The 113,079-nt window shown below is 46.1% G+C and overlaps 1 protein-coding gene and 1 pseudogene across 2 annotated transcripts; one reads left to right on the top strand and one right to left on the bottom strand.

The window, feature by feature from the left end:
* Nucleotides 1-40,578: 40,578 nt before the first annotated feature.
* C8H10orf143 (chromosome 8 C10orf143 homolog) lies at nt 40,579-91,441 on the bottom strand. Of its 2 annotated transcripts, XR_010135311.1 has the most exons (6): nt 91,305-91,418; nt 84,931-85,060; nt 84,679-84,826; nt 81,682-81,799; nt 79,913-80,064; nt 40,579-43,390 (listed from the first exon to the last, which is right to left on the bottom strand). XR_010135311.1 is itself a non-coding variant. In XM_019034317.4 (4 exons), exons 1-4 carry the CDS (start codon nt 91,371-91,373, stop codon nt 43,361-43,363), a joined length of 327 nt encoding a protein of 108 aa, XP_018889862.1. In that variant the 5' UTR covers nt 91,374-91,441; the 3' UTR covers nt 40,579-43,360. The 2 variants fall into 2 exon arrangements, 1 of the variants encoding a protein (XP_018889862.1); XM_019034317.4 differs by lacking the exons at nt 79,913-80,064; nt 81,682-81,799; nt 84,679-84,826; nt 84,931-85,060 and adding exons at nt 58,584-58,646; nt 58,755-58,919 and having other exon boundaries at nt 91,305-91,441.
* Nucleotides 86,593-89,437, top strand: LOC101131158 (cTAGE family member 2-like; annotated as a pseudogene).
* Nucleotides 91,442-113,079: the final 21,638 nt, after the last annotated feature.

The raw sequence follows: 113,079 nt of genomic DNA on the forward strand, positions 1-113,079 counted from the left end.
ACCTACTCCACCTTGCCACGGTAGAGTAGAAGCAGACAAAGACAATACTTGAACAAATGTCCATGGCCGCATGTAGGTGGCAGGGCAGATCTGGCCTTCGGGCCACAGGCTGCCAACCCCTGATATGGGTCACTCCATGCCTGAAGCCACTGATGTTTCTAGACTCTCTAGTTCAACCCAGTAAGTCCTCTTTCTAAACTTGCTCAAGCTGTCATCAAAAATTCCCAATTCAGAGAGTTACCATTTTGATATCTGGCCCCCACTGAGAAGCACCGGGCAGCCCTCAGAGGTCCTCTGGTCCACAGATTCCTCCCAGCTCTCTGGCTCTGTCCCAGGAGAACACTCCCCTGCCTGTGTGGCCCAAGCGCTCTGTGTCTGCCTCTCCTCCTCTCCCTTCCACCCCTTACTTCCTGCTGTCTTCTCTGAGCTGTTGACGGGCTCGCCTGCACTTGAAAAGCATGCAGGAACAAGAGGCTGTCATCGGTGAGAGCCAGCACTGTCTGCTCAGGGACTTGGAATCCCTAACCCAGGGAGTGGGGGCGACTGCCAGGCTGGCTGCGGGCAAGCTGATGGAAAAGGCCCTCTGAGAGCATGGTGTTCCTGGCCTAGAGAAGCTTCCACACCCTCCCTGGTCACTGCACCTCAAGGCCCTGGAAGAAGCAGGTGGCACCGGCGCTGGAGCATCACTCACTTATAAGCACAAGCAGATGCCAGCCAAATGGCTCCAACGGCTGCTCTGAGCTCCAGACCAGGCACTTGCCCAGCCCTGCACAGGGAATGAGTTTCAAATGACAAACATTTGCCTAGTGGCTTCCAAATGCCATTCCCGGAACCGAAGATCACTGTGTAATGGCAGCGTGGTGTGGACTTCCCTGGTTTGCCTGCCTGGTCCCCCACCGTCCCCCGGGGGCTCCTTGTCCCCGGCTGGCCTCTGCTGATTAGGAGGCCCCGACCAATGAGTCGCTGCTCTGAGGTTTCTGGACTTGGAGAGGGGAGTGGGGCTCTCTCTGTCAGCTGAGATCCCATTTGGAAGCTGTTGGCTGCCATGGAGAAAGCCAATTTGCAGTGCAAGTGAAAGAAGCCAATGGCCCATATGCCAAGGGAGGAGAGTGGGGAAGGAGCAGCAGGGCCCCAGGGGCATCTGTGGCCTGGAGCTCGTGTCCAGAGTCTGGCTCATTCTTGCTTTTTCTAGTAGCTTAGTGGCTCTTGAGGCATCTCCAAGTCTTTTCACTGAGTCATTCTTTCTGCTTAAGCCAGTTTCCGTTTTGTGTCTACCACATGCAAGCAGATGAGCCCTATGAAGTCCCGTTAAATGAGTCCAATCTAAAGCAGTGGTGGAAGCTGCAGCGAGTGCAACCAGCAGAGAGGGGCAAGAATGGTGTGTCCAGGGATGCCAGGAGGAGCTCAGCCCTTCAGAAGCTGGAACCTGAGGCCAGCAGCTCCTTCCCCACCCATTGCCCCGTTGTCACTGCTGTAGGGCTTAGTTTAGGCTTTGGGGGAAGCACCTCCCCTCCCCAGAGGAGAAAGCACAGGGCCGCTCGGCTAACCCAGACAGAACTCCGTGCCCATGCTGTTTTCCTCGTGGAGAATGCAAAACACTTGTGATATTCATCGATATCACATGAGCCTTTGGGGGCATCACAGGCATCACCTGGAGAAGAAAAGCCAAAGTCATCCCAAGCTGGACACACAGGAGCTGCTCTTTAGACTTCCCAAAAAGACTGGAGTGGGTTGCACAGTGTCCCCCCAAATCCACATCCACTTGGCACTTCAGAATGGAACTTGTTGGAAATAGGGTCTCTGCAGATGCTGTTAGTTAAGAGGAGGTCATGCTGGATTAGAGTGGGCCCGAACCCAGTGACTGGTGTCCTTATGAGGAGAAGAAAGGACACACAGACAGAGGGAGGAAGACGGCCATGTGGTGCTGGAGAGGCAGACGGGATGCAGCAGCTGCAAGCCACGGAACCCAGACAGCACTGAGAACCCAGAGGCCGGACGGAACCCGCCCCAGAGCCCTGGGAGAGGGCAGACCCTATTTTGATTTTGTACTTCTGGCCTCCAGAACTGTGGAAGAATAAATGTCTATTGCTTTCAGCCATCCAAGTTTGCAGCCATTTGTTGCGACGGCAGCCGTAGAAAATTCATTCAGGGATTCAGGGAGCCACTGGAAAAACTCAGCTCCCTGCAGCCCACGCCGCAGCCCACCCACCCTGCACCGTTGGGTTGCCCTGCCGAGGGAGCGTGGGGCACCCCCCGCACAAAGCCCTCGTCCCTCTCGGTGTGCCATGGGCTCCTTGCCTTCCTGGACCCTGCCCCGTCCTCTGGGTCCCCTTTGCTGCCGCACATCCCACTTTTCCGATGACCTCAGGGGGTGTTATTATATCATCTACATCGGCATCTGCCTCTCCCTCCTGCACGGAGGTCCTGGAGGCTGTCCCCGGCCCACAGAAGCACTCATGAATGAATCACCAAATAGGATCATTCAGCTGAACTGAACTTTACTTGTACTCAAAGAAGAAACAGCTGGGCCTTGTTGGCAAAGCAGGGATTAGAGAAGCAACCGTCGCTGTTTGTCAAGGGCTTGACATTTGTCAGAACGGGGGCTGGATGGCTCGTGTTGCCTGGATGGGTTCGTTCTTTCCCACATCCAGTGAGGGAGATGCTCCTATACCCATTTGACAGATGAGGTGACCGAGCCCCCGTGATGTGTCACTGGGGGGCCCTGCCGGTCTGGCTTTGGCAGCCACAGGGTGCCACCCACTCTCCTGCGCACCCTTGCTCTCTCAGGTGGTATCAGCCCCGCACAAAAGGGAGGAGTGAGGCCAAGAGGAGTTTTCCTCTCAGAAGGCCCTGGGAACCACCTCAGCCCCGTGCTCGATTTGCTAACAGGACAGTCACCCAGCTTGCATTCACAGCGACAATGTCTGACATTTTGACATTAAATTCAAATTCCCTTAATTTAGGCGATTCTGTTTATAATCAGCAGCAGCCACATGCACTTCTGAGCCCTGCTTCACGAGGTTGGAGAGGGTGCCTCTTTTGACCATCCAGACTCCTGGGTGGGGAGCACCAGGGCTGGCTGTCCTGGGAGCCTAGGTGGGCATGGGGCACAGAGCTGAGTGGGGCAAGCAGGGCCACCTCGGGGTCAAAGAGCTTCAGGGTTCCTGCAGACACAGTGGGGCAGGATGGGACGCGTTCCCAGGCCTCCCTCCCCACCCTGGTGTGCCTCTCCATCTGCCTCCTCCAAGCCTGGCCCAGGCCCAGCCAGCACACCTGGGTGCAGAAGGCACGAGTCCATGAGGGCCAGACCACCGAGCCATGTGTCAGCTGGACTGCTCATCCTAAGCCCGGGACCCCACTGGCTTGGCAGGACAGGCCTCCCCAGGAGCCACAGTCACCTTCTCTGTGCAAGCCAAGGTGGTGAGGATGGTTCTGCCCCCACAGGGCGCTGGGCCCGGCCTCCTTCATTCAGACTGTGCCTTGGTGAGAATCAGTGTGTGGCCCCTTCCCGACAGGCTTCACTCCCACCTCACGTCCTCGTTCAGGAAGTCGTCCTGAAATTTCTGACGTGTTAGAACAAGACAGCCGTGGCCTCAGCTCTCCAATGGACAAGGTGGCAGTGTTTGCCCGGCAGCCTGGCCCCTAGTGGCCCACTACCCTGTCTCTGATGCCATGAAGAGCTGCCCTGGCCCCACGGGATGGCCACCAGGATCAGAGACCTGGGGCGGCTTTCCCTCCGGGCCCACCCTGTTAGCCCACATCCCACCCCGCTTCAAGCCTGTGCCTCTGGCACACTTATAGCTGCCTTCTGCTTGTGCCTGTCTCCTGCCTGTGCCCATCTCCTGCCTGTGCCCGTCTCCTGCCTGTGTCTGTCTCCTGCCTGTACCCATCTCCTGCCTGTACCCATCTCCTGCCTGTGCCTGTCTCCTGCCTGTATCTGCCTCCTGCCTATGCCCGTCGCCTGCCTGTACCTGTCTGTTGCCTGTGCCCGTCTCCTGCCTGTGCCCATCTCCTGCCTGTGCCCATCTCCTGCCTGTACCTGTCTCCTGCCTGTGCCCGTCTCCTGCCTGTGCCCATCTTCTGCCTGTGCCCGTCTCCTGCCTGTATCTGTCTCCTGCCTGTGCCCGTCTCCTGCCTGTACCTGTCTCCTGCCTGTACCCGTCTCCTGCCTGTGCCCATCTCCTGCCTGTGCCCATCTTCTGCCTGTGCCCGTCTCCTGCAGATGATGGAAACAGCCTCACAAGAGCCTGCTGTGCACACTCATCCCCTAAGACCAACTCACTCCCACTTGAGAAACTCTTGCTCCTGCTGAGGTCAGCAGACATTCATGAAACGCAGGTGTAAGAGATGGCTGGAAGTTTGTTTTCTTTTACTTTCATTGGAAGCAGGTTACAAGCTGCCTTCTAAAAGTACACAAAAAGTGCAAATTGGAGACAGGATGGTTCACAAAACGCTTCTGAGATGCACCCCGTGCCCATCAGCATGGCCATTTAATGCTATCCACAGGGTGCATGGGCATGTCACGCGTTTGTCTCTCACCCTGGACAAGGCCAGGAAGGTCTATGGCCCAGCTCCATCTCCAGGGCCCGGACACATGAGCCCAGTGGCCTTGGGCAAGTGGCTTCACCTCCTAGAAATTCAGTTCCACCCTCTGCAAATGGGACTGTTACCCCTGGTCTTGCAGGTGGGACAAGGATCAAAGATGAGGTGCAGAAACCCCCAGCAGCATGGCTGGCGTGGGGGAGGCTCTCACCCCAGGGCCTTCGGTCCCAGGCTCCCTGCTTCAGAGCAGTGATGGGCGAGCTTCTATTCTGGGATCTGTGAGATTCTATGGGCCAAAGCCAAGCAGGAGCTTTAACCAACACTCAAGCCAGGAAGGACAGCATGTTGGTGCTTGTCAGGGGCTGGACTGTGCCCCTCCTGGTTCATAGCTCTAAACCCTGACCCCCACTGTGACTATATTTGGAATTGGGCCCTTTAAGAAGGTAACAGAGGTTAAATGAGGTCCTAAGGGTGGGGCCCTAATGCAATGGGACTGGCATCCTTATAATAAGAGGGAGTGGCACCAGGGATGCGTGCACAGAGGGTAAGGCCAGGCGAGGACACAGCACCTTTGCTGTCTGCAAGCCAGGAGGAGAGGCCTCAGGGGAAACTCACCTATTGGCACCTTGATCTTGGACTTCCAGCCTCCAGATAATGAGAGAATAAACACGTTGTTTAACACATCCTACCCCAGGTGGTGGCATTTTGTCAGCCCCAAAAGATGAATACAGCAAGCCTCCGTGATCTTATTCATTTGTCCTTAGAATTCTGTATTTTGACTGATTCGCTGATTGATACCCTGCCATATGCCAAGAAGGATGTGTTCTAATGTCTGAGTTTACAGGCAAATGGTTCCCATGAACAGTGCTAGGAGTCGCTCACAGTGGTGAGAATTATCCTTTCACATTTCCAGGCATGTGGTCGGGCGCTCCCATTTCACGGGTGATCTTACGGAGTGAACCGTGTCTGTCTGCAGCATTGACAGTGGAATTTGCGGTTGAAAGGCGAGGGGACACTTGGGCGGCCGGACGTCCGTGCTGCTGTCCACATCGTGCCTGCCTGTGCTTCGTCAGGCTCCACACTGCCTGTGCTATACTATCCAGGGAATGCCAGCCTGGGCGCTCTTCACATCCTCCTTCCAAAGAACTCGGGACGCATCCACGTGCCGCTCCGGAGTATTCTCTGCTGGGCAATTTCAAGGGATATGCATGGAGGGTAATTTTTCCTGTCTTTGAATCTCATTTAGACGTGGTTGTGTTTGTGAGGCTGGAGATTCCAAGTGTTCCTAGTTACTGGGCATCCTGCCTAATTTGAAATGTTTTCCCCTCACAGCCCTCGAGAATCCACAAAATGATCCCAGAGGTCAGCTTTGCACCAGAACTCCAGTGCTGACCAGTGTGGGGGGTGGGGGCAGGTAATTTGGGCTCCATGTTCAGGCAATAAACACCTCTCCATGCATACCAAAATATACAAAAGGAGCCAGGCGCGGTGGCTCACGTCTGTAATCCCAGCACTTTGGGAACACAAGGTCAGGAGTTTGAGACCAGCCTGGCCAATATGGTGAAATCCTGTCTCTACTAAAAATACAAAAATTAGCCAGTCATGGTGGCGGGTGCCTGTAGTCCCAGCTACTCGGGAGGCTGAGGCAGGAGAATCGCTTGAACCCTGGAGGTGAAGGTTGCAGTGAGCCCAGGTTGCGCCACTGCACTCCAGCCTAGGCGAGACTCCATCTGAAAAAAAAAAAACAAAAACATATATATATATATATACACACACATATATATGCCCCTGGCAGGACCCCGTGCCCACGGTGTTCCAGGGAGCACAGCTCTCTGTGTGGGAGGCAGGAGGCTGACAGTGAGCACCCGCCAGCCTTGAGTCCTCAGGCTGTCAGCCCGAGCCTAAGTGCCCCTTGACTCTGAGGGGTTCCGAGTGAGGGGAAGGTTCCCACACCCACCGCCCACCTGCTGCCAGGCCCTGGGGGAGCTCTAGTGAGAAACGTCCACGTACTACTGCCCAACATGCTCGCCGCTCCTGAAGAGTTTTGTTTGAGTAGAAATGTCCCCGTGTCCACTGCCATTTTGCTGGAACAGACTCCAGGCTGCACAGAGGCGCCAACACTGTCCCCAGCCGGAGGCTACCACTGCTGCCCTCACTGCTGCCATCTCACGGTCTCCCCCTGCCCCACTTCAGGGCTCTCCCCGGGGGGCCAAACAAGGCCCGGCGATGGGGTGGACCCACTCGCAGCCTCCCCCGACCCACGCGCCTGCCCACCACCCCACATCCTCCCCCAAAACCTCCACACCCGAGGGGAGACCATGGCCAGCCGGGGACATAGGGCCACACTCTGCCCCCAGAACTGTTGGGATGGAGAAGAGTGTACTACATTCCCATGTGTGGGACCGCTATCCCACCAGCGAGATCAAGTTAAAGGTAGACTGAGAGGGTTCAGGAAGGCGGGGAAGGATGCGCTACAGTCCTACCCAGGGACTTGCTATCCCACCGCCGGGTGAAGTTAGGGTAGACTGAGAGTTAGCGTTAATTCAGGAAGGTGGGGAAGGATGTGCTACAGCCCCACCTTGGGACTTGCTATCCCACCACGGGGTGAAGTTAGGGTAGATTGGGAGTTAGCGTTCAGGAAGACAGGGAAGGATGCGCTACAGTTCCCCTGTGGCTCTCAGTGAAGCTAAGGTGGGCTGAGTTAGCATTCAGCAAGAGCCAAGGCTGCAGCCGGGGCTCAAGTCAGCGTCATCGTCAGAGCTGAGACTCCAGTAGGTTTGATTGCAGATCCCTGAACACCTCCTCTCTATGGGGGATCCTGAGACCCTGAACGGCCACCACCCCAATCCTGGCAACCCCGGCCCCTCGGCCGTGAGACTTTCACTTGCAGCTGCTTGGAATAATCAGGACATTCCCCGAAGGCCCAGGTGCTGCTCTGCTCTCCTCGGGGGCCGAAACCCCTTCCTCAGTGCGTGTGCCGTGGGCGTCACGTGCAGAGCTTCCCCTGCTGCCTCCTCAACTTGTCTCAGCAGGAGGGCCTGGCGAGGGGTCGCTCTGCCCCTGGCAAGGGCCGTCCCTGGATGTAGGGTCCCAAGCCCTCTGCTCAGCTGCCTGTCCTGTTGAAGGGGATGACCCCCTGGGATTCTGAATCCTGAATGGACAACTGTCTTTTGTGCTAAGTGCCTGCCTCTGAGGGCCTTGCATAGGCCGGACACTTCAGGCACCACCACTCCAAATGCACCCTGTGTAGAATCAGTAGCCCTGGGCGGTGGGCGGGGACTCTCCCTTTGGTCCTGTGTATTGCTTGGGCTCAGCGCCAACAGCGCCAGGGCCTCCCTTCCTTGGGTGAGCCCAGCCAGCCGGCTGCACGGGCCTCTCTGGCAACAACCCAGATGCCTCGCCTGCCTGAGTGAGAGGTGGGCTCTGGGTAAGTCCTCAGCAGCTGGCAATTGTGGGGGACCGGCAGGGCAGGGGTCCCCTGACCCCACAGCTCTGCCTGACCTGAAAAGAAGCTTGAGAAGTAAAGGCAAAGAGAGGGTGACCCAGTGTGTGGGCCCAGACTACTCATCCACAAGTCCCAGAGGCTGGGTGGCTTCAGGGTATAAGAGGTGATGTGGCCTCCAATGAGGCCCCAGCCATGACCATAGGGATTCCTGCTGCCGCTGTGGCCCTGGGCAGAGTGGGTCTTGGGCATGGGCCAGCACCCAGGGAATGGACAGGGGCAGGAGGCCAGGCCAGCTCCTGGGTCAGGGCTGCTATGAACGTAGAGGGGAGACCACTGATGCCTCAGGAACTTCACTGCAGGCAGAATGAGTCCAGAAAAGCCCAAGAAGGAAGTGAGTGTGATTCCCCGTGTCTGCTCCTGCCAGCTGATGCTGCAGCCTGGTTCTCCCTGGAGCCCTTGGGCATCTGCTTCTGGTGGTGATAGTTCAGGAGACCAGCACTCTGGGCAGATTGGTTTCCTATGGCTGCCATAACAGACCAGCAATTGGGTGACTTAAGCCAACAGAAGTGTATTATCTGACAATTCTAGAGGCTAATGTCTGAAATCAAGGTGTGGGCAGGGCTGGTTCCTTCGGGAAGCTCTGAGGGAAAACCCTTCCCATGCCTCTGTCCCAGCTTCTGGGGGCTGCCAGCATCCTTCACACTCCGTGGCTTGCGGATGCATCACTCAGTGTCGGCATTCATGGTCACAGCGCCTTCTCCTCCGTGTCTGAGTCCTTTCATCCACCCTCGTCCAGCAGGATCTCATCTCGAGCCTTAATTACATCTGCAAAAACCCTACTTTCAAATAAGGTCATATTCTGAGGTTCTGGGTGGACATGAATTTTTGGATGGACACTAACCAACCACTAAGCTGGATATGGGAATTGCTCGTCCAGCCAGCTGTGAAAAAGGTGAACGTTGCTGTCCAAACCCCACTGCAGTACCAGGGAAGGGAGGCACAGGGGGAACCAGATGCAGCTCTCCTCCAAAACACGCTCCTCTTTAGTTTCTAACCTCCTTAATTTTAATTAAGTCTAATTATCGTAACAACCCTAGTGAATTGAAATTGGGGGTTGTATTAATTTTCTATTGCTGCCATAATAAATTACCACAAACTTAGTGACTTATCACAAAATTTATTATTTTACAGCTCTGTGAGTCAGAAGTCCAACATGGGTTTCACTGGGCTAGACTGAAGGCACCAGGCAACTTGCATTCCTCTCCAGAGGTTCTGGGAGAGAATCAATTTCCTTGCTTTTCCTGGATTCTAGAGGCCACCTGTGCTCCTTGGCTCATGGCCACCTCCTTCATCCTCAAAGCCAGCAATGGCTGGCAGAAACTTTTTCACATTACTCCCTTCTGATTGCTTCTTCTCTTCCCTCTTCCACTTTAATAGGCCTCTGTAATTACATTGTACCTAGCCAGACAACCCAAAATAATATTCCTATTCTCTGAGTAAGTTGCCTAGTAGCCTTAATTCCAACTGCAACCTTAATTCTCCTTTCCCATGAAAGGTAATATATTCCCAGCTTCCAGGGATTAGGATATGGATATCTTGTGGGGCAGGGGGTGACCTTATTCTGTCTAACATAGGAATTTTTCCAGATATCTTATTATTGATTTCTAACGTATTCCATTTTTGTTGATGTACACCTTCTGCATTATCTCAATTGTTTAAATGTATAAAGACTTGTTATGTGCCCCAGCATGTGGTGGTCTATCTTGCAGAACATGCCACACACTTGAAAAGAATGTGTATTCTGAAGTTGCAGCATATAGTATAAATACCAATCAGGTCAAAGTCATTGATCATCTTTTTATATCACCTATATTTTAACTGAATTTTTCTCTATTTGTTCTATCAATTGCTGGGAAATGGCTGCTAAAATCTCTAAGACTGTACGATTGTCTATTTCTTCTTTTATTAGGTGCATACATATTTATGATTGTGATGTCTTCCTGATACACGGACTCTTTCGTCATCATGAAGTGACCCTCTTTATCGCCCTTTTTTTTTTGAGACAGAGTCTCGCTCTGTCACCCAGGCTGGAGTGCAGTGGTGTGATCTCAGCGCACTGAAAGCTCTGCCTCCCGGGTTCACGCCATTCTCCTGCCTCAGCCTCCCAAGTAGCTGGGACTACAGGCGCCCGCCACCACGCCCGGCTAATTTTTTTTTTTTTGTATTTTTTTTTTTTTTTTTTAGTAGAGACAGGGTTTCACCATGTTAGCCAGGATGGTCTCAATCTCCTGACCTCGTGATCCACCCACCTCGGCCTCCCAAGGTGCTGGGATTACAGGTGTGAGCCACCGCGCCCAGCCTCTTTATTGCTTTTAATGCTCTTTGTCTTGCAGTTGGTTTCATTGGATATTAATGCAGCCACTCCAGTTTTCTTTTTTCTTTCTTTCTTTTTTTTAGATGGAGTCTCGCACTGTTGCCCAAACTGGTGTGCAGTGGCGCAATCTCAGCTCGCTGCAACCTCCACCTCCCAGGTTCAAGCGATTCTGCTGCCTCAGCCTTCCGAGTAGCTGGAACTACAGGGGTGTGCCACCACACCCAGCTAACTTTTGTATTTTTAGTAGAGACAGGGTTCCACTGTGTTGGCCAGGCTGGTCTTGAACTCCTGACCTCGTGATCCACCCACCTCAGCCTCCCAAAGTGCTGGGATTACCAGCGTGAGCCACTGTGCCCGGCCCCCACTCCAGTTTTCTTATGCTTACTGGCTGCATGGTATATCTTTCTCCGACTATTTATGCTCAATCTGTTCAAGTTTTCATATTTGAAGTGAATTCTTAAAATGATTGTTACAGCTAGGTCTTGCATTTTTAAAAAGTCAGTTTTTATTGTGTTAAAACACAGATAACATGTAATTTACCATCTTAACCATTTTAAAATGCACAGTTCAGTAGTGTCAAGTATATTTACATTGTTATGCAACCCATCTCTAGAACTTTGTCACCTTACAAAACAAATTCTATACCCATTGGATTCGTCCATCCTTGCGTTGCTATAAAGAACTACCTGAGATTGAGTAATTTATAAAGAAAAGAGATTTAATTGGCTCACAGTTCTGCAGGATACATAGGAAGAATGGCTGGAGAGGCCTCAGGAAACTTACAATCATGGCATAAGGTGAAGAGGAAGAAGGCATGTGGCTGGAGCAGGAGAAAGAGAGAGAAGGCAGAGGCGCTACACATGTAAACAACCAGATCTCATGAGGACTCACTCACTATCATGAGAACAGCAAGCAGAAATCCACTAATGATCCAATCACCTCCCACCAGGCCCCTCTTCCAACACTGTGGGTTACAATTCAACTTGAGACTTGAGTGGGGACACAGACCCAAACCATGTTACCCATTAACAATAACTCCCCATTTTTCTCTTTCTCCAGCCCCTGGCAACAACCATTCTGTTTCTATAAGTTAGTCTATTCCAGATATCTTAGGTAAGTGGAATCATGCAGTATTTGTCTTTTTATGACTGGCTTATTTCACTTAGCATAATGTCCTCAAGGTTTAGCCATGTTGTAGCATGTATCAGAATTTACTTCTTTATTAAGTTTAAATACTATTCCTTTTTTTGGATATACCACATTTGTTTGTTCACTCTTCTGTCCATAACTTTGGTTCCACCTTTTAGCTATTGTGAATAATACTGCTATTAATGTGGGTGTCATGAGTGTATAAATATTTCTCTGAAACTCTGCTTTGAATTATTTTGGATATATACCCAGAAGTGGAACTGTTGGATCATATGGAAATTCTACGTTTAATTTTTTGGAACTGCCATACTGTTTTTCTACAGCAGCTGTGCCATTTTACATTTTCCACCAACAAGATACGAGGGTTCTGATTTCTCCACATCCTTTTCAATATCTGTCCTTTTTCTTTTTTTGATAGTAGCCTTCCTAATGGTTGTGAAATGTGGGTATTGTTTCTTAAAATCTAGTCTGACAATCTCTGCCTTTTAATTATAATGCTCAGTCCATTAACATTTAACATGATTTTTGATATGGTTAGATTCGGTGTGCTAATTTATTATTTGTTTTCTGTTTCTTCCCTCTGTTTCATGTTCTTCATTTCTGGGAAAGGGACACCTTTCCCAGTTTTGATACTCTTCATTACTTCTTTAAATCTGAATTTCCAACTGGTATCATCTCCCTTTAAAGAACTTCTAAGTTTTCTTTGATCTGAGAATAGCTTCATTTTGCCTTTATTCTGATTACAGAATTCTAGGTTGATAGTTTCTTTTTCCAGAACTTTTTTTTTCTTGAGAGAGAGTCTTGCTCTGTTACCCAGGCTGGAGTGCAGTGGTGTGATCTCGGCTCACTGCAAGCTCCGCCTCCCGGGTTCACACCATTCTCCTGCTTCAGCCTCCCGAGTAGCTGAGACTACAGGCACCCGCCACTGCACCCGGCTAATTTTTTGTATTTTTAGTAGAGACAGGGTTTCACCGTGTTAGCCAGGATGGTCTCGATCTCCTGACCTCGTGATCCGCCCACCTCAGCCTCCCAAAGTGCTGGGATTACAGGCATGAGCCACCACGCCCGGCCTTTTATTATTATTTTGGCATCACTCTGGTATGTCAACTTTGGAAACAAAATACATCATTCTATTTATAGCATTCTGTTTTCAGCAGTGATATTTTCATTTACAAAATATAGTAATTCTTCTTTGCTAAAACTGTCAAATCTTAGAAAATGTGGCTTTCCAACACATGATGTTATCATCATTCTCAAACAGTTGTTGGCCAAAGATTCATTGGATGAATCAGATTTTTCTGGAATAGACAATTCTGATGATTCAGACAATTCTGATGTGAGCTGTGTTCAGAAATAACTTCAAGAGGCCAGGCGCGGTGGCTCACGCCTGTAATCTCAGCACTTTGGGAGGCTGAGGCAGGCAGATCATGAGGTCAGAAGTTCGAGACCAACCTGGCCAACATGGTGAAACCCCGTCTCTACTAAAAATACAAAAATTAGCCAGGCATGGTGGCACATGCCTGTAATCCCAACTACTCCAGAGGCTGAGGCAGGAGAATCACTTGAACCTGGGAGATGGAGGTTGCAGTGAGCCAAGATCATGCCATTGTACTCCAGCCTCAGTGACCAATCTCAAAAAAAAAAAAATCAAACCCCAAGAATAGTTTTATATTTTATTTTCACATTGAAATTTAGTCAGATTTGCTTCAGCCTCAAAGAGCATGTTTATGTAAAACTAATTGACTGCTGGCAGCAAGCTGCACATTTTTTTCTAAACAAGAAAAGGACTAAATCATCCAATTCGGAGTTCACTGAACTTTTACAATCTCACATTTGTGTGGTACAACAACAAATTTAGGAAATGTTTTGGCCACTACACCTTCGAATGTTTTGTCCGCGCCATCCTGTTTCCTTTACTCATAGGACTCAAATTATATCTATGTTACACCCTTTGATATTACCCCCTAGGTTCCCACGGCTCTGTTCATTATTTTTAAATCATTTTTCTCTCTCCTCTTCAGAATAGATTTTATCTTTATTCAAGTACACTGATCTTCATTTCTCATCTCTGTTCTGTTATTAAGACAATCCAGTGAATCTTTAATTTCAGATATTGTCTTTTTTTCAGTTCCAGAATTTCCACTTGGTCCTTATTTTCAGTTTCTATTTCTTAGCTGAGATTTCTTATCTTTTCTTTCCTGCAAGCATATTTCCCTTTACTTCACTGAGTATCGTTGTAATATCTTTCTTAAAATTCTTGTCTCTTTTTTTTTTTTTTTTTTTTGAGACGGAGTCTTGCTCTGTCACCCAGGCTGGAGTGCAGTAGCGCCATCTCCGCTCACTGCAAGCTCCGCCTCCCGGGTTCACGCCATTCTCCTGCCTCAGCCTCCTGAGTAGCTGGGACTGCAGGCACCTGCCACCATGCCCGGCTAATTTTTTGTATTTTTAGTAGAGACGGGGTTTCACCGTGTTAGCCAGGATGGTCTCAATCTCCTGACCTCGTGATCTGCCCACCTCGGCCTCCCAAAGTGCTGGGAAAATCCTTGTCTTTTAATTTCAACATCTTGATCATCTCAGAATTGTTCTCAGTTGATTGACTTTTTGGTTTAAACTGGGTCACATTTTCCTGGTTCTTCATATGTCAAGCAATTTTAGATTGTATCCTGAATATTAGGAACATTATGCTGTGGAGGTTCTAAACGCTGTTCTAATCTTCCAGAGAATGTTCTTTTTTTTTCTCAGTTAAACTTAAATGGCAAATTAGTCTCTTTCGTATCAGCTCAAATCACAGTTTAGATATTTTATCCTTAGCTAAAATGCATTGAGTCTGCCTAAAAGCATGTGTAGTTCAAAAGTTAAGCAGAGAATTGAGTAGAGCTTGTTTTTTGTTTTTCTTTTTTGTCTAGAGTTTGTAGTTTTTATTTGCAAGAGGTTTAGGTCCAGTAGGAGTTAAGGCCATGCCCATATTTTTTCTAACATGTAAGTGTTTTGTTCACCTGTCACAAAGCTGGGAAGCCTGTGAGCAGGTGACTTAGTGACAGACGGAAAAACCTTCAGAGGAGGTTGAGGAATAAAAGAGCAACTCTCTCTAGGCAGAGGGCAGAGGCAGCTGTGAACAAATCAACCTGCATTAGGCAGCTCAGCCTGGGTGGTTTAACCAACAGAAATTTATTTTCTCACCATCCAGGAGGCTGGAAGTCCAAGATCAAGGTATCAGCAGATATGGTTTCCTCTGAGGTCCCTCTTCTTGGCTTGCTGATGCTTACCCTCTCCCCGTGTCATCCTATGGCCATCCTTTGGTGTGTTTCGTCTGTGTCTTTGCCTCCTCTTCTTCTATCCAACCAGGCATATTGGATTAGGACCCACCCCAAAGACCTCATTTAACCTTTGTTACTTTTAAAGACCCTATCTCCAAATACCCACATTCTGATTTACTGGGGGTTAGGATATCAATACATGAATTTGGAGGGACTCAATTCAGCCATAACACTGCCCTTCAGAGGCTGAGGACTACCCTCTCCTAAAAGGCTGCAAAGGGGTGCAGCTGCCTCATGGCCCCTATGTTGTGGGGCATTCAGGCAGCAGCTCCCCAGGCATCAGTTGCCCCCTCACTGCTTACATGGTGCCCTCACATGTCCTGTCTCACTTTATCCTCCCTATCCTCTAGGGTGGTAGCTACCAGGATTCCCATTTTGCAGACCTGAGAATGACTCCAAACCACACAGCTGGGAAGTGAGTAGACCACCACACATCATGTGTTCACTGCATCCTGGGCCTGTGCTTTACATGGTTAATTCAGTTATCTGCCCAATGTTGTCTTAGTCTGTTCAGGCTGCTACAAAAAATGCCACTGACTGTGTGGCTTAAACAGCAGAAACTCACTTTCTCTCCATTCTGGAAGCTGGAGGTCTGAGATCATGCTGCCAGCATGGCTGGGTTCTGGTAAGCCCTCCTTTCCTGGCTTGCCAATGCCTGTTTTCTTGCTGTGTCTTCACCTGGTGGAGAGACAGGGACAGTGAGCTCTCTGGTTTCTCTTCTTATAAGGACACAAATTCGATCATATCTGGGCCCCATCCTTAGGACCTCATCTAACCCTTATTACCTCCTTGTAGGCTCTTTCTCCAAATAGGGTCACACTGGGAGTTAAGGCTTCAACATAGGAATTTTAGGGGGACCCAATTCAGTTCATAGAAACTCCATGTTTCTCCTGTATTCTGATAGGGAAACTGAGGCTCAGGAAGATCCACTCACAGAACTAGGGAGTGACACAGCTGGGTGCCCACTTCCCATGCCAGGCCTGTCTGACAAGGAGCCCATCTGGGGTCTTGAGCTCTGGTCTTCCAGGCCCGATAGGTCATGGACACCATCCACAGACCTCAGGCCCTCCTGTCATAGGACGATGGTAATCACCTGTCCGGGCAGCTGCCATGCTGGCTGGAGGGGAGGAGATGGTTCTTCAGTCCCTATCTCAAGGCTCAGCCCCGGCTCCTGGCAGCCCTGATTGTTTGACCCAGAAGCAGGCAGCTCCCTCTGCAGGTCCCCAGAACACCCTGGGCTGGGCCATTTCTCCAAGCTCCGCCTGGAGCCTCCACCCTGAGAGAAGCGGCCCCCATCTCGCCAGCTGCCACCTGGTTCCTGTAAGCGTCCTGCGTTTCAATAGTATTTGACAAAGAGGGAAGCCCACATGGCTTGGAGATTGTTCTGACTCACTGTAGAAAGTGTCCTAGGTTCCCAAAATATGGACACAGCAGCGAGTCAGGCATGCAGCCCACCTAGGTGCACACTGTCCTGTGCTGCTTTCTCTCCAGAGGACCCTGGGTGCTGGGCGCAAGTTCCTAGAGAACAATGGTGCCCAGCAGGTGTGCAGAGTGTGGGCCTGTCCTGGAGCACCCAGCATCCCGCACTTTTTGCTCGCCCTTCTCACCAGGGGCCGCAACTAGGTGGGCTGCATGCCTGACTGTACCAGCAGGTACAGGCACAGAGGGAGGCGTGGACCCTGCAGCAACTGGGCCAGCAGGTGACAGTGTGCACTATGGATGAGGCTGGCTTCTCTGAGGTGCAGATGCAGGGATGCACCTGGTACAAGCAGAATTGAACTATTTTGGAAAGCTTGGCCTCAATGGCATTTTAAAGTGCAGATGACACTGAAGAGTGCCCTTGGAGAAAGTCTGGGTGGGGACCAAGGGGACAGGGCGATGCCCTCTGCCCTGTGGGAGGAGATGGGTGAGCAACAAGGCTTCTTAGCAATGAAATTCACCAAGGCCGGGCCGCCGCTTCCACCGTATGTTACATGTCAAAGAACACTTTTAACTAAGCACTGCCGCTTTCCTCCGGCTGACTTCACCCAGTTACTTACCCCAGTAACACTGCTGGCAGTCCGCTTGCATCCTAGAGGAAGTACTGGATGAGCAAGCAAAACAAGAGAAGGCTCACTCCCAAGCCCATCGTTCACAAGCCCTGCCTGCTGTGGGTGGACCAGGGTGCCCGGTCTCCAAGGGAGTGGCCCTGACTCTGTCCCCTGTCCTTAGCATGTCCCCTCTTCCCCTCCAGCCACCCACCGAGGGAGGTGCCACTGGCAAGGTGCGCACACCCCGGGGAGGGCAGCCCCACCTGTGCATCCTGCTGAGGGCAACTGTAGCTCAGCGCCACCGAGGCTAGAGCCACAACAGGAGGCTGTGCACTCACAGGGACAAAAATACCCCAAGGAAATCAATGCGGGCCTTATTAATATCAGACCCATACGTGACAACTGTCAGACAATCGGTCAACAAGGGGCCTCGTGTCTGCATGATCCTGGCTAACCCACTGTGATCTTCATGAAGTGTCCTTCTGGGGGGTCCGGATCTTCAAATATGAGGGGAAGACCCTTCCCTTTTATTAGCAGCTAAGCTCTTTATACTTTTCCCATATTGCGGCAGGTTAGAAGTCTAAGCTTTATTGTCTTATGTTATTGAAAATCCAGATTCCGGCAGGCGTCTCCCTCAGGTCAAGCTTTGTCTGCGAATACATTCTCATTTTTCCATGTACAGAGACCGTCTGGAGAGGGGCAGAAAAAGATTATGACTGTAATATACTTAAATCCAATTTATTTGCCTGGCCAGAAACTTCCACCCTCCACAATTGCTTCCTACCCAAGATGCTTCTTTAATTCTTTCTTGACAGGGAGTAACATGCGGCGGCCTCTTCCAGCAGGTACAGGCACAGAGGGAGGCATGGACCCTGCAGCAACCGGGCCAGCAGTTGACAGGTGGCCTGAGAGAGAGGGCCAGCCGCTGACTGAAGTTTCGGGTTCGGGACTGCTCATTTGTGCATGAGAAGTGGGTCCTCAGTTGTATGTTGTTTACCGGGAGAGAAATGCGGTAAATGGAGAATAACAGGCCTTTGTCCAGGCAAGGCCACCCCAGCCTGTGGCTCTCTTGCAGGCCCTGGCTTACACTTCATTTCATCCAGGAGCGTCTGTCTCGGGGACCCCTGGGATGAGGGTGGGCCCCACAGCCTCACTTAAGGTCTTGGTGAGCCTGTGTAACACTTCCCTGCAGGCTTACCTCTGATGTAGGCTCACAATCTGGGAGGAAAATGGTTTCGGGGGATTATTTTATTAATTGGCATTTGCTCATTTTAAATGACGGGATGTAAAGGGACTGCCGGGACGGACGGAGGTGTGGGCATCAAACACCGCCCAGGCCCTTCCCCACCCCCAGGCTGAGCCATGCCTGGGGCCGTCCTTGGCCTTAGCCTCCCTGGCTAATGAACCTGGGACTGGGCTGCCCTCCCAATTATCATCTGCTGGCCCTGCCTACAGCCCACCTCAGTGCAGCACAGAGCACAACCATTAAGCACCGACTGTGTATGCTTTTTCCTGCTAAGCTGGAGGAGGCGGAGACGGTAGCAAGGCAGGAGGGAGTGATGGGCCAACAGGCTCTGACCACAGGGCAGGGGAGTGCTGCACTGGGCAGGGAGGACGCAGGGAGGGGCTTGACAGATAATGTGTGGAGCCACCACTCTTACCAGTTTGCCCAGGATGTTCTGGTATTGGTGCTAAAAGTCCTGCATCCCAAGAAAGGCTCAGCCTCCGACAAGCCAGGACAGTTGGTCCCCCCAGCAGCTGGGAACAGTGACACTAGTCCAGCCAGTGCTGTTCTGTCACCCCAGCAGCTGGGAACGGTGACACTAGCCCAGCCAGTGCTACTCTGTCCATCTGTGTATTGGCCAGTGTCTCCAGGGAAAGAGAACCAACAGGATATACACAGATACATGGAGAATGATTTCTTATGGGGTCGGCTCATGTGATTTTGGGGGCTGAGAAGTCCCACACTCTGCTGTCTGCAAGCCGGAGGCCCAGGACCACTGGTGGTGCTTTCCAGTCCAAGCCCAAAGGCCTGAGAGCCAGGGGAGTCTGCCACGTGAGTCCCAGTGTGAGTCTGAAGACTGGAAAACCAGGAGCACCAGCGTCTGAGGGCAGGAGAAGATGGGCAGCCCAGATCAAGCAGAGAGAGCAAACGTGCCCTCCTCATCTTCCTGTTCTACTCAGCCCTCGATGAGCTGGATGCTGCCTGCCCACACTGATCTCACGAGTGTTTCATGCAGTCGCCTGATTTCAAGGCCTTTTCCAGAAACGTTCTCACAGACACACCCAGAAATAATATTTCACTAGCTATCTGGGTATCCTGTGGCACAGCCAAGTGGACCCATAAAATTCACACTCACGCCCTGCAAGTCAGAAGACGCCCTGGGCCTGTTTCTCATTCATACGCTGCAGGCAGGGAGGCTGACCTCTGCCTCTAGGAAGCCTCCCGACGTCTCATACGCTCTTCTCCTTGGGGAAATGGCCTTCCCCAAGGGTACTGTGGATGACTCTGAGGAAAGCACAGTGGGTGACTACCAATTTGCTGTCCCCAGAGAGCTACTGGGCATGAACCATTTAGGGACATGGCAAATCACACAGCAATGTGCAGGGTTTGGGATAAGAAATTGGCCAGCCTGGGGAAGCTAATTCTGAAATCAGCAGTGGGAGGTCTGGAAGCTCCAATCTCTTGGTATCTTAGTGAGGATGCCCCAGGAGGGGACCTGTCCCCTGCCATTCTCCCTTTCCATGGGCTGAGTGCACTCATCAGCAGGGAACATGAGGAGCTGGGGTGGGAGTCATCTGAGCCTGGATGCCCCCTCCCTAAGGGAGTGCTGGGAAGTTCAGCAGCCAGCATCAGTAGGCCTGGGATCCATGCCCCCAGCCCCCAGTCCCTGCTGGGCTGAAGGCACCCCAATCCCAGCTGGCCTGTTGCTGAGCAGTCCAGAAAGAGCACCGAGGACCATATCATGATATCTGCCTGTCCCCGTATATGGACAGAGCAGTCTGATCCCTAGCCTGCCGTGCAAGTGTGGTGTGAGTTCTGGGTCTCTCCAAGGTGAAGATGACTCGAAGGCTTCTTTTGCAAAACGGCTTAGGAAGTGGATCATTTGGTTCATAAGACACTGAGTACTGGAGTCACATTCTTCCTGCACATCAGAATAAGGCAGCAGCAAGTCTCCTGAGACTCTCCACCCCACCCTGCAGCCTCCAGACAGTGAAGCGCCTTATTCAAGAGAGTAGAATGGGCCGGCGTGGTGGCTCATGCCTGGGGAGGCCGAGGTGGGTGGAGGTCAGCTGAGGTCAGGAGTTCGAGACCAACCTGGCCAACATGGTGAAATCCTGTCTCTATTAAAAACACAAAAATTACCCAGGCTTGGTGGCGGGTGCCTGTAATTCCAGCTACTCAGGAGGCTGGGGCAGAAGAATTGTTTGAACCTGGTATGCGGAAGTTGAGATCACACCACTGCAGTCCAGCCTGGGTGAAAGAGTGAAACTCTGTCTCAAAAAAAAAAAAAAAAAAGATAGAATGAAGGGACCACAGTGGCAGGGCCTATGGCTCAGTGAGGGGGCACCAAGGGACATGGGGCTTCAGGAAGCTGCACTGGCCTCCTTTCTTGGGGAGCACTCCTGGGCATGAACCAGCATGGGAAGGGACACTGGGTCTTAGTGAGGACCCCCGCCACCGGCACTCCCAGACCTCCAGGAGGCCCTGGCAGGTGGGTGGGAGGGGCTGCGCCATCCTAATGGTATCACCTCTTCCCTCCACTGAAGGGCAGGTGGGTTGAAATCCGTTCTACTTCTCAGGAGGCCAAGCTCCTGAACTGCCGCCTTGCCAGGGAGAAGCTGTGTTTGAGATAAAATGCAAAGCAGCGAGCACCTAAATACCGAGGCTCTGGTTCCTGAGTCCAGATGGTTTCCACAAACCTGAACTTTTAGGTGTGTGGACAGGTATCACCAGCTTGACCTGTACTGAGTCCTCTCTGAAGGTCAGGGGATAAGGCTGGGACAGCAGCTTCAGGTATGAATCTAAGCTCAGAGTCAGTGCCAAGCAGGCCATCATGGACCAAAAAGCAGGGGCATTTCAAATAGTGATAGGTTTTGCCAAATTGTCTTCCACAATGACTGAAACTCTTTTTTCATTGCTACCAATGGTGACTGAGTGCCTATTTTCCAACATCGTCACCAGCACGATTATAATTTTTAAAACATGTTGCCAACTTGATAGTAAAATGATATATTATAAATTTGATTTGCATTTTTAACTTATGAGTTTTAACACTTTTGCTGTAGCCAAAATTTGAGAGCAACTTATGTGTCTGTCAGGGGGATAGCAGCTATGTGAATTACTGTTCATCTTTTCAATGTACTAACACATGACTTTTAAAATGATGAGTTCCATCTGTGCTGATGAAATGTGTCCATAGGAAACACTTTCAGGACAAATTAAGTGAAAAAAACTTGTAGGACTTTTATGTATAATTTTAATAAGCTCTGCACACACACACACACACACACACACATGCATGTACACACATGCACCCATGTGCATACTCTCACATGAACACTTGTAACACATGCACACACACATGCACACACTCATACAATTACATATGCCCTATGTGTACACATAACCACATATGTACATGCCCATGCACACCCTAAGCACACATTCGCATGTATACTCATGCACATTATGCATGCACACACGTTCATACATACCCAAATATGCACTTGTGTACACACGTGCACACACACATGCACACTATGAACACACAGCTACACATTCATGTGCACACCCATACATACTCACACAGACAACCCCAGGCAGAGCTCTGTGGGCTTCATGTGGGAAGAAGGGAATGATTATTACTTTCTGATTCAGGGCTAGACTGTTTAGCTAAATCAGAAAATGTGCATAGAGTTATCACGTACATGGAACGATCATTCTGCAAATGTTAACCACTTTCACGCCGTTTGTTAGCTAACTTAACTGACAAAGGAAACATATTAGAAGAATAGAAAATCTGCTAATTTGATTAAACTTACATTCTTAGAAGAGTTTGTGAATGGATAAATATGAGGAAGTTCCTTTGGCTCACTTCCTCAGCAGAAACATTGTGATCGATTTCACCATCGTTTTCTCAAACGGTCTCAGTCCTGGACAATTAGCTGGTGTGTTTGCAGGTTGGAGCGCGGAAGCCCTTTCTGTGCTGCCCAAGGCAGCAAGCTCAGCCCCTCGGACGGGAGACCTCCCTCAGCTCTGGCCCACCCCTCCTCGCGGGCATCACTCTACTGTTGCACCATGGGCATCTGAAATCAGTTCTTTGCTGTCAGGTTTGGATCCACCTCTCCGTCCTTGGATCCAGAGCTGCCGAAAGCCACATACTGTTTTCATCACCTCAGCCAACGTCTGGAGAGCCTATATTCGTATAGCCAGTGTGAGAAAGGTGGAAACTGAAAATACAAGTAGGGAAAGCAACGCTGGGGAAGGAGGTGGGCTGTCACGGCTTGGAGGAAACTTGAAAATGAACTGAATATCAGACTCTATTAAGGAATTACGGATCATTTTGTTAAATGTATGTATCAGTCGTGTCAAAATACCCTTATCTGTTAAAGACACATACTGAGGTATTCAAGGTGGAATTACGGATTACCTTAATACACTCCAGGAAAAAACTCCAAAACGCTGATGCTCACTGCAGCTGGGTGAGGGGCGTGGAGGCTCACTGGCCTAGCATGCTTGAGGATGTTTGAATTTTCCATAACAATACATTTTTTAAAATAAGAAAGTTAAGCAGCTGATATAATTAAAACACCAACAGATGAGACAATGCTGCCGTAAGTCTCAAGGTTACCGCAGGGAATGCTTCATAACCTAAGTGTGTTTTCCCGAGGAGTTATACGGCAAAAAATTGATCATCATTACTTGTAAACATGCTGGTATTCCTGGAAAATTGAAGAGAACGTGTTAACATATTAAAGCAAATTGGAAAGGTTATCAGCTGGCTAGACACAAAACACACCAAATCTAACAGTCCTCCTAAATATCAGCCATAACCCACTGGAAAGTATGATTTTTACAAGATGCCCATTACCAAGACGGGCAGGTGGGAAAAAGCCCCGCCCCTCTGTACTGTGCTTCTCTCTCTGGGCGGCTCAGCAACTTTGCTCGTTCCAGCAGCAGAAAGTCTCTCCCCAACCCCTCTGTCAGCCCTGGTCTTCTTCTCCCCTCCTCAACCATGGCACTCACACCCAGACCAAGGGGCAGGTTGGGGGAACAAACCCCATCAGCACCCCCAGGCGCCCTGCTCTCCTGCTGAGTCAGACATGCCTTTTCTCCTGTGCCTGATACCCAGATGTTCTCCCCGAGGGGTGTGGTCTTCCAGAAGTTGAAGCATCTCCACCCCACTGTTCTAGAGGTGCTTATGCCCTGCCTTAGCATAACAAGGGCACCGTCCATCCTGACAGTTAAACCAAAATGAACGAGCAGATGCCCCAGCAGTGTGGAGCTCTGCCTCTTGCAGGTGGAACCTACTTGTAGCTCATCATGATGGGAGGCTTTTTAGTTTCTGCACATTACAGAGGTGACACTCTTAGGGTTGGGGCTCAGCCTGGGCACCTGGACAGTGCCCAGGGGCCTTTGCAGGCCGTGGCAGGGAGAGAGAGAGAGAGAAAGAGAGAGAGAGAGAGAAAGAGAGAGAAAGAGAGAGAGGGAGAGGGAGGAAGGGAGAGGGAGAGAGAGATGGTAAAGAGGGAGAAGACTTTAGCTTAGGACAGCTGCTTTCCTCCAGTCTGACCAGGCCAACCTGTGAACCTGGTCAGGAAAGCTTGCAAGGCTGTGGGGATGCTGTCTGGGGACTGCCCCTGAGGAGCCACCCACTGGTGCACTGTGGTAGGAGAAGCCTCGGCGGGAAAAGTGACCGAGACATTTGAGAACAGGCTGAGCCTGATGGGGGCCGAGCTGGGAACTGGAGGTGAGATCCCCTGTGACTTAAGAAATAGGATATGCGGATGCCGCTGGAGGAGGAAAGTGGAGAGGTCTTGGCTGCACCCCATGACGCCTCCTCCAGCCCAGCCCAGCCTGGGCTTCCCTTCACTCCCAGGCTTGCTTTTCTTCCTTCCTTCCACATCTACCTGCCAGGTAGGCTGTGCTCCAGCCAGGGCTGCCAGGGAGCCAGGGGCTGGGAACCCCGGGTGTGGTCTTTGAGGAAGGGGGTTTCATTGAGGTGAGCTGGTCGCTCTGCTAAGGGCTCGGAAAGGCATGACGCTGGGCTACAAAGTGCACCCAGCTGCAGATGAGCAAAGTCAGGGAAAGGGATGCTTGGCTCTTAAATCCCATTTGGCTTCTGATGGAAGCGGTGTGTGCAAGTTGCCAGCATGATGGAAGGGAAATCATGAACCAGATGACCCGGTGGATCCATTTGTCAACGGACCACTTGTCAGCCTTGGGAAGTCCAGACTTCCTCTGGGGATGTACCCTTGCCACCTGTGTACCCCAGAAAGGGTTTCCTATGGCTTGTGGGACAAGAGGTGCAAACAGAGAGGCCATTACTACCAACAGCAATGCCCAGCCCTGCACACAGGTGTGCGGATTGCAAGCAGGGTCCTTACTCAGTGAGGTGAAGACCTAGGCTGGAGCTCAGGTCTACCGGCCCATCACTGGCATGTGGCTGATGCTCCAGTGCCTGCCACACCCCGATGCCTCCCCACCAGCCCAGCCTGCCCTGTCCCCCCGTCCCCTCTGTTCTCTGGGGTCCGGGGCCCCCACTGCCTGTGGAGGTGAACAAAACCCACCCCATGGAGAAAGTTTAGGACCTGACCCAGCGTGGATCTGGCTTTCCTGAGGGCAGGGAACAGCTTTGTCCCAGTACTGGCCACTTGGGGCCTCCAAATGGCTTTTTCTTGCAGGGCAGGCAGGCTCTGGGCAGGCACCTCGCCAGGCATTGCGCCCTCTGCCTGCAGGTCGGCGAGGCCTGCTCTTCCCGGCTCCTGAAATGCATTTCCTTCCCGACTCCGAGGCCCTGCTTCCAGAAACTTTGGCAACAGAAAAGGAAACCCGCACAGGCGTCAAATGTCTTCGGACTGAAACTAGCAGGTAACGAACCATACAGCCCCAACTCTGCTGCCCCGCCCACAGTGCCGCGCAGACAGTGGCAGCAACGCCCCGCCCCGCAGCACTGCAGCTGCACCCCCAGGACGCCCCCCGCGAGCGCCACGCCCCAAAACCGCGAGGCGCCCCTGGGAGCTGCCTCCAGGCCTTCGTTCCGGGAACGTTTCTGTTCTCTGGCATTTTCATTTGAAGCAGAGATGTCAAAAAATAAATGTAGCCAAGGTGTCAATAGGCTGCCATGGTATGTCCAGCCACACCCCACACAACTGGACCTTAAGTCACGACTCAGAAAGTCACAGCCATGTCCTGCCACGTGGGCGGGAAAACGTGGAGGCAAATGCGATTGCCTCGACTCGAGGCTCAGCTAAGGAGCAGTCAGGTCCGTGTCACCTGTGGCTTCCACTCCCAGGAAGTCTGATGGCTCCGGTCGTGGCTGTTGCAGGGAATCCGTCGTGTGGAGAACGTGCCTGCCACGTGCGGGGGAGAAAGGAGCCTCCTTCCGAGTACGCGACCTCACCTGCCGGGCGTGAGGTGCTGGACTGGGACCAGGGTGGGGCTCTGGGCATGGGAGGTGGGGCTGGGCGTGGGGCACGTGGCACAGAGGGATGCGCGTGGTAGGGCTCAGGGCAGACGGAACGGGGAGTGGCTCAGGGCACGGGGCATGGGGCGGGGCGTGGGACGGGGCGTGGCATGGGGCACAGGAAGGGGCAGGGCACGAGGAGTGGGGCGAGAGGTGCTAAGTGGGGCCTGAGTGGGGCGCGGGGCGTGGCGCGGAGTGGGGTGGAGCGGGTGGGGCGAGGCTCGGCGTGGGACATGAGGGACGGGACGCGGGGGCACGGCAATGGGTGGCGCAGGGCGCACACTCGGGCTCCCTGCAGGTGGGCAGCCCCACCTGTGCACGCCGCTCCCCCGCCCAGCGCCTCCCCCGGGACCTGCTCCAGAAGCGCCAGCTGCGGGACCCCACACGGAAGGCAGTCTTCGGTGGTTCTCACTGCAATTCCTCTTAATTATGTGTGACATAAAAAGACCACCTACAGACGAGACAATGCTGCCGTAAGTGTCTCAGGGTTACTGCAGGGAATTCTTCATAACCGAAGTGTGTTTTCCCCGAGGAGTTATACTACCATTTGATTTAATTTTTAATTTTTACATTTTAATCAAAAATAGATCAAATGGTGGTGGTCTCTCCGGGGAAACACACTTCAGATAGGAAGCCGGCCATGCTCCTTTAAATATGGAAACTGCCGTCTCCGCGCTGCGGGCTGGGCGTGTCCTTTCTGGGAAGGGCCTTGGGCCATGCACCTGAGGCCACCAGCTCGCCCACGCCGCCCGCTCACCTGCACGCGGAGGTTCATTTAATCCGTGCGTCTATGCAGCGCCTAGGCCTAACTCTCCCAGGAGGCGCCAGTCACGTTCCCCAGGGGGAGCTCCCTGACCTTTCTGGGGGTGACAGAGTGGGGAAGTGGGCAGTGTGAGCCCACCCCTGAGGCGTGTGTGTGTAAGCGTGCACACTTGCTTTTTAACGTTCTGTATTCTAGTCAACAGACAGTACGGCTGTTCAGTTGCAAGGAAAGGCGTTCACACTGTAATCCAGGTGTTCCACTGGAAGAGATGTGTCTCGCATCCACGGTGGTCAGCTGGCTTGTCACATCAGGGCACTGAGGTTGGTCTAGGCTCCTGCCAATATCCAGATGGGCTCCAAAAGCAGCCACCCAATCCCCTGTGTGAGCCTGGCGGATGCACTGGGTGCATTCTGCAGCTGCTCTGGACCTGGTGTTATCATACAGGGGAGCCTGGTGTGGACCCCATGGGGTTGCCGTGGGGATGAAGTTTCCATGGAGTAAAGTGCTACAGTACTGGCTGCAGGTAGGAAGTGAAGCTATTTTGTTCCTGTTGTTATTGCAAGGGAAATAAAGGCAGTCTGCTCCCTCGCTCTCTCTCAGCCCCAGCATCAGCACAGGGCTTGGGAGTGGGAGGTCTGTGTAAGGCACTGAGGGGGGCTGCGTACTTGGTAGGGAAGCCTCCAGAGCCCGCCTTCCCTGAGGCTGCCTTAATGCCCTGATGATGCCCACAGCTCTCAACCTGCAGCCGCTTTCTCAAATTCCTGGATTCCTGCACTAAGTAACTTACTAAGGCCCCCCGCACTCCAGGCTTCCTGCGTCCAGAGCTGGTCAGACCCGGACGAAGCCAGCTGAGATGAATGATGAGGGGTCCACCATCTCTTTCACTCCTGTCCCTAAACCCATGGACAGGTGACATCCAGGCCACGTGACCCTAGCTCCCTGAGACATGCTTTCACATCCTTCTATTTTAACATGGTGGCCTTGGCCTCTAGTGCCCATAAGAGATGCCCAAACCCAGGTTTCTCCTCCTCCCATCAATGTCATTTCCATAAAGACCCACTGGAAACATTTTTTTTTTTCGGATTTATCACCAGGAAAGTAATGTGGCTTCCCCTAAAGCACAGATGTGCTTCCTTTCTGGAGGCCAGCTGTTTTTGCCTTTGAAGCCCAGATAAAAATCGAGTGCTCCAGTCTGGCAGCCTGACTTTTGGTCCAAGTGTCTCCCCATCAATACTATTTACAATTTGTCTCCTGCCTCTGCCTCTGTGGCTCATCACAGGACTTCATCCCAGTCATGGGGCATCACAGGCCCCCTATCATCTTGGTGCCTTGGAGCCCAGTAAGCAGACAGATGGAAGCTATCAGGGAGGAGGAGGCAGGAAGGGGAGGACAGCAGGCTTGCCAGCCCTCTGTGGATATATGACGGCTGTCTGGGGGTCAGCTGTCCAGCTCACCCCTACAGCTGCAGGACAGCAGGCCCAGGGGAAAGATGACCTGGCTGTGGTCCCTCCCTGGACCCACCTGCCTTGACAGAGGGTAAGAGCTCCAGTCTGTGGGTGCCCCTCCTACTGGCCAGGTTGGCTGAGAGTAGGTTCCCTCTCTCCTGGGGCCCCCAATCTCTGCCATCCCCCTCCTTAGCCCCATCATTACCTAGCCTGTGACTGGCTGGATACACACTCGCCTAAGTCCCCAGTACCCTCTGCTGGGACACCAGGGTCCCTGCAAGTCTCCAACTCACATCACAGGGCAAGTGGATTCGGCTGTTCCAGATCCATGGGAGCCCAAAGAATTGAGACGTGCAGGGACCTCGGTCACTTTTAGGCTCCAAGGGCCACCTACTAGCCCCACGGCTACAAAAGCTCCAGATACTCTGGTGCACCAAGTCTTCCTGTAGACCACGCAATGCAGAGGAAGCCATGAGCTTGAGAGACATCTTCTTTTTAAGAGTCAGAATCTCCTCTGTCTCCCAGGCTGGAGTGCAGTGGTATAACCATGGCTCACTGTCATCTTGAACTCCTGGGCTCAAACAATCCTCCCGCCTCAGCCCCCCAAGCAGCTAGGAGTACAGGCATGCGCCACCATACCCAGTTAGTTTTATTTATTTATTCTTAGACATAGGGTCTCGCTATATTGCCCAGGCTCGTTTCCAACTCCCGGTCTCAGAGGATCCTCCTGCCTCGGCCTCCCCAGTCACTGGGGTTACAGATGTGAGCCACCGTGCCCAGCTCCATTTTCTTAATATAACCGAATGCAGACGCTCTGAAATGTGCAAGGCCGCAGCTGGCCCCTAGGACTCCGGGGCTGCTTCTCTCAGCACTATCCCAGGTTTACCCCTGAGAGACAAGCCCCAGCTTGTGCTCCTTGCCAGCCCACTGCCTGGGCTTCCTTTGCAATGTCAGGTGCAGCGCCTGGGCTCACGCGTTTGCACCTCCTATGTTGGATCTCCATCTACAGGGAAATCATCCAGTGGCGATCATGGAGACAGCAGGCATCTTGGAGCAACGGGGGCTCGGGCAAGCTCCCCCTCTGCCACTGGAGGGAACACCATGCAGGGGCCCCTCGCCACCCTGGTGTGTTGTGACTCTGGCTCATTTATTCAGAGCCGGAGCTCCAAACGACTGATTCCAAGTGGAAAACATGCCCCGGGTGCCATCCAGGGTGGGACAAGCGTGGTGTGCAGCAGACCAGGCAGCCCCTGGGCCAGCCAGATCGCCTCCACCTGGAGGGGCCCTTGTTGAACCAGCCTCGGGAAGATGCTTGAGTACCCTTTGGTCCTGGGCAGGGGCTTGGGGACTGGAGCCCCCACTCAGACCGGTGGGTGCTCAAAGGTGGGTCCTGGTAAGGGAACCTACAGGGGTTTAGGGTTCACGCTGTGGCCAACTCGCCCTGACTTTGCAGTCACTTTGTCGTCGCTGCTACCAGTGACAGTTCTTTTGCAGACAACATGTAGAAAGAGGCGCTTTGAGTCCTGAGGAGGGAGACCATTCAACCGGCAGGACTGAGTCTGGGTTTTTAGAATTGGAAGACCTCACCAAAATAACAATTAGGGGGATTTAAAAGTCAAAGAAAATGACTTAAATATTAAATGAAAAATTCAAGATGTTAATTTGAATTTCTATCCTTGTAGATGGTATTGTTACAGAATCAAAGGAGAGAAAGAAGAAAATACACCGATGGCTGTAAAACCATCGGTGATGAAATTGAGTGGTTTAAAATCTCATCTCCAAGTGTTCTGTGTTTTCAGGGCCTCGACAGTGTGCATGGATAGCTTTTATACCCAGGAGAAAATCATCAGCCATAATGGAAAAACGGGAGGCTGGGGCAGGATTCAGAAACAGAAAACAGGTGGTGGGACCCGCCTGGGCGAGACATTCCTGGCAGGCTGCAGGCGCATGACTGAGAAGCAGGAATGGGCCACCCTCACACCCAAACTTGCACTCTCGCTGGCCCCGGCCAAGTGCAGAATTGCGGCTGTGGCTCCCGAAGTTCTGAGGCTCATTAAGAATAGGTTCAGCCGGGTGCGGTGGCTCACGCCTGCAATCCCAGCACTTTGGGAAGCCAAGGCGGGAGGATCACTTGAGCCCAGGAGTTCAAGACCAGCCTGAGCAACATGGCTGAACAACAACAAAAATTAACCAGACGTGGCAGCGTGCGCCTGTGGTCCCAGCTACATGGGAGGTCAAAGCTGCAGTGAGCCCTAGTTGCTCCACCGCACTCCAGCCTAGATAACGGAGCAAGACCCTGTCTATTCATTCGTACATAAATAAAATAATCAGAATCATCTTAGTCACAAAATAAAGGCAAAATGGAAAATAACGGGTAGTAAGGCCTTAAAACAATGTGTTTTTTTAAAGAAACTTGAACATCTATACATGCTGTTTCTACCTCAATTACCATAGGGAGCATCTGAGTTCATTTCACATAAACAAGGAAGCATGCATTCTCTCTCAGACCCTATTTAAGAAATTATTCTAAGAGATTGTTTTGAATATAAAGAGCATGTGTGCAACCGAATCAGCTCTTAACACGGGATGTAAACCCTGGCGCCTCTCCGTCTGGGGTCAGTTCCTGCTGGAGCACTGACCTCAGCTATAGGCAGGTGTGTGGCCTTGACCAGTGCCCCGACTTCCTTGTCTCCAACATGGGATGATGGTCCCATCTCAGGCTGTGGAGGGACCACTGAGCTGTTACGTGCAAAACACGCCGGCCCGTGCGTGGACAGGTGCAGCGCTGGCTGCGATTACAGTCCTTAGATTCCACTGCTAAGCCAACTTGCCATTTATTCAAGGTTCATGTTTGAAACACACAAAAAATGGAAAACTACAATACATAGCGAACATCCATGTTCTCACCAGAATTAACTGCTAACACTTGGTCATACTTGCTTTTGCTTTTGTGATACTTAGTAAACGGTGACCGTTGTGCTCACCTTCCTTCAGTGGCTGTCGAGTCTCATCTCCCTCTCCTACCCCCGCCTCATTAAGAGTCTCATCTCCCTCTCCTACCCCCACCTAGTTAAGAGTCTCATCTCCCTCTCCCGCCCCCACCTAGTTAAGAGTCTCATCTCCCTCTCCCACCCCCACCTAGTTAAGAGTCTCATCTCCCTCTCCCGCCCCCACCTAGTTAAGAGTCTCATCTCCCTCTCCCGCCCCCACCTAGTTAAGAGTCTCATCTCCCTCTCCCGCCCCTACCTAGTTAAGAGTCTCATCTCCCTCTCCCACCCCCACCTAGTTAAGAGTCTCATCTCCCTCTCCCACCCCCACCTAGTTAAGAGTCTCATCTCCCTCTCCCACCCCCACCTAGTTAAGAGTCTCATCTCCCTCTCCCGCCCCTACCTAGTTAAGAGTCTCATCTCCCTCTCCTGCCCCCACCTCAGGAGGCCACTACCATACATCCTTCCGGCCTGTATAAAATAGCTTCTCTACAATGCACTTCTGCCCTGGGTTAGGAACCTGGATGGGAGCCCGATGGGGGTCACATGCTGCTCTATGGAGCTCCTTGAGGCAAAGAAGTGGGGGTCCATGTACCCCACACAGGACAGCTGTCACCCCTGGGCCACCCAATCATGGAGGGTGACTCCAGGTACCTCCAGGTGAGGCAGCTTGAACCACCAGGGCGATCTCTGGAGAAGGTAGTCATGGGAGCCGGGAGCACCGACCACAGTCCCCCACACCCAGAAGCATCCCCGTGATAGTTACTGCCCCCAGATGACACAGCCAGGACACGTGAGGTGCAAGCTGGGTCTCACGCCCAGACCAGCTTTGAGGAGGCTGCCCCAGCCTGCGTCAGCCCCATAGTACACTTGAGGTTACACAGCTGAATCTTTGGACCCCCTCACCTTGTCATCATAGGCTTTCACTGTACCTATCTAATCACAAACGTAAGCTGCCTATTTTAATATCAGGAGCTATTTTAATAAAAGTACAGGATTAAAGGAAGAGCTTAGACCAGGACACCAATGAATAAGACTAGCGGCCAACTAATCAGCGTCGCTCTTTCGTGATCCTCTCAGTACCCTTGAAGATAAAGAAAATTATTAGTAGAGCATTTGAAAATTCTTGCATTCACTCTGAAGAGAAAAACAATGCATGTTCTAAGAATGTTTTCCAAACAGCTAACTCTAGTCGAGTATTGGTGGAGGTCATTTGTACAGTAAACCTTTGCAGCCAAACAGGAATACCAAGTGGGCAGAGTCTTGCACATTTCTATGAATTGTGTATACAGAGGAACTATGGGCAGGCAGTGGCAAAATGTTGAGTTTTGTTACGCTAGAAGTTTCTAAGTGTTTTTTGTTTGTTTGTTTGTTTATTTGGAGATGGAGTCTTGCTCTGTGGCCCAGGCTGGAGTGCAGTGGCATGATCTCGGCTCACTGCAACCTCCGACTCCAGGGTTCAGGCAATTCTCCTACCTCAGCCTCCTGAGTAGCTGGGACTACAGGCCCCTGCCATCACACCCAGCTAATTTTTGTATTTTTAGTAGAAACGGGGTTTCACTATGTTGGCCAGGATGGTCTCGATCTCCTGATATATCACATGACCTCGTGATCCGCCTGCCTTGGTCTCCCAAAGTGCTGGGATTACAGGCGTGAACCAGCACGCCCGGCCAAAGTTGCTAAGTTTTTATACTGATGGAGAGCTTGAAAGAATATAAAAAATACTTCAGGATGTTTTTTAAGCCACTAAAACAAAACTGTTATTCATTAAGGTTTTTGGGACCACAGAGTCAGACCCCCTGGTTCTTGCCTCTACCTCTCTGGTGGTGTTTTCCAGAACAAGGCCCCAGGCATGTGAGACCCCCACAGGAATATTTCCACCGGTGTCAGGAGCTTGCTGTTGGGCATGAGACTTGAGGGGGTGAATGGCTGGGACTCGGGGTGGTTTGCGGGTAGCACAGCAGCCAAGAGGGCTCCTCGAAAGCTAGGACTTTTGGACAAGGGATCCCGAGTACATCTGTCAATTACTATGGATGCCAGTGAAACCGCATCTTAAGTGGAACCATCTGGAAAGACAAGGAAGCTTTGTCAGAGTCTCCTCCCACCCTGTTGCCAGGAGGCTGGCCCAGCACCAACTCAAGGAGAAACTGTGGGTCCCTGGGAGAGTGGGGGAAGGCCCCTTAGGGACCATCCCTGGATGGGGAGATTCTCACGTGGGACAGTGAGTGTCTGAACCCAAATGGAAAGGACGAGAGCAAGCGTGAGTCATCCCTCCAAGTGCCACTGTGGGTCACGGGCCAGTATGCTGTTTTTAATTTTATTGTGGCAGGAACACTTGCCATCAGATCTGCCCTTTTAGCAGAGTTTTAAGTGTACAACATGGCATTGTTACCTACAGGCACAGTGTTGTTCGCAGATCTCGGGAACCCATGCATCTGCCATAAGTGAAATTTTATACTGGCTGACTTGCAACTGCCCGTTTTCCCTCCCTCCAGCTCCTGGCAAGCATCATTCTATTCTGTGCTTCTGTGAGCTCAAAGTTTCCAGGTTCCACATAGAAGTGAATCACACAGTATGTTTTTTCCTGTGTCTGGCTTGTTTCACTTAGCATGATGTCCTCCAGCTTTGTCCATGTTGTCACATAGGACAGGGTTTCCTCCTTTTTAAAGACTGAGTAATATTCCATCATATGTATACGTCACATTTTCCTCATCTGCTGTCTTTGAGTGGGCATGCAGGTTGTTTTCACATCCAGGCTATTGTGAATAGTGCTACAATGAACACAGGAGTGCTAATAACTCTTTGAGTTCTCATTAGAATTCTTTTGGATACATATGCAAAAGTGAGATTGCTGGATCATAGGGTAGTGCTATTTTCAGTTTTCTGAGGAACTTCCACACTGTTTTCCATAGCGGCTGCACCATTTTGCGTTCCTACCAACAGTGGGCGTGGCTTCCAATTTCTTCACATTCTCACCACACTTGTCTTTTGTTTTTTAAATGGGTGTGAGGTGGTATCTCATTGTGATTTTGATTTGCAATGCCCTGATGAGTAGTAACATTGCATATCTTTTCATATATCTGTTAAAGGCATCACACTTTCTAATTTTGAAATATATTACAAAGCTACAGTAATAAAAATGGTATAGTACTGACATAAAGACAAATCTATAGACCAATGGAATAGAGTCAAGAAATAAATCCAACCATATATGGTCAACTGCTCTTCAATAAGGGTGCCAAGAATATAAAATGGGGGAAATACAGTCTCCAACAAATGGTATTGAGAAAACTGGATATGCAAATACAAAAGAATGAAATTGAACCATTATCTTACACCATACAAAAAAAATCAACTCAAAATGGATTAAAGACTTCAATGTAAGTCCTAAAACTATAAAACTCCTAGATTTCACCAAGTGGGCTAATGCCTAGCAAACAAACAGAAAACAAAAAACTCCCAGAAAAAAAACAGAGAGAAGGTTTCATGACATTGGAATTGATTTCATGGATATTACCCCAAAAGCACAGGCAACAAAAGCAAAAATAGACAAGTGGGAATTCATCAAATTGAAAAGCTTCTTTACAGCAAAGGAAGCAATCAAGAGTGAAAAGGCAACCTACAGAATGGGAGAAAATATTTGCAAACCACATATCTGATAAAAGGTCAATTTCCAAAATATATAAGGAATTCACACAACTCAAAAGCAAAAAAAGTAATAGCCCAATTTAAAAATGGGCTTTGGACATTTCTCCAAAGGAGACGTAGGAATGGCCATGGGTCATTTTTGATCATCAACAACTTGCAGTGATTGCCCCAGGCATTTATGACTCCTAAGATTTAATTTCTTCTACTGATTCAAACTCATTTTTAAAAAGTTTGTCAAGAATGTTTGAAAAAATTAAGAATTATGAATCATCACTGAATTGGCTTTCCTGAAATCTGAATAAATGGGCCTCACCTGGCTGGGCACAGTGGCTCACGCCTGTAAGCCCAGCACTTTAGGAGGCCGAGGCAGGCAGATCATGAGGTCAGGAGTTTGAGACCAGCCTGGCCAACATGGTGAAACCCCGTCTCTACTAAAAATACAAAAAAAATAGCCAGATGTGGTGGTGCGGGCCTGTGGTCCCAGCTACTTGGGAGGCTGAGGCAGGGGAATTGCTTGAACCCAGGAGGCAGAGGTTGCAGTGAGCTGAGATCGCATCACTGTACTCCAGCCTGGATAACAGAGCAAGACTCCGTCTTGAAAAGTAAAAAAAAAAAAAAGAAAAGAAAAATGGGCCTCATCAGAAGAGTGATGAAATAGATCATTTTAACTGAAAAATGCATTGGTGGCTGATGGTTCTTAACTTTTTAAATAACTTTACTCTTTTTAATAATGGTCACTGAATAAATGAGTACATGCAATTTAAAGTAAGTAAATTTAGATGTCAGAAAGGAAATCTTGTTTGTCCTGATTTAGGGCTGAAAACATCACCGTGTATTTAGTAAATGTGCAATTAACCCTTACTGACCCTAGCAAGCCACTGGTGGTCTTTGGGCTCCTGCCCAGAGGGAAGCGCTGCCCCTCATGGCTCCAAGCTCCAGTGGCCGTACCGGAAGATCAGGGGTGGGGGTGCCGTCATGAGCAGGATGAGGGCAGCACCCCTGAGAGCCGCTGCATGCACAGGGCTCAACAGCAAGGGTCATGCTGAGTCGAGCGTTCAGTGAATACCCCAGGACCTTCATGTGGGTGACTGAGAACTCATACTTGGCTGGTCCATAGTCAATGAGAAATGAGGAAAAGAAACAATGTCATTTTACAGAGAAAGGGAAGGGTTGAGCCACTGAGAGTTTTTTCTTTCTTTCATTTTTTTTAAAATTTAATTTAATTTAATTTAATTTAATTTTTTTTGAAATGGAGTCTCGCTCTGTCGCCCAGGCTGAAGTGCAGTGGCGCTCTCTCCACTCACTGCAAGCTCCGCCTCCTGGGTTCACGCCATTCTCCTGCCTCAGCCTCCTGAGTAGCTGGGATTACAGGTGCCAACCACCGCACCTGGCTAATTTTTTGTATTTTTAGTAGAGACGGGGTTTCACCATGTTAGCCAAGATGGTCTCAATCTCCTGACCTCGTGATCCGCCCGCCTCGGTCTCCCAAAGTGCTGGGATTACAGGCGTGAGCCACTGTGCCCAGCCAGTTTCTTTCATTTTTTATACAGAGTCTCACTGTGTCACCCAGGCTGGAGTAGGTGGCTCGATCATGGCTCACTGCAGCCTTGATCTCCTGGGCTCAAGTGACTCTCCCACTTCAGTCTCACTGCTCGCTGAAAGTACAGGCATATGCTACCACCAGGCCCAGCTATTTTTTTTTTTTTTTTTGTAAAGATGAGGTTTCACCGTGTTGCCCACGCTGGTCTTGAACTCCTGGGTTCATGTGATCCTCCCACCTCAGCCTCCCAAAGTGCTGGGATTACAGGTGTGAGCTACCACATCTAGCTGAATTTTTAATTTTTCATGGTGGTAAGATATACATGGCATAAAATTCACCATTTAAACCATTTTTAAGTGTGTAGTTCAGCAGCATTAAGTGCTTTCACACTGTTGTACAACCATCATCCCCCTATCCATCTCCAGAACTCTCATCTTCCCCATCTGCAACTCAGTGCCCATTAAACACTAACTCCCTGCTGTCCCCTCTGGGCCCTTCCAAGTTTGCACTAGGACCACCCTGTCTTTCTACCAAGATGCCGAAGACTTGACAGTGATCACAGAAACCAAGGCCAGGAAATCCTCACCAAATACTCTTGACATATTGGTAAGCAACTGGGGGGCCAGAAATTTCTAAAGGTCCTCAAAAAACTGCATAAAAATCACGAATCCTAGCTAAGAGGCAGTGGGTAGAGAAGATGAGGTCTGAGACAGCCTCTCCACGAGGCCTGTGATTGTGGGGGAAGGGAGGCTTCACAACAGGGTCAGCATGTGGATGGCAGAGGGCTGGCTTTAATCCTATGCCACTGTGGCCCTGGGCACTGGAGTGGCGGGTTCTGAGGCCTGTGCAAGAGCACGCAGTAAAAGTGGCTATGGCCACCATGCTCCATTCCAAGAGCGTCAAATACAGACCTATGTCACTAACTCCTCAGTGAGTGATGACACGGGTACTGTTGCTATTCTCATTTCAGATAAGGAAACTGAGTAAGTGGCAGAGGAGCCCCAGGCAGGCAGCCTGCCCAGGCCCTCAGACGTCATGACTCCAGGAAGTGGCACCAAGGTGAGGGGCTTCCTAGACTGGCAAGGTAAACTGTTCAAATTATTCCCCAAAACAGAATGCTTTCCACTCTAGAGCCAGGGAATTGTCTGCACCTCCACAAGATCCCATGTTACCATATTCCAAATGATGCGGGCAGGCAATGTGCTGTAACAGTCCTGTGGCATCTCCTGGGAGCTTATTCGAAATGCAGAATCCCAGGCCTTGCCCCAGACTTAAGAGTCTGCATTTTAACCAGACACCCACCCCTACTCCGCCACCCCACAATCCATGTGCAGTTCTAGGAGTGAGGGTCTGGAGAAGGCAGATGCTGGAGTGGAGGCCAGGTCTGACCCCAGCATCTGACTGTGGACAAGTGATGCAGCCTCCTTGGGCCTCTCTTCTTAGTACAGTGAAGGTACTTCTTCTCTCAATGAGTTCTGGGGGTTAAATATGCTAATGTAAGTCAAGTATTCAGCAAGGTGTGTGACATACAGGGTGCTCAGGAAGGATGGGCTTCCTGAGGACAGCCACACAAAACAAAACAAAATCATTATGACATTGATGAAGCATGTAGAAATTTGATCAAAATTTCCCTTTGCATCTGGGGAAAATGCACTAGCAGGTTTTAAACAGCATTTTTTTTTTTTCAGAAATGATCTGGTATAACAGTTACACACAGAAACAGTAATTGAACCAAGATGATCTGGGATGAGCTTAAAGTGCAGGACCTATACTAATGAAACAGGAAAGTGTTTATCAGAGCAAAATGTACCACGTGTCTGCATAAGTCTCAATACTGTAAAGCTACCCCTTATTCTGCAATTCATCAATAATCAGCACAGACCCCATCAACACTTTGTGTGGGGTTTTATTTTTGAGATTTGACAAAATGATCCTAAAGTTGATCATACCCATGCAGGTGTACTAGACCTGGGCACACATTTATTCGCTCTTCTGCATGTGTGTTATATTTTAATAAAAAGGCCACCCACACACATGCACAATGTTATGGCCAATGCATGAGAAAGATCAAAGAACAGAGAAGCAAGTAAAGAAACTACACCATGTATGATAAAAATGGAATGGACAGTCAATGGAAAAGATGTGGTTAGAATAACTGGTTAATATTTGGGGAAAAAACAAAGTTAGATATATCACTCTTTACCCTCCAGAAAGTTGTAGCTAAAGTTTTAAATGTCAGAATTGTGCAAAAATGTAGATGTGTAAGTTACAATCAACTCAAGTAATGTAGATGACCTTGGGGGAAAGAAAGGCCTTTCTCGAATGATTGCAAGGCTAGAAGCCAGCAAAAAAGAGGCTGACAGATATGACAGAGAAAAATTGTGTGGCAAACGATATATAAATATCATTGAAAACAAAGTGAAAAATAATAAACTGGGAAAAATATTTCCAACATGAGAGAAAAACAGATTCAATGGCCTTAATATATAAAGAACTCTTAAAAATAAATAAAGACACATGCTCCAATAGAAAAATGGGCAAAGGTGGAAAGTTTACAAAAGACACACATGGCCAGTAAGCATCTCCGAAAAGCAGTGTGTGGCATGCAAATTAAAACTGCAACTAGCAAAGATCATACTGGCATCAATCAAAAGAGAAGGCTTGCTAAAAAATCTAAATAGAATCCGCTTAAGCTTCTACATCAACTACCAATTTGTAGGAAACACAGGTCAGGGAAGCAGACAAAACCTCAGGGAGATATAATTAGCGAAATCAGCACAAACTCTATAATCCAGTTAGTGGAGGGGAAAGAGAGAGAGAGAAGATCCTTGCATAGAGAGAGATACTTAGGAACCCATCAGCTTGTCACAGTGTGTGGCCCTGATTCGGATCCCAATTCACACAAGTTGTAAAACACAAAACAAAACAAAATCATCATGAAATTGATGAAGCATGTAGAAATTTGATCAAAAGCTAGCTATTTCATGATATAAGGAATTACTGTAAATTTTGTGTTAGGAGTGACGATTGTATTGTGGTTTTACTTTTCAAATGTCTCTTTAGGAGAGACATTGAAAAAAAGCACAGCTGCAGTCATATTCTGTCTGGTATTTGCATCTAACAGTGGCACCAGGTGGGAACAGGCAGGCAGGACTGGCAGTGGCCGATCATCACTGGAGCTGGATGAGAGCTGACGGGGCTCCTTGTCCTGTTTGTCCTGCCTACTTTTGTGGGTGCAAAATGCTCCATGCTAAAAAAAAATGTTTCTGCCAATATTCGTGCACAGGGACAGGACATGGGCTCTTGGTACCTTTCTAGAGGGCAGAAAACCAGAAGGTGCCCTCTGCACCAGCAGCACAACTTCTAGAATGTTCTTTTGAATATAATTGCAAAACTTTACAGAATATAAGGATGTTTAGACAGCAACTTCTATAATAGCAAGTAGATAGATACAACCTAAGCACTCATTATGAAGGAACTGGGTAAATGTAGCATTTCCATTTAATGGTATACTGTGTAATCACTTAAAATGGTAATGATCACTTAAAATGGTAATCTAATATATATTAATTGACATGAAAAGAGTTACATGATGTTAACATTAAAAAGTATGTGCAGCCGGGCGCGGTGGCTCACGCCTGTAATCCCAGCACTTTGGGAGGCCAAGGCGGATGGATCACAAGGTCAGGAGATCGAGACCATCCTGGCTAACACAGTGAAACCCCATCTCTACTAAAAATACAAAAAAATTAGCCGGGCGTGGTGGCGGGCACCTGCAGTCCCAGCTATCGGGAGGCTGAGGCAGGAGAATGGTGTGAACCTGGGAGGTGGAGCTTGCAGTGAGCCAAGATCGCGCCACTGCACTCCAGGCTGGGTGACAGAGCGAGACTCCGTCTCAAAAAAAAAAAAAAAAAAAAAAAAAAGTATATGCTAGGCCGGGCGCGGTGGCTCACACCTGTAATCCCAGCACTAGGAGAGGCCAAGGTGAGCAGATGGCTTGAGCCCAGAAGTTCAAGACCAGCCTAGGCAGCATGGTGAAGCCCCACCTCTACAAAAAATACAAAAATTAGCCGGGCGTGGTGGCACATGCCTGTGGTCCCAGCTGCTCAGGAGGCTGAGGAGGTACTCATCTGGGCCTGAGGAAGTCAAGGCTGCAGTGAGCCGTGCTTGCACCACCGCACTCCAGACTGGGTAACAGGAGTGGGACCTTGTCTCAAAATAAAATAAACTATAAATTTTAAAAGTACATGCTTGGGAGCATATATTCACATAGAAAAAATTTTGAAAGGACGCACATCAAAATGTGAACATGAGTTACTTTTGAGTAATGGGATTATGGACGACTTAGTTTCATTTTTATCTAAAATTTATAATTAAAAATTTTTTTCTTTAATAAGTATGGATTTCAAGTATACTTTTTGTTTTAAAAACAAATTTGGAAATAAACTATATTTTTAAAGGAGGAAAAACATGTCAAATGATGTTAACATGTCTTTGTTAACCACTTACCATGCTTTTGAATGTTCTAAAATGAGTTTCGTAAGTTGTTGGTTTAGAAACCATTACAAACTTACTTTGTGAAATTATTAAAGGTACGTTTTGACATTTTTAGCCCCTATATCCCCCCAAAAGCAATAACAGATTATAATTAAAGAACAAATTGAAAATTTATCTAATGGAAATACACACACATCAATGCCCAGTCTGTTTCCTCAGGGTGTAAGAAAACGTCTTTTTCCTCCTCTTTTGACAAGAATACAAAGATGAAGCACTTTAAAGGGATAATCCCATTTCACGCTCGTCATGGGTGCATCAAGACCCAGTTTAGTGAAATCTATGCAGGTTTTGCCTATTAGCTAATCTGTTTTAGTACCTGTGGTGCTGACAAATTAATTTGCCAGGGAGAAACAGTTCTGCACGGGGCGAGCTCCTCCAGGTAATCCCAGCAGGAGGCGGGTTGGGCTGGAGAGCAGAGACCGTCCTGTGGCCAGGGATGACTCTGGAGCCAGGGAGGTGGGGCTGAAGGCCAGGATGGATGCCAGGGCAGCTGTGACAGCAAGTCAGGGGGTGGGTGGAGGGCGGCTGCCAGGGGACAACAAGGCCACGGGCAGGACCTCTGTCCACACGAGGCCAGAGTAGGATGGGACTGAGGTGTGGACCACACCTAGGAAAATCTGGAATTTCTGAGCCTTCTATTTCGTGGCCTGTACTAAAATGGCTGAAAACACCAAGAAAATGTTGCCATCCCCCTTTTTAGGTACCCAGTCACAAGCTCCTCCATTCCCTTCACAGTCTGGAAAATCCAGCACCTGGATAAAGCTGCTGGTTCTCCACTGTGGTGGTTAATATCAAGTGTCAACTTGATTGAAGGATGCCAAGTATTGATCCTGGGTGTGTCTGTGAGGGTGTTGCCAAAGGAGATTCACAGTTGAGTCAGTGGACTGGGAGAGGCGGACTCACCCTCAATCTGGGTGGATACCATCTAATCAGCTGCCAGCTTGGCCAGAATAATGCAGGCAGGAGAATGTGGAAAGACTAGACTGGCTGAGTCTTCCAGGCTTCCTCTTTCTCCCGTGCTGGATGCTTCCTGCCCTTGAACATCGAACTCCAAGTTCTTCAGCTTTTGGACTCTTGGACTTACACCAGTGGTTTGCAAGGGCTGTTGGGCCTTCAGCCACAGACTGAAGGATGCACTGTCGACTTCTCTACTTTTGAGGTTTTGGGACTCAGGCTGCCTTCCTTGCTCCTCAGCTTGCAGACGGCCTATTGTGGGACCTCACCTTGTGATCGTGCAAGTCAATACTCCTTAATAAGCTCCCCTTCACATATACACCTATCCTATTCCGTCCCTCTAGAGAACCCTAATACACCCACATTCTGGCCAGTTACACCCCATCCCTTTCATCCTTGTCACCTGGGTCATCATGTTTTGTGAGCTTTGCTTTTCCAGAACAGAAGGCCTGCTTTGGGGTGGAGGGGCTGTGCACCAGGACGGAAGGCACTGACACCGAGGAGTCACACTGTGGGCTAAGGGCAAACCCCAAGGGCGACCTCCCCATCACACAGATGGGAGCTGGAGGCTCCAAGAAGTCTAAGGACTCATCAAGGTCAGGTGGAGATGGTCGGTGGAGATGAGATGGGAACTCACGTCTGTCTGACTCTGAAGCGGGGGCATTTTCCTTGGGGCAGGAGGATGCCCAGAGACTGTTCTCTACAAAAGCCAGCTTCGTATGAACAGCTGGAGGGACGCGTGCCACGTCAGCTACAAAACACCCACCTGACACCGCGTGGACACCTGCTCTCTCCATGAACGAGGGTGAGAAGGAGGAGTTTACACACAAAAAAGAACATGCTGTCAATCTAAGAGTTTTCTTTTTTTCCCGTAAAAATTAGATGTGTATCTCATTTTGGAAAAGAGAAGAACAAACTAAAGCTCTTCATAAAAATCTTTCGTAAGGCCGCAAATGCCAATACCTTCTCCCTCTCTCCCGGCTTTGGTTGTTTGGCACGAACTGGCATTTTTTGATCGAGTCATAGCTCTGGGATCTTACCCAGGCTTAATGAAGACGTGTCCTATAATTCTGGATCATCCGTATCCCAGGTGGTGCTGTACTGGTTTCAACACCTTGTCTTCCTCTGCTCCATCTTTCCCGTATGGAACTCTCCCATGACCGAATGCCATGATGACTTATAGAGGGGGCTCTTCCCACATCAGTGCCGAGGACACTCCCTGGAGGGAGCACATTCCCTGCAGATAACGTGATGCGGACAGGAGCTTACAAACAGGACATCTCAGGAAGCTTTCAAACCCAGAGAAAATAATGCCAGCCTCACAGTCAGACGATACATTGAAAACCCAAGAGAAAATGAGTAATTTCCACTTGAATATAAAAGGGATCTGTCTCTGATAACTTCAGTTGGGGAACAGATTGGACACTAGCATTTAGTAAAATTCACTCCAAGATTAGAACATTTTAAATATAAAAATAAGCCTTTTAATGAAAGAGTGTGTAAATAGCCCTGGGTACATCCACAAAACAATGAAAAAGCATCATGGCGGGGCTGCGTCTGGGTGGGCCTCCATAGGCCATGAGTGCCCAAGCTCATAGGAAGTTTGATAAAAAATTTTTTGACTTGTAAATAATGCAACTGATCTCCCTCTCAACCAGGAACATTCGAAAGGAGGCTGTAGTACGTAGTAAGGATTTGGGGGCTCTTTTGAAGTGATGTGGATTCTCCTGCCTCTCGTGCAGAGGATGGTGGATTTACTAGAATGAAAGGACAGACAAACCTCCCCCCACCCACAGAGGACACTGGGCTGCTATTTGAACAGGTAAGTCCCCAAACCCATCTGTAGGAGATTCACATTTGCTGCAACATGAAGGGTTCAAAACCAAAACTGGGACCTTCTTTTTTCCAGCTTGCATCTTCTAATGATTCTTGGTATGGCTAAAATGTCCCTACAAAGATAAAACAGCACATTGTGGGAATTAATTTACCTTGGCCGAATTAATACACCTTGGCTATATATACATTTGCCAACACAAAGCACTACATTTAAAATGACTACTTGTAAGTGATATCTTAATTCCTGAGGTATCTGTTTATAGATATATTATATATTACATTATAATTAAGATATTTAAAGCATTTCCAGTAGTGACTGGTACACAGAAGACTTTCAATAAATGTTACTTCCCTTCTTTCCTATAGTACTTTGAGGAATAGCAAGAGAATGAAAATACTATTCATATATTCATAAAATAAATTTTTTAAAAAATGTCTAAATATTGAATCAGGATTCAGCACAAAAGCAACACAAAAGTGGCTCCTCTCACCAGGGACACCCGGGAGTAAGAGAGGCTCACGGCAATCCCCGCCAGGGCCCCTCTGGCCCCCAACCCATCTCCTACAGCAGGCCTCTCATCTCCTCACCTTCACCCGCAGAAGTAACTGGGAGAACCAGATGGCTGGGGATAGACAGTTGGCCAGACACTGTACCACTGTGCAATGAGAGGCTCATCAGCATCTAGGAATCTCTGTCACACTTGGCCACATATCCTGGCACATAGCAGCGTGGCACTCTGGCCCACAGGCAGAGACAGGCACAGCCTCCCTGTCCTGCAAGGACTCCACCATCAGGGCAACAGGCTCCTGAGCTGGCTGCAGCCCAGGAAGGGTGGGGTAGGCTGGGCAGTGGGGAAACAAAGCAGTCCAGTTCTTGATGATGTCCCTGCTTCCTGGAAGGCAGGGGCTGCCCTGACCCACAGGGACCAGACAGGACTCTGAACTTGCCTGGAGGGATTATCAGACAGCAGAGTACTGACGTGAGATACTGATGGCTCCTTCGAGTGATCAGAACGAAATGCTACAGGAGCCAGGGAAGACAGCACGTGACCCTACCTGGTGAGGGGCCTGAAGAAGGCTTCACACAAGACAGGAATCTCGGTGGGCCACGAAGGAGCAAGAGAATCTTTGGAGGTGGGAAGGTATACCTCAAGCAGTAAGAACAGCACAAGGTCAGACTGTTCCAGGATCGGAGAAGCTGTGGCGGCTGGAGCAGGGGCTTGTGGCGCACATGGCAGGGATGGGAGCAGCTGTCTGGGAGGTCAAGCAACACTGAGATTTGAAGGGCCCTGGATGCCATGGTGAATACAGGTGCTGCATTTACTCAACAGGCCTGCGCTTCCCAGAATGTTCCCAGAATCACATGTGTAGCAGGTATCCCTTTACAAAAGGACATTTTGGAAACAAGTTTCTTCATGCAATTCTCGAGGTCTTTCACAGTCTAATGGACATCAAATCTCTAAAAGGCAGGGGAAAGTATGTAGCATTTCCTGAACTTCTCTGGACAAGAACCTGTTCTGTTGGGAGACTCTGAGCGCAGGAGCCCAGCTGGCAAATCACGGCTCTGGGCTGTGCACTGAAGGGGCAGAGTCAGTGGAAGCCTGGGAGGCTCACTTGGAGGCGCCGTGGGGTGCACAGACCCAGGAGGCAGCGGGCCTCTCTTAGGGGAGAGACAGGGGAATTGCAGGGAAATGCTGTTTAATTCATTTCATCATCACCAACCACATAACTTAAAAAACACAATGATTTTTTTTTTTAAAAAGCTATTCACTGAGGTGACTTATTTCTGATGCATCCTTCCCTGCTCTGTTTAAGGAGGGGTATATCTGGAAGACATGTTTGAGACAGAAAGGATAAAACTTGGGGACAAAGAGCCACATCAATTTGAGGACTGAGACCTGGATTTTTTTTTTTTTTTTGAGACAGGGTCTGGCTCTGTCACCCAGGCTGGAGTGCAGTGTCACAATGATGGCTCACTGCAGCCTCAGCTTCCTGGGCTCAAGAGATCCTCCCATCTCAGCCTCCTGAGTAGCTGGGACTACAGGTGCTTGCCGCCACATCTGGCTAATTTTTTTTTTTTTTTTTGGTAGAGACAGGGTTTCATCATGTTGTCCAGGCTGGTCTAGAACTCCTGGCCTCAGGCGATCCACTCGCCTTAGCCTCCCAAAGTCTTGGGATTATAGGTGTGAACCAACGCAGCTGGCCAAGACCCAGAATCTTAGACACAAAGGAACCTTTAGAAATTGCTCTTTAGACCTTTTGCCCCGGTGTGATCTCAAGCCCCCGCACCATTCTACTCTCTCTTAGACGCAAAGGAACCTTTCGAAATTGCTCATTTAAACCTCTGCCCTGGCATGATCTCAAGTCCCCGCATCATCCTACTCTCTCTTCTTGACACGTCCCAGTTTGTCTCTGTCTCTCTCAAAGCAAGCAGCCCCCAGTGACACCCAAAGAGAAGCCTCGTACTGAGCCCAATCTAGACTGGGGCTGGGCCAGTGGGACCTCAAGTCGTCAGACTCTGGGACTCACAGATGGCCCACGCCAGCCACCAGAGGCAGGTCTGACGAGGAGCGTCAGGCTCATTGTGCCTCGACTGTGAGTCTTACTGCAGACAATTAAAATGCCTTGCCTCCTGTTTGGTCAGGCTTGAAAAGTGATTTGATCAGCAATAATGGGAAAACCCTTTTCCACTTTTGGTAAAACACAATTCCACGGAGCAAGAGAACGATGTTTGTGAAGAGGGAGTTTTTATTTGTTTCTAACCTTGGGATGAAAAGGGCCCAGGGCCATCTGCTTCTGGTTGCACCTGCTGCCCAGCGCCTTCTCCTCCACACCCTTGGGGCACACGTGTGTGGCCTCAGCCCTTCTTTCATCTCTCACTGCAACGGCTTCTTTGTGGGGTTTGCCACCACGCATGAACTCCCTCAGAACGTCCCCCTTTCCTTTTTGGAAGCCTTCCTCGCTGGGCTCTCCATGACCTCTCTGTGGAGCTGGCAAGGACAGCAGGGCCAACAGGGACACACCTCACTCCATCTGGGACCATCACGTGAAACACCCAGATTGATGCCTTCACCTCCGGTACATCTAGCTGCAAGTCATCCCTGTGGACTGGGGGAGGAGAGAACTGCACCCCACATCTCCTTCCCTTTTTGCTGAAGCCATTTTTCCTTAATGGGCAGAGCCCTGGCTGTGGCTAGCTCTCCGCTTCTCCCCGAGTACCTGTGTGACAGGATGACAGCAGCCCTCTGTGGGTTAAAGATGTTGACGATTCCTGCCATTACCATCTGCCAGAGGAGTCATTTTTTCTTCCTTTAACAGCATATTCGTCTTTACTGCCACAAAACACTGTCCCTTCTCAAGAGAATTCTACAAAGGCCTACAGTAAAAGCTTGGACCTCTAAGACAATCATCCGTCTTTACCAGCATGCATCTTTGTATGATGAAATGTCTTCAGAGCACCTGCTGTGCCCTGTGCCGATGGATACCTGTCACACCCTTGCCTCGTCTTCCTCCCTTCCTTCTTGGAGGCGTCAACACTTGAAAGTGGGCGTGCACCCTTCTGTACCAGTCATAGCCCCAACAGGAAACAGATACATGGGCGAACAGGAGACCTCACAAAGGGGTTATTACAAAAGGATTTGTCACAAAGTTGTCCTGGGAGCCGCGAGGGACAGTGCAGGGGCCAGACCCAAGGGATAAAGGGCAGCAGCGGCTACCAGAACCTGGAAGGAGGAGATGACACATGCTGCTGAGTGACACTGGCCAGGGGACATGGCCACATACCCTGCCCTCATTCTCCAGCCTCCTGTTGCCTGCCCCAAATCTCCCTAGCGGCTGAGCCCAAAGGGAAGTGGGAGAGCCCAGGCGCCCCCGGCACCCCCTGGATGTAAGCCATGCAGGCTGGCCTCCTGTGCAGATGCCAGGAAAGGTGCGCAGTGGATCTGACCCGGAAGGGCAAACAGAACACAAAGCCCAGACATGAACTTACCAGACAGAGACTTCACCTCAGCCATTTTAAATATGGTCAAAGAACGAAAGAAGGTCATGGCCGGGCACGGTGGCTCTCGCCTGTAATCCCAGCACTTTGGGAGGCCGAGGTGGGTGGATCACTTGAGGTCAGGAGTTTGAGACCAGCCTGATCAACAAGGTGAAACCCCGTCTCTACTAAAAATACAAAAGTAGCCAGGCATGGTGGTGCACACCTGTAATCCCAACTACTTGGGTGGCTGAGGCAGGAGAATCACTTGAACCTGGGAAGCGGAGGTTGCAGTGAGCTGAGATCGTGCCATTGCACTCCAGCCTGGGCAACGAGAGCAAAACTCCATCTCAAAAAAAAAAAAAAAAAAAAAGATCATGATTAAGAATTAAAGAAAAGCAAAATGATGTCTCACCAAATAGATAATTATCAATAAAGAGAGAATTTTATACATATAAACTAAACAGAAGTTCTACAGTTTAGAAGTATAAGTGAAATTAAAAATTCATTAAAGGGGATCGACAGCAGATTTGAGCAAGCAGAAGAAAGAACTAGTGAACACAAAATCAATTGAGATTATCCAGTTTGAGGAACAGGAAAAAAAAAAAGCGAAGAAAAAATGAACAGAGCTTCGAAGACACCTGTGCAGCTCTATCAGGTGTCCCAACACACCTCTGAGCGGGAGTCTCAGAGGAAAAGGACACAAAGAAAGGGCAGAAAGAGTATTTTTTAAATAATGGCCAAAGACTTCGCAGATTTGATTTGAAAACATTAATCTATATATACAAGAAACTCAATTAACTTCCACTAGCATGAACCCAAAGGGATCCACACCTAAACACATCATAACAAAGTGATCTAGAACCAAAGAATCTTGAACACAGAAAGGGAGAAGCGACATACCATGTGCAAGTGAGCCTCAGTGATACCAACAGCTGATTTCTCATCAGACATCATGGAGTGAGAGGCAGCGAGATGACATATTCCAAGTGCCAGAAGAAAGACTGTCAGCACCTGTTACTCTACTTCAAAACCATGTGGCCACATACACCTTTCCTCAATATCCAACAAAACCAAACGACATTGAAATTATAATGATAGAGAAATTAAGACATCCCCAGATAAACAAAAACAGAAAATCTGTCGCTAGAAGACTTGCCTTACAAGAAATGCTGAAGGGAGTCCTTCAGGATGAAATACAGAACACTAGATAGTAACTTACATCCTCACGCTGCAACCATGTGAATGGAGTTTTGTTCTTCTAATTGACTGTTACCAGTAAATAAGAGTCTATCTATTTTTGTGTGTTCATCTCATATTCAACAACCTTGCTGGATATTAGTTCTAGCAGTCTATCTGCAGATTTTCTGGAAATTTTTTTTTTAAGAGATGGGGTCTCACCCTGCCGCCTGGGATGGAGTACAGTGGCATAATCATAGCTCACTGCAGCCTCCAACTACTGGGCTCAGGCAATCCTCCTGTCTCAGCCTCCCAAAGTGCTGGGATTATAAGCATGAGTCACTGTGGTCAGCCTTGGATATTCTATGCAGATAATTATACCATCTGGAAATAACAATTTAGATTTTTCTCTTTCCAATTCTTATGTCCATTGTTTCTTTTTTTTTTCTTATCACATTATGCCAGCTAGGAGCCCTAGCATACCGAGCAGAAGTGCTAATAGCATCCTCATCCTTTTCTCTTCAACACAGATGCTTCCACTAAGTATCACGTCCTTAATTTTTACCAGAAGAAAGCCTTCTATTTCTGGTTTGTGGAGTTTTTAAATATATATCATGAACGGGATTAGCATCTGACTGTACGCTGTTTCTGCATGTAACAGATGATCTCTATTTTCCCTTTGATCAGACAATGCAGTCATTTTTCTAATGTTAAATCATCCATGTGTTCTTTCATACAGGGTTTTTAAAATCTGTAAAATCCCTGTGATGGGAGCTTTTTGATAACCTTCCCAGATCCTTCCATTGTTACTGATCTGATTCTGTTCTCTGTTCTTGAGTCAGTTTTGGTAACTGAATTTTCTGGGGTGGGGAGAGGAACCCCACTGCAGTGGCCATCGCACCCCCGGACCTGGTGCAGCCTGTCCACATGCACGTCACAGTGCAGTCCCCTTAGCAGCTCAAAGATGCATTCCAAGCTCTTCTGGCATCTATTGCTACTAATGAGAGATCTGTTGTCAAATTATCATCCCTTCATGCTTAGCCAGTCATTTCTCTCTAGCAGCTCTACACATGTTTCTCTGCCTTTGATGTCCTCCAGTGTCATGATGACCTATCTATGTGTGGATACATCACGCCCAAGACTCACAAAACTTAGGGGATAAAACATTAGATATCACCAAAACACTGCACCCTGAGCCCTTCCACTCGGTAGAAATAACTCCCTTATTTTGAAGTTGTTTACCACTCTCACAAATGTTTTTATTCCTTTAGTAGATATGTATCAATGTTTCCCATGCTTAAAATTGTATCTAGATAGTATCATTCTACGTAGATCCTTCTGTAATTTCCTTTTTTCTCCATTTGATTTGATCCATTTTCACTGCTCTCTGTAACATTTCATTGAGTAAATCTATTGCAATTCATTTATTCATTCTATTGATGAACATTTAGGTTGTTTCTGGCTTTTCTTACTCTAACAGTGCGACAACAAATATTTTGTTTTGTTTTGTTTTGAGACAGAGTCTTGCTCCGTCACCCAGGCTGGAGTGCAGTGGCGGGATCTTGGCTCACTGCAACTTCCACCTCACAGGCTCAAGTGATTCTCTTGCCTCAGCCTCCTGAGTAGCTGGGACTACAGGCATGTGCCACCATGCCTAGCTAATGTTTTTTGTATTTTTAGTAGAGGTTTCACCATATTGGCCAGGCTGGTCTCAAACTCCTGACCTTAAGTGATCTGCCTGCCTCAGCCTCCCAAATACAACAAATATTTTGTATACACTTTCTTGGGCATCTACTAGGGTATACACCTAGGACCATATCTTCTAGCTTACCAGAAATGCCCACCATAAGCTTTACCCATTTACATGGCTTCTGAGGAAGTGAACACATCCTTTCACTCTACCTCACCCACAGTTATAGCACCATTTTTATTTTTGCTAATTTGATGGTTTAATTTGCAAGCCCTTAAATTACTAGTAAGGTTGAACACCTATTTATATTTATTGGCTATTTTGGGTTTCCTCTTCTCTGAACTGCCAGGTCATATACTTTGCCCATTTATTTACTGGACTGATTTGCATATTTATTCAAGAAACTCATCTTTATATTTTGTGCATTGTAAATATCTTTCCTGCAAAAAGCTTTTCTTAGACAATGATGAAAGAATTCTGATATGTAGCATGTCTTAATATATGCAGTTATATTCTATATATATTTTTTTGAGACACAGTTTCACTCTTGTTGCCCAGGCTGGAGTGCAATGGCACAATCTCGGCTCACCGCAACCTCTGCCTCCCGGATTCAAGAGATTCTCCTGCCTCAGCCTCCCGAGTAGCTGGGACTACAGGCATGCACCATGCCTGGCTAATTTTGTATTTGCAGTAGAGATGCAGTTTCTCCATGTTGGTCAGGCTGGTCTTGAACTCCCAACCTCAGGTGATCTGCCCACCTTGACCTCCCAAAGTGCTGGGATTATAGGCATGAGCCACCGCGCCTGGCCGTCATATTCTATATTTTCTACTAACAATGTTAAAGGTTTTTTTTTCATATATAGGTTCTTATTAACTCCCATCCCCACCTCCCACCTCCTAGAATTGATTTTGTGTGAGGCAGAGATCTAATTTTATCTTTCCTCATATATGGATAACTAATTGCCCTGGCACAATTTATAGGTGTATGTAAATCTCATTTATAATGCCTTCAAACTGCCATATATGCATGTTTAAAGATCTCAATTTTATTTCATTGGTTAGTCTACACTTAGGCCAATTAACACATTGTCTTAATGGTCACAGCTTTGTAATATATCTTGATATCTGATGGATAATTTCCCTTGCTTGTTATTCTACTTCAAAATTGTTTGACCACATATGCCTTTCTTCAATTCTGGAAAATTCTCAGCCATTATCTTTTCAACTATTCTGCTCAAACATTCTCTAAAGTCCTTCCTTCTGGATTTCCTAATAGGCATTCTCATTCTTTCCTCTATGACTCCTAATTACACTTTTATACTATCCATCTTTTTATCTCTCTTGCTGTGCTTGGGGGATTTATCCAGCTCTATCTTCTAATTCACTAATTCTGTTTTTAACTGTGTCTAATCTGATGACTTTTTAAACAAACTTCAATGAACATATCATGCACTTTTAGTTCTTTTTAAAAAAACCTTCCAATTTTTTTTCAAACTGTCTTCCTTTCTTACTATGGCTCTATTTCTTCTTTAATCATTTTATAAAATAACTACAGGATACCTCAGAGACATGGCAGGCTTGGTTGCAGAACACTGCAATAAAGTGAGTCACACAAATTTTTTGGTTTCTCAGTGCATATACAAGTTTTGTTTATAATATGCTTGTAGTCTATTAAGTGTGCAACAACATTCTGCCTAAAAATACGTACACACCTTAATTTAAAAATACTTTGTTGTTTAAAAATGCTGACACAGAAGCATGAGATGAGGATATGCTTTTGGGACAATGGCACCAAACAGACTTGTTCAATGCAAGGTTGCCACAAATCTTCAATGTGTAAAAACCACAATACCTTCAAAGCACAATAAAGTGAAGTGCAATAAAATGAGTTGTGCCCGTACTTTATACCCAACTTCAGGTTCTTCAATTATTTCAGATTGTTAGAGACTTCGATTCTACCGTTTATTTCCTGACCCCTCTTCTCACCATGGTGGTAGATTTGTTTATGTGCTTATTTTTCTAGTGTGATCTTATCCTCCGTGGGGGTTGTTTTATCTCCAAATCTCCTACACACTGGGTGGTGGAGGCATGCCTACAGGACAGTTCCGCACCTGCTGCCACCCAAGGCCTTCAGGACTTCAAAGGGCTGCAACTGTTTTTATGGCAGGGCTTCTACTTTTGGTTCCTGTACGACTGAGATAAAAAAAACTTGGAGCCCATACCCATGCATGGCCTGGTATTATAATTTCCAGTCCCCTTTTAGGGTATAATCAGATCTTCAGGCTCTAAACTTTATGCAAGGATCCAAATTCTAGCTCCCACACCTCTGTTAGGCCAAAACCACATCTATCTCTGGACGTGAGCATTCCAGTTCCCAGCCCTGGGTGCATTCTAGGACCAAACCCAACAAGTACCCAGACCCAGGAATGGCCACTAAAGAGTGTGTTGGTCCCAATGGCTCTACTTTTGTTTTCTCTCTTCGCCTATTACATGATCAGCTGTGTGTTTTTTATCAGAGTCTACCTTGAGTCTCTGCAGCAGGAGGGGGACACATCTGTGTTGGTTTTATCTAACATGTTTGTAGGAAGTCTAAATTGAACTTTTTTCTTTTTTCTTCTAGTCATCTGAAGCCCCTCAGCTCCTTCAGCACCAGAAAATGACCTAAATAACAGTTAAAAATTTTTTAAAGGTAGTTTTTCAATATCCATATTCCAGAGAAAGTACTCACTGTCAGCTACTGCTAGATGCTAAATCTGAAGATTTTGTCAGTGGTCTATTCATACCCATCTATTCTGGGATTCGTATTTGGCTATACTGACACAGCCAGACTCTTCCATTCCCAGCTTATTCCCTCACAGTGTGAGTAAATCAGCCCTGTGTCTTAGCCAAGAGCTTCTCACTGTGTCTGGGGATGAAGTCCACAAAAACCAGCACTGTCACTGCCACAGTTCTCAGAGGGTGTTCGAGCCTGACGCTGGGCTGCCAGTCTTGGGGAGTGATGCCGGCATGCTGACTGCAAACACACTGATCAGCCAAAAAGAGCAGAAAGCAGAGGGGGCTCCAAGCAGAGTGCTCAGGCCCCTGCCTCCCCATCAACCACGGTGCATGGCAGGCCAATGGCTTAGCCCCTGGGGACCTCACTTTCCTTATCTGTAAATTGACAGGGTTAGACCAATGAACTCCAGGATCCTTGACAAACCTGGGGGTAGAAATGCATGGAGCACAACTTGATTCTTACAGAATGATCAATGAAGTTCCCGCTGATCCCTCCATGATTGTGTTTTCTTCTCTCAGGACAGAAGAAGAAAGAACTGACAAGGATGCTTGCTATCAGCTGTTGCCGAGACAGGACACAAAGAGCAGGGTGCTGCGCATCGATCTCTGTTCATCGATGTCAGAACGTTACATTTCCATCTTTGGTCCCGTCCCCAGCTTGACACTCGGACCTGCCCTAGCAAGCACAGGCAGCGTTCTCAGCCGTCACTGCAGGCACCAGAGGAAGGCAGAGATCACTGGGTTCCAAGGCTTCCTGTTCTAGTGCAGTATTTATAGATGATGTAGGTGTAGAAAGCAATGACCAATAATGTACAGATATGTAAACAAAATAAACAGAAATACTTTAAAGGTAACCCATTTGGAGATAAAAAGAAATACAAAGAAAAAATGCATCCATTTAGAATCAGAATAATCATACTTTGGCTCCTCCTGGTGTCCCTACAAGGGAAAACTGAACCAAAACAATAGGTTTGGACCAAACACCTCCCTTCCCCTGCCCTCAATTTCTACTCCTACGTTGCCTGACTCCACACACACAGACATGCACACACACTACATATGTACACAGACACACACATGCACACACACCATATATACCACACACACCATATATACCACACACACAAATGTTGTCAGGCAATAGATTTCAATGTCAAAAAGTGAATAATACGGAGGCTTATTAAGACTGCTCCTTTGCTATTTACCCTCAATGAAAAAAAAGAAAAAAAGATAAGGCTAATGACAATGCTGGTATCCAGAATCAACGTGGGGAGCGGAGGCTCCATGGCACCAGGAAACACCATGTTTTGCATGCTGGCTTTTCAGTGGTAACTCCCTACCCGTTTGAGTAATAAAAACCAATAACCACAGATAAAAGGCAGCGAAGGAGCATTAGCGATGGGCAACATTGAAGGGCCTGACTGTATTTTTAACTTTCATGTCCAGGCTCTCGGGACTCATGTGGCTTATCACCAGGATCAGCCCTGCCAGCACTCTGGAGTGCCAAGCTTGCAGACTACTGACTGAGCCCTTGCAGGGGACAACACAGGCCCGGAGACCCCTGTTAGAAACAGCAACTTTCCTCCCCAGGAGAATCTGTCCATTCATTAGCTGATTAGCGCTGGTAAGAAAACAGAAACCAATCTAGGTATATTTCAAACAGAGGGACTGTAACAGGATTTGGCTACACAAATGATGGAAGAGATGAGAAGCCAAACGGGGGAGCTGATATGGTTCAGCTCTGTGTCCCCACCCAAATCTCATCTGGAATTATACTCCACACGTGTTGGAAGGGAGCTGGTGGGAGGTGACTGGATCATGGGGGCTGACTTCCCCTTGCTGTTCTCGTGATAGTGAGTTCTCATGAGATCTGGTTGTTTGAAAGTGCATGGCACTTCCCCTCTGGCGCTCTCTCTCTCTCCTGCTGCCATGGTAAGGCATGCTTGCTTCCCCTTCACCTTCCACCAGGATTGTAAGTTTCCTGAGGCCTCCCAGCCATGCTTCCTGTACAGCCTGTGGAACTGTGAGTCAACTAGATCTCTTTTCTTTATAAATTATCCAGTCTCAGGTAGTTTTTGTGTGTGTATGTGTGTGTGTTTTTTGGTTTTTTTTTTTTTTTTTTTAAATGATGGAGTCTCATTCTGTCACTCAGGCTGGAGTGCAATGGCGCAATCTTGGCTCAATGCAACCTCCACCTCCCAGGTTCAAGCGATTTTCCTGCCTCATTCTCCCAAGCTGGAATTACAGGCACCAGGTAGTTCTTTATAGCGATGTGAAAATGGACTACTACAGGAGCCAAACACTCACCAGGAGGACAAAGGGAGGAGGTGGACCTCGCAAGAGATGGGCCCAGAGGGACTACTCTGCAGGAGCTATGTACTGCGGGAGGGGCTAGAGAGAGAGAGAAATGCTCTGGCTTCCTCCTCCTTCTCCCCCACATTGCTGTGTCTCACCAATGCCTCACATTGGCTGGATTCTCCCAGAAGTCAGAAGCAAAGGAGTCTGGGAAACACACTCTACACCACACAGAGGAGGGGCAGACAAAGGAGGTCGGAGCTGAAAAAAAAACAGGCAACGGGCTGACCAGTGACCCAATAAGATCTGAGGGTGGCCCCTTCTCCAGAGGATTCCAGCACTGAGAGGCTACAAAACGTCAGAGACCAGAGACCACCAGGAAAACACGGTGCTGAGGAAATATCATCATATCTCCCCTCAACCAATATCCTAAATCCTTTCTACAGTTCTCTGCCTTATAAGCCTTCCTCCCCTTTTCATGTACCTTCTTTTGATTATTTTGGAGACCTCTGGCAGACCCCTAAGGTTTCATTTAATTGCTCTGAATTTGCAAGGAGCAGCTTCATTTCCATTTCACACTTGGTTACCGTGTGGCCTGTGCACACGCAAGCCGCGCGATCCGGGAATGGAAGCCTGCAGCCTAGGTGACTGCCCAGCGTGGGAGCCATTGGTGGCAGGAAAGGAAGCCTCCTAGCCATGGCGATCATCCTCTATGAGACTTGCAGCCCCAGACAGCGCACGACAGGGAGAGCAAGCAGCCCGACCCTGGGCAGGAGCGGACGCCCTGGATGCTGCAAGACCGGGTCCCACCACATTCATTTCGATCATCAGTAACATGAGCAGGGTGATTCAGGGCTACGAGGTGACGCTCCTAAATAATAATGTACAGCAGGAGATAAACCCTAACAGTAATTACTACAAGAAACCACCTCAGTCACTCCTGAAATAGTAACCATTGTAACAACGGTTACAATGCGCCAGAATGGGTCAACAGAAATAGACCGAAATGCAAACTTGGAAAATGAGGTTGAAGAGGTCTACCGAGGACATCCTTGCATATGAGAAAATGTCAAAACCCTGTATGTGTGAGAAACAACTCAATCATAAACATAAGAAAAAGCTTAGGAACAGAAGGACCACCAAGCTCAGACGGCTATACTGAGAATTCAGAGCAGAACAGATCAGATTAGCTGACATCCTACGAAGGTCAAAAATACACTAGAGAATTCAGGATGCAAGGGAGCTTACTGGAGAACAGCCACCAAATAAACTGAGAATCACATGTTAAGTTTCCCATTAGGAATTCCACACAAACTACCCCTCACATCACCTTGGCTTCTCTCTGACCAAGAGAACCATTCTGAGCTGCCTACGGGCATCATGGGAGAGTGGGCAGGCCCACGTGTAAGCAGGCATTTGTGAATGGAACTGCAAGTTTAATAAAGTCTTCTGAAATTTGGAATTGTGCCCCATTGGTGATTTATTGTTAAGCACGACTCCCAGGGATCTTGCATCTCTAAAAATACTATTTGCTTTTTATTTAACACTGAACCTTTTGATGTTTTATAATACAAAAATAGTGTCTTATTATTTTAAAAGCTTAGGAGAGAAACTAGCCATATTATTAGAAGAAGAAGATATATGCAGCTATAGTCTGTTCAAATATCAAGAGGTGTGACTTTTCAAATTCACATTTCAATCTTTATTTACATTAGACTTTCAGAAGTAGTGGGTGTAAATATTAAAACGCCCAAGCCTGGGTGAAATTTTATTGAGAATAACTACAAATAAAAGGAAACTGATTTTTTAAAGTCAGTTTCTGAAATTTAGATGAAAAGAATATTGAGTATTAACAAAAAAATGATATTTACATATCAATGAAGGTTTTCTGCTCATAGATTCATTTCCTACGCAACATAACAGAGGCAAGCTTGGGGAATTACAAAGAAAGGAAAAACCCTAATCAAATAGGTACTGTTGTTCAAACAGAATATTAGCCAAAATGATCCAATCAGTTGCTTCAACTAAATTTTTTTTTTCTTTAAGCCATTCATGCCAGAACACAAGCTCTCAAAGCAATAAGAATCTGTACTACATTCCAAGTGTTTGCTTCCAACAGATGGGGGGATGTGAAAGATACATTCCATGGAAATGGGGTGGGGACAAAGAAGGCACCGGTCAGTCATCGGCAAACAAGGAATGCAACCCCAATGGAGGCATAGTTCTCAAAGTAAGCATTATTCGTTTGTATTCTAGGGTATGTTTAACAGTTACATGAATCAACCTAAGCATACTAAATTCAAGTTGCTGGATCTTTAATTTCAACATTGTTCAGAATTACACCATAGAATGCAACATAACCTATGAAAATTTTTCTAAAGAGAGTACAAAAAGTAGCAAAGTATACCTTCATGGAATGAGTTACATACTAAACTTTGTTTTCCTATTTGTCTAAGGACTTCAGATAATTAGAGGTTCACCCTGTCATCAGACACGGTGATGGCTGTCATGGTTTCAGGTCTCCGTTTGAAACAAAATCAGTGCTTATCATTGTAAAACACAGTAGCTTACAGTATGTCAATTGAGGATCTCCATAATTTATTGACTCAATCTTTTGCTTATCAAAAACAGCAATACATTTCTCTAAAGATCTTTAGGGGGCAATCTCAGAAATACACATACACACACGCACAAATTCCTGGTTTCTAGGTGGAATTTAAATATAATTCTATTTTATTGCAATATTAAGATTCCAAATGTAAAATTAAAGAAACCCAAGAATTATAGAGGTTATCAAAGACATATTAACTTGTTCTTGGAGTAAGTTCAAAATTAATAACAAAGGTATTATTATGCTAATATATACTTTATGATATTCTGCCCAGTAGAAGAGACTGAGAATCTGACTCTGGCAGTTTCTGACCTCCCTTTACTTTGAATTAATGGTGTGAACACTGTGTTTGCTTCTGAAATCTGTGATTTATGTGAAGTTTATGATAGAAACATGCAGGAAAAGCATAAACAGGGAAAAGAAAAAAGCAATGTTGATTGCTATTTGGAAAATTAAATGAGAAAGATCTTTTCTCCAAGATGTCCTTAAATGATTCTCTATTTTAACCAAATCCAGTGGCCTGGTACCTTTCCTAAACCCTGTTTTTTAGAAGGAATTTTAAATGTATTTGCAATTTATATTTCCAATCTGAAGCTGGACACAAATTAGTTTGTACACCGACAGAATGCTAAGAAAAGCTTAAATCAATTTTCACCTTTTTATTTATGTTCCTCATTCTTCAGAAACATAATTGCAGTTTTTATTAACTTTGTTTTATGGATCTAATATTTAAGAAGAAGTCTATCTTTTATGTCACAGCAAGAAGGTTAATGCACTTACAGATTCCCCTGCAATACATCTTGGGCAAGGCTGGGCTGAGCTCCTTCCACCATTCTGAGAAATCTAGTTAACAAATCACAGTTGCAGATATATCAGAACAATGATTATTTACACTTTCTATTAAAATATTTCAACATGCTCACAAGTAGTTTGGTGGGAACAGGAACATACCCCTGTACTTAGCCTCCCCTGGCCACTCTCTGGCCTTGGTGCTGGGGGGCAGCCTCTTGATGGAGGCTCCCGGTCCTCTGGGCCCCAGGACGCCAGGGCACAGGCATTCACCTGGTGGCAGCCACGCTCATGCCCACTGGCTTCTAATCTCCTACATACCCGTTTCTGAAACAAACAAAATTTTACTTTAGATGGTCTCATAAAGCACACAACACTCTAATTGAATTTGCTTTCAGAAAACTTCAGCTGCAAATACAGACCCCTGTGGAGCTGGAAAACTTTATAGGGCATTTGAGGAGATGACTTTAAACTTTATCTTTTCAGAATAACAATCATCCATTACATTTAACCTCATTATTTCTTGCATTGCCTGATATTTACTTAGCTTTATACATTTAAAATAGTCATTTCAAATAATTTTGGCTGAAACTCTTGTAATAAACTATGGTGACTGGTTTATTGATATTGAAAATGTGCAAAACCTATAAATTTTGTTCAAGAAACTAGTTATATGCTTTTGCTTAGTATCAAATTACATACTTTCTTAATATAATATGAATAATTCACATGTGACTACTTCTGTGTCTCACTGGCACTGAAGAGCAAATTAATTTTATTTACAAAGTTTGCATACACAGTCCATAACTGATAACCTTTGGGAAAGTTAGCATTTGGTTTTTACTACTATGTGAACTAAAGAAAATAATTACAAAAGGAATCCTGTAATGCTAAAGAAAAAGAGTACTCAGTTTGAAAGTCCCAAGACTTTGTGTATTTTTAGGGTAACAATGTTGTAACTGACACAGAGTTTCAGAGGCAGGAGGACCTCTGTAAACAGTCATGGAGGCCACCCTGGCCCAGGGCCAGCAATCCACCCCAGGAGCCCTGGCAGCCAGCCCAAGAGGCCCCGCTGCTGGACAGCCCCGATGTCAGAACACACTTCCTGGTACACTGGCATCTCCCCAACCTCTGCAGTCACTTGCAAACCACCTTTATCACTTTTGCAAAATGTGTTTATTATCCGTACTACTATTATTTAATATATTCTTAATGGACTTTTTTCACTTAATGCATCTACACAATATAGAAACCTTATGACAGACTAGAAATGATGCATTAAAAATGGGAGATGAGGGAAAAGGAAGAGAGGAGATTTCTCATTATTGTATAGTTCATTATCGTATAAGCAACAGGTGAGTATTAACTGATGCTGAAAAAACTGAGAGACAATAAAGGGTTAAATAATAAAACAGGGGACCTAAGGATATTAAATCGGTTTAAATACAAATAATCACTAGAAAATACAAATCCTTCTACATCCAAAATTTTAAAAGAACAAGATCCAACTATACAGATGTACTTAAAATCAAGTGATTCTGAAAGGCTAAAAATAAAAAGGATGGACCAAGGTATAATAGAAAAATAAAAACAAAAAGAGAGCAGGAGCAGATCACATAGAACATAAGCCCCAAAGTGTTAAATACAACCAAGGACTTTTTTTTAATGCTAAAAGCCACAGTTCACAGTGAAGACATAATGCTCATGAACACCTATGAGCCGAATAATACAACCATAACCTTTATCAAACAAAGACTACAGGAGATGTGAGCAAACATGGTTAGAAACATACTAATAACAGGAGGTTTCACACACCATTCTCAGTACAAGGCAGAGCAAGTACACAGAAAACAAGTAAGGAGATAGATTTAAACAACATAATCAACCAAGGTTGACCTTATGGACATATATATATTGAACTCTGTACCCTGATAATAGAGTATACACATTCCTCTCAAGAACTCACAGCACAGTCACAACTGATGGCATTAAAGGAAAAAACAATGATTTCTATAGGGTAGAAATGTAGCCAATACTTTCTGATTATAATGCAATAAACTATCAATTATTAACAAAAACAAAAAAACAGAAAGGCACTTCCACCTGGAAATTTAAGAGTCTTATTATTTCTTAGGTCACCAACTGAGAGGAAAGAATTTTTTTAAAAATTACAATGAAAACACTACATATCAGAATCCATGAAATACATTTAAAGCAGTAATCAGAGAAAAATTCATTGCACTGACACTTTTATCAATAAAAATGAAAGAATGAAAATTAATAATTCCCAGCCAGGCACGGTGGCTCACACCTGTAATCCCAGCACTTTGGGAGGCTAAGGCAGGCAGATCGCTTGAGGCCAGGAGTTTGAGACCAACCTGGGTAACATGGTACCCTGTCTCTACCAAAAAATATAAAAATTAGCCAGGCATGGTGGTGCACCTGTAGTCCCAGCTACTCAGGAGGCTGAGGTAGGAAGATTGAGCCCATAAGGCTGAGGCTGAAGTGAGCTGACATCATGCCACTGCACTCCACCCTGGGTAACAGAGTGAGACTGTCTCAAAAAATAAATAATAACATAATAATTCCCAGCTCATAAAAACTAGGAAAAGAACAAGAAAGCAAAACAAAAGAATACACAAAGAAAAAATAAAGGAAAAAGCTAAAATTAATGAGAAAAAAGAATATATAAGATGAAATTAATGAGGTAGAGAATAGAAAAACAGTAGATCTAATGTACAAATATAAATCCTGATTTTTGGAGGGAAAAAAGTAGACAAACCACTAGTTAAGTTACTCAAGAAAAAGGAGGAGTGAATACAAAAATAGAAAATAAGAAAGGACACAGGGGAAATAACCAATGAAACAAGAAATTATAAAAATCTTAAGGGAATATTTCACAGACCTCTATGCAAATGAATTTGAAAAATGTAGACGTAACTGATAACTTCCTAAGGATAGTCTGATTACCAAAACTGATCCCATTAGAGTTAGAAAGCTTAAACTGATGATTTCCCAGAAGAAACAGAAAGAGTTATTAAGTAACTACCCACAAGCCCAAGGACCAGACGGTTTCCCAGGAGAATTCTCCCAAACCTTCAAAGGCCAGGTAATGCCAATGCTCTATGAAGAAGATTCCAGCACACTATCTCCTTTTATCAAGCAAATGTAACACTGATAAGCCAGACAGAAAGTACAAGAAAATACAACTACACACCAATCAGTTGCTCGGTATCGATGTAAAAATATGAAATGAGGTCTAAGATATTCGAAATATTAGGAAACTCTCTATATAATGTACTATATTAATAAACATAAGGAAGTAGTGTGATGACCTCCATAGATTCTGAAAAATCCTTTAACAAAATTTAAAACCTATTTACGATAAAAGTTAAAGAAAACAGGAATTGAGGGTTATACTGTTAAATTAATAAAATACACATTCCTTAATTCATTACTAAATGGGGAAAAAACTAATAGCATTTCTACTACTATCAGGACAGGGCAAAGATGCTCACTGTCTCCATTTCTGTTCAACACTGTATGAGAGGTATGACCAAATATATTGAGACGAGAGAAATCAATCAGCATTATAAAAAGGGGTAAAGTAGTAAAATCACTTCTATTTGCAGTTGAAAACCACATATATATCTGGAAACCCCCAGAGAATCAATGATAAAATTAACTCAAACAATAAAAGAATTCACTAACACAGAATTAACATATAAAAATCCATAGCTTTCAAATACAAAATAATAATCAGAGAAAAACGCCATTTAAAATAATTGCAACAAGGATTAAATATCTAGGAACAAATTTAACAAGAATTGCACAAAATATATACAAGGAGAATGTAAGGCATTCCTGAAACACACTAAAGTAGATATGAACAAGAGAAAAGACATCCCCAACTCTTGGATAGGATAACCCAACATTATAAAGATGACAGTTCTCCCTAAAAATTAATTTGTAAATTCAATATAATCCCAGTAAAAATCCCAGTAAACTATTTTATAGTGTTATACTAGTTGATACTAACAGTCACAATGAAAAACAAATATGCAAGAAGAGCCAGGAAAACCCTGAAGAAAAAAATAAAACAACTCCTGGACACGAAAACAAACCATAGACACTCCATAATTAAACACGGTGGCACACAAGGAGACAAACAGACCAGTGTGGTAGCATTAAAAGTCCAGATATAAATCAAAATATATATGAAAGTTTGGCTTCAAATCACTGTGATAAGGATGGACTTTTTATACATACATATATAATCTTCTTTTTTTTTTAGAGATGAGGTCTCACTATGTTGACCAGGCTGGTCTCACACTCCTGGCCTCAAGCAATCCTCCCTTCTTGGCTTCCCAAAGTGCTGGGATTATAGGTATGAGCCACTGTGCCCAGCAGGATGGACTTTTTAATATGCGGTCCCAGGACAACTTGGAGCCATTTGGAGAAAAGAAATTTAGATCTGCACCTCACACCATGACATGGTTTGGCTGTGTCCCTACCCAATCTCATCTTGAATTGTAGCTCCTATAATTCCCACGTGTTGTGGGAGGGACCCAGTGGGGGATAATTGAATCATGGGGGCGGTTCCCCCACACGGTCCTCGTGTTAGTGAATAAGTCTCACGAGATCTGATGTTTTATAAGGGGCTTCCCTTTTGCTTGGTTCTCATTCTCTCATGCCTGCTGCCACGTAAGACATGCCTTTCACCTTCTGCAATGATTGTGAGGCCTCCCCAGGCACACAGAACTTTGAGTCCATTAAACTTCTTTTTCTTTATAAATTACCCAGTCTCCAATATGTCTTTATCAGCAGCGTGAAAACAGACTAATACAACCACATACAAAACCAAACCAGATGCATTAGGGACCTGAATGCAAAACATCTAATTATAAAGAACTATGCAATTCCTAGGAGAAAATATGAGTGAATTCTCTAATCTTGGTGTAGGGAAAGATTTTCTAACTATGATTCAAAATACAGAGGCAATAAAATCAAGATTGACAAGTTTGACTATATGAAAATAAAAACCTCTGTAAGGCCAAACAAAAAAATCCTAAACAACATCAAAAGATAACTGATAAAAGGGGAAGAAAAATGTTTGCAATATATACCACAGAAAAAGGGTGAATAACCTGAATATAAGAAACTGTTACAAAAGCTGAGCAAAAAACGACCAAAAACCTGAAAGATAAATGGAGAAAAGACATAAACAATTTACAAAAGCTATTAAAATGGTCCTCAAACATGAAAAAAGTGTTCAAATGCACTCATATTTAAAGAAATACAAATTAAGTCAACATCAAGATATCATTTATCATCAGAATGGCAAAAATTGTAGAATGTGGTGTAGCCCCTGTTGGTGAGGCTGCAGGAAAACAGGCACCTCCTGCTTTGCTGGTGAGAATGCAAATTCCTGCAGGGAAATTTGTCAATACAAAGCTATATGCACATTTTTTAACCCAGCAATTACAACTCTAGAATCTACCCAAAACATACACCTCCAACAATACGGGAAAAAAGCACATTTGCACAGTTATTCAATAGTGCAATATATTGGAAACAACCTAAATGCCCCTACACTGGAGAGTGGTTGGATAAACTATGGTACATCCAAGCAACGAAGTACTATGCAACTGAGAAAAGGAAGAGGAAGATTTCCATGAACTGGTCTAGAGTGATTTCCAGAATATATTGTTAAGTGAAAAAAACAAAGTGCAAAAGAGTATCTATAATATGCTATCCTTTGTGTAAGAAAGAAGGGGTTATAAGAAAATGGACACTATCTGCTCATTTCTGCAAAAGAAATACAGGAAGGATATTTGAGAAATGAAAGAGACTGCTTTCCTACAGAGAGTGGGTAGGAAAGGGCTGGGGAACAGGGTGGCATGGGAACAGAAATGAAGAGGGAGTGTATAGCTTTGCATTAAAGCACCAGAGTAACATTTCACATGCCAAAAAGTGAGGGAAAAATGTAAGTAAACCAAGACATAGGGGGAGAGGAACCCAAGTGGAATACAAAAATAATGAACCTAACTACATTACAAATAAGTAACATAGCCACACTGAAAAGAACTACCCCAAATAACTTTTAAAAATACTACTTTGGGCCAGGCATGGTGGTTCATGCCTGCAATCCCAGCACTTTGGGAGGCCAAGGTGGGCAGATCACAAGGTCAGGAGTTTGAGACTAGCCTGGCCAATATGGTAAAACCCCATCTCTACTAAAAATACAAAAAAAAAAAAAAAAATTAGCCAGGCGTGGTGGCAGGCACCTGTAGTCCCAGCTACTTGGGAGGCTGAGGCAGGAGAATCACTTGAACACGGGAGGTGGAGGTTGCAGTGAGCCGAGATCGCACCACTGCACTCCAACCTGTGCAACAGAGCGAGACTCCATCTCAAAAAGAAAAAAAAAAAACTATTTTGACTAGAAACTCAAACACTAAATAAAGATGACAAAAAGCACTGTATAGAAATCCTGTACTCTAGCTAGTAAATGTGTTTATTACAGGGTTAGCAATTTTGAAATTACTTTATTGGCACTGGATAAATAAGTAAATACATTGTAAATAACAAGAGCTAAGTTTCTCACTGTTTAAGAAATAAGCTACAAATACAGAAAAGGGAGAGGCTACAATGAACCCAGTGGTGTTGGATTAGAATTTTTAATACATATCCAGACAGAGATATAGAAATATATAAAGATATGTATGTGTGGGTTACTGTGTGTGCAGGTGATACACACACACACACACACACACACACACACACACACACACACACATATATATCCTAGCTGTGTCCACTAAGGACAGTGGCATCCTAGTAGCAAGATTACACTTATCACCTAGAAATTGGTTTCTAAATACCATTTTCCCTTAAAAGGAATCTGGACTCCATGGGAAGCAGCTGATTCAGGGAAGGAGTAGGGAAAATACAAGATGAGCCTCAAACACTTCATAGGCCAAAAACTTAGAAAGTTCTTGTAAAATGAGGGCATGTCAAAAAGACAAAGGCATCCACCTGAAGGACTTCCTGTTGGCCAAAGCTGGAATGATTTAAGCAATAAAATAAATAAAAACAGCACTGGATAATCCACAGAATAATGTAAATGCCTATTAGTCTACCCATATCAAAAATAATTGAGTAAATAAATAGCAGAGAAGGGAGAGGACTTCCTTACAGTTGAATTCTAATTAACTAATGCAAAAGGAAAGAAGGAAATGCATTAAGTAAATACCACAGTAAAAATTATTGTGGGCAAGATCGAATAATAGATACTAAAATTACGAGGCAAAAGTTTAAGGATAAACTGGATGTTTGCACAGCCTCAAACTATCTTCCCCAAGATTCAAATTAATTGTAAAGAGAAAAATAGTAACTTTACAGTGGATAAAACCACCGTAATCAAGTGACAAGTTTAACAACAGCAGCAATGGGACACAATACCATGAACCCTCCTCCGTACAACGTACCAAGATGGCACAACATCACTTCTGCAGTACTCATGCCAAAAATGCCCACCCTGACTCTAATCATAAGAAAATGTGGGACAACAAAATAACTAACCAATAATCACTAAGTGTCGAGGTCCTAAAAGACTGTCAAAGTGTCACAGATTGGAAGAGAGGAAGGAAACACAACAACTAAATGCAATGTGGGATCCTGGGTTAGATCTTGCAACAGAAAAAGGATATTAGTGGAAAAACTGGTAAAATGGAATAAGGTCTATAGTTAACAGTACTACACCAACATTAATTTCATGGCATGCTAACTATACTAAGATCATTAACAAGCTTAAGTGAAGGATGTATATGAACTCTATACTATGTTTTTGCAACCTTTCTGTATGTCTAAAACTATTTCAAAATAACAAGTTTTTTAAAATGAAAAAAAATATCTTGCATCCCTAATGTGAGAGAAATACTGATCTAAACCAAATTGCCTTCTCACAACCTCAACCCACTGTTTCTAACTATTCTCCTTTGAGCAACATAAAATAAACAAAGCCCCTTGTGTATGAGATAAACATTCAGATATTTGATGATCATTCTCAGACACTTTGGAGGCTTGTTCTCTCCAACCAAATATCCCTAGTCTCTCTCACTATTCCATTTCAAAGATGTTCTTCAGACTCTTCATATCCTAGACACCCTAGTCCAGTGTTTCTAAACTGCCAATATCCCGCTTAAAATAAACCACGCAAAATACTTTCAATGCCATGTAACTAGCAGAGTAGAATCACCACTTGCCACTGTGTTTGCACAGGAGAAACCCACACTAGGTCAACAGCCCCAGCAACCACATCACACACACGTCCATGCGAGCTCACCTCCCCTGCAACCCCCTCAGCTTCTCCACACAAACGTACTCTCTCATTCCTGGGGCTTATTAAGTCGTCTTTGTCTTCCTCTTTTTCTTCTTTTAATTTAACTGTAGGCTCTCCTATGTACACTAGTTAAATCTGATTTCCATGGAATATGTATTTGATTTGTAGCATATCAAAATATATTCAATCCTTATTCTGCCATATATTACAGTAATCGTATTAATCATCCTTAGGACTTTTGCAAATAATGCAGCCTTCTATGTCTTCACCTAAGTTGGATGACAGTTTGAAGAACTAAGACCAAGGCTTTCAATCTCTGGTTATTCAGGATCTGCTCAATCCTTACAGTGCAAAAGGAGGTGTGTTATGTTAAAACTGGTTTGCTGTCAACTTTCAATCATCTGGATTAAAGGGGAAAAGTGGAAATATTAACTATTCCCCACATAATTTTACAAGTTTCAATTTTCCCCCATCAGTAACACCATAGTCGGCTAATAGCAATAATATTATTTCCCTTCCTCTTTTCTCAATAACACAGGACTTACTCAAAAGGAAAGCAAACAGGCATGCATGAATATGAATGAGAACCTGTACTTTCTGGATGAAATTTACAACACTTATGAAACTATATTCTACACCTTTTCTGTGTGGTTGAATGGCCCTTGGCACATTAAGGTCAGCAGACTTGTGATTATCTGCAATGAAAAGCTGACATTCTTCAAGGGGCGCAGGGGGCTGAAGGGCCAGGGTCCTGACAGCCTATAGTAGGAGAAAGGAGAGCCAAGCCATACTCTGCCACCAAGGCGAGCAGAGCGTGGGTTCTACTAGGGAATGTGAGGATGACATCTCAGTGGCACTCAGCCAGCACAGTGAATTAATTTATTCATATTTTCTGTTACTTACTGTGGATTATTGAGAGCTGACCACATACGATACTGATCTATACACTTACTTGGGAAATAGTTCAGTTGTCATGGATTGGCCTGGACCAAAGAAAAATGACTGCCACAGAGGCATTTACATCTGGGGCTGCTTATGTTGAACGAGAAGATCTGTCAGCCTTCGCAAAGGCAGATGAAGACTTATGCCAAGCTAAAAAGACACTTGCACTATATGAACGAAATGAAAATCCTAAGTATACACAAAGACCCCATTACATAACAATAACTAGAATAGATCAAGTGACCAGCATCCTCATCAGAGAAAGGTGAAGCAGGAGCATGGCCGAGAAATAGACGTTGTTTCAAACGATGCTAAATTAAAATAGCAAACAGGGATGGTGCTGCCTCAATGATAGAAACACACGAAGCTGCCACAGGTCTCAGGAAGCCTTGCTGCCTGTCCTGAGGAGGCAAGACCAACCATTTGTTGAGGGGGACTTCTTCCTTTTCTGGAGGTGATGGTCCCAAGTGAGCTTAATGAGTGAAGTGTCTATAAGGGATAGGGGGTTGAAGACCTAACAGTTTGCCAGAGATGAGATTCAAAGCTTTGGTTTCTGTGCTGAGAAGAGCCAGCCCTTATATGAACCAGACAGGGGACATCTCCCCAAAGCCCCTAGAAACACACAGCAGAGCCAGAGAACATGGAGCAGGGTTAGCAGAGCCCAGCGCCAGCTCTGCCACCAGTGGGGCTCAGCCACGCTGGCAGCCTCCGCTCTGGGCTCAAGAGGAGGGTGGAGAATAGAGAAGAGGCATGGTTCTCTGACCTCTTCAACAGAAAAGCACCACATACTCTCTTCAGTCAGCAAAGCAAGAAAATGGCACACTCTTCAACATCAAACACACTAAATTAAGCATATGTATTACATGTGTTAACACGTGAGCAAGCATATGAGTTAAGCAAATATACAGCAAATTAACATACCAAAGGAGCTGGCCAGGTGCAGTGGCTCACTCCTGTAATCCCAGCACTTTGGGAGGTCAAGGCGGGTGGATCACCTGAGATCAGGAGTTCGAGACCAGCCTGGCCAACATGGTGAAATTCCGTCTCTACTAAACATACAAAAAATTAGCCAGGCGTGGTGGCACATGCCTATAATTCCAGCTACTCAGGAGGCTCAGGAAGGAGAATCACTTGAACCCGGGAGGCGGAGGTTGTAGTGAGCCAGAATCGCGCCATTGCACTCCAGCCTCGGCACAAGAGCAAAACTCCATTTCAAAAAAATAAATTAATTATTTAAATAAAATACCAAAGGAAATCATTAGAAATCAGTAATGCAATTAATAAGTCCACAAGAAAATATATTTTATATAAAATAATCTAATCTTTCATTTTGAAGGTATTTTGAGAATTTTTATTGACTAATGGCCCTTATGCCGAAGATCATTTGTAGTGTAAGTGTATAATGCTGGGTAATTCAGTCCTTAGGTACCAGGAACAGTCAGCTGAGGGAGGTTTCTTTGGTTCAGTTTACTTCAAGTCCTACCATGATAAAGTTACTTCTGCAGGATGGAGCAGCTGATACGGATGCCCATTGGTCTGAACACAGAACAGGTAATGCTGGATGGAACAAGATTAAGAAGGCGCCACAGATTGCCATTTAGAAAGAAAGCGTTCTTTCCATCAAGTAAAGATTCCTTCCCTATGACATTTTCATTTGGAGAATGACCTTGTACTCTTAGGAGGTTTCTTTCTATGACATTTGGTACTGCATCAACTAAGGAGGGCCAGAAGTTAGGATTCTCACACTGAACTCCTGCATTACCAGGGCACACTGGGGCTTTACCAACCAGATCTTAACATCTTGATACTGTGACCTTTTTTAAAAAAGACTACTCAGCCTACTATGCTCGAGCTTTCAGTCCACACTCTTGACCAAGTCTAGCTTGGCAAAGAGAAGGCAAGTTCTGATATGAGCAAGCCAACACTCAAAGTAAGAGCGCAACTGAATTCTAAGGGAGTGAGTTATCTTGAGATAATGGAGGAGATTAAAGAAAAACCACTCTTCTACTTTGATTCTGAAAAAGACATAAATGAACACACTGGACTTGCTGAGGATTAATTTTAGGCTTGCAAGGTTTACCAAGCACACTGTAAACCTAAGTTATAGTCCTGAATAAATTAAGGATCTTAAGGAAAGCAGTTATGTACATTTACTTGCAACAGGCAGAGCCTAATAAATGTCCTTTGCATTTATAGAAAACTAGTTTAGATGTTTCCACATTTGTTATTTCATTTGATCCTCACAATAATCCTGTGACAATGGAGGGATATGGAGTTCTATTTCTATTTTATAGATGAGGAAGAAGAAGTAAAAAGAAACCTTAGCCAACTTGCCTGAAGTCTGGTGATATGAAATGACTGAGCTGGGTCTTGAGTCTGCTTTCAGGCTAAGTGGAGAAATAAGACTGAAAAATACAACTAAAGAAGCACTAGAAACTAAACAATGTATAAAAAAGACTTCAAAACTTAATATAATAGAAACTTAATATACAGCTCCAGTAATCAATATGGTATTGGCATAAGGATGAACATACAGGTCAATGGCACAGAACTGAGAGTCCAGAAATGAACCCTTGTATTTATGGTCAAATGATCTTTGACAAGGGTGCCAAGAAAATTCAATGGAGAAAGAACAGTCTTTAGAAGACATGGTGCTGACACGATTCAATATCCACATGTAAAAAGATAAAGTTGGCCTCTTGACACATATCATGCACAAAAATTAACTTGAAATGGATCAGAAGCCTAAATGTAAAAACTAAAAGTGTAAAATTTTTAAAGGAGAACATAGGGAAAAAAAATCCTTATGATCTTGGAATAGGCAAATATTTCTCAGATACAACACCAAAAGAATGATCCCTAAAAGAAACAAGTTGAAAATTTGGATTTCATCAATATTCAAAGGTTTGGGGCTTCAAACGACACCATTAAGAAAGTGGAGGCTGGCAAGATGGCCAAACAGGAACAGCTCCAGTCTGCAGCTCCCAGCAAGATCAATGCAGAAGGCGGGTGATTTCTGCATTTACAACTGAAGTACCTAGCTCACCTCATTGGGACTAGTTAGACAGTGGGTGCAGCCCATGGAGGGACAACTGAAGCAGGGTGGGGCATCGCCTCACCCGGGAAGCACAAGGGGTCACGGAACTCCCTCCCCAGCCAAGGGAAGCTGTGAGGGAGTGTGCCATGAGGAACGGTGCACTCCAGCCCAGATACTATGCTTTTCCCATGGTGTTCGCAACCCACAGACCAGGAGATTCCCTCGGGTGCCTACACCACCAGGGCCCTGGGTTTCAAGCACAAAACTGGGCGGACATTTGGGCAGACACCAAGCTAACTGCAGGAGTTTTTTTTCATACCCCAGTGGCGCCTGGAACACCAGTGAGACAGAACCATTCACTCCCCTGGAAAGGGGGCTGAAGCCAGGGAGCCAAGTGGTCTAGCTCAGTGGATCCCACCCCCAAGGAGCCCAGCAAGCTAAGATCCACTGGCTTGAAATTCTCACTGCCAGCACAGCAGTATGAAGTTAACCTGGGATGCTTGAGCTTGGTGGGGGGGGGGGGGGGGGGGGGCATCTGCCATTACCAAGGCTTGAGTAGGTGGTTTTCCCCTCACAGTGTAAACAAAGCCTCCAGGAAGTTCGAACTGGGTGGAGCCCACCACAGTTTGACAAAGCCACTGTAGCCAGACTGCCTCTCTAGATTCCTCCACTCTGGTCAGGGCATCTCTAAAAAAAAGGCAGCAGCCCCACTCAGGGGCTTATAGATAAAATTCCCATCTCCCTGGGGCAGAGCATCTAGGGGAAGGGGCGACCGTGGGCACAGCTTCAGCAGACTTAAACGTTCCTGCCTACCAGCTCTGAAGAGAGAAGCGGGATCTCCTAGCACAGCACTCTAGCTCTGCTAAGGGACAGACTGCCTCCTCAAGTGGGTCCCTGGCCCCTGTGCCTCCTGACTGGGAGATACCTCCCAGCAGGGGTTGACCGACACCTCATAGAGGAGAGCTCCAGCTGGCATCTGGCAGGTGCCCCTCAGGGACGAAGCTTCCAGAAGAAGGAACAGGCAGCAATCTTTGGTGTTCTGCAGCCTCTGCTGGTGATACCCAGACAAACAGGGTCTGGAGTGGACCTCCAGCAAACTCCAGCATACCTGCAGCAAAGAGGCATGACTCTTAGAAGGAAAACTAACAAACAGAAAGCATCAACATCAACAAAAAGGACATCCACACAGAACCCCCATCCAAAGGTCACCAACATCAAAGACCAAAGGTAGATAAATCCATGAAGATGAGGAAAAACCAGCGCAAAAAGGCTGAAAATTCCAAAAACCAGAATGCCTCTTCTCCTCCAAAGGAACACAACTCCTCGCCAGCAAGAGAACAAAACTGGAGAGAGAATGAGTTTGATGAATCGACAGAAGTAGGCTTCAGAAAATGGGTAATAACAAATTTCTCTGAGCTAAAGGAGCATGTTTTAACCCAATGTAAGGAAGCTAAGAACCTTGAAAAAAGGTTAGATGAATTGCTAACTAGAATAACCAGTTTAGACAATAACATAAATGACCTGATGGAGCTGAAAAACACAGCACGAGAACTTCATGAAGCATACACAAGTATCAACAGCTGAATCGACCAAGCCAAAGAAAGGATATCAGAGATTGAAGATCAACTTAATGAAATAAAACATGAAGATAAGATTAAGAAAAAAGAATGAAAAGGAATGAACAAAGCCTCCAAGAAATATGGGACCATGTGAAAAGACCAAACCTACATTTGACTGGTGTACTTGAAAGTGACAGGGAGAATGGAACCAACTTGGAAACCCTCTTCAGGATATTATCCAGAAAAACTTACCCAACCTAGCAAGACAGGACAACTTTCAAATTCAAGAAATACAGAGAACACCACAAAGATACTCCTTGAGAAGAGCAACCCCAAGATACATAATCGTCAGATTCACCAAGATTGAAATGAAGAAAAAAATGTTAAGGGCAGCCAGAGAGAAAGGTTGGGTTACCCACAAAGGGAAGCCCATCAGACTAACAGCAGATCTCTCAGCAGAAACCCTACAAGCCAGAAGAGAGTGGGGGCCAATATTCAACATTCTTAAAGAAAAGAATTTTCAACCCAGAATTTCATACTCAGCCAAACTAAGCTTCATAAGTGAAACAGAAATAAAATCCTTTACAGACAAGCAAATGCTGAGAGATTTTGTCACCACCAGGCCTACCTTACAAAAGCTCCTGAAGGAAGCACTAAATATGGAAAGGAAAAACTGGTACCAGCCACTGCAAAAACATACCAAATTGTAAAGACCATCGACACTATGAAGAAACTGCATCAATTAATGGGCAAAATAACCAGCTAGCATCATAATGACAGAATCAAATTCACACATAACAATATCAACCTTAAACGTAAATGGGATAAATGCCCCCAATTAAAAGACACAGCCTGGAAAACTGGATAAAGAGTCAAGACCCATCGGTGTGCTGTATTCAGGAGACCCACCTCACCTGCAAAGACACACATAGGCTCAAAATAAAGGGATGGAGGAATATTTACCAAGCAAACGGAAAGCAAAAAAAGCAGGGTTGCAATCCTAGTCTCTGATAAAACAGACTTTAAACCAATGAAGATCAAAAAAAGATGAAGAGCATTACATAATGGTAAAGGGATGAATGCAACAAGAAGAGCTAACTATCCTAAGTATATATGCACCCAATAGAGGAGCACCCAGATTCATAAAGCAAGTTCTAAGAGACCTACAAAGAGATTTAGACTCCCATACAATAATAGTGGGAGATTGTAACACCCCATTGTCAATATTAGATAGATCAACGAGACAGAAAATTAACAAAGATATTCAGGATTTGAACTCAGCTCTGGACTAAGCAGACCTAATAGACATCTATAGAACTCTCTACCCCAAATCAGCAGAATATACATTCTTCTCAGCACCACATTGCACTTATTCTAAAATTGACCACATAATTGGAAGTAAAACATTCCTCAGCAAATGCAAAAGAACGGAAATCAAAACAGTCTCTCAGACGACAGTGCAATCAAATTAGAACTCAGGATTAAGAAATTCACTCAAAACCACACAACTACATGGAAACTGAACAACCTGGTCCTGAATGACTAATAGGTAAATAATGAAATTAAGGCAGAAATAAATAAGTTCTTTGAAACCAATGAGAACAAAGACACAATGTACCAGAATCTCTGAGACACAGCTAAAGCAGTGTTTAGAGGGAAAGTTATAGCACTAAATGCCACAGGAGAAAGTGGGAAAGATCAAAAATTGACATCCTACCATCACAATTAAAAGAACTAGAGAAGCAAGAGCAAACACATTCAGAAGCTAGCAGAAGACAAGAAATAACTAAGATCAGAGCAGAACTGAAGGAGATAGAGATACAAAAAAACCCGGCCGGGCGCGGTGGCTCACGCCTGTAATCCCAGCACTTTGGGAGGCCGAGGCGGGTGGATCACGAGGTCAGGAGATCGAGATCGTCCTGGCTAACACAGGTGAAACCCCATCTCTACTAAAAATATAAAAAATTAACCGGGTGTAGTGGCGGGCACCTGTAGTCCCAGCTACTCGGGAAGCTGAGGCAGGAGAATGGCGTGAACCTGGGAGGCGGAGCTTGCAGTAAGCCAAGATCGTGCCACTGTACTCCAGCCTGGGTGACAGAGTGAGACTCTGTCTCACCAAAAAAAAAAAAAAAAAAAAAAAACTATAAAGTGGATATCACCACTGATCCCACAGAAATACAAACTACCATCAGAGAATACTATAAACACCTCTACACAAATAAACTCGAAAATCTAGAAGAAATGGATACATTCCTGGATACATATACCCTCCCGAGACTAAACCAGGAAGAAGTCAAATCCCTGAATAGACCAATAACAAGTTCTGAAATTAAGGCAGTAATTAATAGCCTACCAACCAAAGAAAGCCCAGGATCAGACAGATTCACAGGCAAATTCTACCAGAGGTACAAAGAGGAGCTGGTACCATTCCTTCTGAAACTATTCCAAACAACAGAAAAAGAGGGACTCCTCTCTAACTCATTTTATGAGGCCAGCATCATTCTGATACCAAAATCTGGCAGAGACACAACAAAAAAAGAAAATTTCAGGTCAATATCCCTGATGAACATTGATGTGAAAATCCTCAATAAAATACTGGCAAACTGATTCCAGCAGCACATCAAAAAGCTTATCCACCACAATCAAGTTGGCTTCATCCCTGGGATGCAAGGCTGGTTCAACATACACAAATCAATAAACGTAATCCATGACATAAGCAGAACCAATGACGAAAACCACATGATTGTCTCAATAGATGCAGAAAGGGCCTCTGATAAAATTCACCAGCCCTTCATGCTAAAAACTCTCAATAAACTAGGTACTGATGGAATGTATTTCAAAATAATAAGAGCTATTTATGACAAACCACAGCCAATGTCATACTGAATGGGCAAAAGCTGGAAGCATTCCCTTTGAAAACCAGCACAAGACAAGGATCCCCTCTCTCACCACTCTTATTCAACATAGTATTGGAAGTTCTGGCCAGGGCAATCAGGCAAAAGAAAGAAATAAAGGTATTCAAATAGGAAGAGAGGAAGTCAAGTTGTCTCTGCTTGCAGATGACATGATTCTATATTTAGGAAACCCCATTGTCTCAGCAAAAAATCTCCTTAAGCTGATAAGCAACTTCAGCAAAGTCTCAGGATACAAAATCAATGTGCAAAACTCAAAAACATTCCTATACACCAATAATAGACAAACAGAGGGCCAAATCATGAGTGAACAAACCATTCACAATTGCTACAAAGAGAATAAAATACCTAGGAATCCAACTTACAAGGGATGTGAAGGACCTCTTCAAGGAGAACTACAAACCACTGCTCAAGGAAATAAAAGAGGACACAAACAAATGGAAAAACATTCCATGCTCATGGACAGGAATAATCAATATCGGGAAAATGGCCATACTGCCCAAAGTAATTTATAGATTCAATGCTATCACCATCAAGCTACCACTGACTTTCTTCATAGAATTAGAAAAAACTACTTTAAATTTCATATGGAACCAAAAAAGAGCCCGCATAGCCAAGACAATCCTAAGCAAAAAGAACAAAGCTGGAGGCATCACGCTGCCTGACTTTAAACTATACTAAAGGCTACAGTAAACAAAACAGCATGGTACTGGTACCAAAACAGACATACAGACCAATGGAACAGAACAGGGGCCTCAGAAATAACGCCACACATCTACAACCTTCTGATCTTTGACAAAGCTGACAAAAACAAGCAATGGGGAAAGGACTCTCTATTTAATAAATGGTGTTGGGAAAACTGCCTAGCCATATGCAGAAAACTGAAACTGGACCCCTTCCTTACACCTTATACAAAAATTAACTCAAGATGGATTAAAGACTTAAACAGAGGACCTAAAATCATAAAAACCCTAGAAGAAAACCTAGGCAATACCATTCAGGACACAGGCATGGACAAAGACTTCATGACTAAAACACCAAAAGCAATGGCAACAAAAGCCAAAATTGATGAATGGGATCTAATTAAACTAAGGAGCTTCTGCACAGCAAAAGAAACTATCATCAGAGCGAACAGGCAACCTACAGAATGGGAGAAAATTTTTGCAATCTCTCCATCTGATGAAGGGCTAATATCCAGAATCTACAAGGAACTTAAACAAATTTACAAGATTAAAATAAACAACCCCATCAGAAAGTGGGTAAAGGACATGAACAGACACCTCTGGAAAGAAGACATTTATGAGGCCAACAAACATGAAAAAATGCTCATCATCACTGGTCATTAAAGAAATGCAAACCAAACCACAATGAGATACTATCTCACGCCAGTTAGAACGGTGATCATTAAAAAGTCAGGAAACAACAGATGCTGGAGAGGATGTGGAGAAATAGGAACGCTTTTACACTGTTGGTGGGAGTGTAAATTAGTTCACCCATTGTGAAAGACAGTGTGGCAATTCCTCAAGGATCTAGAACCAGAAATACCATTTAACCCAGCAATCCCATTACTGGGTATAAACCCAAAAGATTATAAATCATTCTACTGCACATGTATGTTTATTGCAGCACTATTCACAATAGCAAAGACTTGGAACCAACCCAAATGCCCATCAATGATAGACTGGATAAAGAAAATGTGGCACATATATACCATGGAATACTATGCAGCCCTCAAAAAGGATGAGTTCATGTCCTTTGCAGGGACATGGATGAAGCTGGAAACCATCATTCTTGGCAAACTAACACAGGAACAGAAAACCAAACACCACTTGTTCTCACTCATAAGTGGAAGTTGAACAATGAGAACACATGGACACAGGGAGGGGAACATCACACACCCACACACTGGGGCTTTTCAGGGGGCAGGGGGCTAGGGCACAGATAGCATTAGAAGAAATACCTAATATAGATGATGGGTTGATGGGTGCAGCAAACCACCATGGCACGTGTATACCTATGTAACAAACCTGTACATTCCGCACATGTATCCCAAAACTTAAAATATATTAAAAAAAAAAGAAAACGAAAAGACAAGCCACATTCGTGGAGAAGAAATGTTTACAAATCATATATATGATACCAGTATCCAGAAAATATATATATATATAATTTAATTTTTTTATTTTTTATTTTCTATTTTTTTTGAGACAGAGTCTTGCTCTGTCACCCAGGCTGGAGTGCAGTGGCGTGATCTCAGCTCACTGTAACCTCTGCCTCCTGGGTTCAAGCGATTCTCCTGCCTCAGCCTCCCAAAATGCTGGAATTACAGGCATAAGCCACTGCACCCAGCCCAGAATATATTAAAAACTCAACTTGACAAAAAGACAACACAATTTTTTAAAGGGGCAAAAGATGTGAAGAGTAATTTCCCCAATGAAGATATATGAAAGGTCAGTAAGTACATGAAAAGATGCTCAACATCAATACTACAGTGATGGCCAGGCATGGGCGCTCATGCCTGTAATCCCAGCATTTTGGGAGGCCGACTTGGGAAGATCATTTGAGGCCAGGGTTTGAGACCAGCCTGGGCAACATAGCAAGACTGCACCTCTACAAAAAAAGTAAAAATAAAAACTGCAGTGAGATACTGCTCCGTATCTACTAGAATGACTATATATGAAGATGTGGACAAAATGGATCCCTCATATGTTGGTGGTGAGCATGTAAAATGGTGTAGCCACTTGGGAAAATATTTTGGCAGTTTCTTAGAAAGTTAAAAATAAATTTACCATAGAAACCAGCAATTCCAGCCCTAAGTATCCATCTAAGAGATATGTTCACACAATGATCGGTACCTATGTGAATTTTCAGAATTTTCTGCACTATTCATAACCAAAATGAATGGATAAACAGAACATGTTCTATTCACACAATGGAATATTATACAGCCATAAAAAGGAGCACACTACTGATCTATGCTTTATCTGGATGAACCTTGAAAACATGATGCAAACTGAAAGAAGCCAGCTGCAGGAGACCCTATCAGGTATGACTCCCTTTACAAGAAAGTTCCAGAAAAGGCAAATCCAGAGACAGAAAGTCAGTCAGTGGTTGCCTGGAGCTAGGGGTGTGAACAGAGTGACTACCAATGGCCAGAGATTTTTCTGAAGTGAAGAGAATGAAAACTGGGTGGTGATAGTTGCACAGCTGTAAATTTACTAAAAACCACTTAATTACACACTTAAAAAAAAAACTCTAAACCTGGCCAGGCACGGTGGCTCACACCTGTAATCCCAACACTCTGGGAGGCCCAGGCAGGAGGATCACTTGAGGCCAGGAGTTCAAGACAAGCCTGGCCAACATAGGGAAACCCTGTCTCTACTAAAAATACAAAAATCAGCTGGGCATGGTGGCACGTGCCTGTAATCCCAGCTACTCTGGAAGCTGAGACATGAGAATCACTTGAGCCCAGGAGGCGGAGGTTGCAGTGAGCTGAGATCGCACCACTGCACTCAGGCCTGGATGATAGAGGGAAGCTCTGTCTCAAAAAACAAAAACAAAAAAAACTCTAAACCTAAATAACATGGTCTTGATAACTGCCAAGAGAGAAATCTAAAAAGATATTAGCTACGTGATGATAATGAAGGGTGACCATGTGGCACGCTGATGGCGTTTTCCCCAAATGAATTATAATTTTCCCTAAACAAAGATGTTTTGAAAATACCAACAATTTTATGCATTTGCTTAATCCTCCTTTCACCAATTCTCAGTTAAACACACACACACCCTCACGTGTCAGTCAACCAAAAAGCCTTTCCTGAATACCTACTATGTGCCCCACTCAGTTCTGGGCACTTCGTAATTAAAGAACCAGAAGCCAAGGCAGAGTCCTTCCAGGGTCAGTGCTGGACACAACAGACACCTGAAGAGGTGGCTAACCACAGAAAATGGCCTCCTTGCCGATCCTAACCTCATTGTGACTTTCTGTGTCATATATAAAGAAACCTGCCAAAAATTAGAAATGATTGGCTGGGCGCGGTGGCTCATGCCTGTAATCCTAGCACTTTGGGAGGCCGAGGCGGGTGGATCACTGAGATCAGGAGTTCAAGACCAGCCTGGCCAACATGGAGAAACCCCATCTCTACTAAAAATACAAAAATTAGCCGGGCGTAGTAGTGCATGCCTGCAAAATCTCAGCTACTAGGGAGGCCGAGGCAGGAGAATCACTTGAACCCAGGGGGCGGAGGTTGCAGTGAGCCAAGATCATGCCACTTCACTCCAGCTTGGGCAAAAGAGGGAGACGCCATCTCAAAAAAAAAAAAAAAAAACAAAGAAATGATTGAGTGTAGGCATAACTGGCAGGGTGAACACCTGTATTAGGGTTGTAACCAAAGATGAATTATCATTGATCAATTTCCTATATCTACATGGGAGGATAGTGGAATCTCATTAAACTGAGTATAACAGATAGTATAATATAGCTCAACAGATTGTTTCCAAAATACAAAATGGGTGAGAGAATTAAATACCTTGCTTCTTGAGGAATGGGTGATAATTATTTAGAAGGAGAAGAGTGACCACAGAAGGCAAAATGAGGGCTTCTGTCAGGGGCTGCATCATCAGCTGGTTATTTACTAGGTTCTCACGGCAAAGATCTTACTCAGCAGATGAGCTATAAAATCTGCAACCAATGGGGTAAAACAAGGAAATTTAACTCTGAATCTTCTTCTTTTATTTTATTTATTTATTTATTTTTTTGAGATACAGTCTCACTCTGTCGCCCAGGCTGGAGTGCAGAGGCATGATCTCGGCTCAGTGCAACCTCTGCCTCATGGGTTCAAGTGATTCTCCTGCCTCAGCCTCCTGCATAGCTGGGGACTACAGCCGTGTGACACCATTTTTGTAGTTTTTGGTGGAGACGGGGTTTCACCATGTTGCCCAGGTTGGTCTTGAACTCCTGACCTCAAGTGATCCGTCCACCTCAGCCTCCCAAAGTGCAAGGATTACAGCCACCACGCTCAACCTAATTTTTTTTTATTTTTTCTTTATTTTTTTTTTTCGAGACGGACTCTCACTCTGTCACCCAGGCTGGAGTGCAGTGACGTGATCTTGGCTCACTGCAACCTCCGCCTCCCGGGTTCAAGCGATTCTCCCACTGCAGGCTCTTGAGTAGCTGGGATTACAGGCACGCGCCACCACACCCAGCTAATTTTTGTATTTTTAGTAGAGACGGGGTTTCACCATGTTGGCCAGGCTAGTCTCGAACTCCTGACCTTGTGATCCACCCAACACAGCCTCCCAAAGTGCTGGGATTACAGGTGTGAGCCACCGCGCCCGGGCTTCATTTTCTTTTAAACTCTGACCCAAACTGTATTATCCAACTTCCTCTTTGGGCCAATCTGGACCAACAAGATTTACTCTCCTGCATGAACTGACCAAAAATGGACAAAATAGGGCCAGGCACAGTGGCTCACGCATGTAATTCCAGCACTTTGGGAGGCTGAGGCAGGTGGATGACGAGGTCAGGTGTTCAAGACCAGCCTGGCCAACATGATGAAATCCCATGTCTACTAAAAATATAAAAATTAGCCGGGCGTGGTGGTGCGTGCCTGTAGTCCCAGCTACTCGGGAGGCTGAGGCACGAGAATTGCTTGAACCTGGGAGGCGAAGGTTGCAGTGAGCTACTGCACTCCAGCCTGGGCAAGAGAGGGAGACTCTGTCTCAAAAACAAAAACTGCCAAAGAACAGACACAGATGTTAAATTTAGCAGAGAAGAACATTAAAAGAGTTAATATAACTGTATACGTACAAAATATTAAACAAAACATGGAAGATATTTTTTAAAAGATAAAAACCAAATGTTATGAGATCCAAATCAAATGCTATAATGTCTGGGATTAAAAATGCACTGGATGTAATTAGTGGACGGCTAGACATTGCAGAAAAAAAGATTCATGAACTTGAAGGCACAGCAGTAGAAACAATCAGAAATCAAACACAGAAAAGAGATTTTTAAAAGTAGACATAGCATCAGGGAACTGTGGGACAACTATCAAGAAGCTTAATAGATGTGTAGTGGGAGTTGTAGAAGGAGAGGGGAGAAAAGGGACAGAAAAAATGTTGAAAGCTATAATAGCTGAGGCCGGGCATGGTAGCTCACATCTATAATCCCAGCATTTTGGGAGGCTGAGGTGGGTGGATCACCTGAGGTCAGAAGTTCAAGACCATCCTGGCCAACATGGTGAAACCCTGTGGCGACTAAAAATACAAAAAATTAGCGGGGTGTGGTGGAGCGCACCTGTAATCCCAGCAACTTGGGAGGCTGAGGCAGAAGAATCACTCGAACCTGAGAGGCAGAGGTTGCAGTAAGCCAAGATCGTGTGACTGTACTCCAGCCTGGGCAACAGAGACTCTGTCTGGAAAAAAAAAAAAAAAAAAATCTATCTATTTATCTAGGCTGAAAGTATACCAAATTTGATGAAAACTATAAACCCAGAGATCCAAGAATCTCAATAACCCAAGCACAGAATCATGAAGAAAACTATATGAGAGCACGTGATGAGCAGTTCAAAGCCACAGGTCAAGGGCAACCTTAAAGGCAGCCAGAGACAAGAGATACGTTCAACACTGAGGAGCAGAGAGAGGGTGGCTGCAGATTTTTCATTGGAAGCAACTGTGTCAAGACAGTGGAACAACATTTTTATATTACTGAAAGAAAAAAACCTATCAATTTAGAATTCCACACACAGTGGAAATATCTTTCAAAATAAGGATAAAATTAAGATTTTTTTGGCCGGGCGCGGTTGCTCAAGCCTGTAATCCCAGCACTTTGGGAGGCGGAGGCGGGCGCATCATGAGGTCAGGAGACTGAGACCATCCTGGCCAACATGGTGAAATTCCATCTCTGTAAAAATACAAAAATTAGCTATGGTGGCAAGCATCTGTAGTCCCAGCTACTCGGGAGGCTGAGGCAGGAGAATCTCTTGAACCCGGGAGACAGAGGTTGCAGTGAGCTCTCTGCAACTCCAGCCTGGTGACAGAGCGAGACTCTGTCTCAAAAAAAAAAAAAAAAAAAAAAAAAAAAAACTTTTTCAGAATATAGAAGTTAAAAAAAAATTATCACCAGCAAACCTGTCCTATAAGAAATGTTTAAAAAAAATTCCTTCAGGCAGAAAACAAAATTGAGGCCAGGCATGGTGGCTCATGCCTGTGATCCCAACACTTTGGGAGGCTGAAGCCAGACAGATTGCTTGAGCCCAGGAGTTTGAGACCAGCCTGGACAACATGGTGAAAATCTGTCTCTACAAGAATACACAAAAATTACCCGGGATGGGGTGACATGTGCCTGTAGTCCCAGCTTATGTTTATTGAGGCTTCCTTTATGGCCCAAAATATAATTAGTCTTGGGAAATTTGTATTCTGCTGTTTTTGAGTGAAGAGTTCTATAAATTCCAAGTAAGTCAGGTGGTTTGATAGTTTATTATTTTTATTTTTTTTTTGAGACACTCTCACTCTGCCACCCAAGCTGAAGTGCAGTGTCGCCATCTCAGCTCACAGCAACCTCTGCCTCCAGTGGTTCTCCCACCTCAGCCTCTTGAGTAGCTGGGATGATAGGCGCCTGCCAGCACATCCAGCTAATTTTTTGTATTCTTAGTAGAGATGGGGTTTCATCATGTTAGCCAGGCTGGCCTCAAATTCCTGACCTCAAGTGATCCGCCCGCCTCGGCCTCCCAAAGTGCTGGGATTAAAGGCGTGAGCCACTGCACTGGCCAGTAGTTTAGTTTACATTTTCTATATCCTTAATAATTTTCTTCATATATCTATCAATTTTTGTGAGAAGATACTGAAACTTACTAATATAATTGTGGATTTGCCTATTTTTCCTTGCAGTTCTATCAGTTTTTGCTTCATGTATTTTGAAGCTCTGTTGTTAGATGCATAAACATTGATGAATTTTATGTCCTCTTGATGAACTGACTTTTTTAATCACTATGAAATCACCTTTTATATCCATGGTAATATTCTTTACCCTGAAATTGACTTTGTCTTTTATTAATATAGCAACTCCACCTTTCTTTTGGTCAGTGTTAGCATGATTTTTTTTTGCATCCTTTTATTTTTTATCTATTGTATCTTTATATTTAAAGTGAGTTTCTTATAGATAGACTTATAATTGAGTCTTTTTTTTTTTTTTTTTAAAGATTGTGTTTCGCTCTTGTTGCCACCCAGGCTGGCGTGCAATGGTGCGATCTCGGCTCACCGCAACCTCTGCCTCCCGGGCTCAAGCGATCCTCCTGCCTCAGCCTCCCAAGTAGCTGAGATTACAGGCATGAGCCACTACGCCCAGCTAATTCTGTATTTTTAGTAGAGACGGGGTTTCTCCATGTTGGTCAGACTGGTCTTGAACTCCCGACCTCAGGTGATCTGCCTGCCTTGGCCTCCCAAAGTGCTGGGATTACAGGTGTTGAGCTACCACGCACAGCCGAGTCTTGATTTTTTTATTCTCTGCCTTTTCCTTTGGGTATTTAGTTTTATCTCTACTAAAATTAGAAAAATTAGCTGGCACACGCCTGTAGTCCCAGCTACTTGGGATGCTGAGGCAGAAGAATCACTTGAACCCAGGAGGCAGAGGTTGCAGTGAAACCAGATGGCACTGCTGTACTCCAGCCTGGGTGACAGACCGAAACTCTGCCTCAATAAGTAAATAAATAAATACATACATACACACTTGTACATGAGGCCAGATGCGATGGCTCATGCCTGTAATCCCAGAATTTTGGGAGTCCAAGGCAGGCGGATCACTTGAGCCCAGGAATTTGAGACCAGCCTGGGCAACATGGCAAGATCCCGTCTCTACAAAAAAGTTTTAAAAAATTAGCTGGGCGTGGTGATGCTTGCCTGTAGTCCCAGCTACTCAGGAGGCTGAGGCAGGAGGATTGCTTGAACCCAGGAGATTGAGGCTGCAGTGAGCCATCATCGCTCCACTGCACTGCAACCTGGGCAACAGAGCAAGATTCTGTCTCAAAAAGAAAAAAAAAAAAAAGCTAGAAAGAAGTATCTTGAATCAACTCATATGACACCAGAAAAAAAATATATTATCAACTTGATTTTCCAGCCCAGGTATCTAAAATGTTGCTCTACCCAAGAAACCTGGCCTTCAGTGAGTTCTTTAGGGAGAAGAGTCTCAGCAGAGATGAAAGACTGAGTGGACATGAATCTTCAGGTGTTCTAGGCAGGCAACTTTCAATCTGAAACACATGAGTGTGGCCAGGGTGTGGTAAGCAGGGGCACTTACTGTGTAAAAAGCCGAGCACTGGAGTTGCAGAGTAAGCCTCATCATGAGCTGCAGGACAAACGTAAGCAAGGCCTCTACTCATCGTTTCTTCATCTCATCTCCAGTGCCTAGGACAGGGCTTGAGACACAGCAGGCGCTCAAAACGTGTCTGCCCAATGGAAACGATAAAACACTACTGTCATTGAACTATGACACATGTGACCACACTAGCTAACTGGACTGCAAGGAAACGCACAGTGATAAGACACTCACATCACAGCAGAGGTGCTTCACTCTGGACCTGCCTGAGAATCACCTGCAAAGTCACTACAGAGATGGGTCCTGGCTGCTGTGTTTTCCAAAACTTTGCTGGTGGTTACGTGCAGAGTACAGAGCCTCTAGGCTGTGAACAGAAGTAAGAAACTAGTTACCGTTCCTCAGTAACCAAATTCTGGAGACGCCTGTGAGAGAGAAATACACAGAGAGGCAGAGAGAGGACAGAAAACTTGGTAGAACTTGGATACTTTATTGAACTCAATCTGGATTATTAAATCAAAGACTAGGACACAATACAACATAAACAAAACTTTATCAAATTAAGAGGCAATATACACCATGCCAATAAGATACCCAACTCATTATTCTTTGGTAACAGTCAAGAAGTATTGCAACCTGAAGCCTGGCACTCCATTTCAGCAATTCCAACCTGACAGATCATTCAGGGTGTCTTCCATTAAACCTTCCCTGTTCGCTCTGATCAATAATGACCTCTGGCTCCCCTTCCCTGACAGCCCACAGCATCACACTTTTCATCATTTTATGACAGCCAATTTAGGACTTCATTGTGAAGCTTTGTGGGTATATTTTATTTTTACTTTTTTATTTGAGACAGTCTCACTCTTTCATCCAGGCTGGAATGCAGTGGTGTGATCTCGGCTCACTGCAACCTCTGCCTCACGAGTTCAAGCAATTCTCCTGTCTCAGCCTCCCGTGTAGCTGGATCACAGGCGTGTGCCACCAAGCCCAGCTAATGTTTGTATTTTTAGTAGAGACAGGGTTTCACCATGTTAGCCGGGCTGATCTGGAACTCCTGACCTCAAGTGATCAGCCTGCCTTGGCCTCCCACAGTGCTGGGATAACAGGCATGAGCCACTGCGCCTGGCCTGCTTTGTATTTTAGTTCCACAAATGCCACATGGGAAGCTGTGCAGCCCTGTGGTTAAGAGGGCAGGCTCTGGAGCCAGATGGCTTGGATTTAAGACCTAGTTCTACCATTTACTAGCTGTGTATCCTTAGGCCAGTTAATTACCCCCTCTGTGTTTCAGCTGCCTCCTTTGTATCATGGGAATAATTTAGCAGTGTTGTGCTATAAATTCAGATAATCCAGGATGGGCACGGTGTCTCACGCCTGTAATCCCAGCACTTTGGGAGGCTGAGCAGGCGGATCACCTGAGGTCAGGAGTTCGAGACCAGTCTGGCCAACATGGTGAAACCTCATCTCTACTAAAAATACAAAATTAGCTGGGCATGGTGGCGGGCACCTGTAATTCTAGCTACTCCGGAGGCTAAGGCAAGAGAATCGCTTCAACCCAGGAGGCAGAGGTTGCAGTGACCCAAGATTATGCCACTGCACTCCGGCCTGGGCGACAAGAGTGAGACTCCGTCCCCACCCCCACCCCCAAACAAAACAAAACAAAACAAAACTCCCCACCTCCCCACGGCTGCCTGGCCAAAACCAAACCAAGGGGTGGGGCTTGCGCGGGTCCAACATGTGCTACCTCAGGATGTAGTGTAACAAGGGGGCTGGGTGGGCAGAGTGGGCCTGTGAGCGCCCGCATCCCCCAGCTCCCCCCCGCAGCCAGCTCCACAATGGTCTGCTCCGGTTGCCGGATGCGGATTCGGGTTCTGGACGGAAGGCTGCGAGTTCTCCGCTGCTTGTTGTAGCCGGGGTTACTGTGGCGACCGCCAGAGCAGCCTTGGCGCTGTGGAGGAGCCAGGGGCTACCCCTCAGCGGTACTTGGGGCCGGTCCTGGGGGAGCCACGCAGGGTTGTGGCAGCGCTGCCTGAAAGTATGAGACTGGATTCGAATCCTCATGGTTTTCCATGGGAAATGGTGATATGTGCAGCTGTTGCTGCATTTTTTGCTGTTCTCCTTTTTCTGTGGAGAAGTTTTAGATCGGTTAGGAGTCGGCTTTATGTGGGAAGAGAGAAAAAGCTTGCTATAATGCTTTCTGGACTAATTGAAGAAAAATGTAAACTACTTGAAAAATTTAGCCTTGTTCAAAAAGAGTATGAAGACTATGAAGTAGCGTCATCGTTAGAGGATGCCAGCTTTGAGAAGGCGGCAGCAGAAGCACGAAGTTTGGAGGCAACCTGTGAAAAGTTGAACAGGTCCAATTCTGAACTTGAGCATGAAATACTCTGTCTAGAAAAAGAGTTAAAAGAAGAGAAATCTAAACATTCTCAACAAAATGAATTGATGGCGGATATTTCAAAAAGGATACAGCCTCTAGCAGATGAGTCAAAATCCCTCAAATCACAAGTAGCTGAAGCCAAAATGATCTTCAAGAGATTTAAAATGACTGAGAAACAACTGAAGATAGCAATAAAAGATGCTTTGAATGAAAATTCTCACCTTCAGGAAAGCCAGAAACAGCTTTTGCAAGAAGCTGAAGTATGGAACAAACAAGTGAGTGAACTTAATAAACAGAAAATAACATTTGAAGACTCCAAAGTACATGCAGAACAAGTTCTAAACGATAAAGACAATCACATCAAGACTCTGACTGAACGTTTCCTAAAGATGAAAGATTGGGCTGCTAGGCTTAGAGAAGACGTAACGGATGATGATAACTTAGAATTAGAAGTGAACAGTGAATCAGAAGATGGTGCTTACTTAGATGATCCTCCAAAAGGAGCCCTGAAGAAACTGATTCATGCTGCTAAGTTAAATGCTTCTTTAAAAACCTTAGAAGGAGAAAGAAACCAAATTTATATCCAGTTATCTGAAATTGATAAAACAAAGGAAGAGCTTACAGAGCATATTAAAAATCTTTGGACTGAACAAGCATCTTTGCAGTCAGAAAACAGACATTTTGAAAGTGAGAATCAGAAGCTTCAACAGAAACTTAAAGTAATGACTGAATTATATCAAGAAAATGAAATGAAACTCTACGGGAAATTAACAGTAGAGGAAAATAGCTGGTTAGAGAAAGAAGAAACTTTCTAAGGTAAACAAAAAGATCAGCCATGCCACTAAAGAGCTGGAGACCTACAGAGAGCAAGCCAAAGATCTTGAAGAAGAATTGGAGAGAACTATTCATTATTATCAACGGCAGATTATTTCCCATGAGAAAAAAGCACATCATAATTGGTTGGCAGCTTGGACTGCTGAAAGAAACCTCAATGATTTAAGGAAAGAAAATGCTCACAACAGACAAAAATTAACTGAAACAGAGTTTAAATTTGAACTTTTAGAAAAAGATCCTTATGTACTTGATGTTCCAAATACAGCATTTGGCAGAGAGCATTCCCCATATGGTCCCTCATCATTGGGTCGGCCTTCATCTGAAACGAGAGCTTTTCTCTCTCCCGCAACTCTGTTGGAGGGTCCACTCAGACTCTCACCTTTGCCTCCGGTGGGGGAAGGAAGAGGCTCAAGAGGCCCAGGGAATCCTCTGGACCATCAGATTACCAAGTAAAGAGGAGAATCAAGCTGTGAGAGGTTAACTGATCCTCACAGGTCTCCTTCTGACACTGGGTCCCTGTCACTTCCGAGGGAACAGGACCGTAGGATGATGTTTCCTCCACCAGGGCAATCATATCTTGATTCAGCTCTTCCTCCACAAAGGCAAGACAGATTTTATTCTAACTCTGGTAGATTGTCTGGACCAGCAGAACTCAGAAGTTTTAATATGCCTCCTTTGGATAAAATGGATGGGTCAATGCCTTCAGAAATGGAATCCAGTAGAAATGACACCAAAGATGATCTTGGTAATTTAAATATCCCTGATTCATCTCTCCCTGCTGAAAATGAAGCAACTGGCCCTGGCTTTGTTCCTCCACCTCTTGCCCCAATCAGAGGTCCACTGTTTCCAGTGGATACAAGGGGCCCGTTCATGAGAAGAGGACCTCCTTTCCCCCCACCTCCTCCAGGAACCAGGTTTGGAGCTTCTCGAGATTATTTTCCACCAAGGGATTTCCCAGGTCCACCACATGCTCCATTTGCAATGAGAAATGTCTATCCACCGAGGGGTTTTACTCCTTACCTTCCCCTCAAGACCTGGATTTTTCCCCCCACCCCCACATTCTGAAGGTAGAAGTGAGTTCCCTTCAGGGCTGATTCCGCCTTCAAATGAGCCTGCTACGGAACATCAGAACCACAGCAAGATACCTGACAATATTTTTGCTCGCTTCAAAAGTAATTCTGACTGATCTCATTTCAAGTAACTGCTGTTACTTAAGTGATTACACTTTTGCTCAAATTGAAACTTAATGGAATTATAATTCTTAGGATAGTATTTTGTAAATAAGGATGATTTAAATATGAATCTTGTAAGTAAATTATTTCCATTGTATTTTATTCGATAGTATAACTATTTTAATTTGATTAATCCACTGTTATAGAAACAACAGTGGGAGTTTTACGTATGTAATCTTGCAGGTGGGGAGGCTTTAAATTCTAAAGGCTGTGTCTTTATGCCAACAACTGTATTTACTGTAGGTGTAGACAAATGTGAAAGTAACTTTATGCTTAAATAAATTTTAGTTGATTAAAAAAATTCAGATAATCCACATGATAACCATTGAATCACTAGCAGTATTTGCCTTGTCTCCACTAAATGTCTCAAAGTCGCAGAAAACACAGCATGGCCTAACAGGAGCTCTTCATTGCCTCCACACCACTCTTCTCTCAAGGAGCAGCAGTACTGCCCTCGCAGGGCTCAAGTCAACCCCTACAACACCCTGGACTCCACTCTTCACATTACCCTGCCACTGCCACTCCATCAGTGAGACTGTCTGCTCTCCCTCTAAATACACAGTCACGTCTGTCTAGTGTCACCACCCCACTGCCCTCTCCTGTGCAAGCCTCTGCCACTTCTCCGACATACTACTGTAGCCACAAGTCTTGCCTCCCTGCCTGCACCCTGATCGCACCTTTCATTTTCCAGGGCAGTGAAGTAAGGTCTCAACACATCAGCATAATCATGTCACTTTTCTGTTTGTTTTTCTGCCATCTGGTAGCACGGTAGTGGTGAGCCACCCTTGGCTATGCAGAGGAGGGTAACACCCAGGGGATGGTGTGAGGGGAAGGAACTTAGGTCCCTGCATATCCCCTGATCTGGGTGCCACCAGCCCCACGCCTATATTTAGTGACCCTGGGTTCCACCCCACTGGACTGCTCACGTCCATGCTGTTCTGTGCAGGAGAATCAAACTTCCATCTTGGTAGGGCCAGCGTGCTTTGAAGGCTCTTGGTTACAAAAGCACCTTAACCTGCTATATTACTGTACTATACTATTACTATACTACATTACTATACCATATTATTACTATATTACTGGGGTAACCTGCACCCTAGTAATATAACAATTGGTACCTGGAGGAGGGATACGGCTGTGACAGAAACCTAAGTGGTACTGGCTTCACGGCCAGGCAGTGGGTGGTAAGGAAAGAGATGGTGCAGGGTAGAAAGCTAGTCATTCCCGCTGCGCAGTAAAGACATCTAAAAAAATGCTGCCTGTATTAACTGGGAAGACGGATCCTGCACTTACCAAGCCTGTGTAGCTCTAGAAGAAAAAAAAAAGCAAATATGCGGTATGTTGGCTGCTCACTGCTGCCCCTAGCAAGGAACTTTGAAATAAACGAGGTTAAGTAAGAACTGGCCAATTTGCAAGCAGAGGTGGAAGATAAAATACAGTAATGCCAAGCAGCTCTGTCTTCCAGCTCCAATCCTGCAGTACTTCTTTCAGTGCCCCTAAGACGCTAAGCTCCTTCCTCCAACACTGTTTTTTGTCACCTCCCCATCCTGCCTACCCCCGGTCATCCTTCAAGTCTCACACATACCTGACTTACCCACCCACCCTGGGATCTTGTGCAAGTCTCCCCATTGCCATCTCATCTTACCCTCTGCTCATCAGTTAATGGACTCAGCCCAAGAAGCACTAACACGCTCAATGCCGGGTAATTTTCTGCGCGCGTTCGCTCCCCACGTACTCGTCCCCCAACACCCAGCCCTGGGCCTGGCACGTGGCAGGCGCTCAGTGAACGAGACTCAGGAACAGTCAAGTGTAGACGGCAGGAGAAGACATGACACGGATACCAAGCACCCGAGGTACTGCAGTGAGTCTCGGTCCATGTTTTAGGGAGCTTGGATCTGGAGCCCCAGTGAGCGTGTGGGTCAGGAAGGTGCCCGAGCTCCGCGCGCGACTGCGCAGGCGCGAAACCGGGGGGGCGGTGTCACAACCCCGCCCTAACAGGCCACGCCCATGACTGGCCACGCCCTCCCAGGGAGGTACGCGAGCGTGCGAGTGTCTTGGGCCAGGCCTCCTCACAAGCAGGGCCGCGCCGGCAAAAACGAGGCGCGGTGGGAACCCGCCCAGGGGCCATCCGCCCTCCCGTCCCTAACGCCCAGGCCCCGGGGGCTCACCACGTCCCCCGGAACCTGCAGATCCTCCGCCCTCCGCCGTCGCCAGCGGCCGAGCGCTAAGCTGTCCATGCAGCCCCAGGGTCAAACCCTCCCGGCCTCTCAGGCCTGGCCGAGGCCCGCGCACCACGCCCCCTTCCGCACAAGGCCCTGGGGAGCCAATAAGGAGACGGAGGGGCGGGACGCCGCGGGAAGCTCGAGAGCACCAAGGCGAGTACCGCAGGCAGGAGTAGCAGAGACCAGAGTCTTCTGAGACTATTGGGATGCTGTGGGCATTGTCCGTCTGCCGCAAGTCATTACTTCGCAGAGAGGTCCCTGCATATCCCTGCTTGTCGCTTCTCCCTTCACAGGAGCAGCCGTGGGCCTCTAAAGAAAGCATTCTTTCAGGATCCCGCCAAACTTTTGACAACACCCCGTGGATCGGCTGGAGGAGCGCCCGCCTCCTCTGTCTTATGATTGGTTGTTAGGCCTCGTGGGGAGCCGTCTCCCTGTGGCTGGTTGGCTAATAGATGGCGCAGCGGGTCAATTAGCTTGAGCGAGACAGCGGGTGTTTCTGGGAGTTGTGGTCCGCAGGGCTGCCTCGCTTCCGGGTGGGAGCTGCTGTTGCCGCGGTGGGAAGACGCGGAGCTTTCAGGCCAGCCCCGCGCGGCTCACGGCTTTTGTGGCTGGTGGCTGGTGGCTGCTGGTTGGGAGGCCCCGGAAGGACTTCTACTCCTCCGTAGGCTGGAGGGCACTAGGAGGTCGCAGGTGCTGAGCTGCCCGGGGCCTTTGGGCTGTGCTGAAGGGGAAAAGCGCAGCCACTGTCGGGAGTGTGTGCTGTGGAGGCAGTTGCCGCGGTGATGTTCGCTCCGCCTGGCCCCTGCCGGGGATTCAGCCAACCAACCCTCAACAGCCGTCGGCGGCTCAGTCTCTGGCCCGGCGCGGTGCTGAGCACCACTGAGCCCTCATCGTAGGGCACCGAGGCCCGGACTCCTGCAGCCGCACGTCCAGGCCCCTCCTGCCTTAGCACGGAGCTCCCTTGACTGCTCCAAACAGCCCAGACCGGCGCCTTTTTTGGATAAATTAAAACGGGGCCAATCCGTTGCCAGCGATTGGCTAACGATGGGTACACGACCTAGTACGGGCCAGGGAGAAGTAAGCGAGGTCTATTGAGGCAGAGTTTCGGGAAAGATCTTCTAGTTAAAAAGGGAGTTGGGTGGGTGGGGGCTGTTTTCTTCCTGTTGTCCTTGCCCAGTGTAAGTTTCCTGGAGCTGCAGCAGCCTTTTTGTCACCATGAGGGCAGCTGGTGGGAACCCTAGGAAAGCACGAAATCACCTAGAGCCGGAACAGCCTGAGCCTCTGAACCAACCCACGTCTGACTACCCGTCACTTTGTCGTGTCTCTGTGATTTGAGTCCATCATTCTGCTGCAGTTGAAGGTATCCTTTGACAAAGCCCTGTTTTTAACCATTATGGTGAAACGCATGAATCCCTCTTCGGGCTATTTGCTGCATGATCCTCAGCAAATTAAATAGTTAATCTCACTCAGTTTCCTCATTTATAAAGGATAGGATGATAAAGCATAGAGATTGTGAGGATTACATGAGGCATTTACCTAGAAGATACTTAGAACAATGCTGGACACAAACTAAGTACTTAACAAATGTTACATTTCTCCTATTAGTTAGTACTCCTAAGACTAATTATGCCACCACTGATTCACAGTCCCTTATCAAAAACCTTTCAGGCCAGATGTGTTTGTGAAATTCAGAATTTTTTGAATGTTTAAAAAAGGTGAGATATATTGTATGCCCCCGTAGTCAAACAATGTTTCTATACCAGAACTGTGTGAGTATTCACAAATATTCACCCTAAGTGGGATATATAATGGTTGTAAATAGGGCCAGGCACAGTGGCTCATGCTTGTAATCCCAGACTTTGGAAGGCCAAAGCGGGAGGATTGCTTGAACCCAGGAGTTTGAGACCAGCCTCGGCAACACAGTGAGACCCCCATCTCTACAAAATAAAAATGACAAAATTAGCCGGGCACTATGGCACCCACCTGTAGTCCCAGCTACTCAGAAGGCTGAGGTGGGAAGATTGCTTGGGCCTGGAAGGTTGAGGCTGCAGTGAGTTGGCTGTGATCACACCACAGCACTCCAGCCTGGGCAATAGAGTGAGACCGTGTCTCAAATAAAATAAATACAATAAATAAATAAAGGTTGTAAATAGTCTCATATCAGTTCAAATGAGTTTACTCCAAGCGTGGGGAAAAACTAATTTGGAGGACTTTCTGCATTTCAGAGTTGAAAATAAGGTATGTTGTAGGCCTCTAAAAATGCTTGTCTTGCAGTTTAGATTAGATGACTTGCTTTGTTACCCACTTTTGATATCACTGGCCTTTATACTTATGGTTGCTTTTCAGATGTGTATAAGAACAAAATTTCAACAAATTTAGTTTGAAAGATCTGATTGGTTTTTAATAGCATTGCATGCACCAGGCAGTCTACAAGATAGAAAGGTGCTCCAATGAGGACCGAGTGGGTGGGTTTGACAGGCAGGAAAAAGTGGAGGAAAGCAGGAAGAATGAACAAATAGCAGATCAGTCATTTCAAGATTACTTTCCTTATAGAGGTGTAGACGAAATCTTGGTGTAATGTAATTTGGCTTTCATCTCTCTCCTGATTTCTCAGAAGATCTTACAAGTAAGCAACCCAGGTTTCAGTTTGGTAGCATGGATCCTTAGCATTTATGACTCCAGTTTTGGTCTGCTGTCTTTCTTAAATGGATGCATGAGGCAACCATTCGGTACTGGGGGGGACTGCTTAGCCTAGGAATGAGATACAGCAATAGGTATATTTAGAAGGATGCAGTTTAGCTTAGCACAGTATTTACCAAGCATCAGTCACTTGGGTACTAACTGCAAGATGTATGCTAAACCTCTCCTATTATTTACATAGTATATTTATTTAAATTCTCAATATCTTAAGTTTGAAAAACTTTAAAAATAATATGTGACATCTATAAAGTGATGGTTTGAATGCTCATTATTTTAATATGTTAAATAGATTAATTATTAGAAGAAAATATGGGGGGTCAGGCACAGTGACTTATGCCTGTAATCCCAGCACTTTGGAAGGCCAAGACAGGTGGATTGTCTGAGGCCAGGAGTTCAAGACCAGCTGGCCAACATGGCAAAACCCTGTGTCTGCTAAAAATACAAAAATTAGCCAGGCATGATGGCGCATGCCTGTAATCCCAGCTTTTTGGGAGGCTGAGGCATGAGAATTGCTTAAACCCTAGAGGCGCAGGTTGCAGTGAGTCAAGATCACACCGCTGCACTCCAGGCCTAGGCGTCAAAACAAAACTCTATCTCAAAGAAAAGAAAGAAAAATTGGCCAGGCACAGTGGCTCCAGCCTGTAATCCCAGCACTTTGGGAGGCCAAGGCAGGTGGATCACAAGGTCAGGAGATCGAGACCAGCCTGGCCACCATGGTGAAACCCTGTCTCTACTAAAATACAAAAAATTAACCAGGCATGGTGGTGGCGGCACGTGCCTGTAGTCCCAGCTACTCGGGAGGCTGAGGCAGGAGAATCTCTTGAACCTGGGAGGCAGAGGTTGCAGTAAGCCGAGACCACGCCACTGCACTCCAGCCTGGGTGACAGAGGGAGACTCCGTCTCAAAAAAAAAAAAAAAAAAAGAAAAGTAAAGAAAATATGGGAAAACTTCATGATATTGGATTCTTGAATATGACACCAAAAGCACAGTCAACAAAAGAAAAAAATAATTTGGACTATATCAAAATTTAAAATTTTGTACATCAAAGGACACTATTAATCCAGTGAAAAGGCAACCCAGGAAATGGAGAAAATATTTTCAAATCGCATATCTGATAAGGAGTTAATATCCAGATTATATAAAGAATACCTGGCTGGGTGCAGTGGCTCATTCCTATAATCCCAGCACTTTGGGAAGCCGAGGCGGGTGGATCACGAGGTCAGGAGATCGAGACCATCCTGGCCAATATGGTGAAACCTCATCTCTACTAAAAATACAAAAATTAGCTGGGCGTGGTGGTGTGTGCCTGTAGTCCCAGCTACTCAGGAGGCTGAGGCAGGAGAATTGCTTGAACCTGAGAGGCAGAGGTTGCAGTGAGCCAAGATTGCGCCACTGCACTCCAGCTTGGACGACAGAGCGAGACTCCATCTCAAAAAAAAAAAAAAAAAGAATGCCTACAACTCAACAACAACAACAACAAAAAACCTGATTGAAAAAATGGACAAATACCAGCATGGGCAAGACAGCAAGACCCTGTCTCTCCAAAAAGCAAAAAATTAGCCTCTTGCTAGAGAGGCTGAGGTGGAAGGATCACTTGAGGTCAGGAGTTTGAGGCTGCAGTGAACCATGATCTCACCACTGTACTCTATCTGAGGTAACAAAGTGAGACCCTGTCTCAAAAAAGAAACAAAACAGAAAAATAGACAAATAACTTGAATAGACAGTTCTCAAAAGAAGATATACAAATAGCCAATACGCACATGAAGATAATATGGGAGGTTATTAGGGAAATGCTAATCAAACCCGTATTGAGATACGACTTCATACCCATTAGGATGGCTATTATCAAAAAGAAAAAAAAAACAGTGACCAGGCACTGTGGCTTATGCCTATAATCCCAGCACTTTGGGAGGCTGAGGCGGGCAGATCACTTGAGGCCAGGAGTTCAAGACCTGGCCAACATGGTGAAACCCCGTCTCTACTAAAAATACAAAAATTAGTCAGGTGTGGTGGTGCAGGCCTGTAATCCCAGCTACTCGGGAAGCTGAAGCAGGAGAATCACTTGAACTCAGGAGGCAGAGGTTTCAGTGAGCCAAGATCGTGCCACTGCACTCCAGCCTGGGTGACACAGCGAGACTCCGTCTCAAAAAAAAAGCAGCCGGGCATGGTGGGTGGCTCATGCCTGAAATCTCAGAGCTTCATGAGGCTGAGCTGAGCGGATCACTTGAGTGTAGGAGTTTGAGACTAGGCTGGGCAACATGGCAAGACCTCGTCTCTACAAAAAAACAGAAATACAAAAATTAACCAGGTATGGTGGCTCCCGCCTGTAGTCCCACCTACTCAGGAGGCTGAGAGGTGGGCAGATTGCCTGGAAGGTCGAGGCTGCAAGTGAGCTGAAATTGTGCCACTGCACTCCTCCAATCTGGGCAACAGATGAAGACCCCCTCTCAAAAAAAAGAGAAAAAATGACAAGTTTTGGCTAGGGTGTGGAGAAATTGGAACCCTTGTGCGTGGCTGGTGGGAATGTAAAATGCTGTAGCCACTGTTGAAAACAGTGTGGTGTTTTTTCAAAAAATTAAAAATAAAATTACCATATAATCCAGCAATTCCACTTCTGGGAATATACACAAAATAACTGAAGGCAGGGACTCAGAACAGACATTTGTACACCCATGTTCATAGCAGCATTATTCCCAATAGCCAAAAGTTGGAAGCAACCCAAATGTCCATCAGTGGATAAATAAAATGTGGTCTGTATGTGTATATATATAATATTCTACTGTATATATATATATATATATATATATATATGGTAGAATAATACACAGCCTTAAAAAGGAAGGGAATTTTGGCACATTTTACAACATGGATGAACCTTGAAGACGTAATGCTAAGTGAAATAAGCTAATCACAAAGAGTCCAAACTATGATTCCACTTATATGAGCTGGCTAGAGTAGTGAAAGGTGTGGAGACAGAAAGTTGAATGGTGATTGTCAAGGCCTGGGAGGAGGAGGAGGAATGGGAAGGTACTGTTAAGTGAGTACAGAGCTTTCGCTTGGGAAGATGAAAACATTCTGGGGCTGAATGATGGTGATGTTTGCACAACATTGTGAATGTACTTAACACTACTAAAGCATACACCTAAATATAGTTAAGGTGGCAAACTTCATCTTATGTATATTTTACCACAATAAAAAATACGTTATTAAAATAAAAGTTTCTCAGCCAGGTGCAGTGCCTCACACCTGTAATCCCAGCACTTTGGGAGGCTGAGGAGGGCAGATCGCTTGAGCCCAGGAGTTCAAGACCAGCATGGGCAACAAAGCAAAACCCCATCTCTAAAAATAAAATAAAAATAGTTTCTCATGGCCCAGCATGGTGACACACATTTGTAACCCCAGCAGTTTGAGAGGCATAAATGGGGAGATCACTTGAGCTCTGGAGTTCTAGGCCAGCCTGGGCAACATAGGGAGAGCCTGGTTTCTACAAAAAATACATATATATAAATTAGCCTGGCATGGTGGCGTGCACCTGTAGTCCCAGCTACTCAGGAGTCTGAGGTGGGAGGATCGCTTGAGCCCAGGAGGTCAAGGCTGCAGTGAGTCATGATCACGCCACTGCACTCCAGCTGGGGCAACACAACAAGACCCTGCCATAAATAAATAAATAAATAAATAAATACCTGTTTATGCACCACTAACTGTCATCTTGCACACCACCTTCAAGGGAAGTATCTCTCAGGTGGAAGGTGATTCGAGTTCAATCCCACCCTGCCAGTTTCCAGCACCTGGACAAAGCTGCTTGAACCTCTAAGTCCCCTTCCCCTTTTTGGTGTATAAAATTGGTATCGGGGGAACCAGCCCCCAATATTTCAATGTAGGTTCTTTCTATTTTCCCTAAGTTTCAGCCGGTCTGAGAAATAAAGAGAAAGAGTACAAAGAGAAATTTTCAGCTGGGCCTCCGGGGGTGTCATCACATATTGGTAGGACTGTGATGATGACCCGAGCTGCAAAACCAGCAAGTTTTTATTAGGGATTTTAAAAGGGGAGGGGGTGTACGAACAGAGAGTAGGTCACAAGGATCACATGCTTCAAAGGGCAATAAAGATCACAAGGCAAGGCAAAATTAGAATTACTGATGAGGGTCTATGTCCCGCTGTGCACGCATTGTCTTGATAAACATCTTAACAGGAAACAGGGCTCAAGAGCAGACAACTGGTCTGACTACGATTTACCAGGCTGGAATTTCCCAATCCTAGTAAGCCTGAGGGCACTGCAGGAGACCAGGGCATATTTCAGTCCTTATCTCAACTGCATAAGACAAACACTCCCAGAGCGGCCATCTATAGACCTCCCTCCAAGAATGCATTCCTTCCCCAGGGTTGTTCCTTGCTGGGAAAAGAATTCAGTGATATTTCTTCTACTTGCACATCTGTCTATAGGCTTTCTGCAAGAAGAAAAATATGGGTCTATTCTGCCCGACCCCGCAGGCAGTCAGACCTTATGGTTATCTTCTCTTGTTCCCTGAAAAATTGCTGTTATTCTGTTCTTTTTCAGGGTGCACTGATTTCATATTGTTCAAACACATATATTTTACAATCAGATTTCATATTGTTCAAACACGCGTTCTTCAATCAATTTGTACAATAGTGGTCCTGAGGTGACGTGCATTCTCAGCTTACGAAGATAACAGGATCAAGAGATTAAAGACAGGCATAAGAAATTATAAGAGTATTATTAGGGAAGTGATAAATGTCCATGAAATCTTCACAATTTATGTTCAGAGATTGCAGTAAAGACAGGCATAAGAAATTATAAAAGTATTAATTTTGGGAACTGATAAATGTCCATGAAATCTTCACAATTTTATGTTCTTCTGCCTCAGCTCCAGCCGGTCCCTCTGTTCGGGGTCCCTGATTTCCCGCAACAATTGGAATAATAAAACCTGGCATGGTGGCACATACCTGTAGTCCCAGCTACTTGGGAGGCTGAGGCAGGAGGGTTGCTTGAGCCCAGGAGTTTGAGGCTATAGTATGCTATGGTGTAACCTGTGAATGGCCACTGCATTCTAGCCTGGAGAACATAGGGAGACCTTGTCTAAAAACTAGAGAAATAAAATTAAGAATTGGGATGCTAATAGTATCTACCTCAGTGGAATACTTTTGGGTTTTTTTGTTTGTTTGTTTGTTTGTTTGTTTTTTCCCCAAGACGGAGTCTTGCTCTGTCGCCCAGGCTGGAGTGCAGTGGTGTGATCTTGGCTCACTGCAACCTCCACCTCCCGGGTTCAAGCAATTCTCCTGCCTCAGCCTCCTGAGTAGCTGGGATTACAGGCACTTGCCACCACGCCCGGCTAATTTTTGTATTCTTAGTAGAGACGGGGTTTCACCATGTTGGCCAGGCTGGTCTCAAATTCTTGACCTCTTAATCTGCCCACCTCAGCCTCCCAACGTGCTGGGACTACAGGCATGAGCCACCGCACCCGGCCACTTTGGAGTTTTAAGTGAGATGTTTGTCTGTGACCGTGGAGTGGTGAGCACTGTGTCTGGTAAGGTCTCAACTAATGGTAGCTGGTGTGACCATCTCTAGTCTTTCTCTAACTGAGCACATAGTCTTTCCCCTTCCTGGATCACATAGAGTTCAGGAGGTTTCCAGAGAGGTTTGATTCGGTAATGCTCCTGTACTCAAATGATGAGTGTTTGTTTCTGAGCCTCAGTTCCCTCATCTATAAAATAGGAATAAAATAGACTGCTTCTGTCATCTGCCTTCCAGAGAAGTCAGAGCTTCCAAGAGTGGCTGCTGATTTGCCAGTGAACACACTCATCTTGGCCATGCCAAGGGGGATCTGTGTGTGTGATGGGGCCAGGCCAAGGAGCAGTTTGATTCAACTGTTGCAAAGCCATGACTTCTGTTTTTCCATTTACCCAATCTTCCCCCTTTCAAACTCCCATGATGTCTTTTAAAAAGCACCATGTCTGCTCATCTTACTGAGATGTACAAGATAACACGTAAAGCCTGTAGTAGGGAGCCTGGCATGGAGTAGGCATTTCCGAGGCGCTCCTTCCATTCCCTGCTGCCCTCTTATTTAAACATTCCCAGCACTTCCTTGGGCACTAGAATAAGGTTAGTTTTTACCTTTGAAATTTACAGTTTCTTTAGATATTACAATAACAATAATTGGTTATCGTCTTTACCTGGAAATGCTTCCCCCTTTGATTAGTCTGTTTTGCACTGCTATAAAGGAATACTGAGGCTGGGTATTTACAAAGCAGTTTATTTGTCTCATAGTTCTACAGACTGTACACGAAGCACGGTGTCAGCATCTGCTTCCAGTGGGGCCTCAGGAAGCTTTCAATCATGGCAGAAGGCCAAGGGGCAGCGGGGTCTCACGTGGCGAGAGAGGGAGGAGGAGGTGCCAGCCTCTTTAAACAATCAGCTCTTGCATGAACTCATAGAGCCAGAACTCACTCACTACCTGGAAGACGGCATGGAGACATTAATGAGGGATCCACCCCCGTGACCCAAACTCCTCCCACTAGGCCCACCTCCAGCACTGGTGGTCACAGTTCAACGTGAGATTTGGAGGGGACAAACATCCAAACCGTATCACCCCTCAACCCCTCAACTACACCTGGTTTGCTCCTTGTTTTCTAGATTTTGACTGAAATGTCCCCTTCCTGGCAAAGCCATGTGGACCACCCAGGCTAAAGCAGCCACCTGGTGCTGGCCTGTGTGGCCCAATTCCAGTTCTCCAGGGTGCTCATCACTCTGTGGCAGTTTCTCTTCTGGTTTGTGAGAGAAGAATAAATCTTAGGGACCCAAAATCACTAAACTAAAATCCCTTGACTAAAGGGAAAAGTCAAGCTGGGAACTGCTTAGGGCCAACCTGCCTCCCCTTCTATTCAAAGTCACCCCTCTGCTCAATGAAATAAATGCATATCTGATTGCCTCCTTTGGAGAGGCTCATCACAAACTCAAAAGAATGCAACCATTTGCCTTTTATCTACCTATGACCTGGAAGCCCCCTCCCGCTTCGAGTTGTCCCGCCTTTCCGGACTGAACCAATGTACATCTTACATATGTTGATTGATGTATCTCCCTAAAATATATAAAACCAAACTGCTCTGACCACCTTGGGCACATGTCATCAGGACCTCCTGAGGCTGTGTCACGGGCGTGCATCCTCAACCTTGGCAAAAATAAACTTTCCAAATTAACTGAGACCTGTCTCAGATATTCGGGGTTCACAAGCTGATGTTCTGTACTCTCTCCGCAACCCCCCAGAGTGCTTTGTTCCCTGCTGTCCAGAGCCAGGCACACTGCAGGCACCAGGAAAGAAGTGTGCAAACAGAGACTTCGCTAGTTAACCTGGCACCTTTGATTTCATTTAATTATTACAGTAATACTGCAGGACTATCCTCATTTTCAGACAAAAAACTGAGGCTCAGAGAAGTTACCCGTGGTGTCCACGGCCGCAAGGCCACCAAGTGGCAGACCTGAATTCAACCAAGTCCATCTGGTTTCCCACCCTTCTGCACCCAGTAGCCTTTGGGTTCCCATGTAAAGCCTCCTTATTAAGCTGCAAGTCTTCCTGAAAACAAGGTGAGTTAGACAAAAACAAACAAACGAAAACAGCAACCCACAGCTCTAGCTTGTCAGTTACCCCAAAAGCCTCCATTTCCCAGTGGCATTTTCTGGGCACCCTGCTGGGGAGTGACGTGCAAGGCCCAGGGCGTGGCTTTCTGGCATGAGCCTCTGTTGCACACGCTTGTGTACTCTCTATTCTGCATCTGAAGTGGCTTGTGCAGGGCCATGTGTGATTAAGGGGTTTGTCTGCTTCCCCACCAGACTCCTTGCTGGTCCCGCTTACCAGCCAGTTGCCGGGGCCTGCACTGCCCCGGGGCTGTGTATTCCAGGCTTGGCTTCATGCCATGCCCTCTCCACCTCTCTCCTGCGAGGTGCAGCCAGTGTTGCATGGGGACTTCCCGTCGTGGCTCAGGCTTGCTCCTCTGACCTCTCCTGGCACTTGGTCCTCCAAAGGCGCTCCCCTTTCTGCTGGCCATCTGCGTTTGCTCACCTGGACTTGCTGAGGGAGCTCAGGTGCGCTGTGTGTGCTTATCTGTGTGTCCTGGCACCCAGCACAGGCAGGGCCCAGAGTGGGTGCCTGCTCGAGGCCAGGGGATGGGTGAGTTCAGCAGTTAGCTGTGGGGTGTCTGCTTAGGCCCAGCCGTTGGGGGGCCTCTAGGAGGGGTCCCCCTGCCCTCCTGCCCTCTTTGCAGGAGAGGCTCCAGTGAAGCAGACACAGCTCGATGTTAAGTGAGACAAGTCGGTGAGAATGCACAAGCCACGCAGGCGCTGCTTCGTGATTTTCTCATAACATCTGACACTTGTATGTTCAAATCGCATCACTAAAGAGTAGCTGCATAGGACTGTCTACGGAGGGTCTCCCACTTTGCTGTCTCTTGTCTCTCCTGTCTAGCCTCGGTCTTTAGCCCTCTCCTCTCCCTGTGGACAGGGCAGTTGTTCTAGCCCAAGAGGATTAGAACCTGAAGGATGCCCTTCTCCCTATAAGGGAAGCCACACATTTGTTTTGGTGAGGGTCATGGTTTTGTTCCAATATCATTTTAGCTTAGGCTGCATTTTCTTTTATAAGACTCAGTTTAAGACTTTTCTACCTGCTCATAAAAATGAGATTAAAAAAAGAGAAAGACTTTTCTAAATGCAATCCTTATAATAATCCAGGAATACTTCACTAAAACAAAAAAGAAAGTAACAATCCACTATTTTTCAACTTTCTTTTCTTTTTTTTTTTTTTTTTGACGGAGTTTTGCTCTTGTTGCCCAGGCTGGAGTGCAATGGTGCGATCTCGGCTCACCGCAACCTCCACTTCCTGGGTTCAAGCAATTCTCCTGCCTCAGCCTCCCAAGTAGCTAGGATTACAGGCATGCGCCACCATGCCCAGCTAATTTTGTATTTTTAGTAGAGACGGGGTTTCTCCATGTTGGTCAGACTGGTCTCGAACTTGTCCCCACCTTAGGTGGTCCACCCGCCTTGACATCCCAAAGTGCTGGGATTACAGGCGTGAGCCACCGCACCTGGCCTCAACTTTCAAAATAATGTCTCTACATGCAGACTTTTGTAATCTAAGCCAGTGCCCTGAATTATTTTCTGACATTGTAAATGTGCTTTTTAAGGATGATAAAGATAATTATTTAATATCAAAAGACTTTAGGCCAGGCGCGGTGGCTCATGCCTGTAATCCCAGCACTTTGGGAAGCTGAAGTGGGTGGATCACTTGAGGTCAGGAATTCGAGACCAGCCTGACCAACATGGTGAAACCCCGTCTCTACTAAAAATAAAAAAAATAGCCAGGTGTCATGGTGGGCACCTGTAATCCCAGCTGCTCAGGAGACTGAGGCATGAGCATCACTTGAACCTGGGAGGCGGAGGTTGCAGTGAGCCAAGATCTCACCACTACACTGCAGCCTGGGCAACAGAGTAAGACCCTGTCTCAAAAAAAAAAAAAAAAAGAAAAGAAAAGACTTTATGACCAGTGCAAATTAGAGATCTATATGACACTGTATAACGTATATGCCCAAGTCTGTCTCACAATGGTACTCTAAACACTCGCTATATACAGAAGGTAAGAATTTTATAGTCATTTTGCATTTTCTTCATAGGTGCTGTTGATAAATAAAAATATTAATAAACCACAAATGTACCTTCCAAAGTCAATAGTTTTATGTTTGAATGGAAAGTACTGTCTCCCATCTTAACCTACCCCTGCTTCTAATAGCCTGACAATGTTTGTTAAATGCCACACACCAGTGTCCTTTCTAAGTCATGTTTTGTTTCAACAATAGATTGAAATTTTACCGTGATGTTTTATATTTCATCCTAAATTTTTTTATTTTCAAGTGTATGAAGTCACATCAGTTATGTCTGATAATCCATTTTGGACATGTATTTTCATATAAATTATAGGACATTTTTGCCTCTCAGTTCTCACAACATAGTAAGGAAAAAAAAAACCCCAGCATGTGGAAATATGACTGATGCCATGTTAGTGTGTGGTTGGAAATAATAAAGATTATAAATGACTCCATAGGTGTAGAAAATAAGGGGAGAAGACTTATTGGGGAGAAGTAAAAGAAGCTTGTTTTCTTTATGCATAGCAGAAAGAAGGCACCATGACTGATATATTACTATTCACCTTCTTTTTATTTCTAAGGGGGTTTTTATTAACCCCTTTTTATCAATCAAAATAAATTGATTGCCAGTGAATGCAATATTTTCTGACTATTTGAAATTATACAATGAAAGCAAAGACATGTAAACTCACATACTACATTTGCTGACAAACAAGAGACAACCTTTCCCCCCAAAAAAGGATCGCTAAATAGTTAAAGATTGTTACAGCTATCTCTTAAAAAAAGAACATTTTAGGCCAGGCATGGTGGTTCTCACCTGTAATCCCAGCACTTTGAGAGGCCAAGGCAGAGGATCTTTTGAGCCCAGGCGTTGGAGACCAGCCTTGGAAATATAGGAGACCCCCATCTCTATAAAAAATAAAAATAAAAGTAGCCTGGTGTGGTGGCACATGACTGTGGTCCCAGCTATTCAGGAGGCTGAGGCAGAGGATCCCTGGAGCCTGGGTGGTCTAGGATGCAATCAGCCATGATCACGCCATTGCACTCCAACCTGGGTGAAAAAGCAAGACCCTTTTTCAAAGAAAATAATATTTTATTTAAGGATAGGATTAGGCCTTGGGATTCCTTTGGAATTCAACTTCATCCAGCTGTGTTAGTGGTCATGTAGTCATTAAATATCAGAATACTGTTATTTAATAAATACACCGCATCATAAAAGGTCATATTTCTTTAGGGCAAATACAGTTATGACCAATCTCCGTCCTGGGCAAGGACTTACCTGATTCAAGAGGGGAGAAAACAGGGTGGTCAGGAATACTTTTGTGATTCACTCCCTGAAGAGGCAGTCTGGTGACGTGGTTTGGCTGTGTCTCCACCCAAATCTCTTCTTGAATTGTAGCTCCCATGATTCCCACGTGTTGTGGGAGGTAATCAAGCCATGGGGGTGGGTTTTTCTTGTGCTGTTCTCCTGATAGTGAGAAGTCTCATGAGATCTGATGGTTTTATAAAGGGGAGTTCCCTGCATAAGCTCCTTGCCTGCCTCCATGTGAGACATGCCTTTGCTCCTCCTTTGACTTCTGCAATAATTGTGAGGCCTTCCCGGACATATGGAACTGTGAGTCCATTAAACCTCTTTCCTTTATAAATTACCCATCTTGGGTATGTCTTTTTTTTTTTTTGAGACAGAGTTTCGCTCTTACTGCCCAGGCTGGAGTGCAATGGCACAATCTCAGCTCACCGCAACTTCTGCCTCCCAGGTTCAAGCGATTCTCCTGCCTCAGCCTCCCGAGTAGCTGGGATTACATGCATGTGCCACCATGCCTGGTTAATTTTTTATTTTTAGTAAAGATGGGGTGTCTCCCTGTTGGCCAGGCTGGTCTCAAACTCCCAACCTTAGGTGATCCACTCGCCTCAGCCTCCCAAAGTGCTGGGATTACAGGCGTGAGTCACTGCGCTGGGCCAGTATGTCTTTATTAGCAGCATGAAAACTGACTAATACATCTGGTCACTCTTAGCGCAGTGACATAGAATGTGCACAAACTAAACAATAAGGGTTTCAACCAAACTGGTGAGAGCATTCCTCTTGGTGTTCTCTAGGAAGAAGGCCAGAGAGTTTGGGACAATAGAAATAAAACACAGTGGTTTTGAAAATGGGGCCAAACTGTGCTTCCCCGTGGAGGGGCTGAGGAGGAGGGAGCGGGGCACTGAGCCTGCTGTTCTTTCGGCCCTGGGCTCTCTGCCTCCTACCATCAGCCCTCAGGGCAGCTGCTCCTCGCTGACCACCTGGCTGCTGATGGGCTTGGTGGCCAGCAGAGCTGCCCCGTTTTGTCTGTGCAGAGTCAGCCAGACGTGGCTCAGCGCAGCTCTTTCCCTTGGTTTCATGGAGTAAAGGGTTCCTCATTAGGGCCCCACACATCCATCTCTCATCATAGGAGGGTGACTTTCTTCCTGCATCTCCCGTTTCCATTTCTTAGTCATTTCAACCAGCGGCAAACTGGAAAAAGAGCGTATATGTTATGGTGGGAAAGTCTGAAGGTAATGTTGGCATGGAGTGTTTCAATAAGATGTTTCTTTTGATTAAAGCATGTTTCATATGATAGGCAAGTAATAGATACAACCTCAGACACAGGCTAATCATGGAGTCAACAGCAAACTTCTACTTGACTCCTAGGAAACTAGCTCCCTCACCAGAACATTACCGCTGTATTTCTTTCTTTCTTTCTACATACCATCAGGCAACTGGGGCCTATGCATCCTTAAGAATTAGTGGTTTGTTTTTTCTTTTCTTTTTTGGTTTGTTCTAGAAGAAGAAATTTAAAGCCAGCCATTGTTTTACAGAAAAATCATCCAGCCATTGAAACCCAAAGTGGTCCATCCAGTCTGGAGGCCGTGGGAACCATGAATCCTTTCAGAGTTTGAAGCAAATGCAAAGTTGTTCACGTCATCCTGGGTTATTTTATTGTCTCACCACCTTCCTGAAATGGAACTCGAACTTCGTTTAGAGTAGCTCTCGGGCACGCTGGCAGGGGGGGTCCCAGAGCTGAGTGAGCAAGGGGTGCCATGAGAAGCAGGCGTTCTGCCCCGACCGGCCCACCTCACTCTCGGCAGAGGGAGGCATTTGTGGTGGGCCGATGTGCATGCAGCCCCAGGCTGGACAACTCCAGAAGAAACTCAAGAACACAAATTTAGATGATTAACCAAAATAGTCTGTTCCATCTTCCTGCACTGGGGGGAAATGCCTCTTGTATTTTAGAGGAGAGAGAGAATGGGAAGGAAGCCACTGCAGGTGTGGCAGACATTGGAGGACTCAGGTCAAGTATAAAACTGCTGTGGCCACGGATTTAACTAAGTTTCAACCAAGTAGCTTTCCAGGTTGGGTGACATCTGCTACATGCTAGAACTAGCTGTGGAGTCTGTGCTTTGGTCCCAGTTTGGAGCCCAGAACTATTAGCGTGTATCACCGAGTTGTGTTTGTAAGGGTTGTGTGTATTTTTAGTGCTTCCCAGACCTTTCTACCCTGATCGCCTTCCACAGGTAGAAGCGGCTGACTGTACCTGGTACCTGGGGCCACTCCAGAGGTCCCCTCTGGGAGGTGATGCCTCTGTGCACAAGCAGCCTGTGCAAGAATGTCAAGGTCAGTGGAAGAGAGGGCACATGCCCTCCAAGGAGGTGGTGTGGGTTGGGACTCAGTGTCCTGGAAGGGACCTCCTTCAGGCGAGAGCTCTTGGAGTCAGACGGCACGAAAGAACCTGAGTATAGAACTTCTCAGGTCTCTAAGGAATTACATCTGATTCTATAAGAATCAGAAATTTGTTGGCCAGGTGCAGTGGCTCACATCTGTAATCCCAGCACTTGGAGAGGCTGAGGCAGGAAGATCACTTGAGCTCAGGAGTTGGAGACCAGCCTGGGCAATATAGTGAGACCTCATCTCTATTAAAAAAAAAAAAAAAAAAGTTTGTGACACCAAGGAAAGCTCATCTGGGTCCTTAGTTTCTTAGATATGAAACATGAACTACAAATAACAGCAGAAAATTAACTCCAACTGGACTTGGAGGATAAATACACGTATGCACACATATGCACACAATACTATTTACATATAAAACATTGTGACTCAAACGGAGAGAAAATGCAGCTGCATGTAAACATCTGTGGTGATTAGGTATACCCACTCAGTGACCAACAAATTGCATTCAGTGTGTCTGGGGTGATCGCCTCAGGAACTGGGCCTTCGGTTAGTAACGATGCTTTGGAAGCGTGTATGCCAGTCATAACATGTGGAGGGCTTTTCCTCTCTCCCTCCCTGTGTTAACATGCTTTCATATGGCTAGTACAGTCTTGATAAATCTTGCAGGATCTCAAATAGCCTAGTGAAACGGGAAGAGAAGAAGGTGTTAAAAGTTTGCAGGTCAGGGGAAAAGCACGTGTTTTGGGTGAGTCGGCGGAGCCTCCACAAATACAGCATCGGTTTGGGTGAATTCTCAGCTGTGGTTTCTCAGGTTGAATAAAGCCACTCAACAAAGGCTGCTGTCTCTCCAGCCTGAAGAGGCACTTATGCCACCTACAGCCTGGAATCTGGCACTACAATTCGCGCCCAACTCCCTGGCTCATCCTAGGTGGGAGATTAAAATCTATGCAGGGAATGGAAAATGGGCAGGCATTCCAGGGTGAGTTTTTCTTCCCCCCGATAAATTGTAAGCAAACAATTACAAACATGTTTGAAAATTGTTTTAACTAGTTTTTAGAGATTGCAATAGCTGGGTTGGGATTTATGAACTACATTTCTTATAAATACATTTCTTCTAGAGAACTTCTTGTGGGACGTAATCACTTTTCCCCTCTGTATAGCAGCCCCACAACTCAACCCAAAGCTAGATTAGGCTCCTGGGTACACACTTACCCAGATAGTCTTAGCTTCTTAGGGGAAACCAGATTACTGTGAAGCCATCAGATAAGACATACTTCTGAAAAGAAATGGAATGTATTTTTATTGGCAGAGTCAAGATGAAGTATGTTTTGAAATCTGTTTTACAAATAAACTTACACATAAATTGTCCATCCACTGCTTGGAAATCTTTTTTCGTGTTTGAGGAGCTGTCAGAGGTCTCTAATAAACAGTGAGTCTTATTTAGTTTACTGGATATGTAATTCTTCTTTTCTTTGAAAATAATTATTTTTCAAGCAAGTGCAGCAAAAATACAACCAATAAAAATCTAGCTATGACAGCATAAACAACCTTTATAGCATGCATATACATAGACTTCTTCCAATAAAAGCAGTTCCTGGCAAGAAAGGGAACAGAAAATAGGCTGATGTGTTCCCAGATAAGTTCTGGACTCTTAAGGGCTGAGAGAAGAGTCCTCACAGCCCATCTCCAACTCCCCATCCCAGACCGGTCCTTGGTTAGCGTGAGGGAGGCGGGTCCCCATTGCCAGAGTGGCTTGGGCTAAGGAGAAGGGACGGTCTGCTGTCAACTTGGAGTCAGGGGAGCCCCTTCCCAAGGCCCGTTCTTGGGGCCAGGAAGTCTGCTGGACAGAGGCTGAACCCCGCTGCAGGCTCCGGAGGAGCGGGTGGGAGACCGGCCACTGTTCAGGCTCCCCATTCTTGGTCCAGGCCAATTGTCCCCGCGGGAGGGCGGTGCCAGGGTGGGTGACAGGGCTGGGGGCGGGGTAGGGGTCGACTTAGGATAATCTGGTCCAGGGGCTCTGCTCTGGGCTGGGTCGACCCGGCTTGCGGGGAGGCTGTTTGCCCCGGGCCTTCCCATCCCCGCGCCTTCCCATCCCCGCGCCCACGCCGCGGTCCCCGCACCCAGGCGAGCAACGTGGAGGGTCGGCGCGGGGCTGCTCCCGGGGAGCCTGGGGTTGCAAGTTCTCAGCAGACGTGCGGGTGCTCATTTATGCTTTTTATAGTAGCTGGAGAAGATGTTATCGCAGCTTGAGAACAGAAATTAAAATATGTATCCTTCAGGTGCAAATCTACTGTACTTACAGTTTTACCGTTTCTCTGCAGGGGGGCTCCATTAATCTTGTAAGAGTGAAATTCCTAAGGAAATTAATTCCCTCCAGTTGGGGTTATTCTCAACTGGTCTTTGGGGGCGGAGTAATTGGAATTTAAGAGTCGCTCTTAAAAGAAAGGAAACGTTGGCCATTTTACTCGAATAACACTTTCTAATGCCAGGCTTTACTCTTTAAAACACCTCCTCCTTCTTCCTCTCCCTGCACCTCTTTGTGTTTCTGGGCTTCCCTTGGTAGGGTTTACAAAGATCCCCATCACGTGGGACCTCCCCTCCCAGTTTTCCTGAGGCTGACCCCACATTCCTTTCCACGTGGGTTATTTGTGGCCCCCCACCCCCCTTCTCCCACTGCGCCGCCTGAGGACCACGGGACCACAGGAGGGAATGAGGCATCATGAAAAGTTCATGGCTAAATCATTTCCTTGCCTGTTTAGGAGCAGTAAATGTTTGTTGTCATCACCCAGCAAAATAATTACACCTCAATTTCTCTCTCTCTGTCTCTCTCTCACACACACACACACACACCCTTTAAAATACAGGCAATTCATAGGCAAGAGGTGAAGTTTTTTTTGCTGCCAGGAAAGTCCAGGAAAGCATCTTCCACTGGAGCTTCAGGTCTCCCAGGCCTAAGCTTCAGTCCCCAGGCCCTTATTCTTCAGGCTATGGGAACCCCACCACCACCACCAAGAAGGAATAGAACTTGGCTAAATGGCTAAATGCAGGTGTGGTGGCACACGCCTGTAGTCCCAGCTGCTCGGGAGGCTGAGGGAGAAGAATTGCTTGAACCTGGGAGGCGGAGGTTGCAGTGAGCCGAGATCGTGCCACTCCACTCCAGCCTGGGTGACAGAACGAGATTCCGTCTCAAAAAAAAAAAACAAAACATGGCTAAATGATGCTTATATACTTATATACAGGGTCAGTAGAATATTAGTGGCCAGGAGGAACCCGTGGGCACATGGCCACAATCAGCCACAGTCCTTGCTTTTCAGCTTATGGGGCTTAAGGGAAAGGCCAGGTCCAGCACATTCTGTGCCAGCCCAAGCCAATTTAATAGGGTCATGGCCAGTTTTTCCCTGTGGGCCCTAACATGGTCATAGGGAGAGAGGATGGACTTTCCAGGGCACTGTTCGGGGCAGTGAGTCCTGGCGCTGTCCCTCCTCTGCTGTGGGTTGGGCAGTTTCCTTAGCTATACAGTGGGGCATGGGCAGTGTGGGTCCCACATCATCAGCTTAAGGGGGTGCTGAATGATCAATACAGATGTTTACCTTTGGGGGCTTTTAATAGCTGAAAAGTGCCATCTACCAGTGGGCACCTGTGTATCCCATAGCTCCCCAAAACCTGGCTCAGCTCAGTGCAGAGCCTAGTAGTCTGTTGTCCATGTCAGAACATCAGAGCTCCTAGAGCTGGGAGGAGGTCATCTGCTGCCCCTAGGCCTCTTGATATCAACAGTGACAACACGGGCTCAGGAAACAGAAGCCTAGAATGAGGCCTCAGCTATAACCTCAGAAGCAAAAGTTTTTCTCTGATCTTCTCTTGCCCTCCTGTCCCTGCCCCTCATTCTCCTCTGAGGCTAGCCAGAGAAACTAGAATCCCTCTTCCCTTAGGCACATCACAGAAACCAGTACCCCTTTCCCCCAAATAATTACTCTAACTCCCTGCCCCCCAACACCCGAAAATCCAAAATTCTCCGTGCTACCTAATACACCATATCCTATAGCAAGGTCAGCTAAATAAGCTGACCCTACCTTTCCCGTGTAAAAACAGAGAACCCAACACCCCAACTTTTCTCTGTAAAAACTGGCCACAGGCCAGACATAGTGGCTATGCCTGTAATCCCAACACTTTGGGAGACCAAGGCAGGTGGATCACTTGAGGTCAGGAGCTCAAGACCAGCCTGGCCAATGTGGTAAAACCCCATCTCTACTGAAAATACAAAAAATTAGCCTGGTGTGGTGGCGCATGCCTGTAATCATAGCTACTCGGGAAGCTGAGGCAGGAGAATTACTTGAACCCGGGAGGTGGAGGTTGCAGTGAACCGAGATCATGCCACTGCACCCCAGGCTGGGTGGCAGAGCGAGACCCCATCTCAAAAATAAGCAAACAAAAAAACTGGCCAAAAAGAAATGTTTTCACCTATCTTGCTTGAGTATAGTTCATAAGACCTCATTCCACAGAGGGTCTTGCTCCTTTACCCAGAAGGAAGGAGGCTGCACAGAGGCCAGGAAGAATCTGAACACCAGACCAGCCTTGCTGGGTTCTCCCAGTCAGTTCTTTTTAAAAGACAAAACACAAAGTCACATTTATTAGAGTTGTCCACAGTCAGCAATGGTGACCTTCTTGCTGGTCTTGCCATTTCTGGACCCTCATGCCTTCTTTCATCTTGCCAAAGACCACATGCTCGCCATGCAACCAGTGAGTCTTGGCAGTGCAGATGCCAAACTGGGAACCGTATGTGTTGGTCCAGCATTTGCCTTGGACAACATGCCAGGACCTGTATGCTTCAGGCTGCAGTTTTTATCATCAAATTTCTCCCTGTAGATGGACTTGCCACCAGCGCCATTACAGCGTGTGAAGCCACCACCCTAACACATGAGCCCTGGAATAATTCTGTGAAAGCAGGAACCCTTATGACAAAATCCTTTCCCTCCAGTGCTCAGAGCACGCAAGTGTTCTGCTGTCTTTGGAATCTTGTCTGCAAACAGCTTGAAGGGCTGTTTGATGGCCCCAGGGCTTGCCATTGATGGCCATGTTGAAGAACATGGTGGGATTGACCATGGCTGGTAGCAGGGGGTTCTGGGGGGCATCAGCATCTGCAAAGCCCCCAGTGAGTTCTGCTAGCATAAGAGCATACCCATTTTGTCCAATCGTATTTCTACATAACTGTCCATACTTTGTTGAACCTAAGCATACAAATGGACAGTTTTCCCTGTATCTTTGAGTCTTCACGTGTCACGTGAAACTGTGATCAAATAAATTTGTATATCTTTTCTCCTATTAATCTGCCTTTTGTCAGTAATTTTCAGCAAACCATCAGAGGGCTAAGGAGAAGCTTTCCTGTGGCCCCTACAATAATAAACTACAAAAAGGGCAGAAATGGAAGTGTTATCCAGGAGTTTTCATAGCATTTTTTTTTTAAAGAGTCTGCTCTGCAACTGGTTGGTGCCACTTTCAGCAAATTCCATTTAAAAGAAAAATCAGCGGGCCGGGCGCGGTGGCTCACGCCTGTAATCCCAGCACTTTGGGAGGCCGAGGCGGGCGGATCACGAGGTCAGGAGATCGAGACCATCCGGGCTAACACGGTGAAACCCCATCTCTACTAAAAATACAAAAAATTAGCCGGGCGTGGTGGCAGGCGCCCCTA

This window comes from Gorilla gorilla, chromosome 8 (assembly GCF_029281585.2).
Source record: "Gorilla gorilla gorilla isolate KB3781 chromosome 8, NHGRI_mGorGor1-v2.1_pri, whole genome shotgun sequence".
NCBI classification, from domain to species: Eukaryota; Metazoa; Chordata; class Mammalia; order Primates; family Hominidae; genus Gorilla; species Gorilla gorilla.

Bases quoted from the DNA above. Each gene is read 5' to 3' on its own strand.
- C8H10orf143 (XM_019034317.4), bottom strand. From the start codon at position 91,373: ATGGACAGCTTAGCGCTCGGCCGCTGGCGACGGCGGAGGGCGGAGGAT. The intron at 58,920-91,304 runs GTGAGCCCCCGG...TGTTTGTTTCAG, and splicing joins TGCAGGTTCCGGGGGACGTG to AAACGGGTATGTAGGAGATT. The intron at 43,391-58,583 runs GTAAGTGCATTA...TTATCTTTGTAG, and splicing joins GATGTATTGCAGGGGAATCT to GGACATTTTAGCCATACCAA.